Source organism: Nyctibius grandis, chromosome 8 (genome assembly GCF_013368605.1).
Source record: "Nyctibius grandis isolate bNycGra1 chromosome 8, bNycGra1.pri, whole genome shotgun sequence".
In the NCBI taxonomy this organism is placed as follows: Eukaryota; Metazoa; Chordata; class Aves; order Nyctibiiformes; family Nyctibiidae; genus Nyctibius; species Nyctibius grandis.
The window spans coordinates 36,147,780-36,276,644 of NC_090665.1; the positions used below are offsets into that span (position 1 = coordinate 36,147,780).

The 128,865-nt window shown below is 39.5% G+C and overlaps 1 protein-coding gene across 1 annotated transcript; it reads left to right on the forward strand.

Moving 5' to 3' along the window:
* The first annotated feature begins 17,926 nt into the window (after positions 1–17,926).
* ADGRL4 (adhesion G protein-coupled receptor L4) lies at positions 17,927–98,006 on the forward strand. The gene is given in 17 exon segments (XM_068406901.1): positions 17,927–18,583; positions 20,141–20,290; positions 61,301–61,453; positions 67,770–67,925; positions 68,458–68,528; positions 70,254–70,427; positions 70,520–70,703; positions 72,937–73,053; positions 74,196–74,389; positions 75,671–75,841; positions 77,346–77,549; positions 78,584–78,804; positions 78,899–78,965; positions 93,949–94,040; positions 95,616–95,686; positions 95,689–95,780; positions 96,301–98,006. Coding segments are annotated over 17 exon segments (2,202 nt in total). The 5' UTR covers positions 17,927–18,561; the 3' UTR covers positions 96,364–98,006.
* The last annotated feature ends 30,859 nt before the right edge of the window (positions 98,007–128,865 follow it).

The window sequence follows — 128,865 nt, forward strand, 5'->3', positions numbered from 1 at the left end:
CATCTAATTTTCCTCCTTCAGTTCTTGACTGCTAGCATGTATTTCAGGTGTGTTAGGGGCATTTTTAATCGCACTCACTCTCCCTCTTAAGAAGTCTTATGCAAAACTGTTCTATACTTAATACACTTCTGTTCTGAAATAGAAGTGTTTTAATGTTTTCGTTTAAATTCCTCATACAAAATCCACAATACTAAAATTTTAAATAATGAAAAGTGTGACTTCACATCAGAGCAAAACTTTTAGCAAGGGACTTCCATAGGTCTCAATGAAATAATTACCGTGAAATATATTATTCTTATTGCAAACCTCCAAAGTACATCTCTTTTGAGGCATTGTGTACATATATGTACTGGAACTGAGATCATTTCCAAGTAGGCTTATGTTTTGATTCTTTTGCCCTGTTAAGCCAGTTGGCCAGTGCATGGACAAGTTGGTAGGGTTGAGTGCAGGAATGGCTGCTTTAATTCTCTGGTTGGGATTTGGTGAAGATTATCCATTTTTAATGTTTCCTGTGTATTGCTGATTCCTTTTACCTACCTCTTTATTTATTATTGATTTCATGCTAGCTTACTAGGAGGATAATCATGCTAGGAATTGTATACAAAATACATGTTAATTTTTTCAAGGATATTGTGCTTATGCTGTAGGCTATAATTGTTTTGGAAGATTGCACTGAATTAGACAGAGTACTTAGATTCAAAATGAGATGATATTGTGCCCTCTAGGACTACCAAGATGTGTATTTGGATCCTGCCTTGCCAAAGACTTCCTACATAACCTTGGTGTGTCCCCTTATCTCTCTGTTCTTCAGGTTCCCAGCACCTAGCCAAGACAGAAATACTCCCTGTCTTTCATCTTTTGAGGGTAGATTGTAGTATGCTTATGTGTTTTGCTCGATTTTCCCCAGAACAGACACATTGATTTTAGTGGGATAACTTCAGTGCGTGAAAACTCTGTCAAAGGCAATTTTTTTTTCTAGCACTAGAGCTCATCGGCTGTTTAAGAAGTATATAAATCTTTAACCAAAATAATTTTAATGTTATATGAATGATGTTGCCTTCAAGAAAACACTAAACATTTTTCTAACTAGTATGCCCTAATTACAAAGCTGTAATTGAATGACATAATGCTCTCAAAAGAAAATGATCTGATAATTTCCTTATACTTTGTACCAAAGGCATTGTTTTTGAAATTTTCTCCCTGTAAGCTGAATTCCCTTCATTTAGCCCATAAGATCACCGCCCAGTTGTTTTCTTTCAAAAGTGTATTTCCCTGTTATGGGAAGACATGTTATTTTTATCTGAAGTGCTTAATATACCATATTGTAAAAACTTTCCCAAAAGAATCAATCTTCAGCCTTAAAGGTTATTTCACTTTAGTGCGCAATATACCGCAATTTCTGCTGTGTTTGATCCATTTGAGCTGTGGAGTTGTCAAGATTATACATGGTTTATACTGCATGGATTTTTAATATTTCACACATTAGCTTTTAAAAATTGCCTTCATATTTCCTATATTGATTTTTGTGGGTCCCAATGTACAGTACCCGCTGAGTGGCTTTGCCAAACTCTTCTGATGAAAAGGTGATATAGGAATCCTCAGCAGGGGCAAAGACAACCACGGATTAAAAAAACTAGCATCCAGTTGACCATTTTTCTTAAGCCTTATTGTAAGACTTTTCTTTTTATGATGGCATGCACAGTATAACCGCCTAAGGGCAAGCTTATTATAGACTGTATTTTAAAGCTGATTAAAAATAAATTCTCCATGCCTGTCTGAAACTTATTCCACAGAGAATCTTGTTTCATATCGGACGAGTAAAAGGATCTGTTGCTTAGTTAACTAGGTTCACCTTTTACCTCAGCACACATTTAAAAACTCATATCAAATTTCCATTACACTTCATTTATTATCCAGTCTTTGTACTTTCATCAGAGAAAGCATTATAATGACTGTGACTTTGAAAAGTTTTATAACTAATGTGTGCATGTGTGTATATATATTTATATATTATTATATTTTATTTATATTCCGTATAAAAATTAGGCTATCAAGTCTGACATAAAGATCTTGGTACCATAATAAACAGACTTGCCTTCACAATCACTCTGCAGCACACAGGACTTGGCAAACTGTCAGATGGCAGGATGAAGAGGTAAAGCACAGAATCTACAAATTCTGGCCGTGCACGTGGGAATAGGTTCTGGGCTTTCCAAGAACTTGTGGAGAAAATGAAACTTGGCAGGATCCGTGCGGAAATTTATTTCATCTGTTTTCATTTTACACTGTCTGTCATCTAGGTTTTGATCACTAAATGAAAAAGAAAAATGAAATTCTGCCATATGCATTCTATAAATTTCAATTTAGCTATCAGGTGTCACACCTGCCACAATTTTGTTTTTTGCTGCATTTCAGACAACAGACATAATCGTTTGTTTGTGTTACCAGTGTTGGTTTGGGAAAGTTTATTTATGGTAGTATTTGCAGTAAATCTGCTCGTTTCCAACCATTGCTTTATAAACCTACCACTTGAAATATAGACAGTTATGTCAGCTTGTATGGGAAACATATTGTATAACGTTAATTAAATGGCAATATTTATACTCTGTGCTCCTCTACTGAAATGCTCTGAGCCCTGAAACTGGCTGCTATGACATTTTAAACAAAGTCACACTGTACAAGTTTCAGGCACAGGTTCCCCTAAACAGGGAGGGATGGTTTACGTTTCACATTTCTGGTTTGTCTGTTCCCGTCGAGCGTGCATTGCCCTGCGAGGACGGGTGGGCAGCCAGGTTTGTTGCCCACCACCTCCCCGCGGGATTCATTTTCCCTGGCCATGAAGGGTTCATTTGTGTGAGGTCAGTGGTGGGCTGTTGGGTGTGTGGCTGTTCAGAAATTTCGTGTTGGTGCATTTGCTTCGGCCATGAAACACTGGCTGGGGCCAGCCCCAGTCACCCACCCTTGGGCATCACAGTCCCGCCACGGCTTTGGGCTTTGGTGCCCAAGACATTGCCCACAACTTCCCCACACCCACAAAGCCTTGATGCACCTACATGGTAACAAGTCACTCACTTTTTACTAATCTCTACAAACCTAACTGTTCATACCCTCAGAAGGAGGACTCTCTCCAGGGTAAATTTATGCTGTTATTAGCCAACAGGATTAACGGCAGCCAGTTATCTCTCCATGAGCTGTCAAATATATTTATACTGGCACTTCTTTCCCAATCGTGGTTGTTTTTTTTTCTAGAAAAACAAAAAAAATAAATTTGAGAAATTCATAAATAACTTAATATCCTTGCCAAGTATCAGGAGAAAGCTAGAGGTAGGTCAGATTTTGTTGGAAAACACTGATTGGGTGGCAATGAGTTTTTCCTTGGTTCCATTTCAGTTCCTCTGAATTGTTTGTGTCAAGAAGAGATGGATAGAAATTTAAATAAAAACTGAAACAGAAGTCAAGATGCTTTGCTCTGATTCAATATGTTGATATTTCAGTATTTTAAATTGAAAAGATTTTTCTATTCGAAGATTTTTTCCTTTACTGTTTTAAATTTTAAAATAATGTGTTATATTTTCAGGCAGTTCATGTTTTCTCATTTTGACACAGGTTTTTTGGAACTGTTTCAGGCTTTTTGGAATTGCTGGAAAGTCAGAAAAACTTCAAGTGGCTATAAACAGAGTAGAAACATAAGCCTATTGATTTACCTTTTTTATTTCCTCTTTTCATATTCTCTTCTTTAAAGAATAAATATGTGAGCTATAATGTGAGACCAGATATGCAACACAAAATGCAAGCATAATCTGTTAAATATTATTCCAGTAATAAAACACAAGTCATATAGTAATTCTATTAACGAAAGAGCATGATACCATGTATCGTGCTATATACCTGAGTTTTGTTATTTTGGATTACAGCATCATGAAGTCTTTTTTTTTTTTTTTTTGGTTGGGGTTTGGAGGGTAGATTAACAAATGCATTCTAGTTCAGCTTTAATTTATACCATAATTTTTAATGACACTTCATTTCAGGATTTTTTTCTTGCCCTTGGATAGGTAAGGATTTTACAGGCTTCCATTAATTACAGTAATTTTGAAAAGTTCTGATTCATGCTCTGATCAATGTTGGTCCAGGATTTGAGAAAAATATAATTTACTTTGAGGAAATAAGGGAGAGGATTCATAGGGGAAAGTGAACATCTGTAGAGTGACTTACTGGATATATGATTTTTGTAACTAACCCACCTGAGTTCTAATGAGAAAGCAGCTGTGGGGGAAGTTGTCATGTTGCATACCAATAAGCTTTGTGCAGATGGGCCAACGTTCTCCTTGCACACATACACCCATACACTCCATCATATGCATCCAAAGGTGAGTGCATCACTCAATAGGAGATTCATGAATTTCTTAGCTTCTTACAGCAGAAAATTTGGAAAAACATCAATATATTAGTGCTAAAACTTACTTGGTAATGAAATTAAAACAATTAGCCTAAGGTACTGCTTTTTTTTTCTTCCTCTTTGATTTCCTGGTATTTCACAAACTTGTATATAATATGTTTTATTGTAGTTTTTTCATGGAACAAGGGCAAGCCTCTGTACTTCAAAGATACTCTGTCGTTGCCAGCCCCACCTCTGCTGCCTCAACTGTTCAACTGATGGCATCAGTGCCAGCGCCCCTTTGCCAGGCATGTTCCAGCTCACCTTATGAATCGGCCTCTTTCTTGTGTGCCTTTCATAGAAAATCCACTTAAGTGTAAAAATATACAGTGTATTATACCTGCATCTCTAAGGAAGCTGAAGAACCATATACCTATTAATAAAACTGTTGAGAATCAAGTATATCAGATCATGTATCTCCTGCTTTTTTAGAAACTGACACATTTAATCAATTAAATTCCAATGCTCTATTCATAGCTCAGGTTTTTTATGGTACAAAGATTTGCATTCCAATTAGCACTCACAAAGGAAGTTTTCCTGTTAACCTGATCAGGAGTATTTTTCCCACCTCAGTGTCTATCGTATTCCATTGAGACTGCAGTGATATGTCAGGAAGAGCATCTCTGTTACCTTCTGATTGAACAAAACTCTCTTAGGCTTCCTTTGAAATCTTGAGGGCTTGTCACTGGAGATGTTATTTTTTTAAGCATGAACAAATCTTGTCAGCCTAAGCTGAGAAATCAGCTGTATTTTATCAGCACTTTGGGATCAGACTTCACATTCAGTATTCAGCACTGGGTGCTGTATATGAGACAAAATTGGAGGTTACAGTCTGCTTTAGGAAGACCATCTCTGGTGGCAGGGGGACCAGTCTCTTACTGTTTACAGAGTATGTTTACAAAAAAATAACTCAGATGCTTCCATTTGTATGATACATAAAGTGCTTAATATCTTGCAACCCTTGCTTATTTATGTAGGCACATTATGTTGAATTAGCTACCGATTCTTTGATTTAAAGTGCCTTGAATCTACACACAACTTTTTAAAGAGAATTAATTGGCATCATAGGTCTTTTGTAATTAATCCTCCTTAAGGCTGAGGTAATGCTGCTTTGCAGCAGGTCTATCACTTACCCAATTACACACTGATTGCTGTGCTCCCTAGTCTTCCATCTGGACATCTGTAGAGCTCTGGAACTCAAAGAGCTGCATGCTCAGTCCCATCTGGAGGAGTGTCACAAAAGCAAACGTCTGCAAGATGTCATTGGAGTAAATAAAATCAAGATGGTAATTCCTGCTCCTACTCTCAGTGGCAAGTCAAAGGAAAAGTGCTCTGTGATAGTGACTGAAGACAGGAGCTTTGGTCAGTGCTCCCAACACTTGCCTGTTTTCTTGGGAAACAGAGGCTACTTTGGCAAGCCATTCTACCAATGCACACATACAGTGTGTTTACCAACACACTGGAGAGTTTCTCACACATTGCTGTAACCTGACAGGCACCCAAGAAAAGGTAACAGGGTCCCAAGATACCATAAAGGGAAAAAAACCCACCCTTTTTACATACATGCTGAGGGTCTGACCAGGAGGAGATTTTAACAGTGATCGTAAATTTTATGACCTGGCAGACAAGTGAGAGCTCTTTGTGCAGTCATTTCTGAGTCTGTGCTGTGGAGCTTGTAAAGGCCAGGAGTGGAAGCTGGGTCCCAAAACTTGAGCTGTATGTCAGTGCTATAGTGCAGAGAGCGCTTCGGGGCCGAAATGCTGCGTGGCACAAATCAGAATGTATAGATGTGGGCATTGATGGTCTAATGTTTGAATTAGGAACACTTCTTAAGAAATGTTAATAATGTTTAAAGCATGCTTTGTATCGTGGGTGTGGATGTCACAAAGGAGAGCTCATGGCAAAGCAAATGGTTTGTTTCAGCATGCTCATTTCAAGACAGGTTTCATCCCTAGAATTGTCCTTCTAACCAGGTCTTCTTCCATTTCTGAGGCAGTCATTTCTCACCCGGTGGCAGCACTGTATATTACAGGCATAGTTGAATTTGCTTAATGCCTACAGGGAACACCCAAACTACCCAGTACATTCCCTGCTTGTTGCTGCCTTTCAAGTTTAGCTTCCTTCAGTAGTGTATGCAACAAGGGTATCCCACTGTTTTAAACTTGGGGGAGAAAAAGGGTTTTCACATGGATGTTCTGTCACTTTAAATGAGCACCAAACAGCTTAGCAGGATCATCACCTTCTCCAGCATAAAATTATTCAGCGCTGCCTTTCCTACCAGGATTGCATCCTAGTAGGCAAAAAAAACACCAAACCACACACTGCTTTTTACTTCATCCTCCAGATTTTCCTTCTTCTGAAACCATAATGCTACTCCTCCAAAGCCACAGAGCCAAATCCATCTGACTGTGTAAGTGCCAATACAAGATATTATCCTGTTTATATTAAAGACTGCTGTAAGTGAGCAGTGTGTCTTCCAGGCTACTCTCATGGCAGTTTAGAAAGGGAGATGGCAAAACACAGATAAGTTATGGGAGAAGCGTCATGGCAGTTTAACACAGCAAGTCTCAGGCCTCCTGCCAGTTCTAGGAGGCATCTCATAAAACCCGGTGAGAAAAATCACAGAGCTGACATGCAAAATTTTGCGTGGGGTTTCTGGCCAAAAATTGCCAGCTATGAAGTTAAACAAACAGAATGTGTAAATGAAATGGTTAACGTGGGAATTTCTGTAAATCAGCTTTAGGAAGTGGTGTGGAAGCCCTTACTTCCATTTAACATAGTCTAGCACTGACTTCTTTTCCTCATGGTAAAATCCCCATGTAGACAATCCTAATATGCTAATAAAACATCAATAGCTTAAAGTTTAGAAGTCTATCTTCATCCAGAGTAGCTTAAATCAGCTTATTTTGGCCTTTTATAGATTACATCAGAGAGCGAGAAATATTAAACATTTCTTATTTCATCTAGCATTTTGAGCACGCACATAAATACATATTTTGAAGAAATGCTTAAAACGTCTTTTTCTTATAATGTAGACCAGTGTGAGAACACTAAGAGTAAATTACAAGCATGCATAACAACCACGCATCAGTTTAAAAATCATGCAATAGCTAAGCATGAAGGGGAGAGTTAAGGGATTATATGTGTAAGCAGTAGCTCTAAAATTTGTATTATTCTAGAGTTAAATCCCACCATTATCATTATTTTTAATGGTGGTGTTATATGCTGTTGAGTAATAGTTTGTCCACATCCTGGCTGTTATCAAAGGAACTTCTTGTGCAGCAGTTGTGCTGGCCATAACCTCTAATACAGTTATGGTCACTTAATTAAACAATTTGGAAGTTTACTTTAGGTGACATTTAAAATTGAAATTTCAAGTATGTTATTCTACCATGTTCTCTCTTGGTATTGTTCAGTAAAATGCTGCAGTCAAGGAAATCCATGAAATTACAATTCAAAGACTGTGATAAGAATGGATTAGTTTTGTACCATTTTTAGCTCTCATTACAGTTTTTGTTCCAAGACTAAGTCTACAGATTGAGAATAAAGTATATCAGGCTTTAAATTCAGTGATAAGTCATTGTTAGGACAGAGAATTTTTTGATAACACAGGCAGAAGATTAATCCACTGCGATGACAGCCTTGCAAGTCTATGAGGAACAGAACACAGAGCAAGATTTATCCATTGCATTGACAAGGATGGTAAGGGGAATGGGAAATGGAACAAAATGAGTCCGTTTGCGTGACAACCTAAGACTATAATCACATGGCTTCACTCAAATCCTACAGTAATGGACCATAAAGAAAAAGGCATAAACAAGGCACATCATTTAAAACTATATTGTACTCATCAACCTTTCCAGTGTCTGTAGAAAATATAATCAGGGAATAAAAATTAATTTCAGTCTGCTAAATTACCCTGTAAATGCAGAGGGGATACAACAGAATTGTTCAAAGTTATTCATATGGCTTTCATAAGTTTGAATAAATTCATTCTGCTCTGTATTCACAAAGATGAGACTATCAAACTAGATCCTCAGCTTACATAAAGCAGCATAGTTCCCTTGACTTCAGTGAGCTCAAAATCTCCAAGGAAACCCCCTTCTTGATAGGGAGGCTTTGAAAATACTGAAATAAAAGATAATTTGAGATACCCGGGAGAGAATTTTAAAGAATGGAGATTGGCAAACAATGTGAAATATAGAATAGCAAATGTACACGTGCATCTTCCACATCCGTGTAGTTCCCTCAAACACACAGGAACTTCTCACACACATCCATTTGTGTGCCCAGATGTTTCCAGGATCATGGCTGTAAGGCTGTAGGGAAGGGATTTGTGAGCTGAAGGCCAGCATATAATAATTTGAATTAAAGCAACTGTGATGAGTGTTAGGGTTATAATGTATATAGTATATAATGCATATACTATAAATCTATAATTGTTTTATACTTTAAGTAATTAAAACAATGCAAACTAAGGCATAGGCACCAAGTAAATATTATGTCATTATTGGAAAGCTCTTAAATGCTTTGTCTAAAGGTCAAAATCAGAATTCCATTCATTTACTCATGAACCTTTGCACTTTCTCATCTAAACAACAGAATCTCATTTTAATTTCCTTTTACTTTAAATACCGGCATTTCTGTGAAGGAAGTTGTATATGAATATCTGCATGACTCCTTTCCTGCAATCTTATGAAAAAAGCTGGATCATATGGTATAATCAGCACTGACTATGCCACAAAACATATAGCAGCAGTGTATTTTGAAAATACTTAAAATATTTAATCTGAAAAATTTGAATTAGTAAGTGAAGACTTCAATGTACCAGTTCAAGCAGTATATGAATAGAATTGTTGTATTTCAGTTCTTTTAAATAACAAGTCCTATAGCCATGCATAAGCAAAATTTCCACTAACTTTAGCTTTCGGGCAGGAATTTATTCAGGAGCTGCCTGCCATACTTGGGTGTTCACATAGTGAACTATATACGACAGAGGCAAATACATATTTCTTGCTGCTTTTTGAGCACTGCAGACTATATTCCATTCTGTTTTCGTCATTATACTAATGTGCAGAACAGACCTTAAAACAATTTAGTCTAATCATCCAAAAGGCCAAATGGTCCTCTGTGAGTGTGTGTGTGAGAACTTTGACATTGTGTTCATGCAGAGCTTAATGTGGAGCATAGATTTGAATTTACTGAAGTGACTTAAGAGGCTTCTTGTCCTTATATGCCCACTTAACACAGTATCAATGCTGCTTAAAAATAATAAGGAATAAAGGATGGGGGAAATCAAATTAAACTGATCACCAGCTACCTCCATTCAACCTCTTCTTGGCATATGGAAGTTAAATCGATTTAATCTCTCTGCTATAGCAATGTTTCTCATGCATTGTGTCACAGTATTGCAAATTCCATGCCTTATTCACAGGCTTTGCTTCTCTGTTTTCCCTTTCTAGCACATGTGTGGATTTCAAAGATAACTTTGATATAGGTTAGCACTGCTGTGCACTACATAACAGAAGTGGTAACAGACTGGACCGGTTCTTAACTGCTATCATAAAATATCTCATTTGATCTTGATTTATGACATACCTTATGATGTTGTTTTGGAAATACACAGGGTCACATTTAAAAAGAAGCTGTGCCTCATGTAAGCAGTGCAATCTCTGCTGTATGGGTGAGGGAGACTATTACTTTTTGAAATGGCTGAGATTGGCAAGGTCCCTCGAAGTCTGATTGCCTGCCTGGGGCTTCATCTGGGTGTGTACCTGCAGGGGAGAGCAGAGATGTCACGGCCAGCAGCCTATTAGCAGGAGCTGCAAATGGCTCAGTTGACCAACACCAGGTAGCACCTGTGCGACCAAAGCTGCTGGGAGTCCATAATCCCCTACCAAATGGGACTGAACCAGAAGGCCAGGATGCATGGAACAGCCAATCCATAAGCCAAAACAGTTGGAAATATGGGATTGGTCAGGAGCCAGTGCAGATGGCAACAGAGGGCTGGTCAGGACTGCAGGTCTTTGCTTGGCATTGGGTGGGTGCTGATACAGATGGCGAATGGGATGTGTCAGAAATGCAGTTCTCTCCTTTCTTGTCTTGTGTCAGATTGTGTCTGCATGAGAAAGGGAGAGGTTTTCCAAAACATACTCTTAGCTTCTGAGAATCTGTCCTCCCTCTAGAGATAGCCCCTCTACCTCTGAAATGTGAGATTTGCCTAGAAATATGTAGGTTGAGTTTTGTTTGGAGGGATTATTTGTAGATAGGAGTAAAATGTGAATTTCCTGCATGCATTTGCACCAGTAAATCTTTAGCACTCAACTGTTTGCAGAAAGTGAACAAGGACTAGACATGAATGCTGTCAAAATGGAATTTGCTTTTAACTTCAAATGAATATTCATGAATAATTTCCTCCACTATTTGCTCACCACTCATATTTAATGATATGGGAAATAGGATGAATAACAAGGTGCTGAAATTTGCTGACAATACACAATTATTTAAGTTAATATAAACCAAGGAGCAAAGTAAGGAATTTCAGGAGGAGCTAATAAAACCCTGAGTGACTGAATAACAAGATACCAGATGAAGTTCAATGCAGACAAGTACAAGATAATGAGCATTGGAAGAAATCATTTGAACTACTTGTACATACTGATGGATCATGAATTAGCTCTAACCTCTCTGAGTTAGGATGAACATATTGTCCAGCAGCAGTGAAGAAGGAAAAAAGGCTGCAAGGCACTTCTGGGGAAGGATTGAGCTCAGATCAGAAGGATCTCTTCAGTCCTACTTCAGCCATAAGCAGGACTCTAAGATAGAAATAGTGACCTCTAGACCTCTGTGCAGGAGTCCAAGCTGGGGAAAAATAAATCACTAGATTTATTTATTTGTAATAAATTTCTCATATCAGGGATGGAATTACACCAATTTAAGCTAAAAGGCAACTCTGAAAGGACATAGTCAAACAACTTCAGAAGAAAGGGCAGACACATGTGAAAAGTGATCCGAAGGATGCAAGTTAAACAAAAAGTTTACTTTTAGAGTCAAAAGAGCATCAGCATCATACAAAATAATATGCGACTCTGCGATGGGCATATTTTGAGTTTCTTCAAGATGTGCCACAATCCAGCAGCTAGCATTAGAGAACAAACAGAAAGGTTTAGCAATGAGAAATTAGGTTTAAATTAAGATGCTAAGCTTTTCATTGAAGCAACTGAGATAAATTGTTATAGTTCTGGCCTCTAGCAGAGGGTCAAACCAGTATACTACAGGCTTTAATTTTAAACTGCTTCAACAGGACTTGCAAGAGCTCAACCATCAATGCCCTAACACTACAGGAACATGAGCCTCTAGCATGAAGAAGTGAGTGAGAATATGGCTCTAATTCACTGTCCCAGGCAACAACAAAGCCTGAACTTTTCTGTAGCTGGTACGAACTCTCTGCTGTGTAGTACTGGGGTCCAGAGAAGCTCTTTCTGGAGTCAGTCCACATGAACAGCATGGTTTTACAAGTGACTGGGATGCTAGAAAAGCAATCAGATAATAGTGGAGATGCCTGAGGACCTGTCCTTCCCATTCCTTTTGATCTTCTTTCTGTCAAAGCATTGTCCATGCTGTCATTGGGTGGAGGGACTTCACTTGTGCTCTGTGGTTTACTGCCAAATTTTCTGCAAACTTTACAACTTCCCGATGAACTACCATGTTCCTGAAACCTTGAATGAAGGAGATGATATCACAGAGAAAGTATATTACAGAATAATTGGTTTCTTGGTCCATGCATCACAGAGAACCTTCTGCCTAGGAAGGGATAATGCAAAAAGTCAATGATGATACAATTGTTGTTTTTAATGCAGGTATTTTGTTTTGACTTCTAGCACTCTTGGCAGTTCATAGGATTAAATTTCCGCTGGTCCTAAATGATCATCCAATATTTTCCTCTTCTGAGTATTATTCTGTCCCCTGCTACAGTCCTAAAACATTTTTCCTTCTGCAAGAGTTCTCAAATAGGAAATACACAAATTCCTGAGGAGTCACTGGGAGAAAGGAGGAAGGGATGCAGCTGGGAGGACGTGGTAAGGCAGAAATGGGGGCAGGGAGAAGAGGGCTCTGGCCATGGCAGGATAGTGAGAAGGGGAGCAGAGCAAAAAAGCAGCAGAGAGCCAGCACTTTCAGGAGCTGTTAACCAGAACATTTGTAACTGTGAGGGACTGAGAGGATGGAAAAGAGCATCTTCTGTTCCAGCAGTGTGTATACCTCATCTGACCACAGTCCTCTCCATCCCTGCGGCCACATCTAGCTGGTCACACCTCCTCCCTTGCTCCCTTTGGGCCTGCATCTCTACAAGATACAACCCCACAGCAGCTGGAGGTTCATGGGAAGTGTAGGACCAAATCCCAAAATCCTCGCTTAGGATCTAGTCATTCCTCAACAGACATGGAAGTTAATTCAATAAGGACCCAAGCCTATGTCTTAATTTAACCATTTTTCAGCCTGTTACCTGAGGAGAAAAAATCCAGGATGGCTTCATGGGATACTGGCCTGCTGGAATATTGACTGAAGTGTTGTGAGGGTAAATACCTGGACAGGTTAGGACAGTGGCTGCCCCTACTTCAAGTCTAAGACCATATGATAGACAAACAAGAAGTGTCAGAACTCTTCTCCCACGCAAGTAAAACAAAGAAGAGGTAACTGTGGTCTTCTAGGAGCTAGTCTGGTTATCTGGTGGTTAAAATATTAGCACAGCACTGTAAAAGCCCTTCAGTCTAATGCTGTGGTATAAAATGAGTGTGAATTAAAAGCAACTGGTAATCTGGCATTTCATTGATGTAATTATTCATGGGGTTCACTCTATTCCTCCTGCAGAGATGTGACTACTACTACCACTACAATAGCACGACCAGTCCCAAGAGAACACAAAGAGACATGGAAACTGAGTTACTTTATCCCTTTTAGCTGTGAGGATCTTTATACTCAGTCTATACATCTCTTCTGTATTACAGCTGATGCAGAAACAGAGACCAATTTCAGGGCAGTTAATCTGGCTTTCAGAAACACTGCATTCACTTTAAATTCCCTCATTTCATGACTTCATCCTAGGTAAAACAAAGAGCAGAAAGAAACTGGCTCTGAACACTGAAATATGCAATTTCTTTCAGACGGACATAGCTAGGCAGATTTAGTAGGACGTGTGCATGCATATGTTTATGTGTGTTTGTGTGTTTATTGCTTCAGAATTGCCTAGAGTTACATCATCCCAAGAGATATATTCAGCCCTGTATGCTCAGATGGAATATGATGTTTGCACATAAAACAATAAGGATTCATGAGGCACTCAGACAGGAAGGTGAGGTGAGGCAGTTGTAAAACAGATGCTAACACTACTTTTGGGCTAGAGTCCTCTGAGGTAGGCTACTCTATGATAGACTAGTCTGTGTTCTAAAAATCTTTTCCCTGGATTTTTTATTTGAAAATAATTTTAACTAACCATGGAAATTCATTATTTTGATCTGACATTTAAGTACATTTTCAATTGTATCCAAATTTTATTGACTAGGGAAAAAACCTAGAATTGCTCTAGTGACTAGGATAAATGAAACATTTCTGAATTAGTGTAAAGACCATCTAAATTCTTGAAGTGATAGGATTTAGTTTCAAACCAATAAATTAATTTGATATTAAAAAAAACAGCAAGCATCAGAGAAAAAGCTTTATCCAAGGTATTTGTGCATCCTCAGTCTGTTTTACGTCCCATTTTCCTTTTGGCAGCAAGCTTGGTGATTCAAGTGAACAGTCATTTGTCAAAAAAAGCAAAGGCTGAAAGGAAAGACCATGATCATCTTTTTATTATTGACATTAAATATTTATCAGCCCAATTCAGTAACAGATACATATATATGCTTATGTGATAAAGATAAATGTGTGAGTACATGCATGCACGTGCATGTGGCTCTTCTGCACATACAGAGTGGATTATATTGGAGCACACTGCTGATGGGTTAGATACTGGAGTCCGAGGGTGCTGAATATATGTGGAACTCAACAGCAAGGAGGCTGAAGATGTATGAACCCTACCTGGAGCGTTCAGGATCTCTCAGTCTGATACACACTCTCACCATCCCCTCTCAGGATGATCCATAGTGGTCTGAAAGTGGGGTCCACAATCTATGACAGATACATTTGTAAGATACCCATCAGATGACATCTTTTGGCTCTTGCTAAGTATCTGCTGGCATACTTAACTTGTAATTTGAGAAATAAATATATATCCTGATATACCACACTTGGTTTTCCCTACTGTAATATAAAACTGCAAATGTGGTGAGTCTTTTCAGTACATATCCAGCTGTCAGTCCAAATTTGATCACACCAAAGGAATAAATACCTTTAATACATTAGATCATGCTTATGTTCATTTAAACGAAATGCCTAATACTACCTCTGCTTAGTTTTTGCTTCTTTGTGGGTACTGTAGGCAGTTTCTGGAATGAAAGCAGTTGCTCTATATTTATCTGTATTTATCTTTTGAAAGCTACCTAAGACTGAGCTCTAGGAAGTGTTAACTTCCCTCCCACATCAGCTGTGGGTGTTAGTTTCATAGCATGGTCTGCACAATCAGCATCACAATTACCTTAAAAACCACTGTGAATAAATACATTTCTTCACAATGCAAAGCTTGCAAAATATCCAGTAATTTCTAAGAGCAGGTTGATGTCTTCCCATCAGTTCACCAGCAAAAAAAAAAAAAACTTCAGAATTCTAGTGTCACACATAAGATATTGTAATCACAGTGATCAGTAATCAAAAATATGTGGTTTGAAGTCAAGCATATTAACCTGTGTATATTCATTTACTTATGCCCTCCTAACTCAGTCTTGCAAAGATAAATGAGCCCATTTATAAAACGAACAGCACATTTAAGTATAGAAGTGAGGCTTTGCTTCCCATGTGTAAGAATGGAAAGGCTGTCTTTTGGAGTGTTTCCACAAACTATTTATTTTTAATGCTTCTTTATTTTGAGGCAAACAGGGATGGATTCTGCAGTACTGATATTCCACGTTCTTGTACCCTTTTTGTTTAGTTTAGATATATTCACCAGTCTTCCAGGAATATGCATGTTTGTGCATGTCCCTTTTCCCTGCTTATAAAGGCAGGCACCCATCAATACTTCAGTTTTATGACACCTCAATATTTAATTCTTAGCATATTTTGAAAATTTTGACAGCACAAATTTGAAAGTGTCTGCTCTCTCATGTGTTCACCTGCTCATCTCCACTTGTTTAACTCCTTATCCCTATATGCCAATAGATACTATCAGTAAATCCTCCTGGTTTAATCTCCAAAATGTCTCAGAAATCTCCCCTTTCTGCTTCATTCCTCCCATAAAATCTTGTCAAGTCCATCCTTCTCAACATCCATGCCTACTGCGACCTTGCAGTCTTCAGCCTCTAACTGACACTCACATTAGCCACTTTTTAAAGTAGTCTAATGCAAAAGTAATCCACTGCTCCCCGTATTGAGATCTCATTAAGATATTCCTAAATCCCTCTTCTTCACTGTCTCCCTATTGCCTTCCATAATCTGATCGAAGCTCCTTTTATCACCCAGAGTTCCTCTTGACCTAACCTTCCTTCTTCTGTCCTTGCTCTGTTCTTCCACATCTTTCTTCTTTATGTGCTCCTTCCACACCCATTACCAGTCACAATGTAAACCATTTGCCAATTAGACCTGTGCACTGCCTTTGATGTTGTCCACTATACCTGTGAGTGGAGTAAGTAATTCAGCAATACTATTCCAGATGGAAAGTATCCTGATGTGATTGGCGTAGTCCCCTTGATAAGTTTGAACCATTAACAACCAAAAAGCAAGTTATCATGTGTTTTTCTTGCAAAAAAGAAAGGAGGCATTTGTCTTCTTATAGTAAGATTATGTTTTTTTCTGAGTCATCCACAATTTCTCCTGTGTCCTTAGGCCTTGAATCAGAAAAGGAATTAAAGTTTTTTTTCTATAAATTACTATCACTATGATTCATGAAATTGCTCTCCAACCAGTCTGTCCAAACACCACTTGCAGAAAGCTGATGTCTAAATGAAATTGAAACATGCATCTCTGGCTTTTCAAAAACATGTTTCCAGCTCTTAAGACCTGAATTTTAGGTTGTGACTGCTTTCTGTCTCTACTTGCTCACTGTTAAACATCTCTTAGCTTGATTTTGCGGAGTAGAAAGACACAGGGCAATAATATAGAATTTCTGCACTATAGGCTTTCCAAACCCAGCCCTTATTAGTTCACTGAAATTCAACAGCAGGATCTGTAAGTTAGTTCAGACAAGCCAAGCTTACAATACAGTGCAAATCAGCGTGAAGAACAGGAAGTGCAGATCAAAGCTCCCCTCAGTTCATCTGACTTTCTTTTCCTCTGTGTCTCTGTGCATTAGTTTACAGGAAAACTTAACAAAACAATGTAGTTCCTAGTCCCTTCCTCTCTTCCCCTTTAAGTCCTTGCCCGCTCACAAAATCAAACAGGAGAAAAACAGTCTTCCTACACCTGGACCCTTTGTTCATTATTCTGTGGTTCATTGAAAATTAACATCCGGTTACTGGAGCTTCCTCTCTCTTTGCCAAGGTGCTACAGAAGTAATTCATGCCAACCAAACACCTACGTGCTATTTCTACATGCCGCACACCTCTCTGGCCCAAGTACAGTTTAACCTATTGAACTCCAGCCAGCAGCAGTCATGAAGTGGGAAAATGATGGTGAGCAAATAGTTCCTAACAAACAAGGTTACAAAAATTGTTGCCACATCCACAGATAATTCCTAAGAGCAGGCTGAATCCTTTCCATTAGTTCCCTACCAAAGTCCCAACTTCAAAACTTTCTAGTCAGGCATGAGAGATTTTGTCACGATGACATTCCACAGCCTCGTGTCCATTTTATTTAGTTTAGAGATTCTCTCCGTTCTTCCAGCAGCATGCCTGTTTATGCATATTCCTCTGCTTCCACCTATAAAGACAGGCATACACCAATGCTTCAGTTTTACAATGCTTCAATGCATGAGTCGTCACCTCCAGGAAGCTGGGAAATGACGATATGCACATCATCCGTAACAAGTTTAGAGAAAATATTGCCACGTCCATGCCTAATATAAGTACGTGCTGAAGTCTCATTGATTAAGATGCTATAATGAGGTAGAACTGCTCTCATGTTTAACCCAAAGACATGCCAAATGCTTTACTAAATTAGCTATATTGGATATGTCCTATTACACAATACCCTGTTTCAGTCCCACAAACCCTTAGAAACTTCGGCTCCTTCGGCCCCTGAGATTCCCAGCCATACAATTGCCTTCCTGTCTCTTTCCTCCCTGCCTATATATCTTTGTTTTCCTCACAAAGCAGAGTTCAGTGGATTTCCTGTACCTCCTCACAGGCCATTACCCTTAAAGCAACGTTGCTTGGCTGCAGTAAGGATCTATCTCAAAAACGAAGCAAGGAGTAGGAAGAACGATTACAGTCAGCCAAGATTGTCTCAAAAAAAATGGGTCTTGAGGCTCACATACACTCAGCTCACCAGGAAAAGGTGGAAGGAAGCAAGTAGACGTTTACCTCCAAGCTTGTAAACCCTGAGCTAGTTACTAATCTCCTCCACCTCTTCCTCACCCTCCCTGATCTGCTCCACCATTCTTCTGCTGCTCCTTTACTCCTTCTGCCAGCAGGCAGCGGCTTACCCCTTCCATCCTCATCCTCCCCCTGCTCCAGGCACTCTCCCAAGCAGCTCCTTTAACCCATGCTCCTCTAACCCACTCACCCCGAATCTTCTCTGATATTTCCTGCAAGACCCAGGCTCCTGCTTTCCTTTTACTTTCTCATTTATTCCCTACTTGCCAGAAGACGAGGTCCTCAGCCCCTTCTGACCCTCCCTGTCCTGCATGTGAGCCTCAGAAGCTTTTGGAAACGTGAAGCTCAGGACAAGGGGCAGTGTCAGGGCAGCGCCTGCACCAGGACGTCGCTTTCCTGATAGGCATGTGTGCATATTTTGCACATGGTCATACGTTTTAAGGCAGGGAGGTTTTTTCTGTGACACAGAGGCTCTGCACCAGGCACCGCACAGCAACAGCATCACCAATGAAACTGCTTCCATTCCTAGGTAGGTGAAATCTTCCCCGGGGAGCGAGTGGAAGGGAGTCGGGTCTGGCAAGGAGACCTATGGGGACAGCAATGCTGGGGCTAGAGAGAAATGAGTGTGTTGGAGATGGTGGAAAGCTGCTGGGTACGCCGGACTGAAAGTCCCCATAGCTTTGATCAGTGCTGGTACAGGGTTGGGTAATTGTATGATTAGGATCATCCCAAAAACAGATCCCACAAATGACACTCTTTATCTCACTGTGGGTTTTGTTCTGTATAAAAACAGAAACATTGTGGGTTTCTGTGGGTTTTCTTCCCCTCCCCCCACCCCCTTCCATCTTCTTGGGAGATTTTCACATTTGACGTGTTATGAACAGTAAAATAAGAACAGAATCCCACAGGTTTCTGTTTTAATCTCTGGAAGATGGTCTCCTCTCTCAAAAACAGAGGGAAAAGATGAAACTTGGTGATATCTAAATTGATTTGGATTATATGTAATTGTTAAAAAATTGTGTGTAATTTTTAATCTTTTGAATTTTTCATGAAATTTTAATTTGTCCAAGAAAACAACGCCTCAGTGAGATTTCCTGAAGCAATGAAACCTGTAATTATAACACTATGCTAGCAAATATCCAGAATAATATTTGGGTAGGGAAAAGCATTACTGCAGGGGAAGACAGCATCCAAAAGGGTCTTTGTGTTCTGCAACTTTTGTTATGTCCTGCTAACAATTTAGAAAGTACAAAGTAAAAAATTTACTTTCCCTTCTGAGTTAATTGCCTTGTTTCTAACCTATTACAGGCTGTGTATAATTATTCAGTGAGCTGTTAGTTTCCTCAAAGGGAGAGATTCTTGTTTTCTTTGTGCTGAAAACCATATGCACTCATACAATGGGAATGTAGTTATACCTATCAGGAATCATTCAGTGGATGGAAAAAAGACGACAGTGCTTTCAATATAATATTGTATTTTTAGATGGTATGGTATGGAAATGGTATTTTTAGAGATTAACTTTAAATTATTTGCAGAAGTTTTTAAACCTTAATGCCATAATGCAGTAAATACTGTGACATGTCGATTTAATCTCTCAGACCATGCATAAGTGTTAGCTACACAAGTATGGGAGTGCTTATAAAAATAAAAAATCTGATCACGGCAACCCTCTGATATTTTTCATTTCATATGTGGAGGGCAGTTTGGATTACTCTCAACATATAATTCAGAGTACAAATAAATGTCTGTGCTTTTCTGGAAAGTACTAGAGAGATTTGAAAGCCTTTCAAACGTTTTCCCCAGATCACAGACTAACTCCTACATTGTTTACCAATTTTATACTGATTCAGCACATACACAAGTTCTCAATCCACAGTATCTGCTGTTTCTAGCCCCTGAGTAGTTTTACCAAAAAAGTCCTGTAGTTGATGGTCCTTGCCCAATCCTGCAATACAGCTGATCCTGTGTCGATGTTAAGTTCACTGGAATAAACCAATTTTACAGGTACCATTTGCCCACATCCGGTTTTAGGGCTCAGAATGAAGTTTTTAGGTAAAGAAACAAGTCTAATTTTCCTTTGTTCCAGTTCTGATTTCCAGTCTGCTGGACTATGGCTGCACTTCTGCAAGCTGCAACATGACATGCCACAAGGATGCCAGATGTGAAGTTCAGGGTGGGACAACAGGCTGCTATTGCTCCCAAGGATACACGGGAAATGGCATAACATTCTGTTACGGTAAACAGATTTTACCTATATGAATTTCTATTATGTGCTTGCTTGAAAAACTTACTGAAGAGCCCATTAGCTCAAGGATTAAACTTTATGTCACAACATCTTACATTAACGTGGTCTCAAAGACAAAAAATTTCAGCAGTTTCTGAGAAATTCTACAACTTTCCCTCAACCTAGTATTTTAATATAGCATACCATGCATCTCAGCTGAGTATGACTTTTTTTCCAGCTTCAATTTTGGTCCTTTCCTTTTCCATGAGAGATGCCGATGTATATTCTCTGATTTAGCTTTAGCAATTTCCCTTGTGACTTGGGACTTCTGAAGCTTGGAGTTGGCATGACTGCTACTTTTCAGCCCTTACATGTTATCCACACACACAGAGCGCTAGGACACTCTTCCCAGCAGCTGATCATGATCAAATAATGCAGTTCCTGGGCTAGTCTAGAAGACTGAGGAGGTGTGTGTGCCACAGAGACATGTCTGCATGTGAAGCCAATGTTGATTTTTCTATTATAGCTGCTTGCAAGGGAAATATGCCAGAAATCCTACAGAGGGGTCTGCCTCTGGATGCCTTTATCTTCCATCCAAAGAAAAGGATACTTTCCCTGCCTTCATTTTTGAGTTGTCCTCCACTACTAATAGCTCTAGTACTTATTTCCACTGTTACATATAGCTATACCCAGCCTCAGGCAGGCAGAAATTCATAAGAATCTTGTCAGTTTTCAATATCCTGAGAAGTAGTTATGAATATTAACGACCCATTTGGTCAGTTTTTGTGTTTTATGTGTCTTGGGAAATTTAGCAGTAACAGAGGCACTTTGGTTTGGTATAAGCACAAGTAAGCAGCCCACCTTTACTTTGGATTTTTACAGCTCATTTGCTATGGTGTACTTGGAAGTGTGCTTGTTTTAGTCAAATTTAGAATGCAAATATCTTTTTCCTGAGAAAGCTGCCTACCCTTTTATAAGCTGGGAATGCTTAGAAATATAGCTGGCTAAAATAATAAACAATAAGGAATCACAAAAATTGTGGAATAATTTAGTTTGGAAGAAATCTCTGAAGGTCATCTGGTCCAGCTCCCCACTCAGAGCAGGTTCAACTTAGAGAAGGTTGCTCAGGACCGTCTTCAGCTGAGTTTTGAGTATCTCCAAGGATCTCTGGGCCCCTGTTCCAGTATCTGACTACCAAAATTTTGAAACTTTTTTCTGATATCTAGTTACGGTTTCTCTTCTTGCAGCTTGTAACTTTTTCCTCTCATGCGTACTTACCGCTGTACATTTCTAATAATAGTTTAGCTTCGTCTCCTCTATAAACCCCCGTGACCCCCCCATTAGGTAGCTGTAGATAGCAATATGATTTCGTCCTTTTCCTTCTCTTCTTGAGCCTGAACAAACACTGTTCTCTCAGCCTCTCTTTTGCGTCACGTGTCATGTAGTCACTAAACATACTTCTTGAATTTAATGCTAACCTTGCGTTAAATATAGGTCAATCATTATTTGTCTATCAAGCTGGTCAAATGAAAATAAGAAGAAATGGCCTTCACCGCACTAGTATTGTATTTGCAGTAATTCAATTTTTACTACCCTGACTAAGCCGGTTGATTTGAAAGTTAAGTGCACATTACGTTTGCAGAGTCAAGTGCCTACGCTTGTGAATAATGCAGAGAAAGAAGAAAACCAAGTCAATTTTTAGCAATACTGCCTGGAACAAATCAAACCAGAATTTGCTTATCTACCATGACCTGGTATAAACTACATTGTCTGTACTTTTCTAGAAAGTTGTGATTATGATACCTGTTTTTCTTCACTGACATTACTGATGTTCTTAAATCCATCCATTATATATGTACCCATTATGGCATTATTAAATCCATTTGTATGAGGATGGATTTATCTTACCTTCCATGTTCTTTTTTCTCATACAGCATCTTTTTCTTAATTTGTCTTTTGCCTATATTTTCTTAGAGAAATCTATATTCAAAATTCGTAAAAACATTTCTTGATCATTTAAAGAAAATTCAGTACAGTGAAATACATGTTCACAACTCTTGTGAATCAATTAATTGTTTATTAAGAATTATACTAAGTGTTTGCAAACTCAATCTTTAAAATAAGATTTCCAATGTCAGTCCAGGCAAACCAGGTACTAGATGTATTTGTGGTGCTTTGTGGTTATGTGGCAATGGTTTGAAGCAAGCCTCATGTCAGGAGACCAATGTTTTCTCTGGTAAAATACCTCAACAACCACCAAAGTCACTTACCCTCCAGCTAAGCAACAAAGCTTGTATCAGAAGTATGTGGCTGTTGCCCCTGAAAGAGAGATGTTTCTCTGGGGCAGCATGTTAAATGGTGCATTATTAATATTGTGCAGTAGCGTTCTAATAGCATAAACAAGTAACCTGAATTTTAATTGGGTAGGCTCTAAAAAGGATTAGAAATATAGGCATAAATATTTTAAAGCTACGAAAACGTAAAGCAAAACCTCAGTTGTTTAATGATGTATTAGATCTTGCTGTTCTGTGTGGCGAAAGCAGCAGGTGTATCCACTGTTCTAGAGATAGCTGCCTATTTTTCTTCAGTTAATAATCTTAGGCTTTTACAATGATAGTCCAGTCACCTTCAAAGGAGATCATCAATTATGTGCTAATACAGACATTTTCTATAGAGTATATATGGTACGTTGTGTTTACATATTTGCCCTTTTAGTTATTTAGATAGGTTGTGAGAGTCGTAATTACTGTCAACAACATTAATAATTTTGCATAGCGTAGAACCAACTTCTTCATTGTGCTTATCCTGGTAGACAATTTAACCAGAACAGTGATTGTTTTGACGGTTTATTCTCGAGCAAACAACTCAAATTCTTTCTCCTTGTAAAAATGTTGAACAACAAGGAATGGTAGTTTTCAGGTTAGTCCTCTTAAGCTTGTATAGCTGGAAAACTGTCCCTTTTTATTTATAGGTCCATTCTCACTGTATTTAAAAGGTTTACATTTGTTTCTCTAATTTCACTTGCTTGTAACACCTCTTAAATACTTGTAGAAGTTATTTCTTGGCTAGCTCTGTCTTTTCAATGTGATACACTTAGACATTTTCCCTTGAGTTTACTCTGCTGCAAAAGGCAATAATGCCCTGTTACATTTATTTCCTAGCACCACTATTGATGAATCATGAATCACTGATGTCAGCATACCTTAGGAATGGGGCTTGTTAGTTTTTACTTTGCTCCCTTTGCCAGCTGGCTAAGTGACTGCAGAGAGCTCAAGATTATTGGATTTGCTGTGTATAGATAAAGACATATAGATATGAATTTAATTTCCTGGTGTCAAAGTCACGGCTTTTAAAATAATTATCCTCTTACAATCTTTCCCGCAAGATTTCAACCACTTTAAATTAGGTCACGTTTTGGACTTTCTGAAGGCATACTTTGGCCAGTATAACAAAAAGCTAATCCTTTTCATAATCTCATTGTCTTCAGTAAGAATATGTGTTGGAATGCACATAGTCAGGAGAATAACCGATTGTAGGATCTGGTCTCTTTTATATGTCGGAATTATAACTCACATAGCAATAAATTCCTTCTGTACAGTATCTTCCAGAAAGCCATAAATGAGTCACCTTGTCAAGATTTGCACCTCTGAGGTACAAAATACTATCCCATTCTTCTCACTTCTTCTTTTGTATTTATATTCCTTGCTTTATGTAGTATGAGATGAGAGAGAACGGCCTCTGAAAATATAACTATTTGCCTTTTAGGACTTTGTTCTTGGGCAGATGTGTATTCCGAGTGTAATGCATGGGCTTTAGCTTCACATTATCATACACCTAATTGAAGTAGCACAGCTAGAGCTCTTGGCATAAAAATAAAAATATATCCAGATGAGACTGATTTATAGATGAGTTAACTTCCTCTTGTGCAAAAATGCTATGTATTTTTTACAGGTAAATAGCATATATTTGCTACTTTTGTAAATCCATTTCTTTATATAGAAAGAGTTGGCCATATAAATTGGGTGTTGTTCATGATCCCAGCTTTCTTCCAAAAGAAAATTAAAGGAAACAAAGCAAGATTTCAGATCCTTCATAGAAGCCAATATTTTATTTTTAAAACAGAAGGAAAAATGAGTTGGCATCATGGATGCTTTCCTAAGCAGCTCTGCTGTTTCAGTACTGGCTGCTTCTTGATTGCTGACTGCCAATCTGCTGCTTTGCTGGCACACTGCAGGAAATTAAAGTAAACAGTGTGATCACAGTGTTTACTTTAACTTTGTAAAATACGGAAGGAAAACGAAGCAATGCTGTTTGTTCCAGCAGGGCAGGCAGGCAAGCAGGAAAAGTCTGAACACAATATCCCTCCCAGATATCCCCACGCAATATTCCCTTGTAAATGTCACTTGCAAATTATACTGCAAAATTAATCAGTCTTACTTGTAAAATAGTTACATCTCTTCCAGAAATAGTGAGCAGGGACTTAAGTTATCAGGGAAACTTTGTACTGAAGCAAGGCGCTGACTTTATGAAGTGTGGTGTAGGAGCATTTATCATTTTCCAGAGATAAAAAATACATCAGTGCAAAGTGGCATTTTATATCAAAATATAGAGTCCCTGTTAGAACACAGGGCAATTTGTGTAAACTCAGCTGAATCAAATTGAAAGCCTACTCAATATTTGAACACAAACATATTTTCTTGTTTTACTGAGGGTCATACAACCAACTCTCTGGCTTTTGCCTGCTGTAAAAAGAGCTTTCCCGTGAGACATCAGCTCCTTGATCTAAGGTGATGTCGCTGTGTCCCATCATCAACTTTTATTGCAGCCACTGAATTTGTTTTGATTCACTGGCATCACCATTGCCCTTCTGCAGCACCAAATCAGTGTATAGTTTTGAGGGAATTTTTACCTTTCAAATTAACATGACCCTGTAAAACCACTGTGTATAATCATTTCATTCTATCCAGAAGTGTCCTTCAATAGAAAATGATCTAATCCAAATGCTGGTTCACCAGAAGAGAAATTTTTTTTTTTTATTACCAGCAGACATACATCACTGGATGTCACTTCTGCATTTACCAAGTCGTCTGAAATCACTGAGACGGAAGATCCAATCCACACACTTCCTAAATTAATTTCACTGCTATCAGTTACCACAAGCTATAAAAAAGCAAACTGCAGCTGTTCTGGCATAGCCCAGCAGGAGAAAGACATGCCTTAGCCAAACACAAATAACAGGGCTCAACACAGTGGGTGACAGCTTGGAAAACTTGGGATGTGTTACACAGGAGGCCAGAGCAGACCACTAATTCCCAGCCCTTTTGACACATTCCTCATAGCCTCTGGGCTTCTCTCTCACTCTTCCTTACTCTTTTTTCTTCCCCCCCCTCCTCCTGTGTCTCACAATCTCTGCTGCTTTGCCTCCAAATTCTGCTGGATCTTTTACATGGTTTCAGGGTAAAACTGGGGCGTGGGCTGTGTGAAAGGGCAGAAGTCATCTTCAAATTCCAAATTCCTACTCCAGGCTTAGGCATCTGACTTTTTGGTGGTCCCAAGAAGTGTTAGGAGGTACCATCCTGTTCATTGCATATGTAGGTATCACATTTAATTAATCCCATGCCTTCAGGGTTCCTCTCCAGGAAGCAGAAAGTTTTCTTCCCTTCCGTATCTTCATCGGTCATAATCTAGCTGAATGTTTTTCACCTTTTCCTGAAGTGCAGAGATTGACTGCTGAGCTGTGCAATGTTACCCAGTCAAGGTATCTTGATCAGATGTTCCAGATTAAACCTGTAGGCAGATCATAGACTTGAAAAGCCTGGACAAATTGGGTGGGAGGATTTGATATTCTGGTGCATGACAGTCCACTTGTCTGGGAAAGCGTGGGTGTTAATGTACAGGTTAACATAGCAGGTTCCTGGCCACTTGGGGACCTATGGCTTTATGTATGGCTTTTGGTTTTCATGTGCAAGATGTTACACTTTTCTGTGAACTTGGGAAGGGTTAGATGTCTGTGATGTATGTAGACTGCTGAGGACTAACCGGCTGTTGCATGGTTGCCTTCCAGTCGCAAAGGACGGAGCTATGTTTATGTTCTTGAAATAGCTGTATCCTTGGCTAACATTGCTAGTCGAAACAGTGTTTTTGTAGAGTTGACTTTACTTTTTATAACTGAAATTGCTTATTGTGAGTAGCTACTATTAAAAGTATATTTTAGTTGAAGCTTTTAAGAGTAGACCGGGAATTTGAAAAGAGAGAGTATGTTACAACAGTGCCTGGTAATGCATGAAAACATTAGTCAAATGAAAAGCAGTGCAATATGTTTGAAGTAACAATACAATCCTGCTGAATAAGACACAGTAGAGGCTGTCTTACTCCAGTTGTCTTACCTCTGTAAATGACCGAGTCCATAAAATTTTGACTCAAAGAATTTTATGCATTCAAAGTGCCAAATCCAGTTTTCTTACTCATATGAAAAAATCTCTCCCAGTTTCTCACTTGAACAAGATAGAGAGAAATCTTCAGAGCGTTAGCTCTCCTTCCTGCTGCCAGAAAACACAGTTCGCCTGGGCCAGAGATATATCCCACTATAATACTTTGTAAGATTGACCCTCATTTTAATCAGCCTTGGACCAAGCCCATGATAGACTCATAACATTCAAAATTTGAGGGGGGAAAAAAAAAGGCAGCACTATCTTTTTTTCCCATGTTTTTTGTTTACATTTTCTTGAAACAGTACTTTGAGCATGGCTGAAATACAGTAATGCAGTTTTTGAATGGAGCAGAAAGAAACAAAGCTTCCTCTTGTTACATCTTTAATCATATCCAATCTCTCTTTTAAGTTAGTCCTGTTTGCTTCTAAAAAGAGTTTTAAAAATGTGTGTAGATGATGTGGTAGAAAAGTTAGTTGTCTCTCTCAAAAATGTACCCAAACTTTCAAGCTGATCAGCTGCACATGGATGGTTTCTTATTTGTTTAATTCAAAATATGTTTTAACTCTTGCCAAATAATGATAATTTCCTTTCTTGAGAAAACACTCTTTTCATCCTACTTTGTGATCTTAAGAATTAATCAATATGTTACATGTTTAGAGGATGTGGGAAAATTCATTTAAGCAGCTTTAAACTTATTATCTCAAAGCCTGCTTACTTTGTGTCTGCCAGAGATATGATTCACTTCCTGTATCTCTAGCATCTGAAGTGGTACCAAAAGGTCCAACAGTAACAACACATTCTTCTCACTTGTTGGTTTGAAGTAAAAGGATTGAAGATATTTCCAGAACATGTATATTCATACATGTATATTCAATGTACAGAAATGGGCACACAGGGACATATGTATAAGTAGGTATGTGAATAAAAAGCCACCTTTTTTATGAAAAAAATTCAAAGCAATCTCAGAATTGCCAGATTCACTCGTTCCATGGTTGTATATTTGAAATTATCTTTTGTTAAGGAAAAAACGGGATTTATTGGAAAGAAATTGCTTCCATAAATTCCACTTCCTTGAGACATCTTCTGTACCTAGGTCTGCTCACAATAGAGCCTGATACAGCTATCAGATTCTGCAACTGCCTTTGGGGCTATGAAGCTAGTGTCACCCACGTAACAAGGAAAGTATCATAAGGAATTACACATAGAAGAGACGATGATGTCATTTCTGTGCATCTACATTGATTTCCATATAATTTTCCACCAATCTGGCATACTGATTTTACTTTTGTCACCGTTCAATAACTCATAGACTTCAACAGCAGAAAAGTGTTCTCTTTAGGATTGTTTTTCTTTTGTTTGTCTGTTTGTTTGTTTTCCTCTTCCAGAATAAACTGGCCAGGAGTGGTGAAGTTGTCTGTAACCTCATTTGAAATGTGTAATTTATCTAGGATGCTATGCTGGTGCACAATTTTTCTGTGTATGACTGTAAAAAATTGCCGACTGAGCTGTTGGCAGACAGAATATCAAACCCCGCTCAGCCCTGTGTGTATGAAAGAGTTTAAGAAGGTAATTGACACTTTGGGCCTCTATTTGCCAAAGAAAGAGATAATGACGTTCTCCAAAAAGATTAGAATCTAACCAAACATTGTGCTCTAAATATAGAGCACAAAGCCAGGTGATGTTTGTGAAAATGCTGCAGAAGGAGGAGGCAGGGGCTGAAGGACCGCAATTTTGCACTGTATGTTTTTTAGGTACACAGATTTAATTTAGAGATTGTGGCTTGAAAATGAAATTTACAGTATGTGTGTTTTTCTGCGATAAGAAATTGATTTTGTGACCTTGGTACACACTAATTGAAATATCTGGCACTGTGTTTTGCTGAGGTTAAAGGAAGCCATATACGCCTGGAACCGCATTCTTCTTTCACCTTGAACTGCGCAGTTAATCACAGCCACAATCACTGGCAGGAAGGAAGCTGCTGTTCCGTGTGGTACAAGGAAGCTGAATAATCTCTGTTCTTTGTCTAATGGATAGGTTGTTGTGTGATTACTTCGGGCTAAGTTTAAGAGATTCACAATAACTTCAAAAGGGAGACTTCTGGTGGAATTAACATTCAGTGAGCACCAGGGGCAGGGGCTTCGCCTGCTGCCGTGCTGGGGATGGGGCGTGCAGGCAGGTCTGTGGCGCAGGGGCTTCTCCTTTGATCTGCCCACCGCACGCGTGGCTGCTCAGGTAGGGCTGAGACAGCTCTGTCCTGTGCTCTCTGCTGCTGTGCCAGGAGGTGATACGGGGAAAAGGCGCTCTGGTCGTGCTCTCCTGTGTGCTGTTCCAGCGGTGTGGAGGAGAGAGCAGCACATGGGCTGCTCTGCCATTGGACTGTTATTCCTGTGCATCCTCTCGCTTGAAAGGCCAGTTGTAGCATTTAGGAACAGCCGCTATGCCCCAAGGGACTCTGCTGGTGGGTTTTTGATTTAATACATCTGCTTTATTTAACTGAGTTTCTCTCTTAGCTTAGACTTGTACAACTGTGACAGTCTAAAGCTGTCTATAAACTAGTGTGGCAGGGTGTCCCATTATTTTGCTTATTACTTAATGTTACACATTTGTTAGGTTGGCACAAGATCATGTTTTTCAAAAAGGAAAATGAAAGCTCCCGAAAAGCCTTGACAATAAATGGTTATTTGTTCAAAAACAGCCAAGTCCAATCTTTGTTTATGTTAGTAGGCTTCATGTAACGGTGTTGCAATAAAGAAAAATAGCTTTTCAGGATATGCATTGGCTTTTATGTTTTGTTTGTAATGAAAGCTATGAACATAGGCGGCAATCTACATAAGTTACAGTGAAGGAGAGCATAAGCATAGATGGTGACTTCCATGTTTATATATTTAATATTTATTTGTGGCAAAGTGTCTGAATCCCAATTTTAAAGAGTGTGAAATTGCGCTGAGGTATTGCAGTTTTCATCCCCAGGAATTTACCAAAGGAAGACTAAGAGAAAAGGTGAATTCATCCTACCCCAGGAGACCGCTGCCTCTCTCCTGCCCCATCTGCACAGAGGAGCTGCAAGTCTGTTCCCAAGACCATTGCCCTATCTTCTCATGTTCAGTCCCAGGTTGGGAGAGAGTCCAGTGATCCTCACTGCCCTCCTAATGTTGTAATGGTTTTTGGGTATCCCCAAAGTTCAGATGGGCTGAGGGCAGCACAGCCCTGGCTCACCGCTTGCATCAGGAGTGTCATGGGGGCAGGGAGTTATTGCAGCAGTGATCTCTGCACCACCTGAAGGTCTTCATCACTGATCTCTGTAACATCAGCAAATGGCCCTAAAAAAAAGCCACAGAAACTCTTCAGGATGTTGGCGTGAACTGAAAGAGAAGTTCAGTTAAGCTCTGTGGGCCTAAATAGGAGCTCTGAGACTTGCATTATTTCTTTGTGGTGATGGGAAAGGAGTATGTTGAAAATCATAGTACAATGGAGGTTTTGCCTTAGTTTTTTTCTTGAATAAATCATGTGGGTGGGTAGCATTGATCCTGAGGAAGCTCTAACTTTTCAACATCAGCCTGTAAGAAGTTCAGAAGGGAGATCAGTGGAAGCTGAAAGTACTCAGGCAAACAGGTTCAGGCCCTTTGTGCTTATCCAAAAGGTTTCATTATTTAGAGCTATGATGAAGCAAGCATCAATTCATAAATATGACCCACTGTGTAATATAAAAGTATCAATATTTCTGTCCCATTGTGTAAGGGATATCTGGTGCATACAGAAAGATTTTCATCTCCTTAACTATCACAGAGAAAATGGGAAAGGCAAATAGCCTTCAAAACTTGAAGCAGAGATGAGAAAAAGTTTCTAAAACTTAACATAGCTTTTCATCTGAGCCAATCAAAATAGAAACTGCGTGGGGTAGCAGTTGTAAAGGATGCAGAGCTGGGACTTAGCTGCTTTTTTAGGGTTGTTATGCAAATTTTGGTATGTTGATTCCACAAAGCTTTCATCATACTCAGCTCCATGGTTAAAATCTAGGAAATTCTTAGTAAAGCTGTCTTTAAAAAATGAGGTCACTTCAGTGGTGCATCATACAGCATCACTGCTCTCACAGGAGAAACTAGATATTCAGTCCTAGGTGTGCTGGGACACAGTAGTGGGCTACAGAAGTGTTGAGCTCCGTTAGTATAATTTTGCACATGAGGTCTGAGGCTTAGACAGATGTCAGAGGAGAGGCTGCGATAATATTTATGCAGCTGTTGGCTGCAAAGAAAAGAACTGTTAAGTGAACTTTTTGTACATCCTCTTGAATAAACAGGTAGTATGCTAATACCACCAAATGCTTCTTGTTGGAGGGGAGGGATGTGCTAAAAGGCCTCTGGGCTGTATTCTCTGGTCTCAGAGAAAGCTATTGCAGCTTTTATTAGCTGTAAAGCATTCTTGAATTATTACTAAAGTTTTGGCCTTAGACTGATGAACATTCAGAAAACTTTTAACCTGACAATGGCACATTACCTTCAAGGAATGCCATGCAGACACCAGCGTTCAAGTTTGAGCTTGATATTCAAACTAGTAAGGGGTCTGTGCTGCAATATGGACACCTGGTTTTGGGTGCTGCAACAGAAATCCAAATGCGAGGCTACTGCTGCTTTCACTGGCAGTGCAGTAAAAATATTCTCTTGATATACCTGCCACCTCTGTTCGTGTTGCAGTAAGCAATGGCAAGAGCACGGATAAGTACAGTAACGTATTTTATTATAGTTTCCTGCAGAAGGGATGATGCTGATGACTTTCCTCCAACAGAGAGGTGACTTACAATTGACTCTTGTAAGCCACAATGGCTGTAGGACACAAAGCCACAGTTAGGGGTGGATTTTCCAAAGAAATGTTTGTTGAGTGCTTTTGAACTGTCTGTCTCTATCCTAGGTGCCTAAAGGAGGACTGAGTTGTTTCAAAAGAATAATCCCAGTTGTGGGTGCTGAGCAATTGAAAGTCTGTCCCTGAAGTGCTTTTTTCCCCCTATCATCTGTTGGTAGTTTGGGCTTTTGATTGATTTATTACTTTATTTTTAACTGCAAAGACCCTTTAATTAGGGAGGGGAACTATGTGAATGAGCTGGAGCTGCTGGTGGCAGCAGCTCCTTGCCGTCGGAGATTCGGTAATTAAATAAGTAGATAATATCCTCCTTATTAAGAAGATTTAGAAAATCATAAGGACTTTGCATTATTACAGTGTTTAACATCTGCAAATGGAGGGAAAAAAAACATAATGGCAATTTTCATTAGCTGCAATGCATGTGGAGGGCTCTTTTTCTTTCTTTGAACAGCCAAACACTAAACAATTCCTAAATCCCTCCTTGTTACTTATGTTTTCTTCTTTGGTGGTTAAAAACCCCATAAAGCAGAAATTGAAGACTTGCTATTAAAATACTTGCTGACAGCTCCATTCAAAACATTATTTCAAATAATGCTATCACATCATGATTCATCTGCTATTCTGATATAGTTGCTTTAACAAGTACCTTCCTTCTTGGTTAGGGCCCATTTTTTTTCATTGGAAAATTCTTCCTTTAGACGCTTTATTGACTCTCTGCTGTAAACAAGTCTTTTCTGGTGTAGTACTGTTCGTGTTACAGAACGCATGTAACCCCCAAAAAAACACAGTAACAGGCTCATGGGGGATGAAAAATGAGAGATGGTCACAGCACGAGGAAGAAACCATAGCCTTTTTCACCTCCTAACCTGGAGGATATGGGTGCAAGCACCCTGTGCAATTAGCATAAGAAGTCAGGGTTTCTCATTCAGCATGATGATCCCACATCCCTGTGTACCCCACAAGTGCGTGCTGCCCTGTTGGCTGCAGAGCTGGCATGCCACGCCGTGCGCCGACCCTGCCAGGGCCAGATCGTCACCTGGTGTAACGCAGCATGGCTCTATCGATTACAGCAGAGCTGTGCAGCTCCCACCAGCTGAAGACCAAACCCAAGAACATCCTGGGGATTAGGTAGTCCCCAGTGAAGCAGGGTGAATTTCACTCTTGAAGCTTGAAGTCAGAATTATTTACAGTCACTTTAACAGGACAACAGCTGCTCTTCACCGAGAGATGAGCCAACTGCATTGAAAGAATTTGGATCTGAATTGCAGATGGATGGCTTTCAATTTGATTCAAGTAGCTGGACTACACAATTCTATACTGTGAGCTCTCAAAGTCAGAGCTTGAGAGAAAAATCATTAATTTGGAAGCTGATACTCTGAAATACTTTTATGAAGCAATATATTTTCATAGCAGACACAGATCAATTTAAAAGTAGTAATCAAGGGCCATGTGCTACATGTTCACGGACCAAAAATGTAGACAATCCAGCCAAAGCCAGACACTTAACATTCAGAGCATTCAGACTAACACTGAGGATATTGCCTCTATGGAAAATAGTGTGGTACAGAATTAAAGTATTGTGAATTTGTGAGACAATCACAGTGCTATGCAGATATAAAGATGCTGCCAGATTGCTGCCAGAAACAAGCTCAACATAACTTTCTTGGGCAAATTTGGGTTTAACTTCTCTACAAATTTTTAGTGGAAGGTAAAGTCTCTGTAAATATTCCACAGAAAAGACGTGTTCAATTCTTGAGACAAAAGAGAAAATTATAATATCATAGAACCCACTGAAACTACTTTTTATCATCTTTGAAATGCATTCTCTAAATTCAGAGTAACTACACTAGTTTTCATCAAACGAGATTGAGGCCCAGGGATTTTTCCCTTTCCAGTCCTAAGAATTTTACGAGATGTAACATTCCCTTAAAAAATAAAGCATCCACACACTACTGTTTTATGTCATGCAAGTAATAGCATTGTACAAAACCAAAATTTATATTTACTTGGATACTACTACCACTAGCCTCCTCCTGGAAATTTTTAACCTTGCTCCCTTCGTAGTGTCCTTGGGGATACTTATATGAAAAAAATAGTGGCCACTGGCAGTGATAGATATTTCAAAAGGCTGGTTCATTTCATCTCTCACAGCAGTCATTGATGGACTCTGCTCTGTACCGTGCTAAGTGTCTGAAATCAGATCCTCAGCATTCAGGATTTGTAGCTGGGGCCAGACATGGTTTTCACTCCTTTGCTGAAGTTGTCCTCTGTCATAACTTGAAGCAACCTGAAGGCACCTCCATGTGAATTACTTACACCCTCACAGGTTGATTTTTCTCCAGTTTTTCCATATTAATCTTTACCAGTCAGAAAAGTAGAGAATAATGAAAACTTTAATGGGTGGCTTTATATTAGCCGATGTGTTAAGGTTTTCTGCGGGAGAGACATTGAAGTGTGATCATCCTCAGTACCTTTTGAACTCAGTTGTCTTGCACTAAATTTAAAAAAAAAAGTTTTTTTAAAAAGTTGAAAGTTTTGCATAAATAGCCTGACATGAAAAGTTACACTGTAAACTCACATATAGTGAAGAATCCACATGGAAGGGTAATTTTAGTTTGGATTGAACCATAAAAATTGTTTGATCTTGAGCTTGCATTTCCCTAGCCACCAAAGTCAAGCAAACTCGAGATGTAAAATGCTGGGAAGCCAGGTCTCAACAGTCACAGGTCTTGTAGAATGTTTTGTTTGCTGCAAGTATTCAGAAGAATTTTTGTGTGAGGTGTTCCTATCTATTTTGTTTGGCTTCATTTTGAGTAATATAATGTTATCTTAAGAGGCAAAATTTTATTTGAACAGAGTCTCGTTAGACCTACAGTCTATTTAGATTTTTCTACTCCTTGGGCTATAAAGTAGTAGGGAAAGATTCTTTATAAATATGCACACATATATATAGACCATACTGTCTATGTACATTTCAAAGGCATTGAAACCATCTGAATACCTTCAATTTATATAAAAGGTTCAAAAACTTAATTCACAAAATTTAAATCCATATCCAATTCATCATACAAATGTGCTCTATAAATGGATAAGAAAAAAATAAAAACATACTGTACTTAACCACTCTGCACATAGCTCCACTAAAATAGATTAGGACAATGGAACACTTTCACAGGTTTTTCTATAGCACATAGAGCATAGTGCTTGAAAAAAATCTTTTTTTCATTCTGTAATGAGGGATCTATTAGGCAGCTGCTGCAAATAGCTAGAGAATTTATTTTTGCTTTAACACCTCTAAGCAAATTCAGTTTGGGGGGGTTGAGTTGCTTGTGGAGAGTGAAATTCCTGAAAGAGTTTATTACCTCTGTGTCAGTTTTTACTACTTCTGTTCTCTTCACGTTAATAGTATAAGTAAAGAAGGTATACAAAGAGAATGGTGAGATTTTTACTACTGATTTCTCCTCAGAAAAGTGACATAATATAGTGACGTGAAGACAGATGACTCTGTACGACTTTGGTATATGCTACTCTATAGCATGCAACCAGGCAAAATCTTAGAAAATCCCAAACTTTGAAACTTACTGAGACAAGAAAATGAGAGTGAAGCCTTTTCTGGGATCTTATGGGGAAATGTTCTAATTAATAATTATCCCTAGCTGGTTTTGTTGTTATTTCTTTACTCCAGCCTTTGACAGACCAGATGTAAACTCCTTTTGGCTGGTCTGTCTGTGGGCTCCTGTTACTGTCAGTTGGGATATAAAACCCTCCCTCACGGATTTGTGTAGATAAATCTGGTTACTGACTCTTCCCATTCCCATCCCCTCTGCTTTCCCTCTATATAATATCTCTGTCTTGATTGGTGTTAACAACATCTAGCAATTTAGTATCATCTGTGAATTTAATTCTCAGACTGTTCATCTCTTCCTCCAGAGCATTAATAAATATGTAAAATAAAACTGGCTTAACACCAGCTCCTGTGGCAACCCAACTGGATACCTCTTCACAGCTCAGTGCAGTGCTGTTTGTCATGACTCATTATCCTTTGTTTACATTCCTTTAGCCAGTTTTCGATCCACATGGCAGCACTCTTATCCAAGACATTATAAATTATTTTTCTAATAAGATTTTTTGAGACGCTGTATCAAACACTATACTACAGCTCAGATATATTGCAGCCACTCTGTTCCTTCCATACACTAACGCAGAGAATGGTGAAGAATCAATTTTTTATCTGGCATGATCTGTTCTTTGAAAATACAAACTATTTATTGGTCATGGTTCTCCTGTTGTTCCAGATTATTTTTACATTCATAGTATTTATTCCACTATTTTAGAAAAGATTGAGAGCAATCATACCAGACGATAACTGCAGGTTTGCTCCCCCTCTCTTCCCCTTTTTCTTGGAAGACTTTCAGCAATTGCTGAGATTCACAGCTAGGGTTTTAAGGCAAAGGGGGTAGCATATCCCAAATGCCTACCCTTCAGCAATGGGGCATCACATGTGAGGAGTACTGCCAGAGCACAAGAAACAGCAAAGAGACGGGACTAGCTATAATCTAGGCGATACCGTCAGAGAAAAAGGACAAAGGCAAGACATGGCTGTTAGGAGGGGGAAGAGGACGGCCGTGATGGTCTGAACAGAAGGGGAAGTCGAAGAGAGTCTCAAAACTGGGAGTCAATTTGACAGGGGAATTCTTTGGCAGGTGGCTCTAGGGGAGGATCCCTAAGATGTCATTCATTCAGTGATTTTGTCTGGTGCTGTTCAAACCAGGAGCCATTCCTTGCTCTCTTTCATAGTAATTCTTGTGCTGATGTTCCTTTGGTAATTCTTGTGCATGCCACTTGGGGCTTTGGAAAACAATTAAAAAAAAAAAATCCAGTTTCTCTGTATGAATTCAGATGTAGGCATCACGTTTGTGCACTGTGCAAAAACAGTAGCACATCTGTAGCCCATCTCTTCTCATGCCATCTGGGTCATGTGGATTATTGGGGACAGGAGCTTTTGCTCTCGTAACCCCATGTTTGGGGCTTGTCCCTTACTCAAAATGGAAATACATGGACAGACCTCGCACTGGCTTTACCGAGAGGTATTCTTGCCTGAGACCTGCAGGATCACACCAAGAATCAAATCCTTTTTGTGGAGAGATTACATTTCCTGCCAAATATATGACATGGTTCAGTTTCAAGCACATACAGAATAAATCTGTGACAAGACAGACGTTTAACAGTGGCTTAGTATCCAGGACTGTCATGGGAGACAGCTTTCAGCATCCGATCTAGCAAGATATTTTGGCCAATGTCTGCATGACCTTGGGATCCACCACTCTAAAATAATTTCTTCGAATGGTGTCTAATGAAGTTTTAGTACTAATTTATATATACTGCACAAGCGTGGATTCGTACAGTTAAATTATATTGGCAGATAACCCCGGAGAAGCCACTTCTAAAGAAATCAGTTTTCCTTTCTGCCAGCTCTTGTCACCGCTCTCCAAATCTTCACTGTCTTCTTTGTGTTGCTTACCCACGCTTATCCTTGGACTTTAAAACACATTCATCAAAGAGATAACGGGTTTCATTTTGTATATCACTAAGGATTATCCTGTGAAAACAATGCTACTGAAAATATGTGAAGGCTGACTTATAAGGAATGTGTGGACACTTTGTACATATTACAAAAATTTCAGTCCAGCTCCTGGAAAAAAAACCAACATAAACTTGCTCAAGAGATTCCTGTTTCTTGCAGTGCTGAGTGCCTGCTCTGGGAGCTCCTGAAAGCCAAACTTCCCACACTGGGGACAATCAGAGAGGCAACTGCTGTCACTTCCATCCTGGAAACTAACAGCCAATGCAGTTAATACCCTGTTCAGTCAACTCACTTAGGAAAGTATGGGTAATAATGTAACGAGATTTTTCCTCATGCAACTATGCACAAACAAAAGATGAAAAAAAAAAAGCGGGAGGGGTGAAAACATAAGGAAGTTTTAAACCAGATATGACAGCCTTAAAGATTTTGCACCCACCTTCCTCCTCTGGAATTAAAGAATGTTTAAAGCAGACTAACTTTGGGTATGTCAGCATGGCTATACGTTCCCAGGACCCAACCCATACTTCAAGATTGCAAGGACTGGAATAATGATCCCATGAATAAAATAATGCAGGATAAAGTGTTGTTTATGATTTCTTTTCTCAGCAGATTAGTTATGTACATCTTGTAACATAGGCTGGCTCTGCGGAATATCAAGCACGGCAAGAGACCTATTAGAAAACAAATTACATTATCCAGCCAAAGCAATATCAGAAATGTCCCGGAGTCTACATTATTGTAATGTTGATTTAAAATCATATATTCATATTACATTTTTATGTCTAGTAAAGCAATGTGATGGAGCCTTTCTTTTGCCAAAGTTGTATTATCCCATTTCTCTGAGTTAGGTAAACTGTGATGTGTCTGCTTTACAGATGGGTAAACTTAGCATAAAGAGAGGGAAGCCATTGTTTTCAGTCAAGAATGCCTAAATGTAAGCACTTTCATCTATATTGGTCATCCATAGTGGCAGTGGCTCTGAAAATGATCCTCTTTCCATTCATTTGTATGACAGATTATTTTACTTTAAACAATTCTTGGATAAAATACATTATGCATCCCTAGGGCAGGATCCTGACATCAAGACTCCCACATGAAGATGCTACCTGCCCAGCTGGAGAGATGTGCTCATGGGCTCGGGATGATTGAATTGCTTTTGCCAACTGGAGTAGCTTCAGTAGGAGGGATGGGGTGCTTTTCTGCTCACGTACTGCCTGCAGCTGGGTGATTAGGGTGCTGTTGAGAGTGCAGAGGAGTGCAGGTTTGTTTAGGACTGCCTTTTAACTCCTGCATGCTAAAACATTGCTGATGAGGAGGACACTACCACTACCTCCTTCTCATTCTCCTTTTCTTCTTCCTGTGTTTGAATAAAAGTGGCTGCAGCTGCGTTGAGCACAGCACAGGTTCCCATGTGTGTTAGGCGTATTATGTTTATAGGACACAAGCCCCTTGGCAAAGAATTCCCAGTGAAATTGAGACATCGCTAAAAATAGAGACTGGGCTGCTTATTGCTGGCAGGGTCAAGGTGGTCCTGAGCATATTAAGGAGCACAACACAGGCATTTGTCAAAGTCCTACTTTTGGTGCCAAAATCCTTTTGTCAAGTTGTGACTAAAGAAGTAAGTAGCCACAGAGCAAGGAATTAGAGTACCCCAGTCAGTAGACAGTCTTTTCCAGCCAGTATTTTGATAAATGTTGTATAAATTATAGTATAGTATAAATTACAGGCATATAAATTACAACTTGTAGCATGGGATATTGGACCTGGTGGGGGTTTTAGCCTGCATGTATGGCATAACCAACATACTGTTTCCATCATTTTAATAAACTTTATAGAGCAGGTGGCTGATGCAGTTAATGCCGCTATCATTTTTCTTTCCTTGTGTGATTTGCTGTGATGACAGTTCTGTCGTTTCATTTTGAGTATTTAAGGCTAATAGGAAGCATTTTTAGGCAATCATCTAGTATAGGTATTTTCAAGCATTCCTAAAGCATACAGGGAGTCACCCTCTTTCACACTGCATATTTCTGAATAAGTATATGACATCTTATGTGTTAATCTGTGGAAAAACTATGGACAAGATCACCAGCTGTGATAAACTGCCCAGCTTTATTTAGTTAGGTGGAGTTACGCCCTTATGTTCCAGATGGGGATCAAGCCCAGCGTTTTACAATTGCAAAGATTTCAAAAATGTAAAACATTTCTAAGATCATTGAAATATATATTTTGCATTTCAAAGATAAAATGCAGAAACCAGTATGTCATCCATTTAATTTTCTTCCAAGTTTGAGAGTAAATTGACAAGAGAACAGCAATTGGCAGGAGAACAAATGAAACATATTGAAAGAGCCAATTTGCTAGTATCAAGGGAGGCAGATGTGTCAGTTTTACATCTGCTCAAGCAAAGTCCTTGTTGCTGGTTTTTCCCCTCCTCCTTTTAAAAAACATTTCATTATCTAAAGGTTTAGTTATTAGATAATTGAATAATCTTTTATAGGTGAACAAGGAGCACTCTATTCATCGAAGAGCCCTTTCCATCACCATTCTGTGATTCTGGCAGTTGTAGGTCATGTGTGGAAGTTTCTGATTTTTTCCCAGAACTCGTCACACCTGACACACACCAGATTTCAATTGCAGCTGAGTAGTTTCCTGGGCCCCAATACTCCAGATGCCAATTTACTAACTCTTTCTTGAACTAGCTATTAAAAGGGAAGGAAGCGGAAACAGCACTGAGATTTCTACTGACAGTCTGCTTCAGAATATAGGCAGACATCATGGCAATGAGTAGCAGAAGGCAAAAAAGCAGGCAAGGGTAACTGCTTCCATGTTTTTAAATGCAGACAGCAAGGTGGGACCCTTACATAGTTACTTTCTCTGTGAAGCAGGTAGGCAGGCATGAGTTAAATCTGTCAATAAGTGTTAGTCAGAGCTGTAAGTCTGAAGTGTGGTAGTAGCTGTTGTTTGAAGGAACATGTACAGATAATTAAATGAGTAATTCTCTGCCCTTGACTTTCCTGGTAACTATTTGCTAGTCTCTCTTCACTTTATTGTTAGTTTATCATTTATCAGAGTTGTTAATGTGACTTCAGGAGTTAAAGCTTTAAGTAGAAAAATACTGAATATTGTAAAAGTATTTGCTTCATATACTGAAGGCATTTATAAAGCACTGAGCACTGTAGCCTTGAGGTGTCCATTGATGCTTAAAAATAGCAAGCAATTCTGCTCAAAATAGATTGTTGCAACCCTCTTTTTTTTGTACATGATTTTTATCTTAAATTCCATACTAGAAATTTTTTTCCATTGGAGAAGAAACTTTGCTTTAGGGAAGGGTTTGGTCTGCTTGCTTACTTTAAGAAGAGTGTTCATTGACTGGGCTGGAGTATCACCCATCTGTGTCTCCAGACCATCTCCAGTGCTCAGCAATGGGAAAAACAGCACAGGGCTTAGAAATAATTACATGCAATGTGTAACTTCTCTGCAATATCAAAATGATATTCAAGGTTAAATCTCCCAACCACTTGAATCCATGACAAAATTTCCTTTTTATCTCTGCTTGTTAGTGAGGAAACAAGGTACCTTTCTAACTATGCAACTTATTCGTGCACCATCCTTCACTCAAAGTAAAAACATTCTGGAAAGCAGTGCTTGAAAGGAAGTTTCAGTTCGTTTCATTGCTTAGGATTCATTATTTGGCTTGTGCTTACCCAAACAAGATCAAGGTGTCAAATGAGTTCATATTGCTATCGAAGCATGTGTGACCTTTAGGAGTTTGGGTCTGTTCTGCTTAAATCAAACCAGACAAGGTAGAAGAAAGGATTTTGTAGATGGGGAACTGAGACAAAGGCAGGTTAAGTGATTCCCCAGACTTCCACCCACAGTCTATAGCAAAGTCAATACATGAAAATGAAACCTGTAAGTCTCTCAAGGTCACCTCTCTTAGGGTGCATCCAGCTCACAACCTCCAGTTGTGGAGGTGGCCTCAGGAGCATGGATGGAGGTGGAAAATCAGGAAAGGAGCTACAATGTAAAGGAAGGAGCAGGATCTGCCTTCCAGGAGAAGAATGAACAACACAGAGCTGGAAAAATGTAGCAGAACCCCTCTTTTGTATCTGGGAATTATTTGGGGGGAGGGGTTTCATTATGTCAAGGCTGTTGGATTTAGCACCAATGAAAATGCCTCTTGGCTCTCTAGAGGCATATTGTATGTGTAGAACTATGAAGGTCAACAGAGATTCCTGTATTTGCTAGGGCAGTTTACACTTGCCTACTTTGCCATTTGTTATCACAGAATCACAGAATGTTAGGGATTGGAAGGGACCTCGAAAGATCATCTAGTCCAATCCCCCTGCCGGAGCAGGATTACCTAGATCATATCACACAGGAACGCGTCCAGGCGGGTTTTGAATGTCTCCAGAGAAGGAGACTCCACAACCTCTCCGGGCAGCCTGTTCCAGTGTTCGGTCACCCTCACCGTAAAGAAGCTTTTCCTCATATTTATGTGGAACCTCCTGCTTGCACCCATTGCCCCTTGTCCTGTCAAGGGATGTCACTGAGAAGAGCCTGGCTCCATCCTCATGACACTTGCCCTTTACATATTTATAAACATTAATGAGGTCACCCCTCAGTCTCCTCTTCTCTAAGCTAAAGAGACCCAGCTCCCTCAGCCTCTCCTCATAAGGGAGATGTTCCACTCCCTTATATGTTCCACTCCTTATCAGGGGCAACCTCTTGCTGAGTAGCCACCAAAGATGAGATTTTCTGCTGGGCTGATGACTTCTAATTGCATTGTTCCCATTATCATCCCAACAACATCCCTCAGCAGAAATCGGTGTGCTAGAGCACTGCTGACATAAAAGATGTGGACAGCGTTTGTCATACAGTCCATTGGAGAGTCCACAGCCCTTCCACGTGATTAGTATAGATGGGAATTCTTCAGTAGCAGCTGGCAAATGTTGAATTATTGAATTGTGTCTACAGCACTTCATATAATTATTGTCCAAGTGATAGTACAGTGAGATAAGCCTGGTGTCGACAAGCAGAATTTTCCACCTTCACAGTTTGGTTAACAGGCTTGCTGTTTTGAAATTCAAGAAAAGTCCACTCTGTCAGGAAGGATTTAAATAGAAAATTAAATGGGTTTGCATATTGCTCTGCATGACAGATTTTTTGTTAGCCTTCAAAGTCTGCATGATCTAATCAAGCATGTGGAAGTAAGATACATATTTCTGAGGGCTGTAATCATTGTAGTTATTGTGGAGAAGTGTTAAATATAAGCAGTTACTGCAAATGTTATTTTAATCCACTAAAAATTCTGTGGATTAATAATAGTGTATGTGGAGGCAGGAGAACAGGGATGGCTGAAATAATTTTTGGGTGGCTTCTCAATTGGCTGCACACTCAGAGGGAATTCACTCTCTGGTTATCCTTTTCTTTCTTAAGGAAACAAATGTAGACAAGAGAGATGACTCCACAATTATGGCGTGACTAGAAATGACTGCGGCAGAAATTCCATCTGCTCTTCCCATCTCTTTCTGATAAAGTGCAATTAGTACACCCCTTGCCTCTTTCTGTGAGATGTTTGTAGGCAGTGTTATCGTGAAGGAACGTAAGCTGCCACCACAGTCGTTCTTTAAACATGCAGTTAAAAACGACAGCTCTGCTATGGTGACAGAAAACATCAAAGCAACAAAACACACTATTTTATCTGATGGGAGTAACAATATCTCAGCTAATAAAATGTCTGTCATCCCTGCCCATTGTATAGATAAGGAAGCTGAGGAGGTTTGGATGCTCTTTGTTGATATGCCAAGTTGCAATTATCCTATGACAGAGCCCTTGTGGCCTAGGATTGATGAAACATTTTGAGGAAAAGCGCTTCAATAAGTGAATTTCATTGGATTTGTTGATGACATAGCTCACAAAATGGTTGGCAAAACCAAAAACATTTTAAGTAGTACTAGGGAAACATGGCCTCATTTAATCTGCCTGGGATGTCCTTGTCACATTTATTTATTTGTATTGTATGTTGGATGTAAACAAGTCTAATTCTGAAGTTCTCGTGTTGACCTTTTCTGGCATTGAGATCAAAGTACTGTCTGCAATAGAGATGAGAAGACTTTAAAGGCTTCAGTGGCTTGTCAGAGTAGGGTATGTTTAAACATAAAATAACACAACAGTGCAGCCTGTGGCTAAAACAGGCACCAAATGAAGTTCTAAAGAAATTTGTTGCTCCTCAAGAAACCCATCATTATCTTGCAGTTTAATGGCCTAAAAGTGGACTTGCTTTGAAAACAATATTTCCTTCTTTCCTGGGCCTTAATTCACAGGGTGACTCTGCCATTTGCCTCTAATAGATGTAACGTGGATCTCGCCAATTAAGAGGAAAGCAATGCCCTTTCCTTACTTAAATTCCCAGGTGGATTTGAAACTGGTAAAGCCCTCATCTGAACAATAGTCAGCCCTCTGTAAAATGTCAGCCTTTCCAACGCATGGCATTGCCTTCTTTGCAACAGTGTGTCCTGCTGACCCATCCCCAACATGCCCTTTTCCCTGGCTCCAGCTGTCCCCTATCCCAGATCTTTCAGTGGGTCTCTGAAGGAGATCCTGGATGTTGACTTTATGGCACCTGATCTGGAGCCAAGGCAGCTGGAGTAAGAATTTAAGCTCTAATCCAGTATTTTCATATTTAACAGCTTGACCATTTGAAAAATGTAATTTAAACACTACTTTTCTCCGTGAATAGTCTGTATTTAGATTTGAGATGTAAACCTACTCCATTTGACTTAATAAACAAAAGAAATGTTTAATGCTTACTATAACAAAATTTGCAACAAATCCGAGCACAGAGAACCTTTCCCAACAAACTATTCTGGGATCTTCAGTATCTTGACTGAGCTGGGACTTTTGGAGCAAAACTAAGGATATCCTACAGAACTGCCTGTGCTGGTACATTGAGAGACGGGTGCAGAGGACAAAAGGCAATGAATTTTTTTAATGAACAAAACATTTGATACATGATGTAATAGTTTTCCTGGATTAAAAATAGTGTCTTTACTGTTGCTTTTTGCTAAAGCAGTTTCTTCTCCAACACTTTCAAAAAAAAGCTTGCAGCACTTCTCCACGTATCTAATAAATGGTCCAACTTTCAGGGATACTTAACATGCTGTAGAAATCTACCCAATGCTTCTGCGAGTTCAGTCTGTTTGATAATCAGGATGTTTATCTTGATTATGTTTGCCTGAACTTAGATTTAGGCACTTACTTTGAGAGGTTTATTTCAATAAATGAAGGGAAGCTGCATTTATTTTTTTTTTTTATTTGCTTGGAAAACAACTTTTTAGCATTTCCAACTGAGAACTTTACAGCTGAGTAATACTTAGGAAAAAATACTTGTGAAGGTTTCTGCAGTGCGTCCCTCTCTGACAGATCCCCAGCATGGCAGTCTGTGGAAATCTGTTGATGTTTTACATGCCTTTATTCAGTACCTTATGACAATCCTCCTTTTCTGTTGCTTCTGCCTTCTTAGTATTTAAATTACACCCCTCGCTCTAATCAGTGGCAGCAGTGCTTTCTCTCTGTTTTGTAATTGGGACTTTGTCTCCAAGTGTCTGCTGAGCCGACACGGTGCAGTACTGGATAAATCAAGCCAAGCAATAGCAAGCAGTGTGGCTGTGCAGCACGGTGCTATGTCCAGGCTAACAGAGACTGTGTTTAAAGGGCTAATTAGCCTGGCTGGAGAGCGGCACTAACATAGCATCACTGATTGCTGTGTGACCTGCCTCTGAGCGCTGCGCAGCCCTCCAGTGTGGCATACAGGCATATCTCCAGTTGCCAAAAGATGCACAGCATTTATACAACAGATCTACACCTTCCCACTTGTCAGTACTCCCAGGTATAAAATGCACATAATAGCAGTTTATGTGACAGGTTGTATTATGGTACGCAAACTTGAAAGTGTTTTCAGTTCTGATTTGCGCCACATTTCAAAATTATTCCCTGTTGTAAGTATTACTTCTGTCCAAACTGTAGACATGTTTTTCATGGAACTCATATTTTTGCCTACTAAGTATGTTTCATATCTTTGGGATAATAAAGTCCTTAGCCTCTGTATCTAAGAATAAACACCCTCACTAGAAAATGACAAAGTTATGTAGACAGCAGTGATTATGAATAAACAGAATGTTTCAACTTAGTATGTCATAACTATTGAAGAGCAGTGTCGTCGGTATAGTCAGCAAGGGAAAAGTCACTTTAGATTGAATTAGGATGCTATGTACTCCCCTTACGTTCAAAATTCATTAAGGGACCTGAGTGGGTTAACTCGTTCTGCCATTTGATGGTGAGCTAAAGTTTTCCAGATTGTATGCCTTAGCTCTTTCTGGACCTTTCTTTCTATCAAGTACATTTGGCATGAGGAGACCACGGGCTCCATCACTTCAAAGCTGTAGGGTTCAGGAGGGAGGGGTGAAAGAGGAAATCTGGCCTTTAGAGCAGTCTGGTTTTTGGAAGAGGTTGCTCTAGAAAGGAGGAGGGCTATATACTTTTCAAGTGAGCAAATTCCACTAAAATGATATTTGGCTATTATTTGGGGAAATGACTGTTATTGCCCCAAAATCTGCAATCCTTTAACTGAGCCTGAGCAGTACCACAGACCTAACTTCTCCTGAGTTCTATAAACTCTAATTCCACTTAGCTTTAATTCATATCAGAAAAAAAGACAGGGGGAGGGACAAACACACCAAACCCTATATGTTTTCATAGTGAGTTTTGTTATCAGAAATCTACCACTGGAGTTACTTTGAGAGTATGACTGTCAGTAACTAAGACATTTTCACCATGGAGTTAAATACTTACAGCATTGACAGTAGCTGGAAATACTTCAGTGGTTATTGTTGAAGTCATTAGTCTAGCTGAAGTAATGCTGGCATGTTTTCCCTCAGGGTAGAATTCCTCAGTCTAATTGTCTCCTCCTTGCCAGACCATATTTGATATCTTCAGGTTTGGAGACTGGATGTTTTCCAGTAATTAATGGCTTTCTCAGTTATAGATTAAAATTATTTCCTTTCGTAAATTAGTCTATTATCCAGTAGTGAAGCTATTGAATTCCAGAGCATTTAAATGGGATAACTTACAAACACAGATAATATAAAAACCACATTGTCATCAAGCCACGTGAAAGCTATGTTGGCCACTGTAGGAGATGCTTAGTTCACATGTAATTTTTTACAAGAATAAAACAGTATTGACTTTAGCAAAGAATAGATTTTTTTTTTTTAATTTGGTGTTGTCTTCTAATAATCTAACCTTCACATTAACTTAGAGCGATATAGGTCCATGCATCTCATAGACTAGCATTAGGTCACCTCATCTAACTTCCTGAATAGTACTGGCAATCAAATTTCATCAAGCTACTCTTGTCTTGAGTACTGTAACTTGGGTTTGACAAAAGTACATAGTGAACTCAATGTCTCTGTTGCCCAGACTAGACTCCTTTAAAGTACTTTGTCCACTCAGAGCATAATTAGCCTGTGGTTTCAGAAATCAATGAATACTGTTCCACAATGGAAAAAAAATAGCTTCTCTTGTAGTTGCTGTTTTATGGCCTTCCATGTTATTTGAGCTATTACTTCTTTGAAAGCAATTTTACCACATCTTTTGTTGTAGTCTGATTTTTAAATACAAAATGGAACATAATACAGATCTCAAAGCTAAAAGCAAGCAATGTTTTTAATACTGTTTTAGATATGTTACAGCAAACTATTTTTTTCAAATGACAAAATTTATTGAAGATAATGTAGTACAATGGCACCTGCACTTCATAATGTAATACCTATGTTTATGTAGCAGATTCAAAAGTATGAAGAGGGACTTCTAGTTTAACACTGATAAGCCCAATCGTCCTTTCCACATATAGATCTGTCCTTGTTGCCCAAATAAAGGCTTCCTACTAAAGCTCTTAAGTCATATTATATCATGATTTAGCAAAAATCTTTTTGGTAGAGTTCAGTTTTTCTTTTCCCTTCCAAAAATGCTGCTAAACCAGTAACTTTAAACTGATCAAGTTTATCCCCCCAGGGCCAAGAATGTAGTCTGGTCATGTGAGATGTAGGAACTCATGTTCATACTGACTTTCAGCCTTGTGTTTCACTTGCCATTAGATGGGGCATTGTTGAAGAAGCCAGAGATCAAGACCTCTGAGTGATGGCCTTTGTGTAACTCGCCATAGGGGACATCCATCTAGCAGTCGTCATGGATTAGATATGGACAGAGTAATCCTGATATGGTTATACTGCCTTTCTTAGATGCATTTAACAACTGTTGGATGCAGTTCAGATGGATCCCAAGATCTGGTGCATGATAGCGTGCAAACTCTTTGCAGCTACTGAAGAACTACATCCTCTACAAGAGAACAGTTTAAAGTTCCTGTGCAAAAGAAAGTTTGGATTTGGACAAATACTAGAATGTGTCATACTGAGTTTATGTATTTTGTTTCAGAAAGTTCTGCTAACAGTTTTCAGAAATGAGTGTTGGAAATAACAAGAATCAGGTGCATTAGGAGTAGAATAACAACTTTTAGTCTCATTTTCCTGAATGCTGTTATACAGTGGCTACTGGAGTATTGGGGGAATATGTGTACACAGCAGAAATCATGGCATTTATTTATATAAAATGGTGAAAGAGTTAAACAATGTAATCAAGGTTTCAGCCTCGCATTCTGATAAATCTACTTTCATGGTGCTAATTCTATGTCAGCATTATGGTACATGGAAAAGGCAATGGGAAGTCTACAAGAAATTACAATGCAGATATTGTCTGGCTATAGGTTGTTTGGTTTTTGTTTGGCTTTGTGGTTTTCTGTTTTGTTTTGGTTTTTTAAATGAAATACCCTTCTATTTGTACTGCTGAAACAGAACTTCTACTTGGGCTGCCCATTCAGTTCTACAAGGGGCATAGTTATCCACTGGCAAATTCTTTTCAGTAAGGGATGTGCTTAGTAACCTTGTACTGCTCGCTTTCCTTTAAGCAAAAATATTCTGATTGTGCATATCCTGTTTTACTTCTCAGTTAAAGGATGAGTTGCAGTGAAGACAAGCAAGTTAGAAACAAAAGTGAAAGCTGGATTGAGAATGATGTAATTTTATAACAGGGAAGTTTCTAAAACCCTTCTGCTCGTAGCACTGAGAAAAACATTGACACCTGCACACTGCTGGCAGTTCAAATCCAGCATACTCACATTCAGCTGCACTTCACCCTGTTTTAATTCTGTGTTATTGAAGGAGGCGAACCAAGAAACTGATAATGTGTCTCAGTTACATTCTGTGTGATCCTTGAGTAGTAAGCTTGACACAGGGTGCCTGCCAGGATGTTGAGGTTGGGTATTGGTAATTAGATCTGTGTGGGATGAGGAAAGGAAGAGCAATGTGGTCTTCATTCTTGACTTCTGCTCTCGGCAGATTTTGCCGAGATGTAGGTTAGTGGGAGCCACTCCTTGGACTTCAATGAGTTTGAGGTCAGGCTCTGTTACGGAAACAGACTTTTGACACATTTAAACCAAACATGAGTGTGCTGTGCTCTCTCAGAAGTAAATGCGGAAACAGTCTTGCTATTTCAGAGCCTGCCACAAGAAGGAGTGATGGAGCAGGTCAGCTGGGGGAAAGCCTTCTTCAGGATTAGAGATGAACCTGCGTTTGCCCTTTAGTTTAAACACATCTGTCTGCCGGCTCTAGGGAGAAATTCAGCAACTGGATCTTAATTTCTGGCTCCTGAATGTATAGTATGAACCACCCCAAACAAAGTGACAGTCAATGATTTCTATCAACTCCAATTAAAAGTACCTTTAACGTACAACTAGCTCTGTGCTTGGATATTTACTTTATAAATCATTACAGAGCTCCATTTACTTTCTCATTTGTGTCCACCACCACGTGCCGTCTACGCAACGAACTCACAAGCCTCACAGTGTCACTGGCATTAAATATTTGAAACTGCCCATCGTGCTCGGCGGAGGGCTCCCAGAGCAGCACAGCGATGATCCTCTGTAGGCATCTGGGCACTTCCAGCCCAGGCTCCCTGGCACGGTGGTAACGCAGTGCTGCTGTTGCTACACGGTGTTCAGGACCCCAGGACTTAGTCCTGTGTGACTGAAGGATAAATCCATATCCTGACAGAGAACAGCATTGTTTCTTATCACAGCCTTTGCTGCATGCTTGTAGAAATGCTGCATGCTTTAAGTTCAACAAAGCTAATCAGATAATGCTTAACATTCCTCTGCCTCATTCAAGCTGTGTTGTCTCTCACCCTCTTTTTAACATCTTGCTTACTCATACCCTGTTTGGCACTACAGTGGTTTTCATATATAAGCTGTAAAGTGGTGATGCATTTCCTGGCTGCATTTTCTGAATAAATATCTTCTTTTGTTTTGAAATTTAGGAAAGTGCTGCCTGGAAGTTTTTCTTCCCCCTTAATCAAACTGTTTGCTAAGCTGTTTTCCTTTTGCCTTAGCTCTTGCTTGGGACCAAAATGTTTAGATTTGAGTGGCGACGTCTCACTCATTCACATCCTGTCAGATGGGAGCCTTGGGATGTTTGAGTTCACGGTATGGCTAACTGGGAGCTGCATGTGACTGGAACTGAAAATGGGATTATTGTTTTATCCCCTCCTATTCAGTGTCTATAATCCAGTTTTCCAGAGAATTCATCTGGTCATCGCTCCTTACCTCCAAAGCCAGTCTGAGAACTCCAGCAGACCATCTTCATCCTGGATTTTTTAATTTTCCTGTCTCTGACATTACTCTGCTGCAGCATCTCTCCTTTTTTAGCTTTGCATTTTAACAGATCACCAGGCCAGGTGCTCAGCTGGTGAATTAATGCCACATTCCTGGGAGGAAGGCAGAAGGGGAGCCTGGCATGACCAGGTGCAAGGAAGACACGGTCTGCTTCCCCGAAGAGTGAGTGGCAGCTCCCGGTCCCTTGTGCCTGAGCTACAATGGGGGTTGCGCTCTTCACCCGCACCCCTGACAGGTGCCCCGAGACCCCGCTCACCACATGAGCAGGGCATGCCTGACCGGCTCTGAGTTTTGCCTGTAACAGAAGGGGTGAGTCTTCATAGTATTCACAGGTCTTCCCCTCATGATCTGGCCAGGGAAGGGGTGTCAGCCAGACAATAAATAACTAATTTGGGTTTGAACACCCAAACTGAATCTCCCCATTTGCAGCTGCAGAGCTCTGAAGCTTTCTTGTTGAGTGTCTGCTGGTCAGTGCAGCTCTAAGGTCTCCTCTCGGGGAGCGGTGGAGGCCTGTTGCTGCTGCATGCAGTGCACATGGAGCCCTGCTCCTTGGGGGGGACAGGGTGGGACAGGGCCACTGAACAACTATTTATTCCCCGCTTTCCCTCTCTTTCACTAGTTTGAGCACCCTGTTCTTATTCCCAGATTCTTGCAGATGCTCATATGGGTAAAAGGTTTGTTTCCAGTCAAGGACTAGCACTTTTAAACATTTTCCCCCTTTATTCTTCACATATGAGTGATCACAAATTATAGATTTTGTTTTTTTGATGCTTCAAAAGTGTTGAAAAAGCAGACTGTTCTGCGTGGCTAAACAAATGACAATTTCATCACTGGCACTTACCCGATAATAAAAGCTTTTCATGTTTAATCTGTAATGTCTGAAAATACCAGCAAGAGATGAGGAAAGCAGTTTAGATAATATATTAAGCTCTCCGAACCTTGCCCATTCTCTGAAACTCAACCCAGGTGTGTTTTGAATATGTAGGAACATGCCTTTCCTTCTTCACACAGAATCACAGAATGTTAGGGATTGGAAGGGACCTCGAAAGATCATCTAGTCCAATCCCCCTGCTGGGGCAGGATTGCCTAGACCATATCACACAGGAACGCATCCAGGTGGGTTTTGAATGTCTCCAGAGAAGGAGACTCCACAACCTCTCTGGGCAGCCTGTTCCAGTGTTTGGTCACCCTCACCGTAAAGAAGTTTTTCCTCATATTTAAGTGGAACCTCCTGTGTTCCAGCTTGCACCCATTGCCCCTTGTCCTGTCAACGGATGTCACTGAGAAGAGCCTGGCTTCATCCTCATGACACTTGCTCTTTACATATTTATAAACATTAATGAGGTCACCCCTCAGTCTCCTCTTCTCTAAGCTAAAGAGACCCAGCTCCCTCAGCCTCTCCTCATAAGGGAGATGTTCCACCCCCTTAATCATCTTTGTGGCTCTGCGCTGGACTCTCTCTAGCAGTTCCCTGTCCTTCTTGAACTGAGAGGCCCAGGACTGGACACAATATTCCAGATGCGGCCTCACCAGGGCAGAGTAGAGGGGGAGGAGAACCTCTCTTGACCTGCTAACCACACCCCTTCTAATACACCCCAGGATGCCATTGGCCTTCTTGGCCACAAGGGCACACTGCTGGCTCATGGTCATCCTGCTGTCCACTAGGACCCCCAGGTCCCTTTCCCCTATGCTGCTCTCCAACAGGTCTGCCCCCAACCTGTACTGGTACATGGGGTTGTTCTTGCCCAGATGCAGGACTCTACACTTGCCCTTGTTATATTTCATTAAATTTCTCCCCGCCCAACTCTCCAGCCTGTCCAGGTCCCTCTGAATGGCTGCGCAGCCTTCCGGTGTGTCAGCCACTCCTCCCAGTTTTGTGTCATCAGCGAACTTGCTGACAGTGCACTCTATTCCCTCATCCAAGTCATTAATGAATATATTGAATAGAACTGGTCCCAGTACCGACCCTTGAGGGACTCCGCTAGATACAGGCTTCCAACTGGACTCTGTCCCATTGACCATCACTCTCTGGCTTCTTTCCTTCAGCCAGTTCACAATCCACCTCACTACCCGATCATCCAGACCACACTTCCTCAGTTTAGCTGCGAGGATGCTGTGGGAGACTGTGTCAAACGCTTTACTGAAATCGAGATAGACCACATCCACAGCTTTACCATCATCTATCCACCGGGTTACGTCCTCATAAAAGGCTATCAAGTTGGTTAAGCATGACTTCCCCTTGGTGAAGCCATGCTGAGTGCCCCTAATGATCCCCCTGTCCTTGATGTGCCTAGAGACAGCACCAAAAACAAGTTGTTCCATCACCTTTCCGGGGATGGAGGTGAGGCTGACTGGTCTATAGTTACCCGGGTCCTCCTTCTTGCCCTTTTTGAAGACTGGAGTGACATTCGCTTTTCTCCAGTCCTCAGGCACCTCTCCCGTTGCCCACGACTTAACAAAGATGATGGAGAGTGGCCTAGCAATGACTTCCGCCAGCTCCCTCAGCACCCGCGGGTGCATCCCATCAGGGCCCATGGATTTATGGACATCCAGATTGCTTAATTGGTCCCTGACCCAGCTCTCATCTACTAAGACAGATTCCTCCTCTATCCTGACTTCTTCTGAGGCCTCAGGGGTCCAGGGCTCCTCAGGACAGCCTCCAGCAGTACAGACAGAGGCAAAGAAGGCATTCAGTAACTCTGCCTTCTTTTTATCCTCTGTCTCCAGGACCCCCACCTCATTCATCAGTGGGCCTACATTGCCTCTAGTGTTGGCTTTACCTGCAATGTATTTGAAGAAGCCCTTTCTGTTGACCTTGACCTCTCTTGCAAGGTTTAATTCCAAGGAGGCCTTAGCTTTCCTAGTTGCCTCCCTACATCCTCTGACAACAGACTTATATTCCTCCCAAGTGGCCAGCCCCTCCTTCCATGATCTGTACACCCTCTTCTTCCACTTGAGTTTGCCCAGCAGTTCCCTGTTTAACCATGCAGGTCTCCTGGTACCCTTCCTTGACTTCCTACCTGCTGGGATGCTCTGATCTTGGGCTCGGAAGAAGCAGTCCTTGAATGCTAACCAACTGTCTTGGGCCCCCTTACCTTCTAGTACCCTGTCCCATGGGATTTCCCCTAGCAATTGCTTGAAAAGGCCAAAGTTGGCCCTCCTGAAGTCCAGGGTTGTGATTCTGCTAGCTATTCTGGTCCTGCCACATGAGATCCTGAACTCTACCATCTCATGGTCACTACAACCAAGGCTGCCCTCAACCTTCACCTCTTCAACCAGACCCTCCTTGTTAGTGAGGATCAGATCCAGCAACGCTCCTCTCCTAGTTGGCTCATCCACCATTTGCATCAGAAAGTTATCATCAATGCACTGGAGGAACCTCCTGGACTGAGGATGGCTGGCTGAGTAGGCCTCCCAGCAGATATCAGGGTAGTTGAAATCCCCTATGACAACCAGGCCCTGTAATTGCGAGACTGCTCTCAGCTGCCTGTAGAAGGCCTCATCACCCTCCTCATCCTGATCAGGTGGCCTGTAATAGACACCCACAACAGTATCACCCCTGCCAGCCTGCCCCTTAATTCGCACCCACAAACTCTCAACTCGCTCCTGATCTGCCCCTGGACAGAACTCAATACATTCTAGCTACTCACTCACATAAAGAGCAACTCCACCACCTCTCCTTAGCGGCCTGTCTTTCCTGAACAAGACATAGCCATCCATGACCACATTCCAGTCATGCGAGGCGTCCCACCAAGTCTCTGTAATTGCCACTAAATCATAGCCCCCCGACCGAACACAGATTTCTAACTCCTCCTGTTTATTCCCCATGCTCTGTGCATTGGTGTACAGGCATTTCAGGGAGCAAGCTGAGCACACCGATTTCACCCCAGGGGGATGGGAGGCCTCCTGGTCTGTCTCAACACTAGACCGTTGCCCCAGTGGTGCAAGCCCAGCTACTACCCCATCCCCCTTCGAATCTAGTTTAAAGCTCTCCGAATGAGCCCTGCTAATTCCTGTCCCAGAACCCTTTTGCCCCTACGACATAAGCCTTTCCCATGTATTACCGTCATGCCTGGTGTCTTATAAAACCAGCCATTATCAAAGAACCCAAAGCCCTGCCTGTAGCACCAGTCTCGTAGCCAGGCATTAATAGAGAGAATCCTACTATTCCATCCCACGTCATCACCTGAAAATGGAAGGAGGGAGAAGAACACAACTTGTGCCCCAGACTCTTTCACCAGCCATCCTAGGGCCTTGTAGTCTTTCTTCATCCCCCTCAGACTACGGGATGCAGCTTCTTCCCCACCCGTCTGGAAGATCAGCAGGGGGTAGTAGTCTGTGGCCTTCACCAGGCTGGGGAGTTTCCTGGTGATATCCCTGATTCGGGCTCCAGGCAGGCTGCAGACCTCCCTGTGATGGGGGTCAACTCTGCATATTGGGCCCTCAGATCCCTTTAGGAAGGAGTCTCCAACCACTAAAACTCTTCTCTTCTTCCTTGTGGAGGAGGTAGCTATACGCCTGTCAGGTTTTTCTGACTGTGGTGGGACCTCTGATATAGGTTGCCTCTCCACCACATCCCCATTGGACCAGCTGTATTCCACTAGGGCTTCATATCTATTGCTCAGAGGCACCTGTGGAGGCAAGGTAGGCAAGGAGGGCACTTGCCTTTTGCCACGGCCATAGACTGTTCTACCCTGTTCCTTAAACTGGGACTGAGGGAATTTTTTGTTGTGAGGCCCCTTAGTTCAGCCAGACACAAAAGAACTGCTGATCCGAAATCATCTCTGCATATACACACAGCCTGTGAAGAGTGTGAGAGAAAATGTTTGTTTGCTGAATTAAAGACTTTTAGGAGTCCAGCTAGCTGCAGAGCCACCAAGTTCAAGCCAGTTAAAAACTGCTGCCAAGCTATAAAAACATCCCGAGAAGGCATTGTGAAAGGTCTTGCAAGGAGGTAGAGAGTTATGAAATTTTAGCAAGACAGATCTTGCAGTGGCAAGATTTCCTATGCAGCAACTGCATGGTCCCCTGCCCCAGGGTAGGACAAAGATGAATCGGGCCCATTATGAAAGCAATTCATATTTAAATGAGATTTCCAGCCCAGTTCTGCAGTCTCAAGTGGTTTTTCTAAGCATCTGCTCTTTCATGCTGATTTAGACCAAACTTGGATGCTGAATCTTTGGAGAATCATAAACAAATTGTGTTAAATTACCATTAATGGAAACACATCACAAGGAAGGGAAGGCAAGGTTGTTAATGGTATCGCTGTTCTTAACTCAGGCTGTAATGGCTGTAGACGCACAGTCCTGCAGCACAGAAGTAATGTATGTAAGATCACCTACTGTTCTGAGACCTCCAGACAAGCTAAGCACAGCGGGGTGGGTAGCACTGGAATTTGTTTTACAGGAAGCCTTTAATTTCCTTACTTTTGAGGGGTTAAGTGAGGCACTTCAAGTACTGTTCTCCCATGAGGGTTACACTAGGGAAGGGTAGTTTTAGTTTCCCTCAGGGGCTCCATAGCAGCTTTGGCAGCAGAGGCTGCTGTCGAAAGAGAACAGCCGGATGCAATGAATCAATGTATTCCCCAGCCGCCCCGGCTGCGTTTCCTTCCTACCCAGAGCTGTCCACTTATCAGACTACTGTGTCCGATACTGGTCCCCAGCCCTGTGCTACCACTGCTGTTCTTGACAGACAGGTATGCCCCAGAGGCCTCCAACCTTGGTTTCAAAAGGCCTGGATTGGGGCAAAATTAATTGTTGATGTTTTAATTGCTTCTTTTTATGTCATCTGGGGAATGTGCTGAATAGAATGTGAATGTATTGTAGTATACAGTAACGGCCTCAGTATGAGCCACTTGGTAACATCAAGTGTTCATTAAACTCACAAAAATCACACCATCATGCCTCTCTGGCCAGCTTGGCTAGGTATCCAGGTCAAACCCCACAAAGCACCCTGGCCACAGATTACCCTGTGGTAGGGTACTGGCCCATGGCCCCTGCCAAAGAAGCAGAGGAACAAGAGCATCAAGTGCTCTGCCCGTGGAAGGCACCAGGGTAAGGCGCAGAACGCCTTGGGAGATGTAGGTCTAACTGGCAGATTTTGATTGAAGACTTTGAGAATTCCAGCTCTTCTGCAGAGGAGCTGGGAGCACAGCAGTCAAGGGCTGAGCTCACAGACTGTGCAACTCCAGCGCAGGCTTTCTATGTGGTGGGCTCCCAGGTGGCAAGCTCCTTCAGCCATGGGCCATCCCACCACAGGAGTTCTCTAGCTAGCTATCACCAGTGACCAAACTCCAAGTTCAACATTGCTGGTTTTCTAATCAGGTCGCTTACCAATTTATAAAGGCCATCAGCCTGACTGATATCAATTTATTTCAATGACAGAGAGCCCAGAATATATTCTATAACACAAAGTTTCATTTCTAAAAAAAAATCTCATTTTGAAATCACTCTGTTTATCTTGAGTGGTTTCAACCTTGTTTGTTTGTTAATTGTAGTGAAGGGAGAAACAGTTTACTTCAAAATTTACAAAAATAAAAAAACCCCTTCTGTGTGATTGTGAATCGATATGACAAGTTTTACTCCAAAACTAACTCTTCATATTATATGTCATCATATCATCAAAAAGTGCTCAGTGCAATGGTAACCTTTCAAAGCTTTTTTGATAAATCCACTGCTATAAGATTTTCCTCATGACATTTTTCATGCAAAACATGTAAACACTATTACAAAAATCTTATATCTAAAATTGATAATTCAAAGTATTTTCTCATGCTTGTCACAATAATAAAAAATTAGGTCATTTTGTAGCTGTAGTTTCCTCAGCATTTTCCTATTGTAGATTATCGTTTTATAACTGCCAGTTTTTTTATTAAAATAGGATATACGACAGGGTAAAACTTGCACTTTAGAAAGTATATGGAATATGATAGAAGAAATTTCCTCTATCCTTTTTAATTAAAATCTTATAAGATTCCTCTAGCTTCCAACTTCATCACGGCCCTGAAATCCGCAAATCATTCTTGCTTTTTGTCTTTCATATGTTTTAAAATTTCTAAAGGAATTTAATGCTCTTTATACAAAAATGTATTATATCAATGTAAAACAAAATTCATACACATTTTACTTAAAAGTGAACAATGTTACCTGATGTAAAAGAGTGATTGTTCAAACACTGGATTGATTTAACAGCCCTCTGTGACAGGGGAAGACTTCTATCAATGCCCAAACTTCTGAGTGGGGCTACTCAGTCCTAAACCAATGGTGTTGTCATACTAATGAACACGTGCAGTTTTAATACAGAATTACCATCCTTAATTCAAATTGAGTTTGAAAGGGGTATATCAGCTTTTCAGATTTTTTTGCTTTTGAAGATCCTTATACATTTTCAAGAAACTAGTAGAGAAATAATTCCGTTCAGATAGTAGCTGATTCCCTCTAACCATAATTATATTTAGATACAGTAAAATATGTCGTAGCTGCATTTTTAAGGTGAAAATGGAGAATCAGTTTTATTTTACATCTGTATCATATAAGCATCCTACCAATATTCAGGTGCACATATATACACGTTCCTGTATCCACCCATCTTTGGGTTATTTAACACAAACTTCCTAGGAAACTATCAATTACCTGATTTTGTGATTTTTTTTTTTTTTAATGGTAAGATTTTAGAGAATCCAAATAGCATAGAACTGCCATGTAAAAACCAAACAAACAAAAAACCAAAACCAACAAAACAACAACAATAAATAAAAAAACAACTAGCAACCTGCTCCCACCCCCTAAAAAAAAAAAAAAGAAAAAAAAAAAACAAAACCATTCCTCAAGATGGTTCAGCTATTCAGCAAATGTCTTGTGTATCAAACAGACTTGAATTCAGTATTACTATTTAGCCACAATAATTAACCTTGCCATTTGGCCAATCTTGTTTCTACAAGCCTCCCAATTTTTCATCAGTTACTGGAAAAGAAGAAAAAAAGCTTTAAGGGAATGTGCATTCCTGAAATACTGACTGTAGTGTTCAATGGGTACCTGTGCCAGCAATGAATGCACGTGACATAATTAAATTAGGCTGCAACAAAGCAGGTGGATTATATGCTTGCTGTCATTTAAAGTATCCTCTCTATATAGACAGAGAATTTTCTTAAAACACAAACAACAAAAAAGAAACCTCAAAACATTTTTCTATCTATAAATCCTGTTGGTTTGGGTTTTTTTTTCTGATGTCCTTTAAATCACAAATCCAATAATATTATAAATCATGTAAAATTTGGAAAATTAAGCCTCTGGGCTTCACATTGAACTGCTGTCTGAAGAAAAAATTCATAGAATCATTTTGATTGGAAAGGACCTTTAAGATCAAATTGTTTATACAGAGAACTAGAAGGTATTTTTGCTATCACTGTTGATCTTTTAAAATATTTTGTGTGAAAATAGGCAGATTATTTAAACACATCTAGTCAAACTGTATACGAGACTCCATTTTTCTTGAAAACTTCTTCCTCACTTGCCTTTCTCATTAACCCAGTAGTTTTTCATAGCGAGCACCACCCTGGGCCTACTTACGTCAGTGACTTTTATGCCATTAATTTCAATGGAAGCAGGATGCGGTCCAGTAAGTTATCCCCCAGCATGGTCTGCTCAGTATTACATTAGACCATGGAAACAGTGAAAAGAAAGCTCCTTATGAATTTAACTCTTTAAAATATCCATTCTTGTGTTTGCAATGTAAGTTACTGCTACTGTTCTTTGATGTTCTAAAAGTTTCTCAAATTATCGAAAAGGGTCTCTCAATTGGTAAGCCTTCTAAGGCAATATAGTCACCATTAAACTCCTTACAGAATTCCTAAATATTGAGGAAAAACACCAATAATCCAGTAGAGTTAATTAGGCATAATTGTAAAGAATTTATTGATGACTACTGCATGAGTCATTTTGATATTGCTTATAAACTCTTTGGACCACCTGAAAAAGATACTAGTGCTGGATTTTGAGAACTATAGTTGAACTCCTAGAAAACAAGTCCAAAAGAAAAGTTCTTGTATGTAGCCTGTAGCTTTTCTCTTGTCAGCTCTGTTATTCCTCTACTTTGAGTGAAGTCCTGCAGTGATCAGTGTCCTTCTACTTCTCATCTTCCATCACTACTATTTCATGAGCTTTCCAAAGTCAACATGTATCATTTTATAGGATCTATAATACTTTCCCAAGGCCAAGTTTACTTGGCAGCTAAAATAGGGTAGTCCACTTTTTTTGTCATGAAATGCCAGGGTCTGGGAGCAAACTGGAATCGCAAACTGGAATTGCAAAAGAGTCAAACACACAGACACACACAAATGATATTCGAACAAGTGAACCTTGCTACCAAGACTTGTAAAGTGTTCTGGGGCCTGGTCTCAGCAGAGCCATGTGCCAAACTGGATTTTTCATATCTCAAGCTTAGCTTTTGAACTTGTATTAACACCACATTTTTTCCCCCCGATCATAATTTCGCTTAATCTAATTTGGTTTTACTTTGCCATTCTTTAAGTAAGATCCAAATCATTCACCTTCTCTGTTGTATGCTCATGAATACTAAAGCTGTAGAATAAATATTATTGATGTGTGTTGGCAAAGTGCTTTTATACTTGGATTCTTCATTAAATTACATTCAATTTAGTTATAATGAGCATAATCCATTTGATACTGTTGACCCAAATTCCCCTGAGGAAAGCTGCAGTTCTGAATTGATATTTGCATCTCTGAGTCAATTGAGTAACATTCAAAATCACGTCAGACTTAAAATCTGAAAAATGTCCTTTTCCAACATTATTCTAGGAGTTATGACTAAGTTATATTGCAGAAATGTATTCCTGCAACGCTTTGCAGCTCTTGGTGTACTTTAATCTTGCCACTTCCGTAACTTACATGACACTTTACTTATCTATACCGTATCTCTGTAAACATCTTATGAGAACACTGACCATCAGGAAGCAGAAGCATCTTTCTGAAACTCATCCCTGGGCGTCTTTTCTGAAATCATATTTCTTCTCCCTGTCACACTTCTTAAACGTTCCTCTTCTGCAATAAATTGTTATTTCTCTCCCTGTTAGAATTCTTTCCTGTCATTCATCATGTTATGAGTACCTTTTGCTTGAGAACAGGAACAAAATCCCAGTAGACTTCAGGAAGCCTTTAACTCTTTTCCTTTCTCATGATGTAGAAAATAGAGAACTCCACTCAGGGTGTCATTTTATTTGGGAGAGTTTCATTGATTTGTTTGTTTCAGAGTTTTTGGCTGCTTTGGGAGAAATGGGCTATTCGGAAAGCTGGAATTATCAGTATTGTGAGTGTTACTCTCAGTTTCATAAGTAGAGTGTTTGGATAAGGAAGCTTTTGAAATTCTTCTCAAGTTTGAAAGTCTGAAGATTATTTAATAGACAACAAAGACCTTGGAAGATTCTGGGGAGGAAACAGTTTTATTAAGTCATAGCAGAAGATCAACTATACAGTTCAAAGCATGAGTTTATTATTTCATTTGACCTTTGATCAAGCTAGCGGGATCCCCGTGCTCACTCACAACGATAGCACATGCAGAGGTTCTGCAGAGAGGAAGTAGTCTTAAAACTTGTGTATATAGTTCCTTTTTCGTGTACCTTTGGGAGCATGGGATTAGCCCTGTAAAATAGATCATGTAATTTTTCAGGTACAAAACCGGTGACTTGCACAGCAATTGCTAAGAGGTAAAGATCAAGCCATGAATCTTGCTCATCTGTTTGATAAGATCTTTGGGATAACTAAGAAAAAACAATATACTTGAAGACTTATGTCAGTCAGTAGGACGAATTTGGTAAGTTTGTTATCTGGGACTGCTGAGAAATACCACAGAAGGTCTTCAAAAACAGGCCAGGAAAAAACCTGTCAGTTTAGCTATATTGATCCTCCTTTGGCATTAGGGAATGAAATGGGTGATTTCTCGATATCCTTTTGAGCTCTGTTTTCTATGATTCTAAATACCCAGATGCATCCTCAGGGTAACTCTCTACCGGTAGTGTTTTGGGTAGCAAAAAACATTATCAAATATAACCATGGCAGAATGTGTACTTGTCTCAACCCTTTATTCCAAGTGAATATCCAATTAAACTGTTCACTTCGGTATCACACTGTTTTTCTCATTTGTTGACTCACACAGGATGAGGGCAGAAGAGTGCTACTGAACACCTGATTACATCTTTGGCAATGGGAAAACTATATAGACAAACACCAAGAGTGCCAGCTCAGCATTCAAAACTTACATAAACAAAATACGGGGGGCCAAATTAAGCTTTTACTTTACTGTTTTCTTCAATCAGCAAATGCAAATATATTTCTTCATAATTTATGTCTTGACAGATGATAATGAATGTGAAAATGCTACTCAGCCTTGTGGAGAGCATGCCAATTGCACAAACACAGTGGGAAGTTATTTCTGCATGTGTGCGCCTGGTTTCAAATCCAGCAATGGTCAACAAACTTTTGTACCTAATGATGGAACCTCCTGCGTGGGTAAGTTATTAATGTCTGCCAGCTAGCTTTACATTGTCACTCTTACACTTGCTTCTGTTAATTCTAGAAATCTAGTAAAATGCTTTCAGATTTGTGAAGTTTAGTGTCTGGATATAAAATTCCTACAATTTGGACTGGTACAGACTTAATATTCCAGTTCAAGCCCACACTTCTCACTGATAACACAGCAGCTGCCATTGCTTTCAGTAACACTTCAATCTTGACTCTGATCACAATATTTTTAATCCACATGTCAGTTTTAGATGATGAATATAGAGTTAAGGTAACACAGAAATCCCCAATCCACCCAATTATTCCCCCATTTTTTTCTGCTCTGTGAGCAAGGTGGTCATATTCTTAAAACAGAGCAGAGTGACAAAGTACTCTGCATTCAGGTCACTCAGGACCAACAAAATTCCCTACACATTTGACCTACTATGCTCCAAATATCTTTTGGGGGGGTGGCTTTGGTTGGGATATTTTTAGTAATTTTTCAAGTCTGATCAAAAGCATATGAGCAAGATCAGTAGTTATCCTACCTCCTGTGCCATCCATCAGTTTCTTTTTCTGTAGCAGTTGGATGGAATACATTCAAGATTACAATGGAGGAAAAGTTCGCTGGAAAAATGTTATTTCTGAACAACTATGCAATCTTTTAGGATTTCCTTTGAATGGAAGAACTGTAACTATTTCTCTTTTTTCAAACTCCTGGTAATTTTCTCTGTATGTTGCAACAGTCCTCAGGGAATGGGAAAATGAGAAATAAATCTATTGCCCTTTACACCTTTATGCTGACTGTGTCTCATTCTAGATATGTCTCCTGTGAGCTTGTGAGTGCTGACAACCTCTCTTCTTACTGCTCTTAATATCAGCAGAATGGCTGCATATTAAGCCAGAAAGTGACCTAATCAACATTTCTTGCCCATTGCTCACATCCATCTAAAAGAGCTCTGCTTTATCCAGCTGCGATGAATCGTTCTTAAATTAGCTGAGACTGAGACTGTTAGCACATTGAGCTGTAAATATTCTCGCAGTTTCTGGCCCAGGCTTTGATTTTTACGTTATGACATTTCCTCAGCTTCAAAAGTTTTGTTTTCAAAGTTATTTCTCTGTCTGTTCTTGTGTCATTTTAGCTTTTCACCATTAGCTTGCTAATTTCTTTTTTTCCCCCTCTTTTCTTTACTGGGCAGACTGATCCTTTTTTATCCTCTACTGGGGGTTAGTTTACCACTTTTCTTCTCCTTTTTGCAAATCCGTATGGGAGGAGCTGAGAGCTTCCAAAACTCACAGTGAAATAAAGAACTACCTGTGGGCACCTTTTCTCATTAAACAAGTGTACCAATTACTTTACCAAGCAGTGAGTCCTAAAGACAACCTTTTGATCCACAATTAATTTTCTACTTTATCTGTCAGGGAAACCATAATAGGATATTTTGGACCCAATGGATCTGCTGCTACAGGTAGTAGATATGACTTGCACACAAGTGGCTGAAAGTAGTGTATTCAGTGTGTACTATACACAGCTGAAGCAAACACCAAAGTTGTCATTGTAAAGTTATCCAGTACAAATCGGAGGACAGAGCTACCAAGTATCCATCTTACCCAAGTCTATAGGGCCCCAAAATATTTTCAGATTCTGCGAAGTCTTAAGCTTTCTTTTTAATATATATGTATAATGTGTATGGCAGTAACTTTGAAAATACAGTGGCTGAATTTTGAAGAGTATGCCATTATGCAATCTGTTTGCTTATAGTCAAATCCCAGCAAACCTACCTGGAGTTCCCAGTGGTGCAAGTGTGGTACATCACCATGTGTGAGAGTCCACGTCAAAGTCCATGTGCATACGCGTGTGCATTCCTCTCCTCTTTGGATACTATATTAAACTTCCGAATATAAAGTGTTTATAAGTCTCAAGATAGTGGATCAAAAGAAAACTTGGGACAACAGCTTTGGGAAATGTCAGTTCACCTTCAATCCAACCAGAATGTTGAATTTTGATTTGAGGGTCAGCAGTATTTCATCCATGTTATCAGGCAGAACTGGTGAAGAGACGACAACAAAACATGCAGATAGAGGAGGAACTGAAGGGTAGGAAGGGAGAGAGGAAAAAAGAGGAGAAAGGAAATGGAGAAGGAAAAAAAAAGAGGAATGCAGAGATGTGATATTTCTGAAGATGATATTTTTCTGAATGTGAGCTATTAAAATCTATTTACTGTGTAAAAGTCATGGTTTTTCCTTAGACTTCACATTTTATTGAATGTTCAGCTGCGGATAAAAAGGTGAAATATAAACCTACTTTTTTCACCCCAGCCAACAGAGTAACAATGTGAAAATGGCCATCTGTAAAATCAAAGTGACATCCGTGCCACTCTGCCTTTTCCAGGAACATGCTATTAGTTTTCTTCAGGTTTTTCTCAGCTTCTTCTGACAGTACTGGGAAACCACCCATTCTCCATTGCATCATTTTCTGAGGCAGGAGAGTTGTACAGTGGATGGGATATGGCATTATGCCACATTGCTAACTTTTCTTTTACCTGTGCCATTCATAGGCTTTTTCATTTCTACTATGTGTGCTGCTGCCTTCCACAGTATGGAGACACAGGGAGGGAACATCTAGTCCTTTGCGATTGGACTTTTCAATCACTTGCAAGCTACTAATAAGCAGAAGGTATAATGTAGACATCAAGCTGTCTTGACTGACTGGTGAAGAATCAAAGCGATGTAGGTACAATCCAGTAATTGGCAAGACTGCACATAATAACTGTTCTCAGTACTTTTAATTTAATTGGAATTTCCTTGCCTGCTGCAGTAAATGAGGAGTGACAAAGCACAGAAATAAAATAAAAGGTTATAAATCTATTTTCACACTAGCCTAAGTGGTGTTGGTGATATTTTTTTTCTGATCGGAGCTATTATAAAAGCTTCAAAGTTCAGCTCCAGGATTTGTTTTGAATATTTACTAAAAGGCCAGGCTTTTTGCACAGCTATGGCAAATGCTCTTCTGTTTAAAAAGCTGCTGTTCTTCGACCTTTGCTCAGGAACGTTGTCTGTGAAGACTGCTCACACAAGCCTTGGCAGCTCAGTCCTGCTCCCATAGTAGATCAAGGAGGACAGTTTGAGATCCTCACCCCAAAGCTCCAGTAAAATTGAATTGCTGAAAGCACTGACAAGCTGTTGTCCATGTGTGGTCCAACAATTGCATATTCAGTTAAAAAGACATAACTACAAAATATAAAGAAACAAAAACTTACAGCTACTGCACACAGTATTTCAAAGCAGGAACTTAAAAGCAGCATTCTTGCAACTGTCACAGACTGTTGGCTGCCCCTGACAATCTCATTGATTTAAAAGGGATATGAAGCTGATTAGTACCTTGCAAGAGCAGGCATATTGCCTTTTAATTTGTCATCCAGGAGATTTTTTTTTTTCAGGAAACAGTAAATTAGATAGGTGTGATACGGACTCATTCCATATGGACAACTCAACTGCAGAACGTCTATTTGCATACACTCAACAGGGTGTCTCTATCAGACTTTAAATAGCCATCCTCTTGCCAGAAATGTGCCTTGGTGCTTGAGTTTCTGCTGTTGTTTTGGATAAGCCTGAGTTCTCATTAAAATGTCCGTTACACTTAATATCTGACATAATTACAAAAAGAAGGGTAATTTGTATGAATGCCCAATAATGACAAATGATTTATCAAACTAGGTTCATGAAATGCAAATTATCATAATAATTTTGAAATACTTGCATCAGTAAATTACATGGAAACCTGATACTTAGCAATGGTAGTCTGGAAAGTATTCAAATATTTATTTATTTATAAGTCATTGTAAGTTTCAGCAAAGCTTGTTGTAAATTGCTGGTGTTTTAGCACTGTGTTACATGCTGAATATCTTGTTAAGATGTACATGTCCTTCTCCGTGTAGCTGACAAGGCCAAAGAAATCTTTGGTAAAAGGCTGATGTGTGTTCTTGTTATACCAACTGGTTTTCACCCTTGCCACTTCAATTCATTCGAAGTTTGTCTGTCTCACACAGAGTCACACAACAGGGCACTGACAGGCACCTACTTGTTTCAAAAAGAGCTTTATAATAATTTACTGATGTGAGAGGTTATTTAAATGCCAAGAGTATGAACTTTAGCCTTATGTCTTTAAATGACAGCATTTAATTATGAGGCAGCCTGTGTGTAGCACTACATCATGCTTTCGCCCCCTCCTTTTCTTCACTTTTGCCAGATTTGTTTATGTACAGCATGGTTAGCTCCATGACCATGAATACTGAGCTCACAGAAACCATACAAATATGGATAATGCAAAACTCAGCTTATTAACAAGAAACATTTGCAGTTTTGAGCATTAACTATGGAAACAAACTATTGCCCTAATGCTGATAATTATAATAACCTCATACTTTAAACTTCATTGCTTGCGCCAACCCATTCAGACACACAGCCTCCTTGGCAGCCCTCTTTGAAGAGCAGAGGTGGTTGTGCTGGGGAGGGCAAATGTTCTTCCATCCCCACCTCTCCTTCCCACTGTGCTGTGCAGGAGTCTGAACAGCTTTCAATGGGAGCTTCTGAACATTGGGCTTAAAACACAGCAGCTGAGGGGCAAATCAGGGCCACTGCTCAGTGAGGAAAATAGAGATATGAAAGTGAGGTGGAACCTCAACCATCTCCTTGAACCCCAGGAAGTCCTCTAGGATTGTGGACAGAAGAAAGGAAACTGGGGCATTCAGCACAAAACAGCAAAAAGTGTGTGGATGCAGAAACTGTTGGGATACTCCATTGAAAGTTTAACTGCATTTTACATTTGCCACGTATACAAAAAAAAAACACAAACACCGCACATTCATCTGGTTATTTATGGAGTCTCTCTTGCCATTAGTAAAGAATGTTCTACGAAGTTACCAAAAATGCTGTCGAAATAGGCAGACAGCCCCCAGGTATCTTTCTGCATTCCCTAGATATATCCACAGATATGCAGTACATTTTTCTGTTCTTCCACAATTTCCGTTTCTCTAGGAACCTTATTTCACATGCATTATTGCTCATTTTTGTTACATTCCTTTTTGAAAACCATCAACAATCATGTATCAAAATAAGAGTGCAAAATTGTTCCTACATGCTAATAGCGCATTTCCAGCCCCTCTATATGCTTTCTATCTGTTCTTAAAACCCGTCTGGATGCACAAAGGCATCCTATCAATTCAGATAGCTATTCTCCTCCACTGATCGGTTAGTCAGTTCTCCTTTTTCACCGATTTCTTTCCCAAATTCAGTGTCATGTTAGCTCTTAACTTGGGTTCTCTTCCTCTCTACTTCGCCCATTCCCCTCTCTACCTTCACTGTCCTTCAGTTCAGTTCTCGGCCTCTTCTCCTCTGAGGCTGTTCCTTTAAATCTGCTCACGTGTCACGTCTTCATTTTTCAGCCCTTTTTGTCAGATTTACCTGTCCCAAAGCTGTTCACTCTTTTCTCCTTTCCAGCACAGCATTTCACAGTCCATTACTTCATTCTTCAGAATTATTTGGTATTGTTCCCAGTTTACTTTCTCCATTGAGTTATTTGATCTTTATCCTCAGCCAACCAAATAATGCAAAATAATCCCTACTCCAGCCAGAGAGTTACTACCTAGCTCTCCTAAATTGATCAGTTCATGGATTCCCTTACTGGAATTCATCGGTTTTACTCTTGGACTGTGCCCCACCCTGTTACTCAACCTGTCTACCTAATAGCAAATTATTTAGAGGCACAAAAGCCATTTTAGGCAAATGTAATTTAAATGTGGATTAAAAAAAAAGACATGCCAAGCACTTTAAAGGGCACAGAGTTTAAATTTTAGATTAACGAGATGGATAGAGTGATCTTTCGTAGCATCTTTTTAAAGCCATGACTTAAAAGAAAAGGCTGCTGTTTTCTTTCTCTTTTGTAACTGAATCATAAGGCTGAGAAAATCTATTTAGTCTAATCTCTGGAAAATGGATTTGAGATGATTTGCATCATGCAGAGCATTTTGTTATGATAGAATTAATATTAAACTCATGGTTTTAAAATATGAACAATGCAGTATTATATAGTAATAAAAGTGATGGTATAAAAATATGATCAATTATGGTTTATCCTTCTAATCCCTAAGTATTATAATTGGGAGATGTTTTGCCATTAAGTTTGCCTTTTTAGTTTTTGCTTTTTTTGTTCCATGAAATTTTATTATGAAATTGCTTGCAGTGTGCAGGGCTATTATCAACAAAACAGCAAGGTGTTAGTCTGTAAATACTTAATAAAAAATTCAATTTCTCACTATATTTGCAGATGTAGATGAGTGCAGCAATGAAGGAACTGTTGCCTGTGGAGATCATGCAAAATGTGAAAACGTGGATGGAGGGTTTAACTGCTCCTGTAAGGAAGGTTATCAACCATCCACAGGAAAATTGCAGTTTAAGCCAAATGATGGCACTTCCTGCCAAGGTACATGATATTATAAAGGTTTATGTGTTATTATAGAGCTACATCTTCTGAGAAACCCACCGCTGCCTCTTTATCTTCAGTTAGATTAATCAGCAAGACGTGAAAAAGAGGCGAAGCAGCGGCATCTACATTTCCTGAGAATAGAATCTTTCATAAATGTATTTTTGCTAACCAGTGTGATGAAATCCATTTGAAGTAATGGATACCTCCTCATAGTTGTCAGATCTGTATTCCTCTCTGTAAATTTGAACTGTCTTTTAACTTCACCTGTGGAAATCCCAAGGAAAGAGGCCAAATTTCTCTACCTTTTGTTTGAGTAAAACAAAAGCTCAGAGTCCTGTCTAGTGTTGTAACTTTGGCCAAGAAAAAGTCTTAATAGTTGAAGTTCGAGAATGGAGTGCTGTGTCTTATGTGCATAAATTCAGAATACTGGTGGTTTGGGCAATTGCTCAGACAAGAGCTCTTACAATGAGTATATCTTGAATATTGATTAAAATGCAAAATATAATTAGTTTCTTTTTAATTCCTACAGAAAATTCGAAGGCCAAGTGTGAGTTACACAAAGACTGCATGACTGAACATATTAATAGAACTTTAGCTGGAGTAAGTAGCATTGGTTTATAGATTAATTTCCAAATCTTTTAATTGTTTCTATCTGAAACTGTTATTTCAGTTACAATAGTTCTTAAGGAGCTTTTAACAAATGCTTGAAGCATACAATTGAACTTAAGCATGTTTACAGAAGTCTTTTTAATAATTTCAAATTATTTGAACTGGGTTGTATGTTCAAATCATGATAATAACTTGCTGGGAATCTGTGTGTTCTGTTTCCAGCAAAGTGAGTCATGATGCATGAAAAATTCAGAAGTGTGGTAATCACTCAACTGTTTCTGTAATTTCGGAAGTTACACATTGCTGCATTTACTGATGTGAAATTATTTGCTTGTTCAGAGTGAAAGGCAGCGAGATAGCTTACAAAAGTAATGTCAACAAGTGACAAAATAGAAAATGGAGCAATAACATCCTGGTATACTAGTATATTTACTCTTTAAAGCAAAGTATGTAAAGTGGTACACAATTTATAGACTCCAAGACTATGGACTCAAGATTTTTTTCACTGAAGCAGAGAATCCTGGAGCAAATTAAAAAAATATTAATGAATTCACTATTAATTAATCTACAGCTATAGTATTGTCTAATTTAAAAGGATAAATGAAAACTAAGCATGAATAAATTAAAACAAATTGTATATGTTTGCATTTTATATTAAGCAGTTTGCCAAAGTTACAAGATTTAGAAAGATATTAATTTAAAGGCTTTTATTTACCTAGTGTAAGATACATGTCATATTAACATGCTTTCTATGTTAACCTGCAATGTAATACATTATTTTAAATATAATACATGCTTATCACGTTTACGCACAAAGACATGGTAAATGCCATGAGTTTTTTTTAAAATATGAAGTAAAACTAAACTTAAATCAAAGTAATAAGTCAAAACCCCTCAATTTTATGTAAATAACAGTGTGGCAGATTTTAGCCTGATTTTTAGCCCATGTTCTGGTTCTAGTCAGCTGTAGTCAAAGACAAAGCAAGCCCCATAAAAGCTGTTCAGCAGCAGAGAATACAGATCTTACAAAATCAGGTGTTGAGGGGGTTTTTGATGGATAAAATCATTAGATCTCAGTATCGTGAAGTAAGAATTCTTTTCTTATTCAGCCATGAGACTGAAACTTGCAATCTTAATCTTCATCTCACCCTCTCTAGCCTATTACTTTCTAAAGTAATTGTTTTATATAAATGCATTTAGCAGTTCATAAACTGAAGCAGTGAAGGTGAAATAGGCAGTACAGTTTCACTAAACTACATGCTTTATAATCTGCATTTGAAAAAACAAAACAACTACAAAATATAAAAATACTGCCCATCTGCTCCCACCTCTTCAGCTAAACTTTAGCAGAAAAGTCAACGGAGTAACCATATCACTGAGATGTAATTATTTTTGCAGAACATTTACCAGTTCATTTTGGAGAATTAGGATAAATGAAACTAAGCTGCAGTAGTAAAAAAAAAAAAAAAGTGTAATGATAGCACATTACTTTTTTTTTTTAATCATAGTTGCTTGTTAGGGTCATACCAGACATGTGTAACACCATTACTTTATAGGTCAACCTGTTGATTTAATCAGTGCCTCTTTTTATGCACAAGCATCTTAAAAGCCAGCATGTTAATTCACAGAAATCAGTCATTTGCATTGGGTTTACTTTCACTTGCACAAATGTGACTTTACTTGTTTCATTAAGATATGAGTTCTTGTATTTTTCAGATTAGCCATTTAAAAACACCCCTGGAGATGCTGCAAGAAATTAATAAGAATACTTTGGGACCACTTTTGCCTGTAGATGTGATTTCATATGTTGAAGCACTGTCTTATTCATCACTGAATACCATGCATTACTCTATTTCTGACAATGAAGCACTTCGTAATACAACCATTAATGTGAGTGGATCAAGCCTTAAACTTGTAAGTTTTTTTCTTATTTTACAAATAGTGTATGACTCTTCTGCTTAAAAATATTCTTTTATTTACAGACTTTTGTTAACACTGTGAACAATTTTTTACAAAAAGACAAAATTGCAGCCTGGGAAGCTCTTCCTATAGATAACCAAAGACGGAGCCTGACTAAGCTGCTGCATACTGCAGAACAAGCGACGCTTCTCATGTCGCAGAACTTCAAAAAGACAACACAGCTAGATGCTAATGCAAGTGACATAGGTAAGATAAAGAAAATTAATCTAAGGTATACTTTAGATGTGGATTACACTGAGGAGTCTTTCAGCACAATTAAGAAGATTAGAAATGGTGTTATTTGAAACACACAGGTGTTAATTTGTATGAGTTTCATAACTAACACCTGACTTTCAGTGTAGGTATCATAATTTTCAAAGATTGAACATTTGAGCCCAGAGCCCAGAAAAAACTTGAGTGGCTGTGAGAAGTTGTCCTTTTAGAATCTCTTTCAATCTCTCATTATAGTCACACAGTCACAGTGAATCTGGATGCATCTTATATGCACAAAATTATCCTGTGCATTTTATATGCATAAAAACACTAGTGGAATGAAAATTGGATTTGCTCTATACAGATTTTTACTCTTTTTGGTTCAGTGCAGGTATTGTAAATGAATTTGGAATAAGGATTGTGCCTAATGAGTCCAATCTTGCGTGGCTTTATTTTCAGAGAAATTTCTCATTTTCAGAGGAGGAGACTTGGTTAGTCTCAACTGCATCATTTTGCTCTCCTGCCTTGCCCCTCTGTGTTGGTGTCTTCACACCAACTCTTACTGATTTTCCTGTGGTAATAATAGTTTTACCATTCCTTCAATGGGAGCAGAGTAAGGCTAACACCAGCCGTTTTTGAAAATCCTAATAAAGCATTGCTGATTCCTTTGGCAATGGCCACTCTTTCATTTTTGTTTTTCTGAATGTACTCAAACTGTATGTGGCCTGATTTCTTATTTTAGATTCAGTACAGTCCTTCAGTGCCTCTTACTGGTTTGCCAATTTATAAGATGGCTTGATGGGAAAGATTCCTCCTTTGGACCCGAGGCAGGTCGAACCACCTGTTTTTCCCTCACCTTTCTAAAACTAAATTAGCAAGAGTGATGGAAAAATAGGGAGGGATTAGTTCCATGACCTCGACTCTATAGAAGAAGATATATGTTAGTGCAGAGCACCCCTGGGTGTGCGGCAGATCCAGAGCGGTGTCAGAGGCTGGCTGTAAAAGCTTTCTTCCCCTGCCACCCCGGCTGAGAGCAGACACTCTCATGGCCACAGAGCTGAGGCCATGAACGTCAAGAAGAGAGAGGATTCGGGTGCAGCCTCTGGTGGCAGTGCGGACATCAGTTAGACCAAGGCGAAGAAAAAAAGCTGATAAAGAGAATGGGAAGGAATTTCCATGTTGAAAGATAGATCATTTTTTGACTTGCTTTTGTTCCAAAATGGGAAATTCTATGAGCTCTTTTCCAAACTGGTCCCAAACACTAAAATGTTTTGGTTTTGATTCTCAGCATGAATATACTTTCTACGGGGCTTATACATGCCCCACACATCTATTTTGGGACAAGACCAACAACATTACCCCTCTCTCTCCACTGCTTTTTATGGTGCAATCTCTTGAGCTACAAGCTTTTCAAAACTCCAGCCACAGAAAACTATTTCTTACATCCTGACAAACATTTTCTGACAGCTGGTCTATTGAATAGCTCATATTATTTTTGTGTGCTGTGCTATAAGCAATGCAGATGGTCTAGCTTAGTGATATTCCTCCATCAGTCAAGTTTTAGCTTTGTTTGTTGTTGTTTTGTTCTGTTTTTTGAAAAAGGCCCAATTGACTTTTATTTATTCCCATCCTGGGTGATTGAAACTCAGCACTATAATGAACCAAGTAAAGAGCTCAATGTCCTCTAATGTAGTTTTTGTCCTGAGGGGTGATACTTGTTTGTTTGCTTTTTGACAAGACACATCATTATTTCATGGTGCAATGTGCATTTGGTAGCATGGATAGATAACTATAAAATATACACTTTTCAAAAATTGGCTTTTATCAAACGTTACTATTCAGTAGAGAATTTCTTGCTTTGCTTTTTATAATTGTGATTTGTGGTCACTTTCAGAAATGTATTTTTAATAAAGCAATAGCTCTTCCTAAAGTAACCTACATTATTCTTTGCAGTTCCTAATTTAAAGCAAGGTAAATAAAAGACTATATTTTTCATGGAAAGAGTAAAAAGTATGAGAGCAAAATGTATGCATGAAAATAACAAAACATAGAGTTTTAAGCAAACATGCTATATTAATAGCATTTTTCTTGAAATATTTGGCACAATTATATATTCTCAAAATTCACGGTAATTATGCAATCCAATAGCACATTTATTAACCCAACTGTAAATTATGGTAGACCATAATGGAGCTGTGATTTGTACAGTATTTTTCTCCTTTTGCAGCACTCAAGGTTTTTGCTTTTGATTCACACCACATGAAACACATTCACCCTCATGTATACACGGGGGAAGATTACATAAAGATCTCTCCAAAGAAGAGAGAGGAATCTCATCCTAATGGTAAGAAAAAATGGTTAGAGAGTAGGTGGGTTAATAAACACCTTGAGACTTGTACCCACTAGTAAATAACAAAATGAGCAGTTTACCAAGACTGAGCTTCAGCCCTGCTAACTACACAAGAGTCAAGGTATTTTTATCATTATCTCACCTACCCCTTTATTGTCTCAAGACTGATATTTCTAACATTTCTGGTGGCACAATGAGTATCTAGTGAGTTTTAAAACTCATGTTTCTGAGACTTCTCCTTGTCTCAGCCACAGATCTGTGGTGTGACTTTGGACTGGCCCCTTCAACTCTCTGTCAGTTGCCCTCCAAATATTGGTGCATCTTTTCTACTTAGAGAGTAGCTCACTGGGGCAAGATCATGTATTCTTCAGTACCAAAACCAGCAGGGTCCAGATCTTGGCTTGGACCTCAGAGCACTACAGAAATGGCTTACAACTACTGTCTTCACTAAAAATACAGAAATGGCTTTACAACTACTTTCATCATTAAAAATAATAAATGTGTTTAAACAGCTCTGGAATTAAATCTTCTAACCTAATAAACACAGAAAAGATTTTTTTTTTTTAAGTCTTAATCTTCCAGTTAGTCTGAATCTTACCACCTATCAGTATGTAAAAATATGGTTTATCTTGGTACCAGAGAGAAAAAGCACAACATTTTTTCAGATCAGCACTGCATCCTAAAATACCTTTTGCTTTGTTTTTCCCTGTGTGTCTTCCATCCTGGCCCCACTGTAATGGAAGCCAAAGCAAGCCACGTACTTCAGAGAGGCCCAGTATTTACCTCAGGTCTGAGTCATTTTAGTTTATGAGACCTGACACCACATGTGTAGCCAATTGCAGAACAGCAGCAAGCATACGTTACTCCAGAAAAAAATATATATGCATAGATCTAATTGAATTTCCAATGCAAACACACATTTTTATTTCTAATGGCAGTTACTTTGTTTTAAATAAAGCTATATATCATTGTCTCTGAAACCTTTTTATAAGTATTCCACAAAAATTCCATCTGTTTTGCATATTTTATGCAATAGCAGTAATAATGTCGATTGTTTATTGTTTCCTTAATGTCTTCAATTTTGTTCTTCTATAAAAAACCCACAAACTACTAAACATGGACTGTTTGATTGATAGGCACCGTTGCAGTTGTCTTTCTGCGGTATGGCAATATTGGTTCTTTGCTATCATCGCCTAAAAATCGCTCCTTGAAAGATACTTCAGAGCAGAGACAGACAGTAAGCTCATCAGTTGTAGCTGTTGCAATTAGCTCAAATCCACCTACACTCTATGAGCTCGAGAAAATAACATTTACCTTAAAGTATGCCAAGGTAAGGAGGTTTTTTATTATCAACTTCAAATAAAACAATAGCTAATCATTTAATATACGTAATGTAACCATACCTGCAGTGTATGATATATTGAGACATAATTCTGTTGTTTGCTGACATGAGTTTAATCTTCTTAGAGAAATAAATGTCAATCTCAAATGTGACATCCTAAGTGCAATATACTAAATATGATACAGCTGAAAAGTGGTATGGGACTAAAGCAAGGGCAACAATGGCATCTTTGCTGTGTTGCTGTATGAATAAAATGTAGATGCCTGAACCAGAGAATATTACAGGATCCTGACTATTCTGTATTTAGGTGGGTTTTTTCAGAAAGTTTATCAGATGGTTAAAAAAGCATACTAAAAAAAATGAAGAAATGCTTCAAAGTTAATGCAAAAAGTTAACCTGCAGCTAGGAGTTAATAGCAGAACCTATAGTATTGCAACTTTATTATTTCTGAATTCTGAACACATTAATTTAAAACTGAGAGCTTTACTTCCAGTATATATAGATTTTACTGACTTCACTTCTATGTGAAGAATCATCTTACAGACCATAAAGAATTATCAGAAGCATAACAAGAAAGTGAGACTCTGTAGGGAGGTGGGCAGTGGAGCAAGGTGTTGACCATGGTTATGCAGCTTTTAAATTTGTTACTTGCCTTCTAATATTTGAGCTAAAAATCACCTTTATATAAATTTGCATATATTTATACAGCATCTAGTACAGTGGGGACCTTATCTTTGACTACTGTTAGTAAGCACTAACCATAATAAATAATACCAATGGTCTTATTCATCAGTGTCATCACACCTGATATAACAGGTGTGATATGACCCTGGCTTTCTCCCAGACTACTTTGTGAAATGCACAGAACAAGTGTCAGTTTTTGAACTGCTCGTTTGGAAAGGACTATGAGCAGGACAAGCAATGTGGCTGTAACCTTGGGGTTTAGTCCATGTTCAGCAGGTGCAGAGGTATATATAACAATGTTCTCAGTAGGTAAAAATTCCAGCACCTCTGCAAGTTCCAGAACGGTTCAGTAACCTGCTTAGCCTGCATGTTTGGTGGGGTGTTAGCTGTGTGGGTAAAATAATTCCATCCTCAGCCATGTTTTAATTGCTTGGAATATGCCTTGTAGAATGTGCTTTTTGTTTCCCAACCTTCCAACGGTAACAAGTAATTTTTAGTGAATTGCTCTGGCTAAAGTAAGAAAGGTCTCTTGATGGGAAATATCCTGCCTTTTGCCGTCAGTAAAACATCTTGTTTCTGTTCCAGACTGCAGATAAAGATATTAAATGTGTGTTTTGGAACTACTCAGCAGACACAATGAATGGCAACTGGGCTACAGAAGGCTGTGAGCTGACGCATTTTAACTCCACTCATATCTCATGCAAATGCAATCATCTGACTCATTTTGCTGTTTTGATGTCCTCAGGTGGCTCTGTTGTAAGTGCTATTTTAATTTAGTGTTTTAACTGATATTTTCTCCTGTTTTCGTCCCTTACGTTTTTATTTCAGTGTAACTTACATACTTTTCTCCCTTTAGGTTGTCCCTTGTTTTTGTTCAGCAAACACACAATTTACTGTGCACAGAGCAAACAAAATTCCTCCCATATGTGTTTGAATTTCCTTATGTCCTTTCTGCAGTATTACGGAGCAATGATGCAGCAAAGTATCTTGTTCCAAGTACACAGTCTGTTGTGCTTATTTTTGGTGCATTGCTTTTAATTTTAAATCCCAGTTTAAGACTGCTGTGGGATTTAGCTCGCATTCGTTGGTGGTCAGTAACCATATGGCTCAATATTTCTCTTTCACAAAACTTTGCCACCCATTTGTCTAACCTTGGCATCTAAAAATCTGCTTTAAATTCTCTCCTGAGAGCCTGCAACACCATAATCAGTTTGAAGTTTATGACTATTAAACGTGAATACTCATGACCAGCACAAAATCGTGAGAACAACCACTCAGTTTACATCCTTCGTATATTAAGAGGCCCCATAGATTTCCAGGGTCTACGTGGTGATCTGCAGGAGCTCAGGTCCTGCCTCAGAAGGCAGCTTTATAAGGTATCAGAACTGACAGCAAGCAGAATATTAGCTTGAATATAGTGTATGGAGACAGTTCTCTCACACTGTGAATTCCATGCTGATAGAGGCTGTTTCCTGGTTGCTAAATAGCATCTTAAGTCTTCAGTTCAGATTTAAAACCTTTGCAGGTACTCATATAGTTATTTTGAAAAGGAAGGCTGGAAGGAGAATAATCTTTGGTCCTTTATTTAGAAAATAAAATAGACACATTTTATGGTCAGCTGAATACTATCCTTATGCTGACACACAGTTGTGTATTTCAGAGATTCTTTGCGCAAATACCAAGCAGCAAATGTAACGGTGTTCCTATACAGAAAATATTCACATCCGATGTTAAAACAGCCTGTGTTTCTTTGGAGAATGTTCATGTTACATATCTGGAATAGTGTTTGAAGTGATTGTTATTTCAGAGTCTTGTTTTGATCATGTTTCAAATTCAGTAAGACGGTTATTCAATTTTGCTTCTCTGTCACTTCTGTGATAAGTCCTTTTATGTTAGAAAATGTCATGTCATATTAATGTATGTCCTACTGCCAGTGTATTTGTCATTCACTAAAATGATCTGATTTTTAAAATCATGTTAGGACATACTCATGTTAATTAAAAGTTTGTTAAGAAATATCAGAAAATGTAAGAGCAGGAATGTATACAGCTCATTACTAATTTCCCCTAGAATTATACCTGTCTCACAAGAAAACAATACTTTTTAGATTATCCAAAGTGTACATTTGCAGTGAAACTCTACAAACTGTTTTGATTAATATTTTGTAGAAAAGAAGAAAAGAACTGTATTATAGAATGAGGTCTTTCTTGAGAAGGTACAAAGCTATTCTTTTAAATATTATATTATAATTTTCCCCCAGGGTGTTACAAATTATAACATTCTTACAAGAATCACTCAGCTAGGAATAATTATTTCGTTGATTTGCCTCTCCATGTGCATTTTTACGTTCTGGTTCTTCAGTGAAATTCAAAGCACTAGAACGACAATTCACAAAAACCTCTGCTGCAGCCTTTTCCTAGCGGAACTTATTTTTCTGATTGGAATTAATATGAACAATAATAAGGTGGGTAGTTTTCACTTGTGTCTTGATTTTGTGTTGTAAAGTAAATATACAGTATAAGATATGATCTTCCATCTACTTCCAGTATTTCCTAGTATCAGTACGAATATTCTAGTGACACTGACTTCCCAGTCTAGTAACAGAAAATGTAAAATGGTCATTTAAAGAAGTAGGGCCTTTTTCTGAGCTGGTGTATATTAGTGTATATTTGGGTTTCATTTAAACTTTGTCACCTTAACCAAGACTGTGGTCTCAAGGTGTTTAGCGTTTTCACTTTTCACATCCATTTGGATGCTGTACAAAGCCACATTGGTGGCTCTCTGGGTGACAATTTTCCCTAAAAGCCAGGCCAGAGCTGCTGTCCCAAGTTGGCATTTAAGATATTGCGCTGTTGGCTAGAAGACCTCCTTCCCTTCTACGTATGAGGTCTTGACCTGTCCCTGTTGCTTTTCATACAAGTTGGGCTGTTGATTCTTGCATCTCAGATTAGCTTTAGGAAATTAAATTATGCATGAATTATCAAAAAAAAACCCTAGCATAAATAGCTGAATAGAATTTAACTTTTCTCAAAAAAATGAGCTATGATCCCTGAGGTAGCACTCCAGTATTGATTTATTGAGAAATAACATTTTACAAACACACTGTAGCAAAAAATGTTATTTCAGAAATAATTCCTTGTAATGTCTAATTACATTTCTTTCAAAATCATAAAAGTAAACTTTGTCTAGATCAGGAAAGCATATAGACTACTCAGCTGTACCTATGGGATCAACCTTGTCAATTTGTTTATGCTTTTCTGGGAAGATGTGCACCAATTTTAACAGTTGAATGTAGTCTCTTTATTTTACAAGTTGCTACAGAAAACACTAATGAACAAGTGTGCTAGTGGGTATAGGCCAAGTTCTTGTCAATCAGCATTACATCTGGGCAGCCAAACCACCACTGTAGAGTGACTAGGTTGCTGTGCTTATGCTGTTATATTAACAGAGACATATTAATAGAATTATGACTCTTGCTTTCTCTGATTGATTTTCTAGCTCTTCTGTTCAATTACTGCTGGATTACTCCATTATTTCCTTCTAGCTGCTTTTGCATGGATGTGCATTGAAGGTATTCACCTCTACCTTATAGTTGTGGGAGTCATCTACAACAAGGGTTTCTTGCACAAGAATTTCTATGTCTTTGGCTACGTCAGTCCAGCCGTGGTCGTTGGAATCTCCGCCGCGCTGGGATACAAGTACTATGGCACCACAGAAGTGTAAGCCACTGTTTCCATGTCCAGATCAACATACATAAGGATGCAACAGTCACAATTGCACATTTCAAGGCATTTTCTGCTGTTTACTTTTCAGATGTTGGCTCAGCACAAAGAATAACTTTATATGGAGTTTTATAGGACCAGCATGTCTAATAATTCTTGTAAGTATAATTTTCGGTTTTTATTGTAGTACATAAAACTGATAATAAAAGGTGTTTAATAATCACCCACCTATTGCCAGCATAGCTGTGAGTGCTAATTATAGGGCAGAATTGGCTAATTTAGACCTTTTTATAGTGTCTCTAAATTATTTATATGCTCTACATCTAAATACTTTACTAGCCTGAAAAATGAACATTTGAAAAAAAAAGCTCAATATAAGATCTTTTTTTCTTGTTTGCTTTATTTCTTTTAACCCAACGGTTTGAGAAATTCTGTGAAGCATTTCTGGTTTTTAAGAGGTAACATCTTTGTATGTCACTGGCATCTAAGCATGGCTCGGCAGGAGGTGTACACAGACACTATCCTAGCAGACAGATAATCTGGTTTTTCAAATGTTGTGTGACTTAATCTCTTATCAGTCGGTCATCTTTGTAAGATTAGACTGTCGTCTTTATGGTTTTATCACTCGCGTGTATCCTGTCATCATCAAAGCTATTTTAAACTAAATTGCGACGTCAGAGAAAAGAACCCACTATTTCACATGGGCAGACAAGTCAAGTATTGATAGCCCTATTTCAGCTGTGAAGAGGGCCTTTCTAATTCTTACTGGAAGTGGCTTCAAACCTGCAAATTTGGCAGGTATTATGTGTTCCATTCTGAATCAAGACATTTTTGGTGCCTTGGAAGCATTTCTAAGTGCTATAAAGTTTAACAAACAATTCCAACTGTAATGGGGCATTACTGTGTGTGACTGGATTGACAGTGATCTGGCAATAGCTGGAGCTAACAGGAGGAGAAGGTACAATGGTGAGGCCTCATGACATCTATGGTCAAGTCAGTTATAACCCTTCGTGGCTTTTTAAGCTATTTGGTGATAAATGTGAGGATTTGTAAAAAGGAAGAAGTGACAGTGCCTAACACACACAAGATGATAGTAAAACAGTTTTATTTGAATACATTAGCCATTTCAAAGCTGAATAAAGTATCAGGTATAATTCTGGTCAAATTCCACCCCAAATTCCTACTGTAGATTGGGGGTAGGCTGGGAGTAACCTGCCAGATGCAAGTGCAGGGTGATGCCTCCCCATCTCACACTCCTGGTGAGCACAGCAGACTTCCAGAGAGGCAAGTCACCGTAACATCCCTTGGCTCAGTGCTTCTGGGGTCAGATGGCCCTGGTGGCCCACAGGTTACTACGGTAAAACAAAATCATGGGGAGAGACCATCCTTTACTAGGACATTCTTACAATTCCTAGGTTTAAGCTGAAAACTTCATGTTTCCTTTTTGGACCTTTGATTGGGATTTTTTTGTTGTTGCTCTCATTCCTGTTCCTCCTCTGCCTTCAGGTGAAGATTTATGGGCAGTGATTTATCACTACACTGCTAGCACAGGAAAACTGCATTATCAAAATATACAAAATCCCCCAAATTTATGCATCTGTAACCCTGTTTTTACCTCCAGCTGAGCTGTGCCTGATGCAGAATCTTATTTACACAGTATAGAGGCAGAGCAGGTCTGCAATGGCTTTGATATAAGTCTAGCTGGCCGCAAGGGCAAATACTGCAAGCTGGGCTCTGAGGCCTGTAGCCATTCTTTGAGCACTCCAGATCTTCCAGCAATACCTGCGAATTAACAGAAAAAGGGGAGGTGGTAGAATTTGATACAGGCCCTTTTTTTCCTCCCACTCCTTTGCCTAAGTGAAGTTACACAAAGGAGCTGTAGCTGGACAGCAAACAGCCCTGTGGTTTTTTTGCTATTTTTTTCTGTGTTATGGAAGTATTTTGTGATAATTTGTTTTCACAGTATTCGCATGCTTTTATTATTGTCCCTTCATAATCATGCACTGCTAGACCTGGGAGGAAAGGCAACCCACTTTCAGCAAGCTGCTTCGTCTGCTGTGTGATTTTTTTGAGCATTTTGACAGCTTGTTTTGATGGGGTGACAGCAAATTGAAGCCTGAACTTCAAGAAGGATGTTTTCAAAGAGTGCAGCGAGCTAGGTAATTTGCTCACACTCTGTCCAGGTTATTGTCTGAGGGAAATATGGAAAACCTTATGAAAATAGGCACTGTGTCTAGAAGATGAAGTTGTTAGACGTCTGCTTTGTGGAAGGCATGTTGTTGGCAGTTTCCTTTGTCCAGTCTTCCTGTTGAACATACTCCATGGGCACCACCATAACAAAGATTAAATCCTTTACAAAGTAGTGCCACTCAGGAAGCCCTAATTACAGAAGCCAATCTCTTTCCAAGATTTCCTTTCTGACCACAGCTAATTAAAGCAAAAAAAAAAAAAATCCATAAATTACTAATTAAGGACTCTGAAAAGGAAATATTTTTGTTCTGGGATAACCAGATAGAGCACCACAACCCTCATATAGAAAACTGCAAAACCTGGCAGCTTCAAGCCTACCTTTAACCCTGAGCTTCATCTACTAATAGCATTGAGTTTACAGGTTTTCCAAGATAGCCTGGAGAGATTTGGATACCAAATCTCTGGAGAGCCGCTCACCAGAAGTGTGATTCTTGCACAAAAACATTAAACTCATAGTCATCACAAATTCCCATGTACTCAAATGGTGCCTTCAGTTTCTGTGAATGGGGACCTAGGAGATTTGTGGTTTGGATTATACTGTAATATGCCTTTGAGACAGCATGTAAATGATGAAGAACAGAACCGGTTCTGTACCAATGGATTTTCTGTCTCAGGGCATATTGTTTCAAACACATCCTTGGACTTTAAATCTGCAGTAATAGTGAAGCACAGGGAGCTCAAGTGTTTGTCAGGAGTACAAACTAAGTTCTCCTTTGATTGCCTAAGAAGTAACTCTACTTCTGAAGGTGTTTGCTTATTAATATTAAGGTTCTATTAGAATTCTTAAGTGCAAAGCAATGGCCTTATTGATCCCATCTAAAAATTATTATTAGATTGGTGACTGTACATGAAAAGGAGTGGGTCAGAAGCTCTTTAGATGGAGTTAGCAAAGAAAGGGGGTTTTAAACCTTTGTGAAGCAAGCTGCAAGCTGAAGATAATTTCTACAACTTATTTCTTCCTCCTAATATTTGTAATCTTTAGAACCACAACCATTTTAGCTAAAACTATGCAGTAGATTAGATCAAAGCATACAAGTATGGAAAAATTATTTATAACAAGTATTTAAACTTTTTAATAGAAAAGTGAGTTTATCACAAGCTTTAAGGGACAAACATTCACACACACCACAACCCATGCCTGATTGAGGCAAATACAAATAATAAACTCCAGAACTAAAAGGTCTGAAAATGAAAAAAAAATCCCTAGAACATTTTCTTTTCTTTTGTAATACAATCTTACAATAATAATGTCCCTGTAATGAGAAGTGTGTTGAATGGAAATAACCGTTTGTTTGCAGGGTAATGTAGCTGCAGTTTTGATTGGCATGTAATGTCAGCCAAGAACAAGCTCCCTCCCGTTGTGGAGGACTTCTAACATGGCTTTCCCCACCCCTGGAATGACAGCTCGCTCTGTGTTGAGTGGGAGCAGACCTATGTAAGGGCTTTATTCTGCATCAGTGATGTTTTTGGAAACTTCATCTTTTAAACTCTGTGGACACAGGATAAGTCCCTCCACTTGTACCTGTTGTGAGGGACAGCTATATATTAGTTGTCCAACTGGCAGTAGAAACGATGTCATTCGGAAGGGTTGGACAAACACTATTAATGCTGTACTTATGAAAGTCTACAAACTATTAAAAGGAAAATTTGGAAGAAAATTGCTGTTACTCCAAGTGCAGCTATAGGCAACCTTTCTAATATACCTCTCTCCCCCAACTTTCTCCCATTAAATCTGTTCGGTTGAGCTTCGTGCAGCAAGTTCAAAGTCACCCACGATAACATGATTTGCACCTTTGCAGTATTGACAGAGTCATGCAGGCTTGACTATTGTACCCACTGTCACTGTCACAATAAATTGGCATATCTCTGTGAGGAACCAGGGCTCAGAAGTGTGACATGTTGTAACATTAACAGGAGCAATTTGCCATTTAACTGTATCAGTCTATCAGTATCTTTTGTTGTGACCGCCTCTGTAATAACAAAATATAGACTTGTTCTTTGAGGCTGGAACACTTCCAAAATTGATCATCATCCAAATAATCCTCTCTGTGGCTTTTATCCAAACATCCCAGCGCTGTGCAGTGAGGAGGTGGCTTCTGTATGCTTTTCCTTGTTATACTCCTCTAATGTGTGTTTTCAGGGACCTTGAAGGTGTCTGGCTTGGCTTCAAGCTCTGATTTCTTGAAACAATTGGTAATTGTAGTGTTTGCAACTACAAAAATGGCTTATAAACGGACCCTGCAATTTGCAGAACATTCTTGTAAACCTGACTTGGAACACACAAGCCAAGAATAGCTCTTGGGAGAGGTGTCCTCAGAAAAGCCAAGTTCTTTTTATTAGGCATTTCTGTATGTAATAAATGCAATGAATAATCAACTGTAAAGCAAAAATTTTCTAAGTATTGCAGTGACTGATTAACCGTACTGTTTTGAACTTCCCATGTATAAATGAATGGGTAATTGAATAAAATATACAGATTGCAGTTACAAAATACAAAAAAGTGACATATGAGCGATGAAAGCAGGCTAACAGTAGAGTAATGCTTTTCATTAAGAAACTGCCTGCATATTCATTAGAGCTAGTCAATTACTTAAAAAATATATTAATCAGATAATTTATTTGATGAATTTTACCGTTATTTGTCAAATAATTTATTCAACAAAAAAGGTAAAATTAATGGAATAGTGCATTCATCAAATCTTATTGGACAGCTCTAATACTTATTCAGTTCTGTATATTTAGGTTGATTCAGGATTAGTAATACTGCTGCAATCAATGCAGAAAAATTTCCTGGCAAATCCATTACTTTGCTATTTTCTCATATACTCACAAATTTAATGTACTTAACACTCTAATCTAGACCATTCAAACTGAACATCTTTCTTGTAGAAAAGTAAGTATTCAAAGAGTTTAAAGTTTTACATTTTCCCAGGCTTCAATATTTGAGCATGATCTGACAGTCCATTGCCCCTATTTTAAAAAAAAAAAAAAAAAGAAAAAATAAAAGGCAGCCCCTCTGAGGTCAATCACACCACACTGATGTAATCAGGTACACTGCCTCTTCAATGAAGCAGCTCATGTTCGTTACTCTTGATATTTTTTGATATTCTAAGGGGTACTGTGGAAAAAGTTGATTGATCTCTGACGTTCATCACAACGAGCCATACCACCATCTCGCATTTTTTAGTGAATATTTATGCTTTGGAAAATTCTGTGGGGTTTTTTTTTCCAAAGGGTTATTTGTGATAAATGCCTAGTTATGTTTCTTAGATGAGAAAAAAATACTCTGTAACATTTACTGTACATTTTTCAGAAAATAGCTGTTTTAAACATTTTTTTATATCTACTCTTTTTCCTCAGTTTGCCATTTTAGTGGAAATAAATTTCCTCCAGGGACTAGCAATGGCTTTATTATTCTTTATGAAAGAATCATAGGCCCCTTTTCATTAGTCCCTCTGAGGCTTCAGTTAAAGGTGTCTCCATTGCATTTCTTATGCCATTGTGGATAAAGTGGAGATAATTAATTACATAGTGGCATTAAAGGCTGAGTCTGCAACTTTAGCTGAAACAGATTTGTTCAAACTGCCATGCTGTTCAGCAACAACAATACCTGCTGTGCTAAATAATCAGAGTCAGAAAGTACTTGCCCTGTTCAATGAACAGGATCAGCTTTAGTGTCTGAGCCACAGCTTCCATACTGCCATACCCAATGGATTCAGTTTCTCAGGAAGATCAGGGCTTTCACGTGAAATTAAGGTTTTTTCTTCTTTCCCTCTGTCATTAAAGACCCTGTTCCAAAGTCCCTGCAAATACTTGGAAGAAGAGGCCATGGTCATTAGTCTAAAACATGAAAATTATTTGCTCTTTTGTTGTTACGTAGGAACAAACTCATCACATAAGGTTCAAAGATCCTTGAAGGATGTTCCATATAAATTTTTTTAAAACAATTTAGCTAGCAGTGTCATAAGAAAAAGCATGAGAAGTTCTTCCTCAGATTCATTGAAAGGACACTAGACTTTGAAAAGACAAGTGTGTCCTCTGCCATCAAGAGTGAAGCAAGCAGACACCACAGGTGAGCGAGTACAGGCAGACACCAAGGGGAAGGGGAAGAGAGCCTGCAGGTGCCAGCTGGCTGTGCAGATTTCCTGAGATGTCCCACAGCTCAGTGCAGGTCAATGTCCCAGGCATACTTCTTTTCTAGCAAGATAAACTGTGCCCACTATTTTAACGGATCCATGTATATTAAGCCTCAGTGGTTTGTTTTTTTTTCAGGAAAGCCACACAACTGTCTGAATCCATTTTTGGGGTGGGGGGGTTAAATTGCTTAATACGCTCTTGGTGATTCTTTCCATTGCCTTGCTATAAGCACAGTTACTATAAACACATATCCTAAATTGTTCATTGAAAGGACACTGCAGGTTTGCCTTAGATAGTTAACATAGACTGGTGATGTCTTTTGGACTTTCTTAGTAATTACATAATGACTACATCCACACTACATATTTTCTCACTGAAATCACATTTTCTTCCACTATTCTACTACCCCTTTGATTTGATTCGATTTGATTTGATTTGATATAAATGCTTGCAGCCATTTAGAGAAGCAAATTTAAATTCACAGTAATAATTGCATGTGAATACTCTATTTGGAAATCTCACTTGGTCATTGAAAGAGCTTTTTGTGGCTTTGAGTAAGATCGTAAGCCACAGCATGGGATTTTGTGACCACATCACAGCAGAATTGTGAATATTTCTAAAAAGCAAAGGGCCAAATCCTTTAGAGGATTTGGCAAAGTGTGGAAGGCACAGACAGCCTTCTGCCAACTATTCACACTCCCAAAATGGCAAATATAGCCTGTCAGGCTCGACATCTCAGTCATACTCCTGATGCTACCTCCCTCCTGGTAGCTCATCCATTCACTGAAGCTAGTTGTGCTAAAAGGTAATATACAACTATTTCACCCTTCTTTACCAGATAAAAATACTTCTGCAGGGCTCCTACATAAGGCTGCAGATGCAGCCTAAGACAGGTTTGCATTTATGCAAAGAAACCATAGGAGAGGTGTAACATATAGTCTTTGATGCACCTGGAATCAGTTCATTAAACGGCATGATTTATGTCATTACCAACATCCAAGTAAATACACATTCTCAAAAGCTTCTTGGAAAAGGAGAAGACTAAATCTAGTAATTCATTATACTGAGAGCAAGACAGACCCCAGTCCTACCGCCGGATCTAGTTGGGCTAACGTTTATGGCTGAGGCCAGATGCAGCTCTATTGGTTCATCCCTCCTGCCCTTGGCTGCAGAACTGAGGATAAATAAAAATATTTAGTTCTGTATGTGTTTAGCTTTGCAATCCAATAAGAAACAACATTGAATCCAGAGGTATGCGAAGTTGTTTACTCTGATGAAAAATATAGAAACACCGTCTATTTACTTATTTATTTATTTACATTTTGCTATAAGTGTTCTAAAAATATAGAGGACACATTTCATTGAGTCTAAATCTACAGCTTGAGGTATGTGAAATAACAACTTTGAAGTATCCATACATATAGAGCAACCCTACAAGAAAATTATGTATTTCCTGAGACAAGGTTTGATATAAACTCATTCAGCTATGTTTTAACTTTTAAAACAAGTGAAAATATTAAAATCTTTTAATAATAAAATTCTAATCTTGCATTATTGAAAATATTTCCCCAAAATACAGACTAAAGGGGGTTTGTTAATATTTTTGTTGCATTTTCTACTCCCAAATAAGACTGCTGTTGTACACTTAAAGCGTTCGAGAAGGTATATTCACTGGGGACATGATAATGAGATAAATCAGTCAGGAGACAAACCCAGACTGTTTGACTGCCAGCTTGTGTCCAATTTTATGCAATTAATATGGCATACATTTTCATTTTGAAGCTTAAACTGTTGTATTGTTAATAACTTAATTCCATTCTCCCCTGACTGAAATAACGATGACCCACTGAATGTTGTCATTTTACCCAGCCATTAGCCATACAGCCAGAGAGACAGAAATGTATTGCTCTCTGTGGTAGAATTCAGACCATCACAGGCTCATTAATTCAAACATTCATAATGAGGGTCATTGTCAAGACTGATACAGATACAGCTGCTCTGAACTTCAGACATTTTTTGAAAGAGCCAAATTCAATATGATATATGTAAAAAATTCAAGTATATGCCTAAGAGAGCAGCAGGAGAAATTTTCTCATTCTTTTTTGTGAGATCTGACATCAGCATATAGATGGTTTCATCAATTATTGAGGCAGAGACTAAGAAAGGAAAAGGGAATGATTTGGGGGTTTTGTTTTTGAAGTTTGAATGTGAAGTGCTCAGACTGAATCAGAACTAGTATGTCTGGATCTTTAGAATTAGCTGCCTCTCTCTTATACCCTCTCTTCTTTGTAACACCAGAGAGCCTTAAAAGGCTGGTATTTAAAGTGTTTTAATAACTTTTGAAAGGCTGGAGTGTATCTTTTACACAAGAATATCATATGAAATTACCAATTCCTTTTTCATTCTATAAATACATGTGTATTGGAAAAAGCCTCAAAAACTCAGTCTCATATTAAACAATTACTCCACTGTTAAAAAAAAAAAAATCTATCTTTAGATAGTCCTGGATGCGGAACTGGGGGATGAGGCAGGTCCAGGTCTCCCTGCTCCAGTGAATATTTAATTATTTATATGCCATGGAATAGATCCAGCAGGGCTGACAGAGCAATAGTAGTGAATAGCTAGTCCAGAGGCTGGAGAAACTAAGGGTCATAGCCTAGTCTGAATATTAAGTACAACAGAAAATTGTGGATAAATGCCTTGTCCACAGGGATTTTCATTGTTCAGGAGTGTCCTTTCTGGTTTTAATCAGAAAAGCTGTCCTAGACAGGAAGCCTTTCCTGGTGAAAGTATAGTCAAAAACAGTAGATGTCTTTTAGTGCTAATGAACTGACATTTTTCAACAAAAAAATGTTGGACAAAATTTTCTTGAATGCCTCTCGTCCTGATCTGTTTCAATTTACCAGATGTCCAGGTGCTAACTGAGCTGCTGCCATGAAAGATGGACCATTTCCCTCTGAGCTTTCAAGTGCTCTTTTGTTTTGCTTAAAAAAAGGGAGGGGAGGAGGAAGGAAAAAAGATTTCTTAGTTGCCAAATTTGACAGCTGTCAGCTACCTTGATGGGACAAAATGATGATATATCACTTCACTCGGTATCTTACAATTTAATTGTAATTAATTATGAAAGAATCTACAACTCTTCAACATGAGTGCAAATATTTTTATTTGCAGGCAGATGTTTTTCATGCTTTATTAAATTTTGTGTATTTCATACCATTCAGTGCACAACTAAAAATAGCTGTCATTCTGTACCTACACAGAGAGTGTTTCATGCAGTGTGAAGCACTAACATCATATTTACTTGAGGACAGAACATTATGTTCCTCTTCCAGTATGTAAAATACATACGTTTAACAGTGGAATTAAGGACGTATTTTAAATATAGCAGTTGCTAAGCAATGCGCTATTAGCAGAACTCCAACAGCTTGGAACATATAGCATTTTAGGACCTATGTGCTCATTTTTATATTATTGCTTAGTTTGCAAAATACAGTTAGTAATCAACAGGGAAGTTTGTAATTGGCTTAGGCAATAGATGAGATTTTTTCTCAGTGCTTTTCTGGATCCTCATCTTAGGAAAAAGAACCAAATAAATATTATTATGTCTTGATACGCATACAGCTCTATTATTCTCTTCTACAAACTACGGATGAGTGAAATTCTGCTGCAGTGGTCCCAGAACTGCTGGGAGTAGAAGCCAAAGCAGCAGTATCTTGAGCTATCCGTGCCCACTGTTGGGCAGTTTTCCTTCATTACAGAAGCCTATGCAGAAGTACTCTGCTCAGTTAGCCCCATGGTAGTATTGAGACAGAGGGAGGAAGGCATCTGCAGACAGATTTACAGAGCCATCCTAGATCTAGGTGGAGGTAGGTTAACAACACACACAGCTTTTCCCATCCTATCCTAAAATACATGTGATTGATTGAACGGAGCTCCCCATGCTAATTCCTTTGGCAAAACCTCCTTATTGTTGACAAGATGATTAAGAAAGCACCAGGAAATTTCTTTGAACTTGCAATTGCTTTTGCTGTCCTGTGAATTTCTTTACAAGAGGAAATTATCCAAACCAATACTGTGGCTGTGGGTCAGGTCTGATCCTAGGACTTGTGCCACCCTAGACAGGTCTGAACTCTTCCTTGTTTGCCTGCTTTATCTTACCCACCAACATCACAGTTGTGAACATGGGAACTGTACCATGGAGATCCCCAAAACACAACTGCAGGAAAATTTCACTATCCTTCTCCATACCACAGTGTGCATCCATGATATATGTGAGTTCTAACCTGCAGAGTGAAACCCACAGCAGTGTCCACTGTTGCCCGTGAATCCCTTGAGACTGCCACTCTCTGTGATGTGCAGAGGTAAAGCCTTGACAGTACTGGAGGCAATGGGAGTTTGGCATTTAACAGATCTGCCTTTGGTTCAATGAGGCCAGAAGCCACTCCAAAGTCCTAAATCCTCATGACCCTTCACACAGATGACCTCCCTAAGACAGATGTACCAAACACTTACCATCCTCCCTTTGAACTCAGTCACAGGTGTACAATAAAACCTAGCTCGAATGAGATATGTGGTTCCTTGGAGATTATCCTGGTTATACAGATACATAAGTAGTTGCCTATATCTACAAAATCCTCCATTTCATGACATCCTCATAATTTCTTCCCCTTTTTTTGGGCAATTTAATGTCTATTTCACATAAACATATTTTAAGTTTCCTACCATTTGCTCATAAATATACTGCAACGTTTCTAGAATTTAAGAAAGCTAAAAATACTTTTACAAATATCTTTAAGGAGAAATGATTCCCTGAAGATGTTATGTAGCAGAGGCTGTTCCCTATTCAACTCGTTGCCTTTGATTAACCACTTAAAAAAAAGAAAAAAGGAATAGATTAATTATCAAAATTAGTCCTGTAGTGCACCATGAGCACTCTGAGTGAAACCTGATTCACCACCCCGGGAGGGACTGGGGGCTGAGGATGCTCAGCACCTCACAGAATTGGGTTTGCAGGGAGAAGTCAGAGGTTTCCTTTGTGAAGTAGTAAGGAGTGAGTGCACTGTTTGCCCAATAGCAGTTTGGGGTAGTTTGTTAAAAAAAAAAAAAAAAAAAAAAAAAAATTCAGTTCTGGGCTTGGAATCAATGCAATTCCCTTCAGCCTATTAGACTTGCCGAGAAGCCCGTCTCAGGACATGCAGCGGTTTCTCTGACTGCTCAGCCATGTAATAACACTGAAAACAAAGGCACAAGAACTGACCGTGTCACACTGTAATGTCGTTATTCACTCAATAAAACTGTGGCCATGGCTTTGCCCAAAGCTGCGGAGTAGCTGTGCTCATTATACAGGTAACTTCTCCCCAAAGCCAGCGTGCGGCAGCAGCAGTCCCCAGGCTGGCCCTTTCCAGAACTGTGCAAAGCCTGTCCTGAACTTGGTTTCACAGTTCCCTGCACATCTCGCTCTACTCCAGCTTGCTGCCACTCCGGAGACAGCGTGCCTGACGTTTGCCATTTCATTCTCATTCACCTTGCCTGTCACCTTAAGGCAGCCTTAATTATAACATCATCGAAGGTTTATTCAACAAGATCTGAAGATTGTGCTTTAATTACAAAAATGAAAACACGCGATTACAACCAAAGTAAGTATAAACCACAATATTTGGCTATAAGTAGCAGCTGAAGCATTTTTAAATGTCTCAGTGCCTCTCATCCAGAAGTCCCTCAGTTTGTCCCAGCTGGAAGATTTGAGAATCCAGGTTTCCTTGTGCCTATCTATATTTTGGATGCCTTCTACAACTTGCTACCTCCATTTGGGCTCATTTTTTGAAGCTCAGTTTGGATGCAAATTCAAAATGCCTTAAGTGGTTGTATCTTTGGCCAGGCATTTGGGTGATTTGACTTCCTGTCCTGTTGTTGAAATACAAATGGCTTCTTTGGGGATATCAGTTATATAAAGGCCATTTCTCCTTAAGTCCTACTCAGTTTAACTAACTTCTCAGTATTCTTACTCAGTCCAATCATCCAACATGAACTTCTTACTTTACGGTTCCCAGAAATAGCTGATGCTACTGCTATGTTCATAGCAAATAACACACAACGTATCAGATCGAAGCAGAAGATGTTAAGGTTAGGATGCCTGTTAGATTACCAGTTTTCGCTAAAGGCCACACTTGACACATTATTAGCATTAACTAGTTTTCTCTCCTGGAGTTACCTATGGGTTCATGTTATTGTTTTCCCTCAAGTTTTGCTGGATTTCTGTGTCACAGGACAGTTGCAACTACTTTGTTGTTGCCTATTTTGTCCCCCAAAGGACAAAACGCAATGCCAGAGGCTCTAACTTAGGCTGAAAAGAAAAAAAATTGGTCAGTTGCCTCAAAGCTACTGTTTTGAGACACTGAACACTTTGTAAAGGCAGTCTATGCACTTTGGTATAGGTATTTTTTATTAATGGAGTGCTTCAAAATGGGGCAAAAAACGACTTAAGACTTTAATAAATCTTGGAAATGACCGGGTATTTCAGAAGTTAAGCTCACCCTCATTACCCTGTAACACTACCTCCTGTGAGGCTACCTGAGACATATTGTACAATAATTGTGTTCTGGCAGCTGACTCCGAGAAGCCGACGTTAACCTCTCCCGCCCCCCAATACATACAGATTATTCCCATTAGAACGGATTGATGAATGAAAAGATCATAGTTAATGGGTATTACTTTAATGCAGAGGGCCAAATCCTATTATCCTGTGCAACGGGCAGTGTAAATAGTGTAAAGGAGCCCCGCTGGGACAAAGAGAAATGAAGTCCGCTGCACGAGGCCCCACATCTGCTCGGGCCCTGCCCCCATCCTTGCTCAGCAAAACCTCTCCAGTTGTGCAGCTGGTTTATGTGGCCAAAGGATAAGGCGGTTTGGCCCATAGGGCTTCTTACAGAGCCTGTTAATGGCAATAGGAAGGCTCTCATTGACATTAGTGATCTTGGTGGCAGGCCAGCAGAGAGGAAGGCTGGTCGCGTGGTTTGTGCTTGCGATCTTGTTAACAGTTTCTGAAGAAGTAGCAGTGTGTATTTGCGTGCTTGTGGTACTTTGATCACATTTCACCCTACCTTTTTCAGATTAATAAGTACATTACGTGGGTTATGCAGATTATAGTGTGTGCACTAAGTTATTTGTTATATTATTCACCAACAAATATAAGATAAAAAGTAAGTCTGCATATAAGTACCCACAACTGCTGACTGACTTATAATTAACTTTGAAAAATTGCTGGTTTAGGAGATATTATAGATTACAATTTTAAATATAAGGGGCTTCAGAATAGCTCTCACGATCAGCGCAAGTACAAGGTATTCAGTGAAGGATTAATTCCCTAAACTGCTAATCAGCTCTATCTCCTGTCTTATCAAATTGTAAATACATTATGCTATATTAAAGTATGAGCATGCAGCTAATTAAAGCAGAGCCTGAATTTAACATCAGCTACTCCCCCCTTGACACAACAAAAATATTCTGTCAAAAAAGGCTGTGCATAACAAGTGTTAACAATGAAAATGATTCTTTTTAAAGTGATGCTGTGCTCCTACAGCAGCCTTTTGTTTTCATTTTGGAGGATTTCTTTTTAAAGAAAAAGAAGGAGGGAGGAAAACCACACAGTCTTTCTGGAGAGACAAGTTGGGGAAGACATTAATTCTATTCAGTCTACAGCTGGAAGCCCACAGGAACCAACCAAGGGATTACAACCAAGGATCTACAAACAGTATCTGGATGACATCCAGCTAAAACCTGGTTCATTTACAAACATTTTTAATAGAGTCTGATGTATAAATGCTGCAAAGCAAAATAAGATTTTTTTTTTAAAAGCAAGACAGCAAAACCCATCCACATTGTTAAAGGAATGCAGTATAAATTTAAATGAAAGATCAGTGAAGCCTAGCCGAGCAGAGGTTCAGAACCATAACTGAGCATCTTTTGCAAAACTGCTTCTTTTAGTTGCTTTTTTCTGTTTCAAACTCTAATAAAGCGATGCCATTATAAAGAAGGCAGGAAAGAAAAACATACTGAAATTATTCACCTATGACAACAACATAAAATGAGAGAATACGCAGCAAGGTGAGCTTTCAAACAAAGTTATTTTTTTAAAAATTCTTTGTGTAAACCCATCAAGTTTTTGTTTGCCACTGGAAAGTTTTCACACCCCAAAGACCTCAGAACATATGACGTTATTAATGTTATTCAGCAACAAAAGACATACATTTTGTCAAGATCTACACAATACAGTATAATAGAAAATACGGGGGGGGGCTTTTTTGGTTTTCTCCATTTCTTTCTTTTCTTTTCTTTTCTTTTCTTTTCTTTTCTTTTCTTTTCTTTTCTTTTCTTTTCTTTTCTTTTCTTTTCTTTTCTTTTCTCTCTTCTCTTTCTCTCCTTAAACATCTCTACTTACAGGAAAAAAATCTCAGCAGGAAATCAAAGAGATTTACCAATAAAATCAATAAACATTTGCAGACTGTTTGGTAGTGATACTGTTGAGATAAGACAGAGTTACAGCCCTGTTTGATCAATGTTTATTATAGGGCTCATATTTTTTTAATACAAGTGGATCAGAAAAACGTGAGGTTTTTTCCCCTCCCGGCACTGGATTCTGTAGGTTTCATATACACAGAAACTTTATCTGGCTTGTTTGATTTAAATGTGTAACAGTTATAAAAATTCAAAAGCATCCTGGTTTGAACTAAAAGTTCCTTTCTTCACTCCCCCCAGGTTAATTTGTTGGCTTTCGGAGTGATTATTTATAAAGTATTTCGACACACTGCAATGTTAAAGCCAGAAGTTAGTTGTTATGAAAATATAAGGTAAGTTTGCCATTTAATACAAATTCTACCTTCTGTAATTTTAAATGCAGCCAGAGATGAAAGTAAGTATTCAAAAATAACAATTTAATCTTCTGGAAGGTTTGTAGAAAAAGAAAGATTTTTTTTTTCTGTTACCCCTCATATAGATTTGGAGGTAGATTTTGCAATCTTTATTCCCATTGAGCAATACCTTGTACAGTAACACTGTGGTTGTATGAGAGGTGTACGAGGAATACAATGAGTGGCCTGTATCACCCAGAGAGTAAAGCCTGATGGCAAGGTTAAAGAAGTAATTGTCCCTTTTTCTTAAGTACTCTCCACAGCCTCTATGCAAGCCAAAACAGATTTCAAAACTTACGCCTGAATCAGGACCAAAATATTTGCCTTGAAGTAGCAAGTAATATAGCGATAAGAGAATCAAGCCATTCATGTTATTTGTAAAAAGTCTACAGTAGGACATTGTGCTTCTGTGGCATGGGGGGGTGTGGAGGGTTCTCTCCAGGATTTTTACTTTGCATGCTGCTATGATTTTTCCATCAACTCACTCTCTTTAAAACTGATTTATAGGGACCTTGAAAACCGTTTGTGCAGGAAAAGCTCAAGTGTACTACAGGGAACATTGAAAACAACTTACTGTTTGTGTTGCTTAGGAACACTCCTGCAGTTTCAATGCATTGCACTAGATTTATAGTTAGGATTTAGCAATTGTTTGATTGATTACTTTCTCTTATTCCTCACCCTTCGTAGCTTCATGTGGTGAGCTGGTTTTAATGAAGTTGAAAATTACTCATTTTCAGAGGAACAGTGCTAAAAATGCCTGTTGTTCAAAGGAAGTCCTGCAACGACTGGGCTGAGAATGAATAAGAAAGTAATCAGTGGCTTCATTTCCAACACAACATGCTGTAATTTGCTCAAGTCTGTGAGCAGGACTCTACAGCATGTTGGAACAAAAATCATAGCCAATCAGTTCCTGTAATTTTAAAGCATCAATATGCTGACCCAGGAACTATTTGAGAGCATTTGTGTTCTAAAAACAAAAATAATTTTTTAAAAGAGAAAGAATTAAACAAAAAGTCTAGTTTTACAACTGGCACCGTCTTCTGCAGTGAACATGAGACACAGCCTGTGAGCCCTTTGATGTCATGCACGTGTACTGACCTAAGAGCATACTGTACATTTTTCTGGATTATTTTTTGAGGGGGACAAGGGGGAGGAGGAAAAGTGGGGGAATGCTTCATAACAGACATATGTTTTTCCTTGGGGAATTACACTAACAGGAGATTTAAATCAAATCATATGGTGCTGCAGTACACCAGAGAAAACATATCTGAAGATTAAAGAAGCCAATGTTTTAAGGCCCTCCAGTTTTACTCCTTTGCTCTTCTGCGGTGATTATACGAGCTTATTCATGCCACAGTGCTACAGCACACCCTAAAGCGCAGCCCATGCATTTGCAATTCTCAGACCTTTGCAGCTGTGAAAAAATTGCCCAGGCAGCATTCACCGTCCAAAGTAGTGAAGGAAGGAAAATAGCACGTGCCCACATGTTGTTCGCAATGTTTCCTTCTTCTCTAGATCCTGTGCACGAGGTGCTCTTGCTCTCCGTTCTCCTTGGGCTACCTGGATCTTCGGGGTCCTCCATGTCATCCAGGATCTGTGGTTACTGCATATCTTTTTACAATCTTCAATGCATTCCAGGGGATGTTCATCTTCATATTTCTTTGTGTGTTGTCTAGGAAGGTAAGTGTCCCATTCCTTGTGGGCAGTGACTCGGGCAGTCTTGTGTACCTACACAGGCAGGTGCCCAGCCCTGCAGTGGAGTTGTGGTGAAAACTTTTTCAGAGCAAGGGAGGAAATTCTTGTGCCTGTGATGGGGGAAAGGAGGGAAGAGGGGAAATTTTGCTATTGCCTTCACTGGAGACAGAACCTCTGCCCAATTTTTACCTTCTCGCATCATAGTTTTAAAACCAGTGTATGAAACATGGAAAAATATTTTTTCAAATTGTAAAACTGGTTATACTGCCATTTACCTGATGAAATAACACAATACGTGCAATAAAACTCTCTTCCAGTCTTTCCAGTTAGTAGCAGGATTCACCCACACTATCCTGAGATAATACTTTCTTCCATATCCTGTCCTAGTCAAAAGCAGTCCCACCTTAAAACACTTCGTGAATGGGAGCAGTACAAAATGAGTAAAAAGACATGTAGACCTATTAATAAATCTATTTCATATTTTATTTCAATATTTTTATTTCAGATTCAGGAAGAATATTATAGATTGTTCAAAAATGTTCCTTGCTGTTTTGGCTGCTTGAGATAAATGGAAGGAAAACATGTGTGAGCATCTCAGTGGAAGAAGGGAGCAACCTAGCTGATGTTGTTACGGATATTCAGAAAAATATGGTATTGTGAAAGTATGAAATGACCCAGTGAGCAGGCATAACTCTTAACTGAATTACTGACTGGTTTTGTACATACATGTGCATTCATGCAGAGCATTTATATTATGCTGTATACAAACAGTATACAAACCAAACTGATTATTGCTACACAGATATTAATGAAGTCCAGGGAAAGAAGCAAATTTCTAAAGGAGCTCAAGACTTTTCATGACTTAGGTTTTGTTTCTAATATTAGAAATATCTGCAGTTCTTGAAAGCAAGATACCAAAAACCAACTGGCACAGCAGGTTTTATGAATTGCTTTGCTAGTGGAAACATGTTCACTGTCTTTTTGTAGTAATGAGCTTCTTACATTAAGTTGTATGTGGCCATCTGCAGGGAATGGGTTCCATTAAAGAGTCAATAGATAAAGATCTGCTTCAGCCCAGACTTTTGAAAACATTTCTTTTAATTTAAAGTAGATTAAAAAAGGAATTTGTTTAATATTATTCTCTTATCACTCTGAAATATATATTTGTATATTAATCAATTCTTTATTTTTATAACTTTTAAAGAACTCTTTAGATTTAAAGAGCTGAGGTCAGATCAGATACAAGAATGACGGGACAGCTATTTTATAAGTGAAAGATTATTTTGTGAATACTTTGAAAAAGATCTGGTTCTTGTTTTATTTAATTGACAAAAAGACTGGGATCTGCTAAGCTGGCACTATGATTTTGGAGGCTGTGGGAAGAAGATGCTTAAGCCAGTTAGGCGCGTGATAGAGATATTTGGAATCCAGACCTTGTAGGATAAAATTAAAAGTAAAGTCGTAGAAGATTTAAATTCAAGGTCCTGTGCCTCCATACCACATAAAATTGTAATTACAGCAGTTTTCTCTGCTCATAGCATCTTTGAGTCAAACAGTTGTCTTCCTCTGAGGCTCCTGGTTTTGAAACACTTATCCCATGTTTAACCGTAGGAGCATCCATAGATCTACTGAAATCAAGGGAGTACTTGAGGTGCAAGTTTTGCTGGACCAGGGCATAAACACGATGCATCAGCAGTTCCACCTTTGCCATCTTACTTATTTTAAAAGTATGCTTTAATTTCACCCTTTTAACACCTAGCTTATGTGAAGTGCTGAGCAATCCTCAGTCCACGTTGCCTTCTCAGGAAGCGTCTAGGATCTCAGATGAAGCCCAATATTTTTACCAGTGAGACACTGTAAATATGTAGTTGTTAATAAATCCCACTGCTGTGATGTCTGTTAAAATAAAGCACTACTCTGGAATTTTATTTATATTAAAGGAAACCTTTTTTTGGTAATGTGCAAAATTGTTTGGTTTTATCTTTTCTCTACACACAAGGATTTCATTTTATGCACTGCAGTGACATGCTTCATTAAGTATATTCCATGTCTCTGTCAAAATTTTGGAGACCACAAGAGGAATATTTTTTTCTGAAAAAAAATTATTTCTGTTGAATGTAAAATATGCGAATAAACTGAAGTGCTCAGCTTTTGCATTTCGACATGTTTCCCTTCATTAAATAAATACAGTGGCAAAAGTTCTCATGGTTATATATTGTTTGCCCTGAATTATTTCCTGTATTTCCTTTGCTGTTGAATATGTTCTTCCAGGTTTGGGAAGATGCAGATACATATTACTTAAAAGAGTGTTTTTAGAAGGATATCGACTAATACATCATTTTTAATCTCCTACAGAAACGTAACTTATAGTAAGTCTGTCTGGACAAAGAAGCATCTCTAGTAACTACATAATGACTTCAGCATGCTCAGTGAGATTGAAAAAGTTCCTTGGAAAGAAAATATATCATAAAGTGTTTGGTTACAATAGTCTTATTAATGAAAGAACATCTTTTATAGGAAAACTGTGCTCTCCAGTCTCTGGGTCAGATCTTCACTGAAACTCTGTTTTCCTTACATGCAAGGATGAGTTTTCATCTTTTAACACAGCACATAAGGAGCAGAAAAATTTCATTTAGATTCATTGCCTTAGAGCCTGAAGGATATTGTAATTGTCCTCCCTAATGCATGCAGAAATACTGACGAGAAATAAAAGGGTTTATTTGTCACAGCCCTTAGTAACACAAGCACCAGCCCAGCAGAGAGAGAGAAGGAGAGACAATGGACATAAACTGAAAAAAAAAGAGGTTTCAGCAAGCCATGAGGAAAAACCTTTTCACCGTGAGGATACTCAAGCGTTGGAAACAGTAGCCCAGAGAGGTCGTGCGGTTGTGTTAAAATCTTTGGAGGTTTTTAAGACTGGATAAAGTCCCCAGCAACCTGATCTCACACCTGACTCTGCTTTGAGGAGGAAGGTGGATGAGATGACCCTCTGAGGTCCCTTCCAGCCTGAACTGTTCTATGAGTCTATGATATGAAATATCAAATCAGAAAAATAATAGTTGGGCATTAGTTATGATTTTGTTAAGCAAGCTTGCACTCAAGTGCCGTGTATCAGCTGAACAAACTTTTTTTCCAAAAATAAATTTGCATGATATATTCATCAAATCAACTGGTAACTAGTTGACCGGTTTGAAAAATAAAAACTTTCTTCAGTATCTTCTCAGATTCCATGCTTTTGAGAGGTATATGACTTCTCCAGGTGGGGCCAGCAGGAAAAAAGAAAATAAAAAATTCAATGATTGACAGGACAGATAAAAAGTAAAATGTTAAGGTTTCATTCTGAAAGCAAGTGCTTGCTGAAGAGAGAAATTGTTTCCATTAAATTAATCAAAGAGAAATTTGTGTTCAGTGTTGCATTTCAAGGTGTGCTTCAGAATATAATAAATAAGGTCTGGATTAAGAAAGACTGGTTTATTCTGAAATAATTATTTCCTCAAAGTATTTGAAGTGTATTTCAAAGAAACCACAACATTTAGGAGTTAATTATCTTCACAGCCTTTGGGAGGTTCAGTCTGCCAGAGCTGTGCTGATGAACAGATTGTCTGCTCTCTTTACCCACCGGAATGAAGCAGGTAGGCATTGAAAACACCATAGATACTGTTCAAATTTATTTCAGACTTTCCTCCACTCTCCATTTGTCACAGTCCTTCAACTCAGAACACCGTGGTGCCCTGAAGCCAGGAATTTGCAAACTCGTGCATCTTATTGACCAGCCATATAAAGCAATGTTGCACATGGTGACATTAGGCAGAATGAACAAATATTTGCAGGGCTGATTCCTCCAGCTGCTACATCTCCAGCATCACTTTTCTCACCAAGAGTACCAGTTTTTATATCTTTGTCATGATAGCCACTTAAAGCCCAGCTCAGAAGCACTCTCTTGCCAGATGCCAGTTAGTCATAGGAGAAGTCCTACCTCCTTCTTTGAAACCTTTATAGATGAGATAAAAAGGCCGAAACTCAACCCATGAAGGAAGTTAAAACTTTCTTTCCTTTGGGAAAAGAGCTAGTGGGAGAAGGGCTCCTAACCAACAACCTGCTCAAGCCTGTGTTACTCTTTTCACTCTGTTATACATTCAGGACACGCAGCATTACTGTGCTGTGAGATTACAGAAGTGAAGATGCTACCTCACCACAATCATCCCCCAAAGATATTTTATATAAAATTAAGCCTTTAAGATGGATGCAGACTTGAAAACCGCTGGCCATCAATGCACCGATAGTCCATTTAACCACAACCGAAATGTCAAGTGCAAATGTGCTAAAGCATTTTCACGAGTTGCCTGGCTCCCTGCCAGCTCAGCTCTCATGGCCATGGCTGTGGGCAGCCATATCGACTGCAGCCACATGAAAGACTCTGCTGTTTTTTCCAGACTCTGTATCTCCATGACAATGCTCCCGAACAAACCCTATGGAGAACCAAGAGCCCTTGCAATATCCAGACTTCACCAGGAGTCAGATGCACAGCCACACGTGGTACTCAGAGGTCCTGGAGCTGCTGCTTTGAAACAAGCCGCAAGATGTGATGAATGGAAAGTACCATAATTCCATCAACTCTACTGTTACAGCAAAATTGACAGCAGCAATTCTACTGGGTGGAAAGAACAGAAAGTATGAAAAAAAAACCCCACACAACAAAAGTAGCAGTAAAACTGACTGCTGAGAATGTACTTTTTTTTTTCAAACTGGAACAACAAAAAAAACCTTAAAAAGCATACAGAAATTATCATGAAACAAAAACATGACTTTTGATTGATTATATTTATGAAAACAAGACCTTACTTTTTTGTAGAGACCTTATTTTTACATCTTTCTAATGTAGGGTTGCACTTTTCCCAGAATTCCTTTTCCAGAGCTACCCCTTTAAATCTGGCAGAAGCTTTACTTCTACAGACATTGTTTTACAGCTCTTTGTTTCTTCCTGTCTTGCTGGTAAGTACTCGAATGTTATTGCATTTACTCTTTTGGATTCCCAAGGAGATAGCATATTTTCATCAGGTTTCATAACATAAGGGAGCTCTTCTGTTTTCTGAAGCATTGCCGAATATTCTAATTAAAACTAGCTCTAAAACTCGCCATCAGTCTTCACTGCAGTGCAACAGGCACCTCCCTCCAATGTAAGTCTTTGTATTTATTGTAACTATTTATATAAATGCTGCAGTCAGCTCTGAAGTAACATAAACCTAACACCATTTATATTAATTTTGTAAGACTTTTGTGAGACACTGCTGAATAATTTAGTCAAATCCAAGTTGATTGTAAACAGTTCTTCTTTACAATAACTAAGTTTGAAATTTGTGTTTTTAAGAGGCAATCCAGTTAATCTTGTAAAATGTGATGGGAAATACTATGTCTCCAACACCCATAATCAGTTATATTTTAATCTGGGCAGGGCTGTTTTCTTCCTGTCTTTGGCCTACCATTATTGGACCTAATAGATTGAGTTAAAGGCAGCAATCTTCAAAATCCCACCCCTCTCTCTGTGAATGTTTCTACACTGAAGAGGCTTTTGGCACCACCTTGGCTTCTGATGGCTTTCAGAAATAATTGTTGATGATACAGTAAATTTGTTTTCTATCCCTTGTGTTTAAATCCCAGTCTTACACACTCATGTATTTGCTCAGTTTTATGCATGACTGTCTTTGGCGTTAATGAGACTGCTCATGTGCACAAAGTTAAGCATATGTGCAAGTGTTGCATGAGCAGGGTCTTAGGATGCCAATTTGCAGTAATAACAGATTTGCATAAACTCATGATCCCAAGCACTGGGTTTCCTGCTCATTATCAATACTGAAATTAGTTTAGCTGTTTTTCATTCACTGATGTTATGAGCCTTTTTTTCTGTTTTTTAAGGTGAAATTAAAATTGCTTTTCTTGCCTCTCCCAAACCATTGTTGATTTCATCCCTGTCTTCCTTAATATATGTGGGGTTTCCCCCTCCTGTTGATGCACTTATAAATGCCCACCTTAACCATGGTAGTATCAGCTCATTTATGTTAGTGATGAAGGATCGGGTCACACTTCTTAAGCTGAAAATATGTTCCTTGCTGTGTAAGAGAGCTGCAGAAATATCATGTGCAAATACCCAGCTAGGACTCATCAAACTCCTGTGCACAAGTCATGGCTTCTGTCATCAAGGGGTTAGGCCCTAAATTAAATTAGTAGCAGCTGTAACCCATTTAGTATAGATGCCAGCTAAGGGAGAGGCAGCTTGTATACCTCTCCAGCCAGTGGGTAGCATAGAAGCAGAGAAAAGCAAAGCATATCCCCACAGAAATTATACTGCATGTCCTAGTGAAGGATAACCTTCCTTCTTATGCTCAGCTCTGGTTTGTCATTGTTACGACCAGCACTTAATGCCTATAATATAACTCCTAAAGACTTTGAGGTTTGACTCCTTGTTCTCAGAAGCAGTGGTGCATTCAGTCCCTCTGTAAATGGATGGGGTGGAGCCATATACCCACCCTCCTCTGGCAAGAACTCATGAGGACATACCCATCTAGAGACCCTCCCCTCCACAGTGTACTCACCTGCGTTGCCTTCCAGCCCCTAGTCTGACCACACAACCAAGGAGGCTGGAGTGCAATGTTTGACTTTGCACTGAGGAAAGGATCTCAGCACTGCAACAGAGAGGCAGAGACAACTGGAATACAAAGGTAAAAACAGTGATATGAGTGAGTGTCTCCTAATCCAAATATGTAAAGTTTTCAAAGAGAGGGGAAAAAAATAAAAGAATAAATTCTGAAACAAAATGGATAGTTGAGAGCCATCATCTAGAGAACCACACACTTCCCTGTCTGAATAACTGAACTTGACAAAAGAAAAGGGGACTAGTGATGGAGAAGAGGAGGCGGTGATATTTAAAGGGGGGAGGGGAGGAAACACAACCAGATTTATGGATTATTGGGGAAATGAGAGAAGTATCAAATGGTAATAGTTTGCTAGCATGTCTCCCCTGAAGCTAAACAAAACTGAAAAAAAAAACCCCAACTGAATCTTAAAGCAACTCCCAATTGATATCCTATATGCTGGCTTTTTAATGAATGATTTGTATGCAACACTTCTAGGTTAAAAACATTGCAGGCTTGTGAATCAGACAGCATAATCCTGCAGAAACAGCAGGAAAATGTTTACTATAAGAGAGAAAAAGGGAAAGATCCTGTGGTTCTGCTCATCTTCCGTGAAACCATGTCAGCCTATGAGATTTGCTCATACAGTCACTTGGCTTGAATGGTCTTGTTTGTTTGTTTTTTCTTCTTTAAAACTATTGTTTTCTTCAGAAAGACATTGTGTGTATGGAATACATATGCTGTAAGCTACAAGTGAGTAGCATCCTTCTGGATCTGACAACCTCAGAGTGCATCCATCTCAGAGACACTCTTCTCTGCACATGTTGTCTGTGCTGAGAAGGTTCAACAGAAATATACTCTGTACTTATACATACTGTATAAGTACATAAAACCAGTTTTTAAGGTAAGCTCTCCTTCCATGTGGTCAATGTTATCTTAACTACTGAATGACTAAAGAGTTAGATTCCCTCAACTATGTACCATCTACTTCAAGCCCATTCAGAAATGATTCCATGTTGCATGGCTATTTTAGGCTTCCTCACCCAGATCAAAGTTTAAGCAATATTAATGGAGGATGTTACAAGTGACAGTTGTACCGTGTCTCTTCTACACACAAGAGTTGCTGGTGAAGGGCTTTATGTAATGACAATGAAGCATAGTGTCTTCTCTGGGCCTTGTACAGTGCTAGTGCAGGCTGACCTCAGAGGCTTTACCCTGGCAAGGTTCTGCAGATGAGTGTTATGGCTGGTTGCCAAAGCAACATCCTCTCCAGGAGTGCAGCCACATTTTGGATCTCCCCTTTCTATAGCAGGAAGAATGGAAGGGAATTTGTAACAAAAGCATGCTCTGGATGTGTTTCTCGAAGCATGCTGCGGGAGGTAATGATAAAATCTGCCCACAAAAGCAGTGGCTGAGACAGGTTCTGGTTCAGGTTACTTGAGGTGCCTGTTGAACTGAATTTACTGAAATAGCAGGGTGATACCAATACAGAATTAATGCCTGGGCTCTGGCTGTACAAAGAATGAGCATCTTGAGGCAGGACACCGGCACTGTGCTGCTGGGGATGGTCGGAGGCATGCAAAGGCTCTGCCCAGGGGAAAGCACTGCCAGGGCTGTCACCAGTGTGCCTGCCACGCTGCGAGGCTCTGGGGCTGCCGCTGTAGAGAAGCGGCAAAAAGCCAAGCGGGAGGCTCCCAGGGACGGCTGCACTGGAAGTCTGAGATAAAGTGGAGAGGGAAAATGAAGTGATGTTGTTGTAACAAAGTCTCTTGTTCAGCATTACGTGAGAGCATGTTTTCTGTGATCTGTACCACTGGCGCACTTAAGAGTACTTCTGTGGGTTCCTGGGATTTCGCAATTCTTTACTTTAGTGAACCTAAAGTTCACATTATAACTCCCACATCTGTCACTAATGAGGGCAGCAAAACTTTAGAGATTTCTGAAAGCCATCTGGAGCCATAGAGAGCAAAATCTCTGGAGACTAGCCCAGGGAGAAAGGTATTAACCCTCTTAGTGCTGATGGAAAAGCAGGAAAGCCAGTTAATATTACTAAATAAACGAGTCTGTGTGTGTCTCAAAGCCTTACTGCAATTATTTTCAGTACAGCACACTTTCTTTACCAGCCCAGGGCCCTTGAAAGTATAATCACGAGGGCAGCACACAAAGAGGCTTCATTGTCTCTTTGCACGAGTTTGCAGACGCTTGAGAAACCTGAGGGTATCAAGCACAGGTCTGCGAGGGGTGGAAATGGCTGCGGGGAGTGTACCATCATGTCCTGCCTTTTGAAAAGCAGGAACTCCCCTTTCTTAAACAACTCTGTTCCCCTACCAGGGGCTGACTCTCGGAGGCTGCATCGGTGGTTGTCGCAGCTTCCAAGCTCTGACTTGGCTCTTGCAGAGGATATTCCTGTGACAGACAAGCCTGCTCCTCTGCCACTTATTTGTTTAAATGGGTTCAAAAGTTCTCAGCTTCCTGACAACTTTTTTTCCCCTTTTGTTTTATACCAATCAGTTAATTTGCTAACATCACCCTCCCTATCTTCTGATCTTAGGTAAGCTGGCTGGGTTTACTGGTGCCTTTATCACCACATTACAGCCAGCAGTGAGGAATGCAAGTCAGAAGGGGAAATGAGGAGGGACGGCTCCTTTGAAACAGGGAGGAAAGAGGTCAGGGCCGTGGGCAGACGGGAGAGGGTGGAAGTGGCAGAGGAGGGGATGTACTTTCAAAACGAATCTCATGCTGCACTAATCCAACTGCTATTCAGCTTGATCCTGCTTGCTTATGCATTGCTAGAAATCTCGCTTTTTACCTCCTTTGTCCTCTTTTCTTATTCTGCCTGTTATAAAGTCTTCAGGACACAACCCTATTTTTCTTACATGTTTTATAAAGTGCTCTGTGTACTTTCACATGACATGCAGTTATTGACTTCTGATCAAGGAGTCTGTTTCAAATGGAAACATTTGAACTGATCAGAAAATAGGGAACGTTTTTCACAAAAAGGTGATTGTTTTTGTTTGAGAGGGCTTTACTTTTGAGTCAGAATTTCTGTCCTTAATCAACCACAGAGCTTTTTTAGCTCTCTTCCAGTTACTCCGGATTCACAGAGTGTGAATGAAAACAGACCGCAACTTTTGTCTTCATTACAAAAGGGACAGAGATTTAGAAGAAAAAAATTCATTGAGCAGTTTTATTAGAATAAAATGATGCTTTTGGCTTTGTGTTTGCTTATAGCAGTAGAATGATCAGAGATGCTCGTATTTGTTTTTTCCACTGGTCTGTGTGTCCTAGGTGAACAGAATAGTCCTACTTTATCTCTCACAATGTTCTTCCAAAACATGGTTGAGCAGAGAGGCATGACCATGAGGAAACTTGCCTTTACTTCTGCCAGCCGATAAGGAGAAATTCTTTTTCTTTCTACCTAGCACTAAAGTGGAAGAAGAAAGGGTCTCTCTTCTTTTTTTTTATTTTTTTGTGTGTGTGCATGCAGCAAAGCAAACAAAAGTTTACTTTAAACTTTTTCAAATAACTCTTTTTCCTGGCAGAACTTTCTCTGCCTTCTGCTGGCTGAAGGGCATTGTAATTCATGCAATAAAAGGGGAAAACTCTGCTGGTAGAGACTGTTTACTTTAAACTTCTGTTTGTTTTGCCTCCACTCTAGGAAAGAATGCAATATTTCTATGAAGCTCTGTTAATTTATTTTTCTCCCTTTGACTGACTTGAGCACTGGTGAAAGCACCTGATCGACAAACAGGAAACCAAAGGACTTTCAGTCCCTGTAGGACAGAGATAGCATGAACTGTTGCACTGTAAGCTTCTTTTAACTGATCCACTTTGTGAGTGAATGGCTGTTACCTGGTAATAACTCATGTACTTGGGTCAAAATTTTCAAAACAGTCTCCGAAGCTCAAACACTGGCACTGAAATCAATGGTGGAGTTACTAAACCACTTCAGATACTAATTTTAAAATAGCATAAGGTATATAAGTGCCAAACTATGGGTTTAATCAGTTGGTCACCATTCGTGGAAATGCTGCCTCCTTGAAGAGCTGTGTTTCAGATCCAGTTTCCAGACTGATAAACCAGACATGCTGATCTGGGAGCTGGTTTCCACATGGGGATGGAAGTCCCTGGGAGGTGAAAGCCCCACAGCCGTTGCAGACCAGTAGCATCCGTTTGTGGTGCCTCCTCACTTTGCGGGCAGCAGGTCATGAACTGCCCACCCTAAAGCAGCTGGAAACTGAGTTTCCAATAGAGAGTTTCCCTTGTCACCTGCTGCGGACAATGTGTGTGTCTGAGTGTGTGCGTGTTTTTCTCCTTACTGAAAGAGGCTGAAGATGAGAACACACAAAGAGTCATATGGATAAAATGCTTGGTCCAGAGTGATGTTTTCCAAGGAGATGTGGCATCTGACATTTTGTACTATTTTCTCATATGAAACAAGGTTGAAAAAGGTGGAGCATGGGGATAGTCTGTTCTCTCAGCGCAGAGGTGATTGCTAGGAAGGCAGCTGCTGTCAAACATGCTGGATCCAGCATTTCTGGAAGATGTAACCTACATCCTGTTGCTAAATAATAGAGCAAGGGTTGTTTTTTTTCCCCTCTTAATTCATAGCCAACAGCAATGGCAACACTGATGCACTTATACCTAAGTGCCTAGCAGCCAGGAGCAGTGTATCTGGGTAGGCCATGCTCCAGCTCCTGTAAGGGTTCATGATCTACATGTCTTGTCGGGAGCGTTTGCAAGACACCTGCCCGTGAGCTGGGACTCGGCAGAGTAGGGGCATATTTTCCTGACAAATCTCAGCTACTGAAAGCAAAAAGCATGAGGCCAAGAGGGGCCTAAATGTCTCTCCCTTTGGAAGTGCACTGAGCCAGGAGGTGGAAGCCTGTACTCTGACAGCTCCTTCCAAGACTTTTTTTTCCTTTTTTTTTTTTTTTTTTTTCCTCCATTTATATTAACCAGATGCTAGGGATGAGGAGGAAAAGAGCAGGAAGAGTGAGAGAACAGAAATAGCCCTGAGACTAGAGACCATAAGTCAGGGCTTCTCCCTGTCGCTGTCTCAACTGTGTGGCTTTACTGCCACAGTCAAGTGTGGCTTTCTTATCCACAAAGATGTGTCAGGGAAGGGACATGCAATTGCTCTCTTCTCCCTTTCCCTCTGTCATTATGTTAGGAGACTAAAGTTGATGCTATGGTGTTTTTGAGGCACTCTGCCCTCGTGGTTGTAGGTGTTCACTGGCCTCCCCCTTTGAGCAATCAGGCAGGGAGATATCTGGGGTTGCAAGAGAGATGCTGAGAGCAGATTTGGGGGTCCTGATCTTGGTGGTTGGCCTTTAAAGAGCTCCTTGATGTGCCTCGAGCTTCTATAAGATCTGACTCTAAATATTGATCTAGAAAGTGTTAGATTTATTTTGGCAATATGAGCTCCATTCCCAGGATGTTCAGGAGCATAGATCTTCAGAGCCAGAAAGGATTAAAGACTTCACCTCCTGTGTAACAAAAAACTAAGAACCTTAACTGAAAATGTCTGCCTTGAGCTCGTAGCTTGTGATGAGATATTGCAAGGCTCTTAAAATTCTGGGATCTCGAGAATTCTTGCCCATTCAGCCCCTTTCCCTTTCTCGAGTCTGCCGCAGTTCTTGAATAAAAAGCTCCTGAAAATATATATGTAAATGTGGGACATTTTACAACATGCTTGCGAGGCAGGTAAATGGGTTAGGCCTTTGAGGAAGCATGAATAGGTTAGGATTATAATTCATTGTAATGTCACGGCAAGCTGCAATTTCAAAGGCATAAGTCCTCCATTTTGCAGCCAATAAAAAATTTAAAGGGACAAAAACCCAATTTGCTTTATAATCAATAAAATATACAACTTCTTTATCTTATTAGAAGAGGCTGTTTGTTGCAGTCAACCGTTGTCAACAGGCCATTTGATCTATCAGTGAAACAAATCATTACAAGGAACACAGAGCTACTGTTGTGGCTTTTGTGGTGTTTTTAATGAGGACTGGCAATACTTCTATTCTGTTCAAGATTCGAAAGTGAATTTGTTGGGAGTCACACCCAGGCTTAAAGTAGGAGAGTAGGGTTTAAAAATAATTAACTGCACTATTCCAAATAACTCAATAGATTAAGGAATCATTCAGAATAAAGCAACTCCCTGTCTCTGTGAGTGATATTTAAATCTAGGGTGGCATTACGTGCTGGTCTGCTTCAGTCCAACCTTGGGACTGCACAGGATTAAAGGGCACACATGGCTGCTCTCAAGTGGGCTAATAAAGGGAAACAAAAAGTCTGGGCACTGATATGAAAAAAGACAGGAAGGAGGAGAAAATATGACAAGAGCGAGAGGGGGTGAGGGGCTGTTTGGCAGGTGTTTCCCACCATGATTGTGGCAGCCCCTATACACAGCGGCCCTGAAGCTCATGCTGGCACCCAGCACTGCTGCATGTAAACTGGACAGCCCTGGGAAGGGGACCCCTCCCTGCCGTGAACGCACTGCTGGCTCAGGCCCTCCACACCTATCCTCTATGCTTGCATGTCCCCTTAGGTGTTGGGCCATATAATAAGGTGATGAAGGTGACATAGGGCAGGCTGAAGCCACAGCTGTTTCCCCATTAGGACCGCCCCCCTCCACCCCCCCACCCTTGGCTTCCCTCCTGCAGTGCTATGACTACGCATCTGACGCAGCTGCTGACACATGAGGGTCAGGACAGGGTTTCCTTCCTCTCAGCCCCAAGGGAAAATGTCCAGCCTTGAGAGGAGAGATGCCCTGAGATTAAATCTGACCTGAGGTTGAGATAAGTGTGGGACAAAAGCTCCTGTGAAAGGCACCTTCCTAATTCAAAGGTGATGTTAACGGAAGGAATACCCTTAGGTCACATAATTCCTGAAATAAACCACAGAGTAGCCCAGTAAGTCAAGGAGAACTGATTTGCAGCTCTTCCACCTCAGACTGTGTCTTAGGCACTTAGCTCATAAGAAAAAAATCTCATCCACCTAGCAAAATAGAGGGGGCTGGGAACAGCAGCACCTCTGCTGAGTCTCACCTACTGTTTGTGCTCCAGGGTGGGGTGCTCTTGGCAGAACTGGTAACTGCCCCTGGGAAAGAGTTGTCCTGGGAAGTGGCTGCGGACAATCAGCCTTGCCCTGGCCACATCTCCCTGAGGAGCTGGTTTGGGAGTCCCCTTCCGTGGCCCTTGGAGCCGCTTCAGAAGCTACTTGAAGCTGGATGGGACCCAGTATTGTCAACAATCTGAGTAGCCTCTCGCAGTCCTGCTGTGAACTGATTATCACATCTAACAAAATAATTTGCTGGAACAAATTACACTTCAGCCTCTGTTGTTTCAGGTGAAACTTAGTCCTAGTAAGTATAAATTTATAATAACAGCCACGGCATTAGGAGTTTCCCAACAGTCAGACTTAATCCAAATGCATATTTCAGACCCGTGTGGGGACACTCTTTGTACACTGGGATTTTGGGATTTACACACACAATTCCCATTAACACTAACAGGAGTTACACCATGCATGTACATTCCCCTCTTAATGCAGAGATTTCCCCCTGAGGCTAATAACTACGTTTTTAATTCTCCCATGAGGGTTTGCTGTGACAGTGCACAAGCCAGGACGGAGGCCCTGGCTTCTTCAGGAGGGGTGCGCCCCGCAGCACCTCGGGCATGACTGCCCCGGAACGACAGGACCGCGCTCACGACAGAGGCTGATAATCATTTAGGCACAGAAACCGCCTCTTCGCCTCTGTCCCTGCCATGAAACGCGTGTTAGCGAGGGCCCCGTCCCGGCCTCCCGCCCTGCGGCCTGCGCGGCCCGGCCAGGCCCGGCCCGAGCAGCGGCGCCGCCGCGGAGCCCCAGCGCCACCTGCCGGGGGAGGCCCGCTCCCGGGGCCCGGCGCGGTGGCAGCGGCTGGCGCAGCTGGAAACAGCTGGACACAGCTGGACACAGCGGTTCACGGCGGAAAACCCCAGCCCAAGGTGAAGGGGAGGCAGAGGCGATATAAGGTTTGGGCGTGGTGCAGCCAGAGGCGGGAAAAATCGTACGACTGAACGGTGGTGGTGTAGCATCGGGGGATGCGACACTTGGCAGGAGACGGAGAAGGAAATAAATATTTCCCTCTAAGTCCATGGAGAATTCATGTGTCTGAAAAAAAAAATGAGGGTAAGGTTTCTTAGGGTGGTTAGCTGAGAAAGGGAAAGAAAATGAGAACTGACTTCATTCTGTTTCCTGTCATTTTTTTTCGCAGCCATTAAGGGCACTGCTGAAAAACTTCTGTAAGGCACTTCACTTAAACAGGATTTAACCTGATGTTTAAATGAGCTGCTCAATCAAGGCCTGGAGGGTACTAGAATATCCTCTCTGGAAGTGTACTCATTATACTCTGCTGCATTTGCAATGTTTTGCAAATGTCTGCTTGTCTAACGAGATCTACTCACATAAAATGCATTTGTAGGCATAACTGTAGTGGGGGAAAAAAAGGTCGGTAAATATTGTACCGTGCCTGAGACCAAAACCTATTGTTGATGTCCCCATTCCCTTTTTAGTGAGTGTGAAGTTGACACCTTTTGAAATTAATGGGTTGATGCTTTTGCAAAGTGTGTGTGACAGATAAATCAGGTTATGTAGAGGTTGACAGGGCAGTTGCTTTTGAGAGAGAATTTTTGGGTTTGTTTTTTGATCCTAATAGCTTACGATGATATTTAGTGATGCTGGTAGCTGCAGGTGCTCCTCTGACAGACCCACTATGTCGTTAGAGTCACCATAGGCTGGTCGCCAGTGTGCACAGCATAGAAGAGGCAAAGGCAGCGTCTCACTCATCCAGAGCTGAGGATGCTTGGCATACCCCTCGTGTTTGATTGCTGAAGCTAGTCTTAGGTACAATTCTTCCATGAACCCAGAACTGTAATTCTGGTGTGTGTATGAGTTGCTAATCAGAATTTGCCATCGTGCGGTATGTACAAGGCAGGGCCCAAATTTATCTAACAACAGAATGCGGAATTCCCAAATTACCTTTTTTAATAGTTGTGTTTTAGCCTAAAATGGACTGTAAAGCCACAACCATTTTGTCAGTTTTTTCCAGCTCCTTCACAGATCTATCCTTATAGAACTACCAAGTGATAGAGGGAAACGGTGTGTCTTCATGCAAGCACACACACCAGCGTTTCATCCCTTCTTCATACATTAAGCTTCACTGCTTCATGGCAAGCTAAGAATTTGGCCTTCCTGTGCATTTCTGTATCTGCAAACTGAAAATCTTTGTTAATAAATCTCTTCTATATGCTGTGAAATGCTGGAGGATCTCCCAGCTCATTGCAATTATGTGTATTTTAGATCAGAGAGGTGATGGCTTATGCTTGGAGGCTCTGCAGAGAGTGTTGCATGTTATGCTAGCGACACAGCTTTGGCTACGGGCCCTGATCCGAAGCCAGTTGCCATCAAATAGTCAAAGGTCATGTCTACACAGCATAAAGAAATGTAATTGTAGCTTTGTCCTAGAGAATTACCCTTGGTAGTTTAAGCCAGCTAGATGAGAAATAATAACACAAAGCAAATGTATAGCTGAGAGCTTCCAGAAAAGAAGTCTCTAATGAGGGTTGATGGTGTCTCCTGGAACCCATCTCCACACACACACACGCAGAGACAGACCAAGTCCGTGTCATGTTTGTGCCCACCGCTGGGCTATCAGTGTGCCCTGACACTTCTGTTCCCCACGTGGCAGCCCTGGTCAGAGGGGCGGCGGGACCTCCAGCCACCACCCTGCTCCCAGGACGCTGCGGCCAGGAACTGCCTCTTCCTTGGCCCAGCTCCCGTTGCAATCCCCCATGAATCACATAAGGCCACGAGTGCCAGAACAAGTGTCCCAGCTGCCCTTTGTCCCCAGATCAGGATACGGCTGTCCACATCTCAGCTAAAAAAGGTCAGCTGCTGGAAAGCGAGGATTGCAGCATGGTTCCAGCTGCCATTAGAAGGGAGAAAAGTCAAACCTTCACAGCCTGGAGGTGGGCAAAATCTTAAGACCATGAATGAATTTTCAGAAAAAGAGACAGGAGGTACTTAAAAAGAATAAAAAAATGTATTATTCATATATATCTATATTTCTGTGTATAAATATATGTACATATATGCATATTTTATAAAAACTAGTGTGTATATATATATCTGCATACACGTGCACTTAAAAAAACACATTAGATATAAATTAATATGGTTATACATACAGTAATATGTCTTTATAAATATTTTGCAGTATTTGCATTATTTTTTTAAGCTACCCTCCAGATTTTAGGGCTCTGGATCATTATTTCAAAGCACATACCTTATTTTACAACACAGCCGGGAACTCTTCTTGCAATAGTGAGAAGCAGAAAGAAAAAGCTAGTGAACTGGACTTCTCCTATTCCAGTGTCCAAACTTTTCGTCTTAGAGGAAAGTTATTTATTATCATCTCTCTAGGAAGTTACTGTTCAGAGTATATTTTATTGTAATTTTTTAATACCATGGCAATGGCTTTTTATATCATTGTGCAAAAGCAAGGGGATCTCATACTACTACTTAAAAAAAAAAAATACAGAAAAGATCATCTATTTCTGCAAGACCTGCCTTAGAAACGAAGCAGTTTGCTATGAACAAAGTCACTGATTAGTTTAGCTCAATATCTGTGAATGCTAAATGAAATTTAGGGGTGGGAGGGGAAAGGAAAGAAAACAAAGAGGTAGAAGAAAAGAAAGGAGAAAGACGCTTTGGATTGCTGAGCTTTCTTGAAGGCAGACTTCAGCAGATCACTTTGACCTGTCTCCTGTCTACCTGTCAGAATGGTTATTTGTTCTTTCACAGTGCCTAGAACAGTTGCAGGGTATAGGGTTTGTTTACTCTTTTGCATCACATTGAAATCATTTACTTCTATAATTGTGGACAGCTGGAAAATGAGGGTTGGGGAAGAAGATAGGAGAAAAAAATAAGAGAACTGGAGAGAAGATGAAAGACTTAAAGACAGGGCACCAGCCAGTTTTAAGGCTTGAGATCACATAATAATCTCTTTTTGAACACCAAAGACTACTACATAACTTCTGTAGCTGGAAAGTAAATTACTGTTTTAATCAAAAGTCAGTTTCTCACTACAACATTAATACAGATGAGCAGATATGTTTATCTTTTACCCACACTTTTATCAGAACTGAAAACTCGCGGGAAGGGAAGGTTACTACCATCTGTCCCTGATGTAAGACATGTATCTATTTAGCAAACATCTGAATATCTTGTTTAAAATGCTCTGGTCTCTGCTTTTAGCCATTTTGTGTGTTCAGTCCCACGTAAAACCCTGGCAAAACAAAACATAATACCCAGCCTAGATTTTTTAAATGAACAAGCTCTTTTGCAAAATCTCCTCTCAATTTCCTGGAGTTGTTTTTTTTAAAGCCACTGGTTTTTTTTTTTCTTCGGAGCATACTACCATTGTTTTTATCTTGTTGCATTGTTTTTAGCAGAAGAATGATTTAAGAACAATAACCTAATATTTAGGAATAATAACCCTACTGTCTCACGTAGGCGCTGCTATTCTTACAAAGCACACGTCCTGTCTGTGAGAGTAACTAAAAGACAATACCTAAGAATAAGCTTCAGAAAATAACGAGCATCTATGATATTTTCTCAGTGTTGCCACCAGGGGCATTAGGTCTTTTTTGATCCAAGTGTGATAGCTCTGTATTAGCCTTAATGGCTGTTTGTTTCAGAAGCTTTCCAATTAGTCATGTAAATTTTTCAACAGCCAGGGCACTTTGTGCTTAGTGACACATTCAGTGAAGAGGAATCTCCTTTTGCTTTGAAACTGCTACTTGCACTTTCATTTGCCCCAGTTTCCTTATTAGAATACAAAGTGAGCAATTGTTTTCACTTGCTACCTAATCTTTCCATAATTAAAAAGTAATCAAACTGGTTTATGGTTTTACTCTCTATAGGAAAAACAAAATTCCCCCATAATATACTTACAAGTATTTTGTCCAGATGACTTTTTTCTCATGTTCGTATGCAAATATAGGTATAGCTGTGATATATACCTATAGTTGTACACCTCTCTGTAATGCTCTTTTAATTTAATCAGTATTACATGCTTACTAGGGTCCAGCATCAGAGAGTGCAATACTCACTTAAGCCAAATGAATCTTCCAAGATTTTTTCTAAGTGTTCATTCATATTTGGGGCGATTTTCCTTTTCCTCTACCCAGAAGGGAGGACTTTGAGGTTCATGTGCATGCAATGCTGCTTGTCAGTAGTCCCCTCCTTCTAGCTCCTGACAGGTTCCAATTTCTGGTCAGCTCTTCAAAACGGATCACGAAAGTCTGCTCAAATATTTCATTCACTTTATTCACAGAGCAGGTACATGAGAACACTGAAGCTATGTGCCCTTATTGATTGGGCTTTAGTGAAATCAGAGTGAAAATTCATGTACCAGATGATTTTCAGACAGCTGTTACCACAGAACGTTTCACTGATGGATGTCACCAAACAGGAGGTCACACCACAGCATGTGCACTCAGTCGTGCTGTGGAGTGACTTCATTTGTATGCAGCGAAGACGGTGAAGCATGAGGCTGCCTCATGAGGGAACAGTCAATCCTGCAAACATTTATGACACTTCAGACTAGTCTGGGGAAGTTTACCTTGCCCTTGTCCATGCAAAACATTTTGTCAATCAAGGTTACCTGGTCAGAGCTTTCCTGGAGTCTCACCACCACCAGTTCAAGGAGCAAAGGGTGGAGGGACATCAGAGAGAGCCTTTATAGCGTGTATTGTGGAATATTTTTCAGAAAAGTCACTGAACCAGCACTTGAGATTTCTGACCTCAGTTTCCAGGGATTGCTTTGGATAAACAAGAAACCTGTAGCCTTTCTGTGTATTGCCACACAGAACAGGATGCAGATCTTCTCTCTCCATTATGTGGAGTAAGGTCACCTCTTTAACACTCTCTGGTGTACACAGGACCCTGATCTCAGCTGGGGTCTACAGGCATTGTTTTGTAACACGTTGAATAATGAACATATAATCAAAATCTTATTAAATGTTTGTCTGAATGAATTACAGGAGGATAGGAAAGGAGAGCTACATTAATGTCTGTACTGGAGCTTCAGTAGAGGTTAAATCTGAGCCTGAGTTTTCCACATCCCAGACCTTGTTCCTGCTCCATTTTGTGAAAGGCACCATCATTACTTGTTCTTCTCTTTCTTCAATTTAGCAGTGCTGTTTAAGTCCCTGTGAACCAAATAATTTGTTTTCAAGTTTTTCTTATTTTATTTTTTTAAGGTCTCAAAAAATACTTCAAATCAAAGTTTAAAAACAATTCAGATAAAATTAAACATTTTTATTTAACTCCAAACAACTTTTGTTTCAGTTGTGGATAATTCTGGAAAAAAAAAAAAAAAAAGATTGCTTTCAGGTGGACATCAAATTACTTGGGGATTTTTAAGAAATGTCAGTGGTGAAACAGAAAAATCTATTATTTCCGCAGGTCTTTGCTTTGCTCTTTATTCATAGAACCTGCACGTCTGTCATTCCTTTCTCTGCCTCTTTCATTTTTTTCTTTTCTTATACCTGTTCCTCTTCTCCCAAGATCATTTGTAAGAAGAGTCAGGTCTGTATTTTGAGATGCACTGCTTGTTATCTTACAATCTGCAAACAAATAAAAATCTTCTGTATCTCTATCCCAAGGAGGTCAAATGCTTCAGAACTGAAGCCACAGCACCTTCTCTTAAAATACAGTTTCAAGGACAAGGGTGGTTACTTATTTGCGCCTTCATTGTTGTTTTCGCTGAGAAAATAAAGTAACAGTTCGTTAAGGTTTATTGGGTTTTGTCACCAAAAAAAATGGTTCTTTTTTCTAATGAAAGACATTCAGACTTTTATCTTTATTTTTTTTGTAAATCAGCGGTGTTTTTTTTTACTGGTTGCCATGATGAAACTGAGCTTGAAATAAGTGTCTAATGAAAAGAGTTAGCAGCGTATATAAGGAAATACAGAAAAATAATGAAAATTATTATGAAAAATTATAAATAGACAGCTTGTATGTTTATATATGTGTGTCTCTTTTTTAAGACACACACTAAATCACAGTTTTAAATTAGTATGGATCTGGTAGAAATGAGCTGAGAATCAGCCCCATGTTTTAGAAGCTAAGTAACTTCCATGCTGACACTAGTGAAGTTTTGCCGAGTATATAAATGTGCTCAGGTGTCCATAAAGTCAAAGGGGTTACTCCTGTGTGAAGCCTGCTCTAGCACAGCCTGGGATGTGTGGACCAGCAACATCCCAGTGCAAGAGCCATATGTGGTGTGTGGGTATAGGTTGCAACATACAGAGACAACAAATTTGGCTGGAGAGGAGGCACAACAGCAAAAGGCACATGCATACACGTGCTTATGTGGAGACTCTGAGCCAAAAAAAAAAGCTGGTAAAGGGGAAAAATGTGCTTAAGGACAGGTAGTTTTCAAGACATGAGTCAGCAGCAGCGAGGAGAGGGATGTGCCAGAGATAAGTTTTACCAGGGACTCAAAGCCAGCCATTACACCACACTTTGATTAGTTTACTTCCACAACAGCTCTGACTTCACAAGTTAGGCTGAAGTCCACATTCACGGCTTCCATTTTCTACGTATGAGTTTTGTAGGCACACAGTTACACTAAATCTGGGCGTCTGCCTGCCCAATGTTGTGTCTTTATTTCTCATTTGGGAATAGAAGCACCAGGTTTGCTCATGGCAAAGAAGTGAATGAACTCATTTGCAGGTGGCAATCTTATGTATTCTTAAACCGCTGGCTTCTTTGCCTTTCCCAGTTCAGTTTTATAGTGCTGGTTTGGGTTGGGTTTTTTGTGTTTTGTTTTTTTTTTTTTTAAATAAGTAGTCTAAATGTGCCTTAACTGGGATCTCTTTTAACTGGACTTGCCCAACACTTAGCAATGGCGGGGAGAGGGGGAGAGCAAAGAAAGGTGCAGAGGATCATTTCACCATTGGCATTTCGTTTCAAACCTCAGAGTAATGTCTATGTTCTTTGTTCTTTCTAGTAATGTAGCTTTCCAATCATGTAAAGTACAGCATGCCAGGAAACTTGGTACATTTAATTCATTTTTGTGCAGTTCCCACTGCCAGAAGTTGAGGGAGCAAACGAGAACATAGTGTAAGCCACGTTTCAACGGGCTATGCTGCAGACCACGAAGACCGTTGATTGATGCAGTGTGAGTTTACCACCCAGGACACAGCTGAGGTTGTTGGTAGGGACAAGGAACTGAAGATTGTGGTGTAGCTATTGCTTCATTCATGAATTGTTAATGTAGAAGAATAAAAGAATTCACTCAGGCAACCAATTTCCCTTTAAAAATACAACAATTCACACCCAAAAGAGTCAAAGAAAAGCTTAAGTGATAAATTGGCAGGAATATTGCTTTCACATTTGACACCCATTAGCCCTGTTTTATATTGGGAAAAATAGTATCATTAAGCAAAATAGACAGTGCTTTACGACTATTAGCTTATGAAAGATTCAGCTACTACATAAAGGATAACTGTTATTAAATAGGAACATTTTGCAAAGTGCCTTTAAGGAGTAAGAAGCAAGAAAAAGTTGTCTTTGGGGGGTATAGGTCTTTCTCTACATGCTTTCACAAAAAAAAAGTCTCATCTTTAAGACAGCACAATCGGAGCTATTTGATTTGAGAGGCACTTAATGGGAAGCTAGATTCCCTTAGCAATAAATGCATATGGCTGTACAATCTGAAGGAAGGTGCTGTCCCTCCTCCAAAAGCCAGAGGAGCGAAGTAATTACTCTGTGCTGAATTCCCGCAGTGAAATGGTATGAATATTGTTCTGCCCGCAGGAGGAGACATGGAGCAGAAAGTAGGGTGGTCAGTGTCCAGCTCTCCAGGGTTAAGGGCCAAGCTAAACTAGTGCCGCCTTCATCCTTGCCAGCCTTTTTAGACATAAGCTGAAATCACTTTCACCAGCTACTTTCATCCCGTGAGTCTTTTCCAACACAGATCATAAACACTAACTCAATCTTATAATACACTATCTTGTAAGCTGTTAGACACAAAATATGTGACCGAGTTTCAAAACCCCTGCCAAACAAACCTTCCTCCTAATGTCCAGAAACTGCCGTCCTTTCTGTCTCCTTGTCTAATTTGAGGCAGATAAAACCAACTTCTCACCACGATTTATCCGTCTGTAACATGTCTTCCCACCACATTATAACCCAAATGTCCCTTAGAGAAGGAAGAGTATAAGGCTGATAGAGAGCGGGCCATTCATTTTCTAACCTATACCCTCTCCATTTTAAACAAAAAGCATATATGTCTATTGAAACCATTAGCCCTCATCCCATGTGCCATGTTATGTCCTAAACCAAGGCGCAGCAGTATTGCAGATGCAGGGATTTGTGAATGGAAAGGATGAGAGAAGTAGGATGGTGAGGACTGCATGAAGCATCAAACACAGGAACAAGGAGAAGAGAATTCAGAGCAAGGCTTAGCTTTTGCACTGAGTGCTGGCTAGAAAAACGTAGAGCTGTCATCTTTGCTGCTTCGTATGCTTTGTACCTGCTTTCTGAACTGTGGATACTTGACTATATAATCAGGGTTTTTTCCCCTTAGTCGTTACCCCTATATTTTGTTTATTTTTGAGGTGAAAACAACATTTTCTAATTCCCTGAGAACTTTCTGTTCTATCTAGTGCCAGACTATGAAGTGGAAATCGCTTGGGATAAGCACTGTTGCTTACTGACACTAAGCAAAAAAGACCTTAGTTACTGGCTTGTAAACATGTGGACAAGGAAATGCCTTTCATACAACATGTGTGATTCACATGAGCCTTTGCCTCTATTTTGCCAGCACCCTGTCTTCCATTTCAATAGCATTAATTCAACTGTCACTCACTCGAAGATCTTCCCTGGTCTCAACAGTTGTCTTCAGGAGCAACTGCTCTTCAACCTCTGCCCACCAGAATGTCTTCACTAGCTCATTTTCTTTCATCAGTTCATTCTTCTTTCTGTTTTCCCTCACCTCTCTGATTCAATTTCTTTTTTGCCAGGCTTCCTGATCTTCAGCAAGCAAAAGCTGTGTGACCCCAGCATCACAACAAAGCTAAGTGCAGAAGAAAATCTGTGTACCCAATCTCACATCTGAGATAATCTCCAGCAACCAGGGGAGGCTGGGAAGAGACAGCAATATTTGGTTTTGTTATTGATCAGTATTTCTAATATAGGGATACCTCAACCTCTCAGTCAAGATAGGTATTTCTTTGAGGTAGATTCCAAGTCTTCACCTAGTGAGAGATTTTTCCTGCTTTTAAGCTTTTATAGTCCAATAGGCATGACATACTATCCACATTTTGTGTTGAGTGATTTTTCTCCAAGAGCAACATGGAACCATAAATTGAAACCAGTTCTTCTCAGATTGTATCCACTGCCTCAACCACAAAACCAAGTCTTCTGACTCCTGCAGGCTATTTATCAATTGGAACTCAGAAATATTTCACAGTCTCTTTTTTGTAGTACCTGTAAATTGGGTCTTACTGAAGCCAAAAGAGTTGTTTCATTCTAGTGATGTTTGTAACTTTGCTGTGTTTTGTCATGTTTGAGTTCAGGTTTATATATCGCTACAGCTTTTCTGTGCTAGATAAGAATGCCCTTTTTCCTCAGTACTAAACTACTAAAAATGTTTAAAAAATCAGGTCCAGAAGTAAGTGCACTCTTCCTTAAACTGTACTGCACCAAGTAACTCCAACATACTTTGCTTGCCTCCTTTTCATACCTACATCAGGAAAGTTAGTGCATCATACATTATGATTGCTGACAGGTGTTTTCAAGCATGTCACTGTTTTGTATGAAGCTTTGTACTAGAAATTCTCGGTAGTCAGGAAAGGTGTTACTTGGACTTTCAGATACCTGTCATATGCATATCTAAATGACACAAATTGTATCTCTGTATATTACAGTTATGCTTAATGTCACCATTCTACCCCACATATTTCATTCTGGCCACTTATCAAGTGAATGAGCAGCACTTTTTCCCCAGACAAGCATTCATACAGCTGTGCTGTAAATTTGAACTCATACCTATGTCATTTTCTTCTACACCTCGCCCAAGTTTTATTCAAGTTATCCATAGATCATTCCATTCTTCCCAGATCAAGAGCACACATTATATTTGCAGTTGCCATTTGATTGGCTGCAAGGATACTATTAGGTGCTAAACAATCTGAAAAAGTAGGTCACAAATTTGCCGAGTGTAGTTTGCTGAATACCTGTGGAGATTTACATATAGCACATCGTATGGACTTCTTCTGAGCATCCTTTGCCCACATTGTGCTTTAGAATGATGCGGTGGATGGGAATGTTCTTCTAGCAAAACACTCTTCACACTTTCTATAGGTCTATCCTTATGCCAGAGCTTGAAATTTGAGCATGAATTGGGAATTGAGTATAAATGGAAGAAGATGACATGAGGGCCAAGAATATAACAAAGATCATGGAAACAGATACCAAAACAGTACAGAAAAAAACAGTGATTTCAGACTTAATTTATGCAACTTTTTGTCAAATATAGTTAATAGAAGCCAGGAGTAACTGTCTCATCTTGTCCTCTAAATACTTCCATAGTCCTCACAGCACATCGACGTGAGCAATATAGAGACCAAACTAAGCCTCAGCCTAACGCCACTGATGTAACTCCAAATTATCAGGTTAGATAGAGGCAACATTGTGCAAAAATCTATAGCCTGTGTTACTGAGGCCCCTAGTTTAGGTACCATAATGGTCTCTTTCGGCTTATGAACCTTTGAAATGATCATTCTACTTTTTAAAGAAGACTCTTAAGCATCTTGAGGTCATTGCATTGGGTTACAATTGCAGCTATAAAATGACCAGTAACAAACCAAACACATTTCTCTTTTCTGAAGCATGCTTCTTATGTTGCAGACACTGCTTCTCTCATTGATTATAGTGAGATCCCTTATTGCCCAGTATTGTACTAACTCCGTCTGGTCTATTGTATTGTGATACACTCCTTTGCCCATTGTATTAGGTTAGCACCTCCTTGGCTATAATAAGTATGAAAAAAAATTCAAGGTTCAACTTGTCAAATGGAACTTTTCAGTGACTTATTAAAAGAACCCCTGCAGTATTACAAAATGCAGGTTTTCTCTCATCTAACTAAAAGATCCCTTTAGAAATCTTTGGTTTTCATGTGTGTAAAGACAATTTCTTCTAGTGAAACTCTTTGATTCTTCCCTGAATGAAATCAAGTGTTTTAAAACTTTTTGAGGTGCCCCAAAGGCTCACTTCTATACTGTGGAACGTGAAAGACTATGAACCTCTCACATAATCGCCACATAGACACTTCGCAGTGTGCTCCTGGCAGTAATCATTCATTACATACTGCAGGCTTTCATAAAAAAAAAAAAAAAAAAAAAAAAAAAAACCCACAACCAAAAACCAAAACAAAACGCAACTGAATAAAATCGGAGAAGAGAAAACTGTGAACTGTCTTTCTTGATGATGAGAATTTGGGGGAAGCAAAGCAGGAGAAAAAGTAGTTGTCAGAGATTGTTAATGAGGTTAAGATAAATTGTTGCTGGAGAGTTCTTCCCTGATGAAATAGTACAAGAAACAGAAATGTGGAGAGAAATGGCATCCCTGTTAACCTCCTTCAAGCAGACATACCTTAAGTGTTGTTGTCTCTTGTATTTCACAAGCAAACAGTAACATTTATTTGTATGAGCAGAGCTCATAAGTCAGCATTCTTTTCTCTCCCCTAACATCCCTGCTTAGAGCACCTTCCTCCCACCATAGCACATGAGTTACTGCCAGCAAAGTAAGTTGCTGCAAGTGAATCAGGTCCTTGGACTATCTTCTTACATATTTGCTGTTTCTGCTTTTCTCTTTATCCCTTGTGCTGTAATGCTGAGGTGAAGCTGGGCTTTTTCCCTTTTAAAGTCCCTGTGGCAGCCATTAACATACATGGTAATCAGCAGAGCATACACACAAGGAAGACAGAGAACATTTTTACGCAAATAACTCTGATTTGTTTTTTTGGGGTTGTTTGGTTGGGTTTTTTTGTGGGACCTTTTTTGCTTATTTGTTTATTAGCAATGCCTAGGGTAAATGCAAGAGCAGTTTCGTAAGCAGTTTGGGAAGACAGTGCCTCTCACATCTTTGTGTGAGTGCATAAAGGGAGGAAGGGAAGAGGAAACGTCAATGTCAAACTTGCTGTCACAGTGGCATAGTCAGGGCATCACGGGAGGAGGCAGCAGCACCTAAATGACGGTTTAAATGGAGCTCCCCTTCCGTTCTTTGGACGAGAACTCCTCTCTCCCTGGTTTTATTCAGTCTTCTTCGTACTTAGTACAGTTTAAGCCCCCATGAAGCAATGTAAATTTGTGAGAGGTTTAGAGAACTGCAGCATGGGCTGTTTAAGAGATCAAGGAACCATCTGAGGGGATATTGCTGCACTGTGCTTCTCATTCAGCTTTGAGTTTAGGACAGAGTCACCGTGTGTATAGTGCCACAAAGTAAGAGACGGGCTGAAAATTGTGAGAGATGTTAGAATAACTTTTCTAGATAAGACAGAAAAGCCAACTGGGAAAAAGAGAATATAAGAAATTCAGGGGTCTTCCAGAAGTGCAAGACTAAGAAAAAGAAAATACCTGAATCTCTCTTATATTGTTCTGAAGGATCTGGGGAGGGATCAAAGAGAAGAAAAAGTTTACTTTTGGTTCCTTTTGTTCTGCATTGTACACTTGCTCCTGGCTTCAGACAAGAGACGGAAGTAGATACCTTTTTCCAGCCTTCTCATCTGAAGAATTTTAAATGGGCTTCAAAATGGAAAAGTAGAATTTTAGTACATATATATATCTTTTTTATTGTGTAGCTTCAATTATTCTCATTGTTTCCAGAGTAGTTTTTAGTGTGTGTTTATTTAAATTGTTTAAAAACCTCTTTTATCTTCTTTGTTTACTAGGGGCAATCTAAATCATTTTTTCCAAAACAAAGAGCCAAAAAGTAACTACTTAATGATGAGGTTAATAAATTGATAGATAATCACCTGTGTTAGTGAGTTTTAAAGTCCCTTTTTCCCTCATTTATTTCATCTGCCTGTTGAGGAAACCTAAGAGTCTCTCTGTAAAAACAATAGGTTTCCAATTAAGTATCATTAGTGAGACAAAACACCTGGTTTGGTCGAGATCTTAGAAGGCTCCAGAGCAAAATGAGTGACAGTGAGGGCAAAGTGGTATGACAAGAAATTCGAACGGCCTCCCTCCCTGCGACGTCTGGCATCTTCTTCTGTCTCTCCAGATCAATCTGAAGCTGTTGTCACTTCTGTGTGTGCCTCATACTCATTAGCAAAGTACTCTCCCCTTGTCTCTCACGGTTGGGGAGTACCCTCGTGAAAAACCTGTCTGCCCTTTCATTCAGTTCCCAAAGTCTTCTCCTCACACCTTGTACCGCACTTCATTGTAGGCAGCTCAGGCCAACTTCAGTGACTATTCTTTCCCACTGTTTCTGAAGAAGCACAGTGCCTCATTTTGCTTTTGGTCGTGCTCCCCGGCACCTTATTTCGCACAAACCGGAGGTCCATGGCCACGTCCAGGTCCCAATTTTGAAGAATCTGTCCACAGGTCTCACCCTTCCAGCAAGGAAGAGGCAATTTACCCAATTAAATGGCAACAAAACTCCCATTTGCTGTAACTTCAAGGATGAAAAGGCAGACGGTTTAAGCCCATCGCTAAACTGCTCCTTGGAGTTGGAGAAATGTCTCTAGAAATACCTTTAGTGGTCTTCATTTCAATATACTTTGAAACCTGCTGCTTCAGTAATTATCTTCTTTAGTGCTAAGGTTGGCTCACATACCTGTGGTTCCACGTGTAGCATAGACAGTTCTGTAATTTTAAGAGCCTCTTAACCGCTAACCTGCAAGTCTATGGTAGTTTTATTTTGTGAATGCTTGTGAGGTTTGAGCTGATAGCCTATTTGCTTGGCTTGCCTTTTTCTTGTTTCCCAGGTGACTGGCCTGGCTTTTCAAACTGTACTGTGAGATCGGTTTCTTTCCATGCTTCATTAAGACAGAGCATTTGTTACCCTCTCTTCAGGACATTGCCTAAGTCTTGGTACATGCACTGCTGTCACTTCCTTTTATCTTTTTCTATACATTTCCCAACATGTTGGTTGAGTGGAAATTTATTGGATGGAGCTGCAATGTTCTTTCATGTAGAGCATATTTTCTTTTACAGCTGTACATATCATATTTTAATTTCCCTTTGTTGTTGGCAGCAGTTACTTTTATGCCTGGAAGACGAGCTGTTCCTACACTCCTCCATAGCTTCTCCCAGCAACATTTCTTTGTAGATTGGTTGATGAGGAGAACTGAAAGGTTATAGGCCTGCTACCCTCCAGAAACACACTGAATTATTTAGTATCAACACTTCTACTAAAATGATAGTATCTTTTGACTCCAAGTTTAACAATGGCACTGCCATCATCTATTAGAACAGTGGCTCAAGCACACTGCTGTTACAGAAAGCCCAGGAGATGTCTGGAAAGCCCAAACGTGGACAGATTTCAAAAAAATCTTTAACGCTTATGAGTAATAGTTACACTGAGAAAGAGACTTGAGTTTTATAAACACAAAAATCTTGTGTTAAGAGTCTTGGCTGTGTTAATACGCAGTTCTGTTGTAACTGTGTGAGAGGGCAGCCACAGGCACCTGTGCTGAGTAGATGTCCATGGTGGCTAGACCAGAATGCAAGGGGTATAAGATGTTTGTATAACTATTAAGAGTTAAAATAAATATAGATGTTTAAATGCTATATTTATTATACCTTATAGGTATATGCTGCATGTGTTTATAAGGTGCACAAGTACAGAATGGAGTGGTAAAGTTGTTGTTCACTATTCAGAATACTCACAGATGTATGAATCCAAACAGTTTTATTGGCTGGTAGGAAAGGTCTTAAAACAATCTTTTAATGAAGAGGATGCCAAATTTCCATTTACTTTTACTTCTTCCAGTCTTCATTTTAAGTATCACAGTGTCTAGAAATTCTGGGAAAATAATAGGAATGTTTGAATTATGTACTAAATAATACCTATGTTTCTTTGTGTTTTGTGGCGCAAGTACTCAGTTACAGGGTTCATGCACTAGTAATCAGTTCAAAGGAATTTAGTTGTTATTAGAAAGCCTCTAGAAAGATAAGAAGGTAGTGTCAACACACATCTTTCTACGTTAAAAATCTTAAAATATTGGGTTAGATACACAGCTGGGGTAAACTGACCCAATTCCATGTAATTTGGCTGAGCTACATCAGTTATATCCAGAAGAAATTCAGCCTGTGAATGAATCACACTAAATCATCAGAGAGACGAAAAATGTAGAAAATGTCCATGGAATCTCTTTGCTTCCTTCCATTGCCTTCCCCAAAGTATTTAAAAAATTGATAATTATGTCCAATTTCAGTTTTGCAACCAACATTGTTTGTTGATCAGTGCAGGAATTCTTGAAAATTAAATTCAGAATTTTTTTCCCAGTCATTTGCCTTTGAATACAAGAAAATCACAATCTTCCTAGTGTTTTCTCTAGAGATGAGCAAAAGGAAATGAATTTAGATATTGCTATAAAAAATACATAAATGAACAGTTAAGAAACTGGATGGTTTCTGAAACAAAGTCTTAAAGAACTTTCTAAAATGTTCTGAGAGGTACATATGACAGAGCAGATTTTCAAGCCATATTCATATTGAGAACCATTTTATTCCTTGAGTGTTCACACTGAAGTTACAGTGATTACTCAAAGAGCAAATTAGTGTCAGTATATACTAGATACAGCTCCAGTTAAACTCCGTGAACAGATACCATTAACTTCAGTGCAGGGTAGAGAGTGTAGTGAGCCGGAGTTTGCCTTTAACTTTTGCCTATATTTATGCTAAAAAGCCTTGAAAATAGCATATGAACAGTTAAACATTAAGGCTGCACATACCACACTGCAGAACAGCATTTGTAGTGTTCTGGTCATGTTAAATTCTTCCTGCAGCAAAAGACAGTCTTTATCATAAGACTGTCACAATTGTTCCCATTCAAATGGGTAAGAAATTTTCTGCAAGATGAGAGAAAATGCAGTTGTGTAAGAGTGTGAGACACCAATCAGCTGAAAATTGCAGGCCTGGATCTGCATCCAGATCCCACATCTCCTGGATATAAGAATTTGTTCAGCCTTCATTCTTTATATTAGGGGGAAGAAATTAATTCTTCATAGTCTTAGCCAAAGGTGTGTTCAAGAGTTAGTTTGTGCGCTAACTAGTTAGTTGGTGCGCTAACTAAGCTTAGGTGTGTTCAAGAGTTAGTTGTCCTCCGATGTTTATGGCAATGTGGAATCATAACACTGCAGTGGTCTACGCTTCCTTGAAAAGCAGATATGAACATCAGTGCTCCATTTAATATTTTAAACTGTAATTGTCTTATACAGAAAATGGGATTATGATTAATACATGCTGTAGTGGGAATAATCATGCAGCAACTTTCTTTCAAAAGTAATGAAACATATGGTGCTCAATTTATTACTGAACTAACTTTCACAGTAACTTAAAAACAAAATTGTGGTTCTTATTTCTATATGATTAGACCTTTCAATCTTTGGAAGTCGTAGTCATTGATTAAATACTGGTAGGTGATTTTAGTTTTTTTTAATTTTGAGGGTAAAAGTCAATGCCTGTTGTTTGAACTGGCACAGTATTATCTGCTCATTCTTTAGGAATAATACACTGCTTGTCTTATCTGACTGATGACCTAATGTCACAGTGACCCAGTGCTGTGAAACTAAGGTATCACACACCTCATATATTCTGTGCCCAGAGTAAGTTCACACTGAGCTTCCTCCTGATGCCATAAACTTATCTGATACTCTGATACTAGAAAACGATGATCCAGATCCACCATTCTTGCAGTGGTTCTGTTGCATAAGGGAATAAGTCACTAAGACAAAGGTCTATGAAGAGAAAAATATGATCATTATACCTGAGAATATTGGCTTCTGGGGAAAAAAAGTCAATGCTTTCCCCTTCATTCATGAAGAACATTGCACATTTTGTGTGGAACCACAAAAGAAGTAGCAATTTGGAGAATTCATTATATATTTGTACAACTCCACACTTCAAAAAAAAAAAATAAGCCCAATTCCTTTCTTAGGAGAGTGTGAAGTTTTGCAGCCCTAACACAGTTGGCCTGATGTAAAGAAAAAGACTTGAAACTTTTCTCCCATCAATGACTCAGGCCTTGTTCCTCTGAGAATAGAAAAGTATCCTCACACAGAATTACAGAGGATCATAGATCTTTTTGTGAAGTGACAACTCTTTTATGTGCACACAGTATCTCCTGCAAAAGGGATGTTGATGCTGAGTCTGCTAAACCAGGTGTGCTCCCTGTTCCCGCAGTCCATCCTAAGGCACATGGGGTGGCCTGGGATCTCCTCACTTCCCTGCAGCAGTGCCCACATTTTATACAGTCAGAGTACATCAGGATAAACATTACACAGGTATTTTTCCCTCTGGATAAGTTACTAGCCATGATAGCTCTAACCAAGCATGCAACTACAAGCAGTACCTCAGCCTATAGGAGAACAACGTTTAATGCAGCGCACAGAGATCTCTGGTGTCCTATATGTGCAGTCACCATTTCATCCCCGAAGTGCCTGAGATGGAGACATGACAAGGCTAAATTTCAGGGCTACCTGATTTCTCATCAGTACCAATGTCACAGCAGCTAATCACTCTGTGACCATGAACTCCAAGTTAGGGTTAAGATAAACTTGGAGAAGTTATCTTCTAGTGCAACAGAATTACATAGCAAACACCAGTCCTCAAATATGACATGACTCAAACCTCAGATGGCAAGTTGTCTAACATTTAACCCTACTGGATGACTTGGGAAATACTATATGCTGAAAGGAGGGGAAAATCCTGAAGCCACTTAATCAGTATGCTGGCTGATGAACCAATGATGATAGCAACGACAGTGGACTGTTAAGCTTCAGGGTGTTTTCCATATTTGAATGAAAATAAAACCCTTTGAACATCTTAGTAAAGTTAAATTGTATCAAAACAATCTGGTTTTGTATTGAGAATGTCAGAGCTGGATTCCACGCTCTTCCTCTCTTTTTCTTAATTTCATTCTTTTCTCTGGAAATGACAGGCAAATCCCTGCTAGGCACTAGGAACAGTTCCACTGACTACTTCACTGAAATGCACAAAGACGTGGCTTTGGCTTAACAGCATATATTAATGAAAAACAAATTTATCAAAACAAGACTCTACAGCTATACTATAAATCTAGACCAACAGCATCTTTCAAACTATGCATACTCCAAAAGCTAGACAAATGTAAATAGCATTTCTACATCTTTC